The 114,585-nt window shown below is 38.7% G+C and overlaps 1 protein-coding gene across 3 annotated transcripts; it reads left to right on the forward strand.

Annotated features, from left to right (window-relative positions):
- Positions 1-20,609: 20,609 nt before the first annotated feature.
- USP28 (ubiquitin specific peptidase 28) lies at positions 20,610-97,364 on the forward strand. Of its 3 annotated transcripts, none has more exons than XM_036744810.1 (26): positions 20,610-20,867; positions 35,075-35,152; positions 35,742-35,874; positions 66,086-66,191; positions 66,787-66,946; positions 68,305-68,391; positions 69,133-69,270; positions 71,749-71,822; positions 72,648-72,724; positions 73,140-73,288; positions 74,868-74,995; positions 75,287-75,382; positions 76,678-76,836; positions 80,081-80,304; positions 82,245-82,315; positions 83,686-83,914; positions 86,091-86,288; positions 86,941-87,080; positions 87,272-87,457; positions 88,592-88,687; positions 89,594-89,772; positions 89,882-89,960; positions 91,154-91,233; positions 91,933-92,056; positions 94,749-94,944; positions 96,183-97,364. In XM_036744810.1, the coding sequence occupies exons 1-26, from the start codon at positions 20,811-20,813 to the stop codon at positions 96,356-96,358; spliced, it is 3,420 nt and encodes a 1,139-aa protein (XP_036600705.1). In that variant the 5' UTR covers positions 20,610-20,810; the 3' UTR covers positions 96,359-97,364. The 3 variants fall into 3 exon arrangements, with proteins under 3 accessions (XP_036600705.1, XP_036600708.1, XP_036600707.1); XM_036744812.1 differs by lacking the exon at positions 20,610-20,867 and adding an exon at positions 22,729-22,756; XM_036744813.1 differs by lacking the exons at positions 87,272-87,457; positions 88,592-88,687.
- Positions 97,365-114,585: the final 17,221 nt, after the last annotated feature.

Genomic DNA, 114,585 nt, shown 5'->3' on the forward strand with positions numbered 1-114,585 from the left:
CTCAGACTTTGGAATCTTTCTTTGGTGACAAAGAAGACCAAAACATACAGCCAAAAGAAGTCAACAAAGTCAAAGAGCCTACATCAAAAGCCTCCAAGAAAAACATGAACTGGTCTCAGGCCATGGAAGAACTCAAAAAGGATTTGGAAAAGCAAGTTAGAGAAGTAGAGGAAAAATTGGGAAGAGAAATAAGAATGATGTGAGAAAACCATGAAAAATAAGTCAATGACTTGCTAAAGGGGACCCAAAAATAAAGAAAAAAAAATACTGAAGAAAACTGAGTCAAATTTATAAGAATATAAGTCATTCTGCAATTGACAAATGGTCAAAGGATATGAACAGGCAGTTTTCAGAAGAAGAAATTAAAACTAGCTATAGTAATATAAAAATGCTCTAAATCATTATTGATAAGAGAAATTCAAATTAAAACAACTCTGAGGGGGCCATCTCACACATGTCAGGTTGGCTAACATGACAAAACAGAAAAATGATAAATGTTGGAGAAGATGTGGGAAAATTGAAACACCAATGCATTGTTGGTAGAATTGTGAACTGATCCAACCATTCTGGAGAGCGATGTGGAACTATGTCCAAAGGGCTATAAAACTGTGCATACCCTTTGATCCAGCAATACCACTACTAGATCTGTATCTCAAAGAGATCATAAAAATGGGAAAAGGACCCACATGTACAAAAATATTTATAGCAGCTCTTTTTGTGGTGGCCAAGAACTGGAAATTGAGGGGATGTCCATCAATTGAGTAATGGCTGAACAAGTTGTGGTATATGAATGTAATGGAATACTATTATTGTGCTATAAGAAATGATGAACAGGCTGACTTCAGAAAAACTTAGAAAGACTTGCATGACCTGATGAGTGGAGTGAGGAGAACCAGGAGAACATTTTACATAGTAACAGCCACATTATGTGATGATGGGCTTAGCTAGAGTTAGCTCTTCTCAGCAATGCAAGGATCTAAGACAATTCCAAAAGACTCATGATAGAAAATGCTATCCATATCCAGAAAAAGAACTTTGGAGTCTGAATGCAGATGGAAGCATACTATTTTTCCTTTTTTTCTGGTTTCTTCTTTCTTGTGGCTTTTCCTTTTGGTTCTAATTCTTCTTTGCAACATTATTAATGTGGAAATATGTTTCATATGATTGTACACATGTGGCCCATATCAGATTGCACACTATCTTGGGGGGAAGTGAAGGAGGAGAGAAAATTAAAACTCAAAATCTTATAAAAATGAATGTTGAAAACTAAAACTAAATAAATATTTAAAAACAAAAGATAATCATATTCCTTCTACCCACTAGATGTAGACCTCTCCCAAGGCTCTGACCTGAGCCTTCCTCCTCTTTTTTTTATACACTTTTAGTAATCTCATCTCAGAATTCAATTTATGATCTCTATGTAGATGACTTTTAAATCTATATATCCAACCCTAATCTCTCTCCTGAACAACTGCTGTTGGACATCTCCATGTGCAAATCCCATAGACATCTCAAACTCAAACTGAGGAAAAATATAACTAATTATACTTCCCCTAAAGCATTCTGTCCTCTACATTTCCTCATTTATGTTGATGATGCTATAAAATTGTGCAAACGATCCTTTCAGTCACATAAGCTCACAATTTTGGACTTATCTGCAACTCTTTCCTCTCCCTCAGTCCCCATATCCAATCAGTTGTCAAGTCTTTCTTCCTGCCTCCATAACTACTCTGGCATCTACCACTTTCTCTCTCCTCACACAGAGGAGAATCCAGAACCTCATCACAAGTCCATTTCCATCTGGATGTCCCTCCCATAGGCCTCTAAAACTTAACATATCCAAAAGAGCACCCATTATCCTTTCCCTCCCCCCCAAAAAAATCCTTTGCTCTTCCTAACTTTCCTATCTCTGTCAAGGGCACCATCACCCTTCTAGAAATCAGGTTCTCAACTGAGGAATCATCCTTCATGCTTTACTCTCCCTCATTCCTCATATCCAATCAGTTGCCAAACCCTATTGATTTATCTCCACATCTCTCCTATCGGTCTCTTCTCTATTCACATAACCACTACTTTACCCAATCTCCTGAACTTACATTAGCTACCTAGCTGGTCTCCCTGCAACCAGTCTCTTCTTCTAGATCATTCTCCAAGTAGACGCTAAGTTTATATTCCTGAAATTAATCCCTTTCTCAAAAAACTTCAGTGGCTCCCTATTGCTTCTAGGATAAAATAGAAACAAAAATTATAACTATAAAAATATTCTGTTTAGCATTCCATGCTTTTCACATTCTGGCTCCAACCGGTCTTTCCCAACTGATTGCATATTATTCTACCTCACACATTATGTTCTAGCCAAACTGGCTGACAGTGTTTCTTGTGTGTGACTTTCTATATCTTTGCACAGACTACCTCACATTCTTGCATTGCTCTCCCTCCTCATCTCCATTAGGGAGAATCCCTAGAAGTCATTTTAATTATTTGATTTTTCATTTTACAAGCATTTATTTTTTCTCCCCTTTATACCCTACACCATTATGATTTATATGAAAAAAGAAAGAAAAGGAAAACCCTTGACACAGTCAAATCTCCACATGTCCATGTCCCACAACAAATTCCTACATTGTCCATGTCCACAAATGTATGTTTCAGGCTATATCTTGAATTGATAGATTCAAGGGAGGTGATCACCACTCAGTAGAGAGGTGGGCAGCAGGCTTCATCATCACTTCTCTGGAATCATGATTGGTCATTGAATTGACCAGAGGCCTTAAGTCTTTCAAATGTGTTTGTCTTTACATTGAAGCTGTTCTTTTATAAGTTGTTCACCCGGGTTTGCTCACTTTGCTTTGCATCAGCCCTGGTTTCCTTCAAAGAACATTTCAGGTGCCACCTTCTACAGGGTATCTCTATCCTATTGCCTCCAATTGCTAGTACTCTCCTCTGTCAAAAATGATTCTGTATGTCACTGCCTATATACATGTTGTTTCTATGCAGTAAAATGTAAACCCTCTGAGGGCAGGACCTATTTTGTTTTTGTCTTTGTGTATCTAGCACCTATCACAGCTCTTGGTATATTGTAGACATTTAATAAATGTTTGTTGAGTGACACATAGTAGGGCTTCAATAAATGCTTGTTGAATTAAGTTCAATCACTTTTTGTTCTGATTCCCAACCTTTTGGTCTTTGGATCCCTTTACACTCTTAAAAATTATTGAGGCTCCTCCCTCAAGAGTTTTTATGTTGATTTTATCTCTTGATATTTACTGTATTAGAAATTAAAATGTCTTATGACCTTGCAAACTCTCTGAAAAGATCTTGGGGATTTCCCGGGGTCCCCAGAACACAGTTGGAGGACTGCTGCCTGAAACTATTGCAATAATTTCTTGATTTGGTTTCAGTCTCTTCCCTTTCCAATCAATCTTCTGCACAGCTGTCAAATTTAAATTCCTAAAGCACAGAACTAACCATATCATCCCTCTATTCAAAAATCTCCCCTGATTCACTCTTGCTTCTATAAAATCCCAGTCTGTCATTTAAAGCCATACACAATCTGGCCCTCATCTATCTTTCTAGGCTTGTTTCATATTACTCCTTTTCACCATTTCCATTCCAATCAAACCAGTTGGCTAGCTGTTCATGAGACAGGACATTTTAGCTCCTTCCTTTCTGCCTTTGTGTAAGTGGTCCTCTCAACACTAACATATACTTTTCCCTCAATTTGACCTCATAAAATCCCTATTTTCTTCAAAGTACAACTCACATAACACCTCCTACATGGCCAACTCTAAGTGCCAGCAGATAGTATTGAACTAAACTTAAATAAAATAATGATTCTTGAAAGACAGACATGTGGAAGAATTCAAGATTTGGAGTGAGAGGACCTGGGTGTAAGTATGGACTTCCCCACTTGTCACCTGTGACTCGGTTTCCCTATCTATAAAAAGAGAGGTTCAGTGAGATGACTTTTAATATACCTTCCAGCTCTAAATCTATGATCCTATGATCTGAATGGGCATAAGAACTATCAAGCACATGGACTTTCTAGGAATTTTCTAACTTAAAATACTCCCGTGCAATTCTATAGAAAATAACTTCCATGTATTATTAAATTTTCAAAAGTAGTCCTTGAAATACAGATATAAATTAATACTGCTCACTGCAGCAATTGGAGTGTGAATCCATGGAGCTTTAAAATGAAGAGACTTAACAGTTTCTTGTACCCATTTTGATTCCTTTACGTAGCTAATCCAGTATCTGAGCTAGAGAGAAGAAAAGGAGAGATGCTCCAAAGAGAGATACACAGTTGGGCAGCTTACTGGGTAGAGCACCAGGCTGGAGTCAAGAAGACCTGAGTTCAAATCCAGCCTCAGACACTTACTAGCTGGGTGACCATGGGCAAGTCACTGAATCTCTTTGCCTTAGTTTCTTCATCTATAAAATGACCTAGAGAAGGAAATGGCAAACCGCTTAGTATCTTTGCTATGCAGCCCCCAAATGGGATCATGGAGAGTTGAACACGCCTGAACAACAACAATTCTTTACAACATGCTATAAAGAGCTGTGATCTTCTAGATAGGAATGCAGATTTGGGGTTCCAGATCGTAACTGCTGCAGAGCAAGGTTTTATCTATGATATCTTCTTCCAGATCTCTATTTTGAGATCTTTGAATGAAGTAGTTGTTTTGGAGCAGCATGATTTATGGGACTGGAATGTTTCTTCATTTATTCCAGGTTATCTGGGAAATAGTGAGGGGAGAGCTAATGTGCTATGACCTATTTGATCCAGATGGACTTCTCTGTGAAGTTGTAATTAGGAAAATAAGAGACACTTTGGCTCCTTTCAGGAATGAAAACAAGAATAAATTAAAACTATATAGGTACAGAGGATAACATTATTCAGTCATTTAGTCACGCCCAACTCTTTGTGACCTTGTGGACCATATCATGACAATACTGTCCACAAGATTTTCTTTGCAGAGATACTGAAGTGGTTTGCCATTTCCTTCTCCAGCGGATTGAGGCAAACAGATGTTAAGTGACTTGTCTAGGGTCATACAGCTAGTGAGTATGTGAGGCCAGATTTAAATTCAGGTCTTCCTGACTCTAGGCCCAGCACTCTATCCAATGAACCACATTGCTGCCTATACAGGATAATAGCCAACGAATTATTAGCATGGGTCTTCTTAGAGAGTTCTGGCTGTGAAGTGTCTGTCCAGTACCAGGAAGATAATGTCAGAATTGTTTTCTCAGAGTGAGGCTCAAAGTGAGTATGGAGGCAAGTATGGCCTTTTCCTTAGGATTCTACAAATGAAAGCCAACTCAGATTCTTTAGGAGAGGAAGAATAAACTTCTAATAAGCAAATATCCTAACAAGGGGAGAAAGGTCTTAATTATTAATATAGATATATAATAGATGAGCATTCCTATATGTACTTGTAACATCAGTGGTACTTGCAGCTGCTGTGGAGGTGTAAGACCAATAACACCAGCACACAGGAGGGCTGCTAGCACAGATTCTTTGATCTGCTTTCCTAAAGGAAAGCAACTTTAAAGTGGTCAACAATATTCCTTTAATTAAACATATATATTATTCACTTAGTTCAGGGGAAAAGTCAGCACCTTGAACTTCAGAGAAAATACAAACAGAAATTACAATCAGACAAGGAGAGAAATAAAGACCAACAGGCAGGGCTTCCAACTGTCTGACCATAACAATAAACACATAGTTACCAGAGAAGCACCAGCATCTAGGTTTTCAAAGTCGGAGGGCTCCTCAATGGCTACCCAGAGTCTCATCTAGCCAAATCACACAAATACTCCTTCAATGAGTGAGCCCCAAAGCAAAATGCTAACTTCAGAGTATATATACCCTTTTTAGAGCCAGAGGGCATCACAATCCTTGTGACCCAGTGCCTAATTAGCAAAAGGTGTGGACCTTCCTGCAAACAAGCCTCCCCTAATCAAGATTCCCTTAATGGGCTCCATGTGAGGCCTATTAATGGGCAGGGAAGATCTTCAAATTGTATTAACATTACAATATTCTATAGCAAGCAATATCAATTCATTAACATTTTCCAGAGGAAAGACAACACTTATAGTTACAAAATTCTAAGAAGCAATCTTATCTATCTATATGTGTGTATATGTATATGTAAGTACGTGTATATATATGTGGAAAGGTCATAGAAATAAAAAAACAAACACTATGAAATTAATAATAATTTAGGGGTCCCTTTAACATATACATACCTTAACTTTAACATATACATACATTTTGTAAAGAAGATGGAATTAGAATACAGTCAAGTACCTACCCTAGGCTCCATCAAACTTCTTTAATGTAAGATCCTCCAGCCTAACAGCTACAAACCTCAACTGTTATCAATTCAAGTTAATCCATAGTTCAAAACATACTTATTAATCTCTATTATATACAGAGATTTGTGCTTGGTTAGGTATTAGAAGAGATACAAAATCTTTCTCCTGGGTTTATTTGAGATTTGTTAGAACTAGCGTTTTTTGTGACAAGCTGCATCTTGCTCTAGATACCCCTTTCCTTCCTGTTGGCATCCTTGCCTTTTTTCTGGAATCTTTGATATCTGGCAACCTCCACCCTTCATGCTATATTTAACTGGGCCTCACTAGCTGATCTCTGGCATTTCCCAGCCTGTGACATCAGGGATGGAGAACCAGTTAGACATACCTGAGTAGAACCCCACCCTCCTCTATAAAATCTATGGCCCTTTTCTGCATTATTGCTCTGCCCCAGGGTGAAAAAACAAAGAATTTAGGTATCCTACTTATATAAAACTAGGAATGAGGAGAGCTTGGTATGACCTGAATGTACCAGGTCCAGAGGGCAACCTCTTCCTGGGCCATCATTGACCTTCTTCTTCTTCTTCCGACTTCTCACACCTAAGGCACAATGTTACCTGTTTGTATTCTTGACTGCCCTTTTTCCAGATCCTAAGGTGAGACCTGATACCTTCCTTTGTTTGAGTTAAAATATGGCTGTAGTAAAAGCCTACTACTTTCAGTATCACTAACAGGTCTGGTTCTTTTGAGAAAGCCTATAAAATCCCAAATAGGTCCCCTCTGGGATATAGCCTAAAGTTAAGAACCAATTTTCAAAAGAAGGGAAAAAAGATTAGGTATTCAACAATAATTCACTATGAATTCACTATGAGGAACCAATCATTAATGGACACATATAGCATATAAATCAAGATGTCAAACATTTTTAAGCTACTATTTGCACACTGATAGCAAGATTGTACAGTATAGAATTGGTTCCTGGAAAACAATTTTATGAAAATTATCTGAGAGTCTTAGTGGACAGCAAACTCAGCAACAGTCCACAAACTGACACAGAAACTAAAAAATGTAGTGCAATCTCAGGCTCCAATGTAGGAAAAATGTCCAGAATAAGAGGATGATAGTCCTGTTGCATTATGCCCTGGTCAGACCACCTTTGAAATACTTATCTTGATTCTGATAGCCAGGATTTAGGAATCATAATGACAAATTTTAGAGGGGGGTGCTATGGGGAAGTATGGCAACTTCCTCAGGATGATGAGATTGGAAACAATGCCAGAAGGGGATCAGCTAAAGAATATTGGAATGTGTAGCCTGAAGGAGAGAATGTTGAGCTGGATAACTTTGTTAACTGTCTTCAAATATCTGAAAGGCCATTATGGGGAAAAGGAATCCCAATTGTTTTGCTTGGAGAACAGAGCTTGAAGTAAAGGGGAGAAGCTGCAGAGGGACAGATTTCATTTTAATGTAAAGAAAAAATTAAAAATTCAAGTTGACCAAAAGTGAAATGCCTTAAGAGGTTTTGAGTTCCCTCTCACTAGATGTTCCTTAAGTAGAGCCTGGTTGATCATTGGTCAGGAATCTTGTAGAGGGGACTCCCATTCCAGGATAGGACGGACTACATTACAGGCCCTCTGAGGTCCCTTTGGATTTTGAAACTCAGGACAATAATCAGGGAGTTGGCCTGGCAGATCTCTATTGTCCCTTACACTTCTAACATTTTACATCTCTTTCATTTATTTCTCTATCATATCTACATGTGTATGTGTGATATCCTTCCTTATAAGACTGTAAACTCTTTGAGTACAGGAACTTTTAAAAAAATCTTGTCTCCCTACCACTTAGGACAATGCTTTGCACATACAAAGTGGGCACTCTGTCTGTAAAATGAAGTTTATAATACCATCTACTATTTACCTCATAAGGTTGTGACACAAAGATGAGATAATGCATCTAAAGTACTTTAGAAACCTTAAAGTGCTATGTTAATATCAGATATCATTATGAATAATATTTATTCAGTTGAATTGTTATACACTATGGTTTTAGTTAATATACTTCTTTCAAATTATCCCAGCAGTCATATAACTTTTATCAAGTCGTAATGTTGTCTCCTCTCTTGTTTCTCATGCTTTTCAATCTCTTAGTAATTACTATATTTCTGGCTTAATGAAGTTTTGTTTATCTAAAAATCTTCTATATTTCCTTTCATTAATTCCCTCCCCACAGAGTCAGATATATCCTGCCTCCTTGTCCATACATATCCTACAGAGCTTACATTCGTTCCATTGGCACAGTGTCTGGAACACAGTAGGTGTTTAATAAATGTGTAGTGATTGATTGACTATAATGGGAGCTGAAGGAAGGTGGGTGGAAGGATACACAAGTTTAGTACAAAATCTCACCTTACTAGATTGAAACATAATTTAAAATAATCTTAAATTATTTAAACAATTATTCGAAGTAATTTGTTCTTAAATAAATTTAAATAACTTAAAATTGTGCATTTTAAATATAAATATGATTAAGTCATTCAAATCACCCAACTCTACTTAAAGTAAATGATAAGATGCCCTAAAGCTTAAACAAGATGAAAACAAGACTCAATCAATCAATCTCAATTGTAGGCTTTAAACTAAGTAGAAAAGGTTCTTGGAATTTGATTGATATTGCAAAGAAACAGTGGTCTGATTGGCTGAAGAAACTTAGTCATGTCCTGGTGGTGGTCTATAAAACAATGAGGAGTTTAGAACCAGGATTATCAAATGTATTGGAGTGAAAGTGTGGCGTTACAGTGCTTGAGGGGGAACCACTTTGGAGAGGGTGGGGGAAGAAGAGGCCTCTACTTTTAGCTTCAGTCTAGGATTCTTCCCCTTCCTCCCTTTTGGCTAGAAAAAAAAATGAGTTTCAGAGTTGTGGATTTCAACTGTGTCTCACAGCGTCCCCAGATTAGCTGATGGCGGCGGCCAGACTGAGAACCAAGGATAGACTAGAAGTAGATACATGGCCTTTATAAGGAGCCCAGAAAAGAAGCTATACCCAAAAGAAACTTTCTGAGTATTCCATGAAAGGGAGAAAAGGACTGGGAAAAACTAGGAGATTTTTCCATATATGTTTTCTAAACTTCAGCTCATTTTCACCTGAGCTCTATGGTGAGGACAGCTTGTCACATATTTTGAGGGTTTATTTTTGTATCAACTGTTGTTGTTTTGTCCTTTTCAGTCATGTCTTATGCTTCATGACCCCATTTAGGGTTTTCTTGGCAAAAAACAAACAAACAAAACTGGAGTGATTTGCCATTTTACAGATGAGGAAACTGAGTCAGGAAGATGAGTCTTCCTGACTTTAGTCCTGACACTCCAACCATTGCACTACCTACCTGTTCTTCATGTACAACTTCAGGAAATACCCCTTTCTAAAAGTGTATAGAATGTTGGGCCTAGAGTCAGAAAGACCTGAGTTCAAATGTGACCTCAGACATTTATTAGTTTTGTGGACCCGGGCGAGTCACTAACCCCTGTTGGCCTCAGTTTCCTCGTCTAAAAATGAGCTGGAGAAGGAAATGGTAAACCACTATAGTATTTTTGCCAAGAAAACCCCAAATGGGGTCAGGAAGAACAGGACTGAAATGACTGAACAACAACAGAAAGTTAATTAAGACTCTGACTAAATTGATTCTGGACAAATGATCTTGAGGGGAAGCATACCAGTAGGGGCTCATGAGTTATAGTCAAGTCAACAACAATCATTGACTTAAAAGATAACCTTCCATCCCCTCAGAGTACCCAAAGGGCCCGGAGGGGTGTAATAGCCAAGCTCTGGGAACCTGACTTATCATTGTGAGACAGAGTTAAAATAAGCACCTCAGAACATTGCTAGATACATTTATAATTACTCTGGCTTCAGGATTATCCTCATATACAAATATTTTGTGGGACACTGTTTTCCCACAAGGTACTCTTAATAGTGTGACCAAATCAGTTAGATCCAAAGCATTACGTCAGGTTTCACCTGAAGATTATAAATTTGCGAAGATGCAAATTTACCTTTATACCAGAAAAAATTTCCTAACAGTTAGAGTTTACTACGAGTGGGATGGTCTGCATCAGGAGGTAACAAATTTCCTCACTGGAGTTCTTCAAATAGAGGCTGGATTACCACTTGTCGGATATATTGGTATGGAGATTCCTTTTCAGGTATGAGCTGGACTGAATGGATGCTGAAGTCCCTTCCAACTATAAATATCTGGTTCTGTAGTTTTATGGTCATATTTGACTTTTTCCTTTTCCTGTAGCTTCAAATACCTAATCAATTGCAATATGGCATAGTGGATGGAGTGACGGACTTGAGGTCAGGAAGAAAAACTTAGGTTCAGATTTTGCTTCTAACGCTTGTTATGTCACTACTTAATAGCTCTGAGCCTCAGTTTCCTCATCTGAAAAATAAAGGAGTTGGCATGATCTCGAAAGTGCCTTTTGGCTCTAAATCTATGATTTCATAATATACTTCTGCAATATCTCTTCCATTCGTATTGCTATCACCTCAGTTCAGGTAATTGTTATCCCACCCAGCCCATTTTAACAGTCTTTTAACTGGTTTTCCTATCCCCCGTCTTCACATTATTGACAAACTAATCTTCCAGATACACAGGTCTTATTCACATCACTACTCACTACCTACCAAATGAAATACAAACTCCTTTGCCTAGCACTCAAGGCCCTCCACAAGCTAACCATTCAATCTTATTTCATACTATTCTTTTTCTCCACATCATTAGATTCTGGCCAAGATGGACTATTACCCATTTCCTGATTTTGGTCCTGTCCTCTCCTGCCTTTATACAATTGTCATGCTATTGTCCATGCCTGGAACAACCCCGCTCCTCATGCTTCTGTTTTCTTCAGTCCTCTTCCTTAAAGACCTTAACAAGAGTTACCTACTCCATGAAGTCTTCTCCAGATTCAAACAGTCCTTCTCACCTTGGTCTCGAGCCACTCAGACTTCTAAGTAGTTACTCACTTAAATGCTTGTGTTGTTTATTTTTGTACATGCCAGTTAGGTGGACAGCCTGGAGTCTGGAGGAATCTGAGTTCAAATCCAGATTCAGAAACTTATTAGCTGTGTGCTTGGGCAAGTGACTTAACCTCTGCCTCAGTTTCCTCAACCGTATAATAGGAATAATAAGAGCACCTAGCATCTAGGATTGTTGAGGATAAAATAATGTAACATTTGCAAAGAGTTCAACACAGTGCCTGGCAAATAATAGGCACTTAATACACGTTTCCTTCCTTTCTTCCTTCCTTCCTTCCTTCCTCTTCCTTCTTTCCCTCCTTCCTTTCTTTTTCCTTCCTTCCCCTTCTTCTTCTTTCCTACCATCCTTTCCTCTCTCCTTTTTTCTTCCCTCCCTCCTTCCTTCTTTCCTTCCTTCCTTTCTTCCTACATGTCTTATCTACTCTATTATATTAAAAGCCCCTTGAGAACAGGAGCCATGGTTTTTTTTAATCTTTGTGCCCCCAACACCTAGAATGGTGCCTTATGAATAGTAGATGCTTAATAAAATTTTGTCTGTTTAATTTTAGAGTGATTATGTTTTCTGTCCCAGCTCAGGTCCTCTGGGTCTTTCTATCGCCTTTGCTAATGTCCATGGATACCACTCTTTTGTAGTTTCTCCAAACCTCTAAAGGAAATGGCTTCATCATTAGTCATAAGATGAGTAAGGAGTTGAGGGAGGTGAATCCATGGGTAGACCAATACAAGCTTTGTCAACACTGAATAGATTTGTATTTGCTAGGACTTCCCTTTCTTCTCCTAAATAGGCTACAGGCCATAGCTAGAGCTGGGTCTATGGCTTGTACATAGAGCAACTTACCCAAATGGATAAGTGTGTTTGGTTGAATGTCTAGAATTAATTTTTCCTCATTTTAAAAGCAGAAATCTTAACAAAACTATAAAATGTATTTTTTACATTTATAAAACCCTTACTTATTGAAAAGGTGATAAGTGGTGTGATATAGAGGAAAGACTAGAGGTTTGTCAAAGGATCCAAAATCCTAGGTTCAAATTCTGACTCTGATACTTTCTACTTCGTTATTATTGGTCAATCATATCTGACTCATCACGACCCTATGGACCATTGCACACTAATACTGTCCATGGGGTTTTCCTGGCAAAGATACTGGCATGGTTTGCCATTTCCTTCTCTAGTAGATTACAGAGGTTAAGTGACTTTCCCAGGGTCATAAAGCTATTAAGTGTCTGAGGCCAGATTTAAACTCAGGTCTTCCTGACTCCAAGTCCAGCTCTACATTCACTGAGCCACCTAACTGCCTCCACTTTCTGCAGAACTAAGGAAGTCATTTAACCTTTCCGGGCCTTAGTTTCCTCATATGTAAATGGAAGAGGTTGAACTAGGTAACTGGGTCTTTCTGATCCAGGATAAAATTATCCCATCTTTCTGATTCCTGAGGCCTCACCAAGTTCTTTTTAGTTTCTGTCCTTGCCTAACTGATAGTATTCTAAGAAATCTATTTCTAATAATCCTGGAATCCTGTCCTGGAAATGACAGGAAAGCTCTCCAGCAGGAAGGGCATGGAAACCATAATTAACATTGTTTTAAAGGACAGTCCAATAGACTTACAGTCACAGTTAGTGAATTTTAGTCTACCTTCAAACTCAGGTTGGCTGACTCCAATAAATAAACACTTGAAGTGTTTCTTTGTTGGAACTTGGGCTTATTGTCCTTTTATCTATCTTTCCAGTTATACAGGTTGAGGCCAATGTGAGTGTGGTGAGAAAGAAAATTTGGATGAAAAGTATTTCACTTTTATTTTTTCATTTGTAATTTTTATGTTTTTGAAAATTCTTTATTATAATTATATTCTTTCAATTTCCACACAAAATTATTCATATCTGGTGAGAAATTGACGTAGGCTTGCTAATATTAAAAAAGCAAACAATGAAACAAGAATGAGTAAATGTCCTGATTTTCAAAAAAGGAAAGTGAGTGGAGTTCTAAAGCTATAGACTAGTAAAATTGACCTAGATTTCTGGCAAAATTATAGAACCTATTATAAAGAAAATGCTTTCAGAAAATTTAGAAAGGGAATCCATTACCATCTAAGAGGTAATCAAGAATAGGTCATGCCAGACTAACCTTATTACTTTTTTTGAATAGTTTAATAAACTGATAGATGAGAGGAATGCTGTAGACCTGTGTAATGGGAATTGGCTTAGCTCAGGCCCTCCCATCATTGGCTGGTACAATTCTCCTGTGGACTTCAGAGCATAAACAGTTATGATTATTTTTCAGTCTGCTAAACAACTGGTAAAGATATAGAATTTTAATTGGCTGCTGAGTTGGAATTTTCAGAGCAGTTCAAAAAGCATTTTTTTGCATTTTTCCTTTTTCTCTAAGAGGGAAGATATGCTGTGAGAATCTGAGTGAAGAGAGAGGTCTCAGGCTTTAATCTCCCTACCTGGGCACACACGCAAACATGAATACGAACTTCTGTTTTTTCTCTCTTTGAATCTGTTCATTCCGGATCTTAGGTGAAGGAGTATTGGACTAAGCTGTAACCGTGAGAACTTTGAAAAGTCAGGAAAAGTGAGCTGTTAGAGGTCTTGGAGCTGGAGTCTATGCTGACAGATTTTGTTGACAGCCAACCCTGGTGAGGAGTGAAGACCTGAGGAAGCTACTTAACCCAGCATAGAAGTGGATTGAAGGCAGCCAGGAGGTAGTAACAAGTGACTCTTCCAACAGTTATGATGCATGGAAGTGAACTGAGTTAAAAAAAAAGTTTAGTAGCAACTACTTTAAGGTTGAGCCCACTCTCCTTAGGAACTCAGGTTGACAAAGGAAGAATGTGTCCTTAGATCTTAGGAAAAATGGTTTGTACTTTTGTTTGTGCTGTATCTTCTTAGCAAACATCCCTTTGTAAAAGCTAATTCATGTTTATTGGTTAAATTATAGAAGCACTAATTGACAATGGTTAACACTGGGAAGAACACACTGGAATGTGGGCTTAAGCTCATGGATTAGAGAAAGAAACCTTTCAACTCCTCAGGGGTACTTCTAGAACCTTGAAGAGGAGACGAATTTATCTGTTTATGTGAGAATTGGGATAAAGACCTACAAAGTTTATACCAGTGAGGTTTAGCAAGACACTTGGCAATGTCTCTCAGTCTTTGTAGATGATACAGATAGATGTGGGCTAGATTAGTACAGTTAGGTGGATTCACAACTGGTTAAAAGGTTGAACCCAAAGAGAACTGAAAAATATCTGGAGGCTTTAGTGGATTACATGCCTAATATGAATGAACAGGATCATGTGTGGCATATTCTTCAAGATGATGAAGGAACAAGAAGTTTTTTACAAAAGACATTTTGTAATAGACCATATCTTTATCATCATGTAATTAACTGAAAAATGTAGATGATACCAAAATCCTAACGTGCTTATTGTTTATTGATGCTGAAAAAGAATTTGATTTGGTATAGTAAAATGTCATCTTGACATTTTAAAATGTCATCTCTCTTCCATTTAGGTGTCTCCCATTCAACCATTAAATTCATGTCAAGATTCCTTAAAAGATTTAACAGTAGTGATACCTTTGTTCAATAATCCATGGATCGTACACATCAAACAAGTCATAAAACAGGCATATGCAGCTTGCCAAAGTCATTTGCCACTATGATGGAGGAAATCCAGTATAGTGTCCAACTTGGAAGGAGGTATCCTGGATAATCAGGTTCAGTAGATGTTCTTATTTATGGGTAGCATTGGCTGGCTGTGACAAACGCTGAAACACTGTATAACCTCCTAAAGAATTTGGCCCAACTATCCACACAATAAAGATCAAGTGGATGAAAAATTACCATTGCCCAGATTATTACATGTAATTGAATGGACAGCATGTAGAGCATATCCATTAATATCTAAATGGACAGTGAGTTGGTCTCATATTGAATAAAATGGGGAAAGTGAGCAGGATTAACTTCAGGAAATTACAAAACTCCTTCCATTAGAAATAAAGGTTTATCTTATTTTTTTATCCAATACTCTCCTAGTGTTGACATATAGTTGTGAAATGTGAATCATAACAGTATCTGAAGAACTGAAAATGAAGATCAGAGAGGGCAAAGGAGAAGGGTTTGGGTGAATTCAAGCAAGCTGAAACATATACATAATAAGAAACCCTGAAGAACAGCAGTAGTGGATAAAATCAAGGAAATTTATGGTAGAGAAAGAAGACAGACTGGTCACACAAGGGAAGGTCAAGGGATGACAGGTTGACAACCAGAATGCTCCACTGGTATCCCTACAATGAACTGGAAAGAGAAAAGGAAGCAATGAAAATCTCCAACACCTGGGGTGCATACTCTATGGCAAACTTACAGAGGACAAGGATAAAAGTTGCACAGAATGGAATGACATGGATAAGTTGTGGTATCTATCACTGGAAGGAACATCTAAAATGATGAGGGCACAGATCAAATTTGAGTATTTTGTTTAAGAATGGAAATTAGATTCCAGAATTGTATAGCTTGAGATTTTCATAAATCATGTATAAATAATGACAGTAATGATCTGAAGTGTTTTTCTGTGGTTATTGTTATTTTGTTATTGTGGTTTTTTTTAAAACACCAAAGGGAGGTTAGGGAAGGAAAGCTAAGAGGTATGCAAGGGATTGTTACTGAGTACCAAGTTTAAGTACTCCTAAAATAAACACATTAGCTCACTGAAATTTATCCTAGACCTCTATAAACACGGCACTTACAAGAACCACATCAGCGAAACATGACAGATGTAATGGATGTTAAAAATCTTTCAACTAATAAAGGGAGACATTTTTGGAACTTTTTCTTGAAGTATCAAAATTTAACCATATATCATTAGATCACTATTTTACTTTTTGAATAATTTAAGCTAAATACAATCAGTAACATTCCTGTCACCCTTTTCCTTCAGAAAAATGTTTAATGAGATCTCAGTTTTTAGGCCTTAGGTAGCTTGGAAAACAGTTATTGTGTGTCTAAGTTTCTTAGTCTGGGGTCTCTGAAATTGCTTTTTAAAAATAATTTTGATAACTATATTTCAACACACTGTAATTGGTTTCCTTGGTAATCCTATTTATTTTATTTATATATTTGAAAATACAATTTTGAAAAGAAGTCCTTAAGCTTGACCAGACTTCCAAGTGGTCAACGAAACAAAAAGGGTTAAGAACCCCTAGGATCACTTGGAAAAAAAATTTCTTCAATGGCAGAAACCAACAAGAGACACCCTTGTCAGGAAATTGCAGTTTGCCCTGGTCTTGAGCTATCAAATCCAGGTAGGCAGAAGCCAGTAATAATAATGATGTAGCATTAATATAGAACTTTAAGGTTTACAAAGTAGTTTACAAATATCATTTCATTTGATCCTCACTACAACTCTGGGAAGTGTTTCTATTATCTCCATTTTACAAATGAGGAAACTGAGGGTAAGAGAAATTAAGTGACTTGCTCATGGTCACACGGGTAGGAAGAGTCTGAAGCAGAATTTGTACCTAGGTCTTCCTGACTCCAGGTCCAATGCTTTATCTATTATGTCACCTACCATTTGCAAAGCAAATTGAATAAGCTCAACCATACTTTTCTCTATCCAGTTGTTTTATTTTATATCAATTTCACTTTTCTCTCTCTTTTCACCCTTCTCTGTCTTCTTTTGCCCTATTACATTTACCTTCTCTGGTTTCTCATATTCCACTTCTTTCTATTTTTCCCCCTTTCATTCTCTCTTCCAACAAATCTAAAATTGTCACTATAATGTAATCCCAATTATATCCTGAGTTTGTCAGACACAAGAAATCAAACAAATTCATTAACCTATAAAATAGAATCTTGCCGTTAGGACAAGTTAGCTAAGGAAAAACAAAATGTCCTTATTCTTCTTCTGAGTGTTCTGGAACCCTTATTATGCCTCTAACTTGTTGATTCTCTCTGGGTTTTGTTTATTGCTTATCATTCACGATACTTCCCCCCACCCCCCCCAAATTATCTTGCAATGATTAAAATCCAATAATGTAATCATTCTGCAGCCATCATGTCTGGGCTTTTAAATACAGGAACAAGAAAATGATTCCCTTTGGCGACAGCAAAATGTCCCACGACATCTACTTTTGATACTTGATCACTGTGAGGACTGCCAACTAATGGCCAAGATTTGACGTGGTCTTGCCCATTAAGTTCAGTGTTGGACTGTGTGTCTCTTGCAGACTACCACAGTAAAGATTTGTAAACCCCAGAAGCTTCCCCCAGGGGGAAGCAAGAGGAGCTTCCAATAATTTACTAGATTTAGAGTCATAGCAAGTTCCACATAAGTGAAAGAGGTTTAATCATAACTTGGGCCCATTATTTTTCTATTGTGCTACAATTCTTTTTTTTTTTTGGAAGGTGTGAGTATAGGATAATATGAAAAATCTTCCCAAGGCAGGAAATTTCATGACTAAGGAAAATACAGACAGTGATACAACTTAGCATAAATGAATTTTGGTGAATCTGTGATTTAATCTGTTGTAAGTGTTCCATCCACCAATGTAGATTGTGATCCTTCTGGGACTTTTTATCCTGTGAAATTTTTGTACATTTCTTTCCACCATAGAAAAACCAACCAATAAACTAGTTGAACAAAGAAAGGGTAGAAGAAATACCACAAAGATACATAGCTTTAGGCAATGGAATATAGGTGTGGACTGCTAGCAAATATAGGTCAATTTGGTAGACTGAAATGAGAAAAAGGTCAATCTTTTTTGAGCAAAGACTTTGTGTGTAGCTTGAAAGGCAAAGAGGCAAACCCATAAACATCAGCAGCTCCATAAACCTAAATTGTAGGCACCAGTAGAATAAACCTTGTAAATCCAATACGCCATTGATAAACTTTACTGCTATCACACTAGTATCAATTGTGCCCTCTGGCATAAGGGTCCCTCCCCATTTTAGTGAATTAGTAGCCATTCCTTCTCTCCCTGTTCCCCCTTTCCCCCCACCCCCAGCCATGGAGAACTTAGAAGCAGTTAGAATCTATTCCTTACCCAGTACAGCAATATTAATCAGCACTAATTTGTACCTGGTTAGCACAAAACAAAGGAAAATGTTCATTTGTATAAGGAAAATGTTTATTTGTAATACACATATAGAAAGAAGTCTTGTACTGATATTTTTTTTAAAATTCACACAGAGAAACAAATGCCAGAAACAAGTTATGACATATGAACATAATGGAATATTATTATGGTTCTATAAGAAAACAATGAAGGCACAGTGGATAGGATGCCAGGCCTGAAGTCAGGAAGACTCATCTTTTTCAGACACTTACTAGCTTGGCAACCCTGGGCAAGTCACTCAACCTTGTTTGCCTGTTACCTGATCTGTAAAATGAGCTGGAGAAGGAAACGGCAAACCACTCCAGTATCTTTGCCAAGAAAATCCCAAATGTGGTCATGAACAGTCAGACAAGACTGAAATGACTGAGCAACAAGAAAACAATGATTGTGATGACTACAGAGATGCATGGGAAAATCTAAATTGACACAAAATGAAGAAAGAACCAGAACGAGATACACAACCACTACAACGTAAAGACCAAGGGAAAAACCTATAAAAACTGAATGTTGTAAAATTCTAATGACCAGATTTGGCCCAAGAGATGAGAAATGAGAATGTACCTCCCTCCTTCCTCTCCAGGAGTGGTGGTGACTGTAGTTGTGGTCTATGCATTGGTTAGTTTTGCAAATTGCTTTTGTCCAGCTCTTCTTGATTTCTTTGTTAGGAGAGATGGGTCTCTGGGAGGAAATGGGGTGGGGGGGCAGGATACCTTGGAAAATAAAGGTGATGCAAAAACAAAAGACCAATTTCACAAAAGGAGCTGTGCCAGAATCTACATACGTGCATACGAATAGTGCCCGTATGAATTAGCAAAAGGTGACGCCAAAGCTATGGCTGATAGGCTGGCTCAGAGAAGTTTAAGGATTACAGCTGTAGCCCTTTACAAGTCTGGACGAGGAATTAGAGAGTTCTAATGATAATGATGGGTTCTATCATTGGCTCTGCCATTTTCAGTCGCCATACTAGGCAGGTAACAACTGTTTTCTCTTAAGTGGAATGAGGTTAGTTTACAGAAGAACCCTAAAGCTCCTGGCAGGGTGGTGCTTTGGAAGGAGCCTTGCATTGGGAATCAAAGGGATCTGAGTTCAATCCTGTTTTGCCATCTTTGTGACCCCGAGCGAGTCATTTGACTTTGACTCAGTTTCCTCTTCTGTAAAATGAGAGGGTTGGACTAGATGACCTCCAAGCCCCTTTCCAGCTCGAGACCTATGTTCCCCCTCCTAGTCTATGATTCTGTTGCCTTCTAAAGAAGCCCAGCTGCCCACTCTTCTAACCTAATCCCTCAAACACAAAAGTAGTTATCAGGGCAAACTATGCTTGTGGAACTTGTGCCAAAGTTGGAGGCTCCGCTCCTATTCTGTAATCCCCGTCGCCCGAGGACACCTCGCTTCTTGCGGTTTTACATCGCATTCAGCCCACGTCTAGTTAAAGGACCGGGATTTTTCTTTGACTCTCAAGTTTGAAATTAGGCGAAAACCTCCCAACACCCGCTGGGGGACCCAAGGAGCAGCGTTTGGAGCTGCCACCGGAGCAGGAGTCGGCAGGTTACTTTTAGGGCACGACTCGCCGCCTAGCTTTGCCCCAGCCTAAGGCGGTGTAACCTCAGTTTCCCCTTTTGGACTAAAGGGCTTCTCTGGGGTTAAATGAAGCAGCAGGTAGGGACGGTGCTTGTGTTTCCACACGAGCGAGAGGAAAGTTTAGGTTTTGGGTTAGTGTGGGGAAGTGGTGGGGGGGGGGGGGGCCGAAGGGAGCGAGATTTGGAGGACAAGGCCGACAATGCTTCCAAAAACTCCTTCTCCCGCAGACAACGGACCCCGAACCCCAACCGCCGCGGCCGAAGCGGAGAAAGAGAAGGCGACCGTTAGGAGGCTGAAGTAAAGTCACGTGAGAGGGCGTGAGGACTTGCTGGGGGCGGGGGGAAGAGGGGGAGGTGGCTCGCTCTGGGCCGAGCGCGCTCCCGCTCGCCTGGGCGACCCCGAGCGGGCGTGCTCGCGGAGCGGCCTCGTTCCCCACCTCTCCCATTCATGCGCACGCGCGCACGGCCCCGGTGTTGGCGAAGGGGTGGGCCGGCCCGGGGCGCGCGCGCGACCAGGCTGCGGGGGGGGGGGGGGGGGCGAGCGAAGGGGGCGGGGCTGGAAGCGAACCCAGGAGGAGGGGGTTTGTGAGGCGGAGGCGGAGGCAGAGGCGGGGGGCGGTGGTGGGGGGGAGGGTCTCCTCCTCAGGGCTGAGTCCGGCGGCGACGGTGGCGTTGGCGGCAGCGGTGGGATATCTTCCGGGCCCGCCGTGAGGGAGAGAGAGCGAGCGAGCGAGCTAGAGGGCGGGGTGGGAGGGAAGGGTGGTCCCGGCCATGACGGCGGAGCTGCAGCAGGAGGACGCGGCGAGCGCGGCGGAGAGCCACGGCTCGGTGAGCCCGCCGGGGCCGGGGCGGGGCTGGGCTGGCGCGCGTCTGGCCCCCCAAGCGGTGTCAGAGGCGGGAGGGGAGAGCACGGGGACGAGGAGGAGGGCCCGCCAGATAGAGGCCGGGCCGGCGGCCAGAGGCTGGTGCCGCTGCCGGCGCGAGCGGGCGAAGCTGCCGGCAGTGGAGGCCGAGCGGAGCCCGCGGCGGAAGGAAGGGGCTCCTGGGAGAGCCGAACGGGGAGACGGGGCTGGGGGGCCGCCGAAGCGATCTTGGCGAGCCGGGAGGTGTTCGGGGAGCTCGGGGCCTGGGAGCTCCTCGAGTGACGGCTCTGTTCGTGCAGCGAGGATGCTCCAGGGCTCGGAAAAGTTTGGGCAGAAAGGACCTGTTCCGACTGAAGCGACTTGAATGCTGGAGCCCCGGGATCCCAGCTCTCCTCCAGGAGAAGCTGGCTAGCAAACTAGCATTCATCTCCCTCTCCTACGGGGGTTTGTGGGGGTGGGGAGGGGAGAGCTCCGTTGGATTCCAAACGCTTTGATTAAGAGCCTCCTACTATATGCGAGGCACCACACTGCGTATACAAAGACTTGACACAGACCCAGCTCTAGTAGTTTAATGTCTAATGGTGGGATTGGGGGTGGGGGTAGGAGGACACGGACAGAAATAGCTGCTCAAAGAGAGAGACTGTGATAAGTGCAAAAGCATGCAGGGAGATATCTGAAAGTGTAGCTAGTCTTGTTGGTAACAGTTTCCAATAAAAGAATAAAGAAGATAGGAAATAGCGTGGTTATCCAAGGAATCTGGTGTAGTTGACACCGGCACCTGAGGTTTGGGAGAAAGTAAGAATGTGGCTGAAAACAGTTAAGAAGTAGGATGCTCAAAAATTTCCCCGAGGAAACTCATGCTTGGCATTAGGTGCTATCATTCTGGAAAGCCAGAAATAGCTTTCAACTTTTTTTTTGAATTGCTGATACAAAACTACATTATACCTAATTACTGTACTCCCTGCTTGCCCCACCCCCCGGGATAGTGAGATTGAGGAGACACTGATAAGTGGTTTCTGGAAATATTGAAAGTATGCTAGGTGTCAGAAGTCATATTTTGGAATTGGAAGACCATCAAACTAATCATATATGTACACACACAAACTTTAAAAAACACGTTTTGCCCTTCATTTCTTACATTTTGCTCCTAGCTAATAGCATAAGAATTGCACTGGATTTCTTTGAAGTCTCTTTATTTAGAACTTCTTTTAAAAGAAAGCAGGCAAGAAAACTCCCTACAAGGAAATAGACTTTTGTCTAATTCATGTACATGTTGTTTGCAAATGGCTACTGGAAATTGAGCCAAAATTGTACCTTTTGATTTAGAAATCAGTTGTTTCGATAACAATGGCTTGGAGACAGAAGAGAGTATTTTAGTTTTAAGACATTGTCGATGATTAAGAGAAGTGAAACATTTAAAAGAGTGAGTCTTTTTTAGGTCAGTTATATCTTTGGTAGTTAATGAGACCATGTACTTATTAATGGCAATTTCATTTAGATGAACTTGGCTTTCACCCGATCATTGCTCTCAACTTGTGTGTCCTGATCTGTTTTAGGGTACAACTAATATTTAGGTCTTTAACAAATAGGATTGGTTAAGTCAAAACTATTTTTGGAGGACTTGGAATCACAGTGACAGGCAAGAGTAGTTTGATCCCTGGTATCTTGTAGAGTGATGACATTTGCTATATTGTACTAATGATTTGCTTTATTTAGGCAAATGAAGAGTGAAACGCTAGTTCATATTTGGAATGCTTCCTGTTCTTGCTAGTCTGAAGCCTCAAGTTAGCCAATCAATTTGAATGAATCTGATGTGGAAAAAAAAAGTATTTTTCCAATATGATGGATGTATCGGTAAGAACATCCTCTTCTTAATTGTTTTAATGGACTTAAACTTCCACAGAAGTTTAGAACAAACTCATCTTCACGAGTTCAAATGCAGCCCCAGACGCTTACTGACTATGTGATCCTGGCCAGTCATTCAACCTTGTTTGCCTCAGTTGCCTTATCTGTAAAATGAGCTGGAGAAGGAAATCACAAACCACTCTAGTATTTTTGCCAAGAAAACCCCAAATAGACCCCAAAGAGTCAGACATCACTGAACAACACTTCCGTAGAACTGGGTTCTCTTTACTGTTGGAATCTCCTCCAACCTTGTAAATTGAAATCCTTCCAAGTCTTTTCCTGTTTGATCCTTGTCCATATTCTTCTGTAAGTCCTCTATGAGTGGTACGCCTTCTCTAGATTTCATGACATTTTGCTATACCAATGGAATAGTTTATACCTCAACTTGTCTTCCTTTTCTGATCATACATTTTTCTGATAAGGTCATTCATGTACCTTTCTTTCATTGGTAAGATACTTCATTCTTTTTTTTTGTTTGTTTGTTTAACTTCATTCTTTACGTCTATTTATCCATTGCTTTTTGGGTGGCCTGCAACTTTAATTCTTTGGAGACCTTGAACAGTTTTCTGGGACTTATGCCTCCAACCTTTAAAGATGTTGCTAATTAAAAAGTGCTACATCACTTTCTTTACCTTCCAGAACTATTAAAGCTTTAAAAGTTGCTTACAAGAGCCTTACATAATCATTCAATATTTTGATCAGAAGAGAATGTAGTAGTCCCGGAATAAATTGCAAAACAGCAACCTTAGGGGGAGACTTGATCATGCTTTTATCAAATTTTCCATTAATTTTGAGCTACCAGCCTTTATAATTTCATTAAACTTCAGTTCACAATATGGGAAAGCATTATGCAGAGGTTCTTAAACTTATTTGGCCTACCACCCACTTTTAAAAAAAATTACCCAGGGCTCCCCCAGAAGTCTTTCTTTGATCCTTTAATGATTTTTTGTTTAAATTTGTGTTATTTCAAAAAAAGGGGGGGGGACCCTGTCATTCCAGTGCCCCCCCAGGGGGTGCAATCGTGCTCTTTGTGACCATATGCATTACAGCAGTATTCACATGAAGACAGTTTGGGATCTCATAAAGCTGTCATCTGTTGAGGGGACATTAACCTTATTCTTATAATTTCTCTAGTTTTTAAAAAGCTTATTAATTTTTCTGCATTTCTAAAAATTGGATTTCATAGCTGTTTGTTTTATCTTGTTTTACTGACTTCTTTTTGCCCAGGATTTGTTGATCATTTATATTTTTTGGTACATTAATGAGCCAATTCTTGGTTTGCTTCTGCATCTCTAATGTTGCTTCATCGGTTGCGAAGGGTGTTAGGCTAAACAATGAATATTTATAAAACAAACTGGCAAATGGCATCTTACCAAAGAGAGCTCACCATGTGTTCTGTTTACTTATAAGGATTTTTTATCAAAGAAAAGCAAGTGTTAGATTATAGCAAGTGTGTTTTTACCAGTACAGTCTCAAGTGATACAGTGAGAAGTGCAGTAGCCTTTTAATTTGATGAGCAGTCTTCTTAGTCCTCTTTTACTGACTTCCTAGTGAACTCCTCACCAGTTTTAAACTAACACTTTTATCATACTCCTGGTCCCTCCCTGTCCACATCTAAGCAGATGACTTCTTTCCTTTTATTCATTAATAATTTGAGACTATCCAGCAGGGACTGACTCTTCCATCTTAGCTCCACTTGAGTATTTATCTATGCTTACTGTCTCATTCTTCCCTTCAGTCTCAAAGAAGGAAATGCCTTTTAAATTAAAAAAAAATACTGATGTATTTTGTTTGGACACAGTAATGTCTTATTATAACCACCACCCACCTCCTTCCACACTTAATGTATATTCCCCCACAAAACTAGTTTATTGATTAATGGAAAGGAGGGATACGGCCATTAACTTGGATTATATGGCACTGAATTTAACTGCTGCATTTGACCAAAGTTTTGTTGCCTCTTACTCTTCTTTCCAAAAGGAATCTCTCCACCTCTACTATGTGGATCCTTTCCCCTCTTCTCCTCCCAAGGTACTTACTTCTACAAATCCTTGCCAACTCCAGAATTTTCAATCTCTTTATCTTCCTCTGTTGCCTTCAAACATACACAGGTATCCCTTACTTTAAAGCTGTAACAAAGACCTTTCCATGCCTGTTGCCCTTTTCCATTTACATTACCTCCTTGTTCCCCCACTGTCTGGCTTCTCTGCCTGTCTCTTTACTTAGGTACCAAATTCCTTGAGGATACGGACTGAATCTAATGTGACTGTGTCTCTTGCAGCACCTAGCAGGGTGTCTTGCACCTGACAAGTTCTCAATATATGTTTGTTAAATTAATTAAATTATTTTTTCAAAGTCACTGTCACTTCAATATGAGTCAACTGTGTGACCTAGCAACTAAAAAAAGCCAGTTTGATTTTATTCCACATTAAAATAGGCCTGGTGTTGGGATTAGAGGGCCTGGCTCTTGGCTCTGACTTCTACCATCTCTCAGTATGGCCCTCTGCAGTTCAGTTAATCTCTAAAGAAAGTAATTATTCTATTAAGGCCCAAAGAAAGCACATTATTCTGGCAAGCGGATAAAGAAAGGAATTTAGCAATGAGCTACTGTAGTAATAATTCAAATTCAACACTTATTAAGGATCTACTAAGTACAAGGCACTGTGCTAGGGATCAGGGATATTTCGTCTGTACGATGAAGAAGCTGGACTAATATGACTTCCAGGTCTCAGCCTGTAACCTCATAAGCAGTAAAGCATGGGAGAGCTTGGTGAAGAGCCACAAAATCCTATCCTAAATGAAGACTGAAAGCAATGAGATTGTTGAAGCTAGAGAAGAAAAAGTGTATATGTAAGGAAGGGAGAAGACATGACAGGGTTCCTTAGGTCTTTGAAGCTGTCTTGTGGATGAGACATTAGATCTGTAACACTTTAAGATTTGCAAGGCAGGCACTTTATTCTCTCATTTGATTTCACAACAACTCTGTAAAGGAGGTAATGTTGTTCTTATCGCCACTGTGTAGACGATGAAGCTGAGGGAGTGTATAAAGTGTATAAAGGTATGTATACATTTTATTAATACAAAATACTTTAAGGAGAAAGAACACTGGCAACTAGGGCATCAGATCACAGCTCAGCCCATTACTGGGTAATCCTGGCCAAATTCCTTTGAGCCTTGCTCCCATTACCTATAAAGTGATGTAGTTGGCTGAATGACCTACCTGGGCCTTTCCAGCTTTAAAACTCTTTCATCTCGTAGTCTCCACCTTGGTGTCCAAATAGCATTTCAAACTGAACAAAACGAAAACAAAACTTACCTTTTTTGCTCTTTCCCGTGTGAAATTGGATGGGAAACAGGTTGATTGAAACCATCTTGGCATCGAGTTCCTCTGATAAAAGTCTCATATTCGGGGGCAGCTAGGTGGTGCAGTGAGTAGAGCACCAGCCCTGGAGTCAGGAGAACTTGAGTTCAAATCTGGCCTCAGACACTTGACATGCTTACTAGCTGTGTGACCTTGGGCAAGTCACTTAACCCCAATTGCCCTGCCCTCCCCCTCCAAAAAAAAACCCCAAAAAGGCTCATATCGAAGATATGTAAGGAACTGATTAAAACTTTTAAGAACAAGAGCCATTACCCAATAGATAAATTTCTGTTAGTCGGTCAATAAACAATGAGATGATGGATTCAAGGTACAGAATGAGAAATATATTGAAAACAGAGCCACTATAGGAATTTATTTTCCTTGATTATAACTATACATATTTGTCAGAAACCCTTTTTTTTTCAACAAGGGAAGGGAGAGAGGGATGATGAAAAGAGGATCATGGAAGAATTTTTTTTAAAGCATAGAAGAGAACAGAAGAAATTATAGACAAGTAGGGCAGCTTTGAAAGTTACATGCTGAGTTTATATATACTCAAAAGGAAAAGCAAGACATAATACAGTTTCATGTACAATTTTTTTTCTGTTCTCTTTTCAGTATAAAAATAGTAATTTTGATTGAAATTGGTTAAATTCAAAATTTTAAAATTCTAAGTTCAAAAAATAAATTGCTGTGTTCAGTTGTGTTAGATGCTGAAGATGTATAATAAGTGTGTGAAAGAGACAGATTTACTTTCTTTTAGTCTACTTCATGCCTGGATTACTATGCTCTCTCCCTCCTTACATTTATTTGTGTGCATGTTGTATCTCCTCTGCCCCCACCCCACCATAGAATGTAAACTCAAGTCAGGGAGTATTATTTGTGTCCTTGTATCCCTGACCCCTAGACCCCTTGTACTTAGTAGATCCTCAATAAGTGTTGAATTTGAATTATTACTACAGTAGCTCATAGCTAAATTCCTTTCTTTATCCCCTTGCCAGAATAATGTGTTTTCTTTGGGCCTTAATAGAATTATTACTTTCTTTAGTCACTATAGTTTTTTAAAACTAGAAATATGCAGCAATAATTTTTCAGGCCATTTTAAGACATTTCCCTTTAGATGTTGGGATATAGTGAAAAAATAGGCTTTTATATCAGTTGTTTCTTAATTTAAAATTGAGAAATATATAAGCATGAGCAAATGATGTCAGGAAGTGTGTGCTGCAGACTGGTAAGAAGAACATCACTACACTGAAGTATTTGAATGGAACTTTAAAGTCTCATCTCATATCGGAAGAGCTACTTTCGATATAGGAGAAAGGATTTAGGTGATAGTTTTAAGGTCTTGTCTCTTCACCAGTTGTTTAACTGATTCTAGCAGTTTTCCTAATCCATTGCAAATTAAATACTGTGAGTCTGGGCCAATTCGTGTTTGCATATATCCTGTCTACTAAGGTTGATTCTTGACTGTTTATGGTTCCTTGCAAAATGACAATTACTCTTCTCTTTACCCAGGAATACTTGGGCCCATAAAGCTGAAGGAGCTTGCATAAAACCACTGAGCTTTGTGGAAGTCAAAAAGCCTGAGTTTCTTCACTGATGGTTTGTGTATAAGTGTCTATTTTCTCTGCCTCTAGGGCTAGAAAAGAAGAGTTCTTTGTTTTGAAAACTGTATACTTGGCAAAAGGGTTGTACATAGATTGTAACTAGTGTTACATCCTAACAGGTCTTGGCCTGCCCATGTGCAGTAGTCGGGTTTAGTCTCAAGTGAAGTATGTAAGTTTCCATTGAGAAAACAAGCCCAGAAGTCCTGAAGAAGTTGGGATGTGAATCTCAACAGGTCTGATAGCTGGGTTATATTTTATAAGATGTCAGAACTGAAAGGGACTTTAGAGGTCAACTGAGCCAGCTTTCTTATTTTGTAAGTAGAGAAATTGATTCTCAGAGAGGTTAAGGTACGTGCCTAGCCAAAGTCACTTGGCTAGTCAGTGGTTGAAGCTGAACATGAAGACCCCTACTCAGTTCAGTGGCCTTTCAATTGCTTTATACTCCCATCTACATATAATTGTTCTAATTTGGGGGTATTTGATTTGGCTTGTGGTATAATTAAATGGGTAGAATCATAACCATGTTATTACAGGGATTAAGGAGTGTATATATTAGTATAGTTTGAAATCAATGAAATTAATTTTTCAAATGACCATTGTCTTTTTATTTGACTTAGCAATTATTGAACAGTTTATTGACCAAGAAGGGGAGGAGGTCAGATTAGGTGAGGTGAGAGAATAGAATGAACAAAAGTACCAAGGCAGGTGGCAGTGGACATGTAGGAAAGGAAGACATTGGGGAAACTGTATAGATGGCAACAATTAAGTTAAGACAAATGAGGTGGAGCTAGACTTGTGAGAACATATATTGCCCTCTAAGGAGTTTAGATTGGAATTAACTAGTTGTGAATGGTATTTCTCATATTCTTGAAGAGTCATTGTTGTGTGGTTTAGATACCATAGGTACCATATTCAGCCTTATGGCCAGGTAGCAAACCCTGCTTCTCACAGATATTCATTTGTGTGGCCCTGAACAAGCTGACTGAAATTGCCTGGAGTCAGGAAGACCTGAGTTCAAATTCAGCCTCAGACATTAGCTATGGGCAAGCCACTTAACCCTGTTTGCCTAGGTTTCCTCATCTATAAAATGATCAGGAGAAGGAAATGGCAAACCAGTGTAGTATCTTTGCCAGGAAAAACCCAGATGGGGTCACAAAGTGTCAGACATGACTGAAATAACTGAACAACAGTTACATTCAACATACGCTTAGCGCATAATAGGTTTTTAATAAATGCCTGTTTGATTTACAAGACCTGCCTCTGATGCTAGGTGATCTTAATTAATCCTATGTATTTGGCAACTTTTTAAAGATTTTAAGTTTTTAAAATAAGTTTTATTGATGTCTTTTTTTTTTGCATGACCAAAATTTTCTTCAGTTTCCCTCTACCATCCAGAGAACTGTCTTGTATAACAAATAATATTTTAAAGACAAAAGAGAAAAAAATCAGCGGAATTGATCAAAACATGAAAAAAGTAAAAAAATAAGTATGATGTACCATATTCCTGGACCTTTCACCTCTGCAAAGTGGTATATTGGGGGCGTCTTCTCATATATAAATTTTGAAGTCATGCTTGTTCTCTGTAATTTTGCAAATTCACTTTTGATTTTTTGGGGGTGATTCTTACCATTTGCATTGTTGTATTTATGTATATATATTGTTTTCTTGGTTTTGCTTACTTTATTCTATTATCAGTTTATGTAACTCTTTCCAAACTTTTCTGTATTCATCATTCCTTATAGCATAGTAGTATTACGTTACATTCATGTACCAGAATGTGCTTAGCCATACTGCAATCAGTAGACATGATTTTGTTTCCATGGTTTTTTTTTGTTGCTATTTTAAAAAGAGCTGCTATAAAATTTTGGTGTATGTAAGGACTTTTTTTTCTTATGAATATAATGCTTTATATGAATAAATTTATTTTGAATTTTATTATGAATAAAATAATAATATGGTATAATCTAGTCTTTTAATCTCTTTGAACAACGGTATAGACTTTATTTGGGTATATATTTTTAGTCTCTTTATTTCTCTAATTTCTGATTGCTTTCCAAAATGGTTGCACTGATTCACAGCTACACCAGCAATATACTGGTGCTCCCACTATCTTCCCACAGCATCGACTATTCCAGTCTTTTGTCATCCTTACTGATTTGCCTGGATATAGAGCCTTTTCCTTTTTTAAAATTCTGTTTGGGAAAAAAAAAACTTTCTTTGGGATACAGACCTAGTAACGGTATTTCTGGGTCAAAGGGTATGTATGCACAGTTTTATGGCCCTTTGAGCAGAGTTCCAAATTTTCCAGAATGGTTGGATCAGTTCACAACTCCACCATCAGTGCATTGGTAGCCCAGTTTTCTCACACCACCTTCAACATTTGTAATTTTCCTTTTGTGTCATATTAGCCAATCTGATAGGTGTGAGGTGAAAAACAGCCGTATTTTTGTATGTCCTTATTTGGAGTCTGTTTTGCTTGGGACTGATGATTCCCTTAATCTACCTTCCCTCTAATTCCACCTTCTCCCCTTTCTCTCCTATTTCCCTATATCTATGTACAAGATATGTGTTTTATATGTAATTCTGTACTCAAATGTATGTATTATCTTCTTTGACCAGTTCAGGTGAGAATGAAGCTCAAGTGGCAGCCACTTCCCCTCCTTCTTTTCTGTTTGTATAGACTTCTAACCTTTCCCCTCTCACCAACCTTCCCCCCCCCCCAGCCCCCCGTGTATTCCTCTTTTCCTCTCTTTCATTCCTCTTTAAAGATCATCAAAACATAACCACTCCCAGGCTTTCTATTTAATTACACTCCCTCTATGACCCTGATGATGATAAAATTTAGAGGGGACATATGTATCATCTATTATATGTAACAGTGTCATGTTAGAGTGTAAGCATTTTATCCTTGTTTAGCCCTTTATTGTTTTTTGTTCATGTTTACATTTATATGTTTCTCTAAACTCCTTTGTTTGAACTTTAAACTTTATGTGCAGCTCGGGTAATTTCATTAGGAATGCTTGGAAATCTTTTATTTTATAAAAGGTCCATTTTCCTCCCGTATGATTATACTGATATATATTATAATATGTAATATGTTATATTATAGTATAAATAAATTATAGTATAATATATACTGAAATATATATTATATTTGCTGAGTTAGTTATTCTGGGTTGTAAGTCTTCTATAACATCATATTCTAAACCCTCTGCTTCTATATAGTGCAGGCTGCTAAATTGTGTGTGATTCTGACTGTGGATCCTCAGGACTTGAATTCTTTCTTTGTAACTGTTTGAAGAATTTTTTCTTTAACCAGGAGGCTCAGGATTTTGGCTATACTATTTCTGGGAGTTTTTATTTTGGAGTTTCTTTCAGGAATGATTAGTGGCTTCTTTCAATTTCTAATTTTTCCTTTTATTCTAAGAGAACTGAACAGTTTTCTTTGATTATTTCTAGAAATAGGATATTTTGGCCTTTTTTTGGTCATGGCTTTCCAGTAGTCCAAAGATTCTTACTCTCCAGGTCACCTGTTTTTCTTAGGGAATACCTTAATATTTTCTTCCTTTTTTTTAATCTTTTGATTTTGCTTCAATTTTTTTTTTGTTTTCTAATAGTCATTGACTTTTATTTGGCCCATTCTAATTTTCAGGGAGTTTTTTTTCTTGGCCAATGTGCCAAGGTGTTAATTGCCTTTCAGATTCTTTCTTCTTTTCCAGTATTTCTTTTAGTGCACTCATTTGTTTTTTAAAATCATTTTTAGCTCTTTATTTTTAATTCTTCCTCCATTTCTTTTAGGAATTCTAATCGGACATGTACTTTAGCTTCATTTTTCCTTGAGGTTTTGCTTTTAGACGTTTTATAGTCATTCTCTTCTTTTTGTCTTGAGCACCCTGTCATCATAATAATTCTTTATCGTGGTATTATTATTATTTTTTTGGCTCATTCTTCCAGCCTCTTTCCTGACTTTGGACTTTGTTAGGGCCAGGCTCCATGTACTTCTGGAGGAAAGGTCTGAACTGGTCCTGTTGATGCTTTGTTGAGGTTTTATGTGTTGTGTTATTCCAGGCTCTCAGGGATAGGTCAGGCTAGGGGCCTTCAAGCTTCCCATGTTCCAAAGTGGTCTGATCTAGGGCAGAGTCTGATTGCTGCCCCCTTGGTCTGAGCTCTGAAAGTTCCTCACCTGAGTTTGGGTATGAGCAACAGTAGACTGCTGCTAGACTTTGCCTCTTTCAGCCAGTTGGAAAGCTGTACTGGTTTAGAATGACAGAACTGTAGGCTTCCCTTTGGTCTAGTATTCCTACCCTGATTGTTCTTCTGCAGGCTTCATACTGGGCTAGAAGCTGGAACTCAAATCCTGCTTGGCTTCTGAGGTCTGAGCCATACTTCTGCAGCTTGCTTCTCAACTTCCTTCTTGCTTAGCTCCTCACATCTGAGTGCAGGTCCCTTCCTCAATCGAACTTGGATCTCTAACTGGGAACTAGGTAGTGGACAACAAAGTTGTCACTTCTCCATACGCTGCATTAGGTTGTGTTCTCATCTTATACTTGGGCATGGTCCTGGGATGCTGCAGTGGTTCGATCCTGTCACCCTGTGCTGACCTGGCTGGACAGATGACTCACTGCAACTTTTTTTTTTTTTTTGGCTGATTCTGATTATGATTCAGTTAAGGTCATCATCTAGATTTCTTTAGAGCAGTTTTGGGTGGGGAGCTCACTTAGGATCTTCTTTTTGCTACTCTACCATATTGGTTCCATCCTCAAAAAAGAGAACTTTTAAATAGGGGGACCAGATATACAAATAAGTATTTGCATAATTTAGAGAGTTGGATTTTTTGTTGTTGATTGTAGGAATCCTTTTTTCTTCTGTTTCAGCAAATTAGGGCTTTGGGTTGTTTTTTAGTTGATGTAGTTTTCTTTTTATAAAAATTTTTATTGACGTCTTTTGGTTTTGTGTCATTTAAATTTTCAAAATGAATACAGATTGACTAATCAGGTTGAGAAATTCAGACTTAGTCTTTTGAAAACTCTTCATGAAACTTCTATGAGAATAATATAGTGTAAATGATATTAGGACAAATTAATAGGTTAATGAATACATCACTGACATCACTGGCTTTTGCTTTTCGACTTCTACCCATGCTAAATCTGGGGATTCTCTAGAAACTCTCCTAGTACTTAGGCAGTAGCCCTTTTTTACTACTACATGATTCATGCAACTTCTAATAGTGTTGGGCTCAGCAGTATGTGGTTTCATTTCTAGCCTGTAACTAGAGCAAAAGGTTGTTGGTGTCACTCTGATGACTGTAAAACCTTACAGTTGTTGTCATTGTTCAGAGTCATTGATAGACATGTTGATTAGGACATTGGGCAGCTCTGTCAAACAAAGTTATTTCTAGTTGTGTGATACTTTTATAGTAAGTATTGGAATCTCATCTGTACAGATGGCAGTAAATACAAACGAATTGGAAATTACTCTTACTAAAACTTTTATTCTGTTGATTTGGTAAAACTTGTCTCATCTACTGGACTCCTCATTTCAGGGTAAGCAATACAAATGGTTCATCCTCTCACTGGGCTAGTTTGGAAATCCCTTAACAGTTATACTAAAGATTCTTGTTCCCCAAGTCAAGCTGGCAAATTTAACCTCGTTAAGGGGTATTTTGTGATTCCTCTTTCTGCAAAAAACCTAGTTCTCATGGCTTTCCTTCCCCCTACCCTATCAATTGAAAACTTTGAGTCATATTTCACTGAAAAATTGGGACCATTTATGAAGAGCTCCCCCTTCTCCTTTTCTCTTCATTCATCTCACATCAGTCAGCTGCTTTCTGCTGCTGTCTCCTCATTCATCTATGTCCCTTCTCCTTGCTGAGACAAACCCCTCTACATGCACAAGTGATCCTTTTTCATCCTGCCTTCTCTTAAGCGTATTGCCCCCTTCTGTTACCACAACTCACTAATCTTCAACCACTTTCTGCCTACTTGCTATTGATTTTCCTAAGAAACAGGTTTGACCATGTCACACTCCTATTCAGTAAACTACAAGGCCTCCTCATTAACTTCAAGACCAAGTATAAAATCTTTTGGTTGCCTTCTAAAGTGCTTCATAACCTGGCCCCTTTGTACCGTTCCAGTCTTCTTGTGCTTTATTCTGCTCTGTCTTTTAGATTCACTGGTATTGTCCTTGTTGATGTTCCTCACCCAGGATGATTATCTTCCTACTCTTTACTTTTTCACTTTTACTAACATTCACTGAACTGAATGTTCCCCTTGCCTAGAGTGCTCGCCCTCCTCATCTCCAACTCCTGGCATCCCTGGCTTCCTTCAAGTCTCAGCTAAAACCCCACTTTCTGAAAAAAGCCTCTCCTTGTGCCTAATTGGTCTCTCCTATGAGAATGCAAATTTCTTAACAGTGGGACTGGTTTTTGCTTTTCTTTGTATCTCCTTCACTTAACGTAGTGGCTGGCACATAGTAGGCCCATAATAAATCCTTAATTACTGAATGACTGAAAAGGATTCTAAACAGGTCTTGTTATTGACTAAGAATTATTAAATTGTTTCAAAACTGGCAGTTTGCTGATGAGAGGGAGGGAATCCCTTATTTTTTTTTAATTGGGTTATTTTGAAATTCAGAAATAGTTTTTTTTTTTTTTTTTTTTTACTGGTAAGCAGCTAGTGCTCTAGTTTTAAGCAGTTACTGGCTCTGTCTGTAACTGACAGCATATTTGGAAACTTACAAATGAAAAATGACACACCACCAAATGGTATGCTCAGCCAAGTTTAAAATAGCCCATCCTCATACCCCTGCACATTCCTTGGACTCCTTATATGTCTTCATGTTGGTGCTTATTGGATCAAGAAGTACCTGGGCACTTTAAGCTTCATCAGGGTTAGGGTTCGTCTTCTGTCTCTTAATAGCCCTCTGACCTTTGCAAGGCACTTTACCTCTGTGGGCCTCAGTTTCTTCACCACTAAACTGGAGCTGAACTAGTTGATTTTTACGTTCCCTTCCCCCTTTAATACTTTTATGACTTTGAGTATGACTCTTACATGTATTTTCAGTTGTATTGTTTGCATGTATTTCTTATCATTTAGTGCCCAAAATCTTGACTCGTTAGTAAACTGTTAGAAGAATCAGTCTATACTCTGGGTTTCTGTAGTAAGTCTGATTGGACAGTAAGTACCTTGCTGCTTTCTGCTTTCACAAGTTCACTCAAATTATATTATTGCAGTCCTTGAAGTTTATCTAGGTTTGACCCCATTCTAACATTGCTCTTTTTTTTCCTGCCCCCAAATGTAGAGCTGCCAAATGCTATTAAATCAACTGAGGGAAATCACTGGAATCCAGGACCCCTCCTTTCTTCATGAAGCTTTGAAGGTTAGTTTGAAGAGACTTTTTAGCAAAGATACTTAGAGAAGTCATTGTCCATATTTTAATTTTATCAGCAGAGCTATGTAGACCTTAAACCTTGGCAACAATCTGTTAAGGGAGGGAGGGAGGGTGGTAATCTGTTTGCCGATCAGCACTTTCACACAGTATATCTGAAAAGATTCTGTGTCAGGGAATCATTGAAGACACTACTCCCACCCAACCCCAGCACCCCTTTGGGCAATCTATGTGACTGAACAACCTATGCTGCCTTCTCCAAAGCAACTAGCCCTCGCCCAACATCATTCCTCTTATATCTCTGCCCGTCCACTTCCTGCCTCATTTCAAAGAGTTTCCAAATAGTGCTGTATGTATCCTCTATTGGAATTAGAGCACCTGGATAATTTCACTGGCTCTTCAGTCTTTTATAAGCAGCTACATCTGTATGTGTGAGGTTCTTTGGCTTGCCTTTTTCCCGTGTTGAACCTAGGGAAAATAGTTGACCTGGAATAATAAGAACGTGCTAATCAGACAGTTCTTTGACCAGTCTGTCCTTGACTCTGATGCTTTACTATAGAGATTCCCATTTCTTTTCTAGGCTAGTAATGGTGATATAACCCAAGCAGTAAGCCTTCTCACTGATGAAAGGGTTAAAGAACCAAGCCAAGACATCGTTGCTGCAGAACCATCAGAAGGAGAAGGGAGTGCTGCCAACAAAGCAGTACCAACAAGTAGGTAGATCTGGTTATGTTGTTGTCTGTGCTAGCAGAAAGTAAGAGATTGGTGGGTCGAGTCTTTTGCAAAGCATAATTGTTCTGAAAGAACTGAGTAGGATGGTCAGTAGTACTTTGTAAAAGTTAACTTATTTTGAAGGTCTTAGCTAAAATCAACTTTAGCTAGTATTAGAGGTTATCTAACCATCAGTATTTCTTTTAAGCCAATAGAAGTATTAGTGTGATGTTCCTCTCCTAAGGGAACAAAGTCCTTTTGTCTAATTGTTGAAAGGCTAATTGAACTACTTAGGAGCTTTTATAGATGGCAAGTATTATTCCCATAGAGGCATAATCTTTATAAAGTCCAAACAATCTAAATAGAGTTTTATTGAAAAGTAGTTCAGATATTATACACATTTTGAACTTGACTGTATGTTAAATAATGGGAATGAGTGAATTCCTATTTTATTTCCATTAAATACCATCAGGTATTAGAAAACTTGACATTCTAGGCCCTCTGCTGTCTGGCTGCACCATGGCTTTAATAAATGTTTTATAATTCATTCATTCTGCTATTTCCCTTCATGAAAGCTTTATTCTACCCAGATTGAGCCTCAACTATGCCATGATCATTTCTTCCTCTGTATTTCGCTTATGCTGTTCACCCCTGCCTAGAATGCCCCCCACAACGTAATTTCTGCTCATTTAATTCATTCATCAGATATTAATGTGCAAATCACTGCTAGATTTTGGGAGAGAGATACACAGGTAGCTGAAATATAGTTTGACTTAAAGCAGTAACCAGGTCTTATAAAGTCTAGCTGAGGGAAACATTAGCTATATAACTATGCAATACTATATAATAACTGCAGAAGAGAATATGACAGGTAGAGAGTACTCTGTAAGGTCAAAGGAAGGAAAGGTCATCTGTAACTGGAGAGTTTAGGGAAGTCATCCTGGAAAAAACAACATTGGAGTTGGGTATTAAAAGATGTGTGGGAATTAAAAAGGTAGAAGTAATAGAGAAACCATAAAAGGCATAGGGATAAGCATGAGTGATAGCATAGAAACGGGAGGATGCTGTGTTTAGGATCATAGAGCTAGAACTGGAAGGGACCTTAGAGGCCATCTAATCCATCTCCTTCATTTTACAGAGAGGAAACTGAGACTTAGCGAGGCTAAGTGACTTGCCCATCATCATGCAGGTAGTAAGTGACAAAGCTGGGATTTGAACTCAGGTTTTCTGACTCCAAATCCAGCATTATTTTCACTGTACCAGGGACAGTGAATAGGCCTGTTTGGCTCAAGTATGGCTCGTGGAAAAGAGTAGTACGAGGTAAGATTAGAATTATAGTGGGGTCACAGGTTATAGAGGGCCATGAAGTCAAGATGAAGACACAGGATAAGGAGACTTTGTTTGGTAGGTAGCAAGGAACCACTGAAAGGTTTCTAGCAGAGGAATAACATCATCTAGTTCTTGATACGAAGGAAAATTGATCTGGCTTTGGTATAAAGGGTGATTTTCTGGGAAAGGTGGTGGAGGGGAGAGGCTAGAGGAAAGGATATCATTCAGGCTGTTGTAACCTAGGTGGGTACTGAGGTGGTAGTAGTGGGAATAGAAAGGCACAGATCCAAGACATGAAAGGTAGAAGTGAGTAGATACGGGAAGTAAGGGAAAGGGAAGAGTTAAAGATGAGGTTTGCAGTCTGGGTAAATTGTGGTGTTATTGGCAGGTAGAAGGAAGTCCTGGAAAGCAAGCAGCCTGGCCACTGCTGCTGGTACTGCAGCTATTGCCACTGCCACCCAGAAAAGAAAGGTCTTGTCATCAGAATCCAGGCTTGGTTCTATCAAATCATTCAACATGAGAAACTGATAGAGTTTGACTTTGAAGGAGGAGGCATTGCTGTCTGATTGGCTGCTACCCCCTGAAGATCATGGGACCTTCCCATGTGACACGCAACTGAAACCCTTTGGTGTGTCATCTGCTCCAGTAGAACAGGAGCTCCTGGAGAGCAGAGGCCATCTCACTTTTCTGTTTGTATCCCTAGCACTTAGTGCATGGTAAATACTTAAGAAATGCTTCATTCAAGTCAAAACAGTGAATTTGTTTTGTAGGAGAGATGAATTATGCTTTGTACAAACTGAGCTTGAGGTACCATAATAGACATATCTAGATTGAGGTGTCCAGTAATCAGTTTGAAAATTGGATCCTGTACTTGAAAGAGAAAGTAAGCTATAGTTCTGGACTTTGTAACCCTATTGCCAATTTAATGAAACAAACGACCATCAGTAAGTTTTGCCATCAGTAAGGTTCTTGGTATGAGGAGAAAGGAAAGACAAATAGAGCTTGATCCCTGCTCACAAGAAGTCTACAGTTTTGTAGGGAAAGAAGACTTTCTCAGATGTCATGCAGAGATAGATAAGGCTATTGTGTGGGAGCTGATGTTGCCCTAGCATTCTTTTTCAGGATGGGAAATTTTTCATTTACCATGAGAATTTTTCTGTGGTTAGTTCCCACTTTGTAGCAGTTGTTTTTATTCAATAAAATGGAAGTGGTGATGGCTGTCCTGGAGAAGATTAGGGGATATCTGGTACTGTTGTCTTGTATTTTCTTTTTGCCATGTGTATGGCTTTTCCTCCCAAACTAGATTGATACCTTGAGAAGTAGTCTATTATACTTCTTTGTATCTGTCCCCTTCACCACCCTCTATCCCCTACACCCATCCCCTGCCTCAGATCTGTGAGTATACATAACTTAAATATTTGTTGAATGAGTGAATGATATCCTGGGAAGCACAGCTCTGATTATCTGATCTAGGTCAGAGTTTCAGATACTTGCCTTCTAATAAATAGCTTAAGTTTTCTGTACTCTGCTTCAGCTAATATTAGTCAAAATTTGCATTTATGAACAAAATCTAGGCTAGACCTGTTACATTAGTAATGATTTTTCATAATTGTAAACGCATATTGATTGCTTGCTTAGTGTAGGACACTGTTAAGTGCTAGGTATAGAAGATATGGGAAGACTGGCCTTTGCCATAGAGTTGCTTACAACCTGGTAGAGAGATTGACATGTCCATAAAAATGTAGAATAGACTAATGACCTTATATAAGTGGTGTAGTTACTGTTTCAAGAGTGTAGAAGAGGGGGTGATAGTTTTCTGGAGGAAATTGGACTTGAGCTGAGAGCCTTGACTAAAAGGTAGACTTTAGATAAATGGAGAAATAGGGTTGGGCTAGAGCATAATTTTCTAAACTATGGGCTTGTGAGATTTAAAAGGGAGGTGGCAGTAGAAGATGTGAAGCAGTGGTCAGAATTAGTGTGTATTTTCAATTAAAGCTCCTTTGTAAATATTCTTTTTTTTTTCAATGAAAGCAGAGTTCCTATCAAATTCAACAAAAGCAAGACTATGACAGCCAATTTCAAATTTGCTCCAACTGATAGGGGGTGGTAAAAGGGGAGTATATCTTTGCCAAGACCCCATTGGGAGAAAGGCCCAAAACTTTCCTCTGGGGCGATTGGATGAACTCTTATGGCCCGCAGTCAGGTCCTGAGTCTTACATCTCCCTCCTGAGTTCTCCACTAGGTTTAGGCCTTACTGGAGCCTCAGCATATCTGAGTTCAGAGGCTTAACTTTGGGGGGCTGCCTACCTCCATTGTGTTTTTTCTTTGCCTTTGAGATGTGGTATTATTCAGTGGAAAATGTTGGATTTAGAGTCAGAGAATTTGGATTCAAATCCTAGCTCATCTACATGCTCCCCTGCCTCATTTCTTTGGGCAAGACACTTATCTCTCTGGGTCTTACTTTCTTAATTGTAAAATGAAGGGATTGGAGTTGATGATCTAGGGTCCTTTCCATCTCCAATGACAGAATGGTACGGTGGTTATTTTATTTATATTTTGTTGTTATGGGTACTGCAATAAAGAAAAATAAATTCTTAATTTTATTTGAATAAAATATGAGCCAAGAGGATTATTTGTGTAGATTGCTTATGAAAGGGTAAAAGTTTTGGAAACCACTGGGCAAGTGTGAAGAAGGTTGCAAATGGTAAGTCAGAGGTGGGAAACCTGCGGCCTCGAGGCCACATGTAGCCCTCTAGGTCTTCATATACATATATGGGCTGGTAGGTGGTACAGTGGATAGAGGGCTGGAGCCGCAGTCAGGAGGACCTGAGTTCAAATTTGGCCTCAGACACTTACTAGCTTTGTGACTCTGGGCAAGTCACTTAACCCTGTTTGCCTCAGTTCCTCATCTGTAAAATGAGCCGGAGAAGGAAATGGCAAACCACTCCACTATCTTTGCCAAGAAAATGTCTAATTGGGTCATGGAGAGTCAGACATGACTGAAACAACTCAACTACAACAAATATATATATATATATATATATATATTCACATAAATGTATTTATTTGCATGTATATAATATACATACACATATGTACTCATTGTTCCTTTTAGTGACCCTCTGAGGTGTGAGTAGTGTAGCTGTTATTAACTGCATTTTGCAGGTGAGAAAACCAAAACAGAGAGAGATTGTGAGGTGGTACAATGGTAAGTCCTCTTAAATTTGGAGTCAGTTTTAGTATCTTTGGCACAGGGAACAAGTAAGAGGTTAGCCAAATTTGGGGGGGGGGGAGTGGCAGCAGCACAAAAGGTCAGTTTTTAAGCTGTATCTGAAGTTTTAGAAAGTATTTTTAAATTAAATTTTTCTTGCTGCATTTTAAGTTCTTAACTGTCCCCTTCCCTCCCCACCCACATTAGAGAAAGCCATTATATGTCTCTCTCTCTCTCTCTCACACACACACACACACACACACACACACACACTCACTCACACTCAGTTTCACACACACACTCACACACTCACAGACACATGCTTACAGCCATACTAAACATACTTGTATTTATCAGTTCTTTCTCTGGAGGTAGCTAGCATCTTCTTTCACAGGTCCTTGTTAATTTGAGTATGATACTTAGAATAACTTAGTCATTCACAGTTGTTCTCCAAATAGTATTGCCATTACTATATTGGTTCTGCTCATTTTGTTCTTTATTTCATGCAAATCTTTCCATGTTTTTGTAAAATCAGCCTGTTCATTGTATTCTGTCACAATCATATACCATGGCTTGTTTAACTATTCTCCAATTGATGGGCATCCCATCAATTTCCAGTTCTTTGCCACCACAAAGAGAGATGCTAGAAATATTTTAGAATGTATGGGTTCTTTTCTTTTTTCCCTGATTACCTTGGGAAACAGACCTAGTAGTGGTGTTGCTAGGTCAAAAGGTATATATGGTTTTATAACTCTTTGGGCATAATGCCAGATTGCTCTCGAGTGGTTGATCAGTTCACAGTTCTACCAAAAATGTTATTAGTGTTCCAGTTTTTCTGTATCCCCTCCAACGTTTGTCTTTTTCCCCTTCTATCATTTTAGCCAACCTGATATGTATGAGATATCTCAAAGTGGTTTTAATTTGCATTTCTCTAATCAACAATGACTTAGAGCATTTTTGCAATATGACTATATATGGCTTTGATTTCTTTGTTAAAAAACTGCCTCTTGGGGGCGGAGCCAAGATGGCGGCTGGAAAGCAGGGACTAGCGTGACCTCCCTGCTGAGTCCCTCCAAAAACCTATAAAAAATGGCTCTGAACCAATTCTAGAACGGCAGAACCCACAGAACAGCAGAGGGAAGCAGGGCTCCAGCCCAGGACAGCTTTGATGGTCTCTGGGTGAGGTCTGTCCCACACGGAGCTGGGAGCAGAGGGGAGCCGCACCCAACGTGAGCTGCGCGGACCAACCAGACCAGAAGCTGGGTGGAAAGTGCCCTAGCGCCCTGAATCAGTGAGCTGAAGCAGTTACCAGACTTCTCAACCCACAAACACCAAAGACAGTGGAGAAGGTTAGTGGGAAAAGCTGCGGGAGTGGAAGGAGTTCGAGGTTTGGCTACCAGCCCCGGGGGCAGCAGAGGTGGGGCAGCTACAGCTGTTGTTGCTTCTGGCCCCAGGCCCACCTGGTGGGAGGAATTAAGTGGCGGATCAGAGCAGGAGTGCACAGCCTGCTGAAGATCTACGCCCGGTCCGGGTTGGGGGTTCTTAGGGAAGGAGCAGTGCTGGTGTGGCAGAGCTGGCACATCCCCCCCAAATGTGGAACATAAAACTCTTTAGTCTACAAGCAGTCATACCCCGCTGAAAAACTCAAGGGTCAAGTTAGTTGGTTGGGAATATGGCCAGGCAGCGAAAACGCACCCAGATTCAGTCTCGGACTTTGGATTCTTTCTTTGGAGACAAAGAAGACCAAAACATACAGCCTAAAGAAGTCAACAAAGTGCAAGAGCCTACACCAAAAGCCTCCAAGAAAAACATGAACTGGTCCCAGGCCATGGAAGAGCTCAAAAAGGATTTGGAAAAGCAAGTTAGAGAAGTAGGGGAAAAATTGGGAAGAGAGATGAGAAGGATGCGAGAAAACCATGAAAAACAAGTCAATGACTTGCTAAAGGAGACCCAAAAAAATACTGAAAAATACACTGAAGAAAACAACACCTTAAAAAATAGACTAACTCAAATGGCAAAAGAGCTCCAAAAAGCCAATGAGGAGAAGAATGCCTTGAAAGGCAGAATTAGCCAAATGGAAAAGGAGGTCCAAAAGACCACTGAAGAAAATAGTACTTTAAAAATTAGATTGGAGCAAGTGGAAGCTAGTGACTTTATGAGAAATCAGGATATTATAAAACAGAACCAAAGGAATGAAAAAATGGAAGACAATGTGAAATATCTCCTTGGAAAAACCACTGACCTGGAAAATAGATCCAGGAGAGATAATTTAAAACTTATTGGACTACTTGAAAGCCATGATCAAAAAAAGAGCCTAGATATCATCTTTCAAGAAATAATCAAGGAGAACTGGCCTGATATTCTAGAGCCACAGGGCAAAATAGAAATTGAAAGAATCCATCGATCGCCTCCTCAAATAGATCCCAAAAAGAAATCTCCTAGGAATATTGTCACCAAATTCCAGAGCTCCCAGATCAAGGAGAAAATACTGCAAGCAGCCAGAAAGAAACAATTTGAGTATTGTGGAAACCCAACCAGAATAACCCAAGATCTGGCGGCTTCTACATTAAGAGATCGAAGGGCTTGGAATACGATATTCTGGAGGTCAGTGGAGCTAGGATTAAAACCAAGAATCACCTACCCAGCAAAACTGAGTATCATGCTCCAAGGCAAAATAGAGGACTTTCAAGCTTTCTCAGTGAAAAGACCAGAACTGAATAGAAAACTTGACTTTCAAACACAAGAATCAAGAGAAGCATGAAAAGGTAATCAAGAAAAAGAACAAGAAACAGAAATTGCAAGGGACCTACTAAAGTTGAACTGTTTTGTTTACATTCCTACATGGAAAGATGATGTGTATGATTCATGAAACCTCAGTATTAGGGTAGCTGAAGGGAATATGCATATATGTATATATGTTTATGTATATGTATATATAAGTGAATGTGTAGGTATGTATATATCTATGTGTATATATATATATATATATATATATATATATAGAGAGAGAGAGAGAGAGAGAGAGAGAGAGAGAGTTGAAGATGAAGGGAAGATACCTAAAAGAAATAAAATCAAATAATTAAGGGATGAGAGAGGAAAATATTGAGAGAGGGAGATAGGGAGAGACAGAATGAGGTAGATTATCTCGCATAAAGGTGGCAAGAGGAAGCAGTTCTGTGGGAGGAGGGGAGAGGGCAGGTGAGGGGGGAATGAGTGAATCTTGCTCTCATCAGATTGGGCCTGAGGAGAGAATACCATACATACCCAATTGGGTATCTTACCCCACAGGAAAGAAGAGGGAAGAAGATAAAAAAGGGGGGGATGATGGAGGGGAGAGCAGATGGGGGTGGGGGTAATCAAAAACAAACACTTTCGAAAGGGGACAGGGTCAAGGGAGAAAATTCAATAAAGGGGGATGGGTTGGGAAGGAGCAAAATCTAGTTAGTCTTTCACAACATGAGTATTGTGGAAGGGTTATACATAATGATACACATGTGGCCTTTGTTGAATTGCTTGACTTCTTGGGGAGGGTGGGTGGGAAGGGAGGAGGGGGGAGAATTTGGAACTCAAAGTTTTTAAAAACAGACGTTCAAAAACAAAAAAAAAAGTTTTTTTCATGCAACTAGAAAATAAGATACACAGGCAGTGGGGAGTAGAAATTTAGCTTGCTCTACAAGAGGGGAAGGGAAAAGGGGATGGGAGGGGAGTGGGGTGACAGAAGGGAGGGCTGACTGGGGAACAGGGCAACCAGAATATATGCCATCTTGGAGTGGGGGGGGGAGGGTAGAAATGGGGAGAAAATTTGTAATTCAAACTCTTGTGAAAATCAATGCTGAAAACTAAATATGTTAAATAAATTAAATTTTAAAAAAAACTGCCTCTTCAGATCCCTTGACCATTTGTCAATCAGGGAATTACTTATATTCTTATAAATTTGACATGGTTCTTTATATATTTGAGATATGAGACTTTTATCTGAGAAACTAAAAAAAATTTTTCCCTCATTTTCTGCTTTCCTTCCAATCTTGGCTACATTGGTTTTATTTGTACAAAATCTTTTTAATTTAACGTAATCAAAACTATCCATTTTATATCTCACAGTTCTGTTGCTTGTTTATTCATAAATTCTCATCCTTTCCATAAGCCTGTTAGGTATTAGGTTCCATGTTCTTCTAATTTACTTCTTTCTCCCTTTAGATCTAGGTCATGTATCAATTTTGACCTTACCTTGGTAAATAGTGTAACATATTGTTCTGTATCCAATTTCTGCCAGACTGCTTTCTAGTTTTACCAGCAATTTTTATCAGACAGTGAATTCTTATCCTAAAAGCTTAAATGTTTACGTTTGTCAAACACAAGGTTACTATAACCATTTGCTATTTTGTATTTTATGTTTGTTCTATTCCATTGATCTAGCTTTCTGTTTCTTAGCCAGTACCAGATAGTTTTGATAATTACTGCCTTGTAATAAAGTCTAATAATCTGATAGTGCTAAACTCTTTCTTTTGTATTTTTTCATTAATTCCTTCGATAATCTTGACTTTTTGTTCTTCCAAATGAATTTTGTTATTATTTTTTCTAGCTCAATAAAAGAATTTAATTGAGATGGTATTGAATAAATGGATTAGTTTAGATAGAATTGTCATTTTCATTATATTGGTTCTGCCCACTCATGAGCACCTAATTGTTTCTCCAGTTATTTAAATCTGACTTTATTTGTATAAAAAGGGTCTTATAATTATCTTCATGTATCCTGGGTTTATGTTGGCAGGTAGACTCCCAGGCATTTTATGCTGTCTGTGATTATTTTAAATGGGTTATCTCTTCCTATCTCTTGGGAGGTTTTGTTAGTGACATATTGAAATGATGATGATGATGATGCATGTGAGTTTATTTTATTCCCTACTACTTTGCTAAAATTATGGTTTCAGTTGGCTTTTTAGTTGAATCTCTAGGATTTTCCAAGTTTATCATCATATTTTCTGCAAAAAAAATTGCCTGTTCTGATTCCTCCAATTTAATTTTCTTCTCATTGCTATTGCTAGCATTTCTAATACAATATCAAGTAGTATTGGTCATAATGGGCATCCTTGGTTTACTCCTGATCTTATTGGTAAGGCTTCTAGCTTATCCCCATTACAAGGAGCATTTGCTGATGGTTTTAGGTAGATACTTCTTACCTTTTTAAGGAAAAATCCATTTACACCTATGCTTTCAAGTGTTTTTAATAGGAATGAGTATTGTATTTTGTCAAAAACTTTTTCTGCATTTATTGATATAATCATATAATTTTTATTTTTATTGATATAATCAATTATATTAATAGTTTTCTTTATGTTAAAGCATCCCTGCATTCTTCGTATAAATCCCACATGGTCATAATATATGATATATATTATTGTAGTCTCCTATTTATTTTTAATAGAATTGTTTCCCTAATTACATGTCATGAAAATTTTTAGTATTCATTTTTACAAGATTTTGAGTTCCAGTTTTTTCTCTCCCCCCCACCCCTTCCAAAATGGTAGGCAATCTGATATCACTTATACATGTGCTATCTTGTAAAACATATTTTTGCATATTAGTCAAAGTTGTGAAAGAAGAAACAGATCAAAAAGAAAAAAAACTATGAAAATGAATTAAGTGAAGAAAAATATGCTTTGATCTGCATTCAGAGTCCATCAGTTCTTTATCTGGATGTGGATAGCATTTTCCATCTTGAGTCCTTTGTACTTCTCTTAGATCATTGTGTGACTGAGAAGAGCTGAGTTGCTCATAGTCAATCATCATACAGTGTTGCTGATACTGTTTACAGTGTTTTCCCGGTTCTGCTCATTTCCCTTTGCATCAGTTTCTACAACTCTTACCAGGTTTTTCTGAAATGTGCTTGTTCATCATTCTTTATTGCTCAGTAGTATTCAATTACATCCTATAGCACAGCTTGTTCAGCCATTCACCAATTGATGGGTATCCCCTCACTTTCCAATATTTTTGCCACATGTAGGTCCTTTTCTCTTTTTTATGATCTCTTTGGGATACAAATGATATTGCTGGATCAAAGGATTTGATCCAGTTTGGTTGCCCTTTGGTCATAGTTCCACATTGCTCTCCAGAATGGTTGGATCAATTCACCACTCCACCAAGAATTTTAGTGTCCCAATTTTCCCACATCCTCTCCAACATTTATCATTTCCCTTTTTTTTTTTGTCATATTAGCCAATCTGATAGGTGTAAAGTGGTACCTCAGAGTTGTTTTAATCAATCAGCATTTCTCTGATCAGTAGTGACTTAGAGAATTTTTTCATATGCCTATAGATAGCTTTGATTTCTTCATCTGAAAACTGCTTGTTCATATCCTTTGACCATTTATCAGTTGGGGAATGACTTGTATTCTTATAAATTTGACTCAGTTCTCTATGTATTTGAGAAATGAGGCCTTTATCAGAGACACTTGCTGTAAAGATTGTTTCCCAGCTTTCTGCTTTCCTTCTAATCTTGGTTGCCTTGGTTTTGTTTGTACAAAAGCTTTTTAATTTAATATAATCAAAATTATATATTTTACATTTTATAATGCTCTATATCTCTTATTTGTTCATAAATTCTTCTCTTCCCCATAGATGTGACAGGTAGACTATTCCTTGCTCTTCTAATTTACTTATGGTGTCACCCTTTATGTCTAAATCATGTACCTATTTTGACATTATCTTGATATACTGTGTAAGATGTTGGTCTATACCTAGTTTGTATCCTGTTGTTTTCTAGTTTTTTTCAGCAGTTTTTGTTAGACAGTGAGTTCTTATCCTAAAAGCTGGGGTCTTTGGATTTATCAAACACTAGGTTACTGTGGTCATTGACTATTGTGTCTTGTGTACCTAATCTATTCCACTCATCCATCACTCTGTTTCTTAGCCAGCACCAGATAGTTTTGATGATTACCACTTTATAATATAGTTTGAGATTTGGCCTTGCTAGGCCACCATCCTTTGTATGTATTTTTTTTCATTAATTCTCTTGATGTTCTTGACCTTTCGTTCTTCCAGATGGATTTTGTTGTTATTTTTTTCTAGCTTTATCAAATGATTTTTTGGTAGTTTGATTGGTATGGCACTGAATATGTAAATTAGTTTAGGCAGAATTGTCATTTTCCTTATTTTTTTATATTAGCTCAGCCTACCCAGGCTGAGCATTTGATATTTTTTCCAATTGTTTAGATCTGACTTTATTTATGTGAAAAGTGTTTTGTGTATTCATATAGTTTCTGGGTTTGTCTTGGTAGGTAGACTTCCAAGTGTTTATTGCTTACAGTTATTTTAAACAGAATTTCTCTTCCTATTTCTAGCTTTTGGGCTATGTTGGTCATAAAGAAATGCTCATGATTTATGTGGGTTTATCTTATATCCTGCAACTTTGCTAAAGTTGTTAATTATTTCAGGTATTTTTTTTAGTTGATTCTCTATGGTTCTCCAAGTATACTATCATATGTTCTGCAAAGAGTACTAGCTTTGTTTCCTCATTGCCTATTCTAATTCCATCGATTTCTTTTTCTTCTCGTAATGCTATAGCTAACATTTCTAGTACTACATTATATTGGTGATAATGGGCATCCTTGCTTCACCCCTAATCTTATTGGGAAGGCTTCTAGCTTATCCTCATTATAGATGATGCTTGCTGATGGTTTTAGGTAGATACTGCTTATCATTTTAAGGGACATTCCCTTTGCTCTCCAGTGTTTCAAATAGGAATGGGTACTGTATTTTGTCAAAAGATTTTTCAGCATTTATTGAGATAATCATATGATTTCTTTTGGTTTTGTTTTTGATATGGCCAATTATGTTGCTAGTTTTCCTAATATTGAACCAGTCCTGTGTTCCTGCTATAAATCGCACCTGGTCATATTGCATAATCTTTGTGATATATTTCTGTAATAACATTGCTAGTATTTTGTTCAACATTTTTGCATCGATGTTCATTAGGGAAATTGGTTTATAATTTCTTTCTCTGATATAGATCTTCCTGTGTCACAAAAGGAGTTTGGTAGGACTCTTTCTTCACCTGTTTTTCCAAATAGTTTATATAATATTGGAATTCATTGTTTTTTAAACGTTTGATAGATTTCACTCGTGTAATTAGAAAGTATTTGGCGTTTCATTTGTTCTGCTCATCCTTCGTCTCCTCAGTTTCCTCTGATATTCTAGCTTTGGTAAACTGTTCAGTTAGCATTTTAATCAGACATCAACAAAGAGGTGTTCAACCTATGCTGTTTGTTTTTCAAGCTATTGGAGTGTAGAGAGTAGGGGAGGGAGGCAAGAAAGGCAAGTTTTGGATTATTTTTCTAATGTTGGTCTATAAGAAAAAATTTCCTATATCCTAGCTGTTCATAAACCCTTACAAATAATATTAACTATTTTATTTTTTTTGCCACAAACACTAAAATATTATTGCTGCGAAGTTTAATGTTAAAGAAGAGCTTGTAAACTGCTCCTTGCTAGTTAAGATCAAGATGGAATATACCAAAATTAAAATAAGGTGGTGCTTTTTTCACTTTTCAGAATTAAGTTTTGTGGGTTTTCTGAGGCCTATAAGTAAAAAAGTAACTATTGATGTAGAAAATAGAGTTGATATGTTGAGTGTTTATGGACTGTGAAACTCCTTTTTGTTATTCGATAGTCTTTGGATACTAGAATCCAACTGCATACTGTCTACTGGTTAAAAGATCAGTAAGAGCCAAGAATACCTAAATTGCATGTAGGTGTATACGCTATCTGTGCTCTAGGTTTATTTTATTTTGTTCTTTAAAGGTAAGTATTTACACAGAGCTAGCTTAGTGGGTCTATTAGCCTGATTCTAGGGATGGGAGTAATGGAAAAATTCAGTTTCCTCATCTGTAAAATAAATGAATTGCACTAGAAGTCTTCTGGTCTTTTCCAAGTCTGGGTCTATGATCCTCTGCACTCAGGCTAATTTTCATGTGGCTAATCTTTTTAATTGAAGGCTTTTTTCTCAAAACATCATTGATTTATTCCTAAAAATTGTGTGTGTAATTTTAAAAATTTAAGTATTTTAAATGTCCCAGTTACTATCTCAGTGACATATTACTCCTTAATTTATCCAATTTTTTTTTTTTTACAAAAGGATGGTCATGTATATACGTGTCAATTCAGTGAACATTTCTTAAGTGCCTACTATTTACCAGGCACTGTGTCTAAGCACTGGGGATATAAGTAAGAAAAAGGAGGGCATGTCCATTGTTAAATAAACTGAACCAAAAGGATTTTCATATAACTGCTTTAGTGGACTTTCTGACCTGTTTCTGTGGACTGCTTATAATTAAGATGTTTTCCCATTAGGCTTTGTATCTTCATGAAATATTAGTTTTATCTTAAACTTGGATAGCCCAACAAAAACTCTTCAGAAAATTACTTGGAAGTGATACAAAGACTGTTTTCCTTAAATTTTCGAAAGTTATCTTAGATTTATTTAAGTGGAATATCTACTTTAATAAAATTTTCTGACTTGAGGAGGGTAAAGTAGGAGTAACCAGGCTGTTGAAAAAGTCCCATAGAAGAAATTCTGAGCTTCTGGACTCGAGAAGCATCGGAGCAAACTAGGAGCTATGGAAGGACTTTGAGATTTCCAGAAGAAGGAGCCACTGCCTGAGAAGAGTCTTTGGCTCTAAGTCAGGGGGATCCAGGTTGAAGAAAACCCTCAAGAAAAGGAACATGGATGCTGTCACACTGGTCCAAAGTCTCCAACAGGAGATCACCTGTAGCATCTGTTTGACATTCTTCTCAAAGTCTTTTACCCTCAACTAAAGGCTCAATTTTTGCTAGTTTTGTGTGACCATGAGCAAGGAAGCTGGGGCCACACATTTCTCTTATCCTGCATATAGAGAAGTCAGTGTGCACCTGTCAAAGCTGACTGCTGTGTGCAAGAATCTCAACCCCTAGAACTTGCAGAACCTTGTGGGAAAGCCATTGTTAGAAGCACCAGCAAGTTCTCAAGCTCTTAAGGAAGATCAGTATAGCCTGTATTAAAGCTCAGGAGCATGCAGCCTACACCCTTTCCCCCAAAGAAGAGGCTATGAGAACTGCAGGGAGAGACTCCAGGATACTGCCTCATTTGAAAAAGAAGACCAAGGAACTTAATTCTTCAAAGAAGGATAGATGAGTTAAGTGGAAAAAGCTGATCAAAGGAGAATATGGGAGAACGCACTGATTCCTGTATAAAGAAAAGTGCTGATGCCTACATATGGTGACGTGATGAATCAGTGACTTTCCAACTAATGAACTACTGTAATAGAATGTATTAGCATTTTAAAAATATGGAAGATACTACCCAAGAGATGGATGAAACAAGAGTCAGACCTGATTTGGAGTTCCTTGAGGAAGGCAAAGAGCTGTTGCTTTCTGAAAGGCCAAAGTCCGAGGCATGGGAGAAAATATGATTGGTTGGAAATTGGGAATGAGTAGTTAGCAACAAATTCCTGCTTCCCTCCAGTGACTAAGAGAAAAATGTTCATTATTTGAGTTCTTCTGCAGGGTTAGAGGTAGTGAACCAGACCTCTTTTGATGGCAAACCAGATATCCCGGAACAAGGATACCTTGGTCGTGTAAAGATGCTAGACCAGACTCCCTGGTATCCACCCACATTCCTGAAGGATAACAGATTTCCTTGAGGCAAGAATAGAACAGTGATTAGCAAGAGTACTGGATTTCTAAACTTAACTCATTACAGACTAGCTGAATTTCTGAACTAAGTTCAAATATGAACTATGACATGCAGAAACTGGACAAAATCAATTAATTGTAAATAGGATCAATTTTTAAAAGATACAGGATCAATCTGACCATTCTGCTTCCTGCTTTGATCAATGTCACTTATCTATGGGCTAATTTTATAAGTTTTTTTGGAATTACATGTCACCAGGATAACCAAGGAAATTCAGCAAACAGGTACTGTGAAACAAAAAGCCAGAGTAGTACAAGAATGATCATCAGTATTAATTAACATCAGATTTCCTTGTAGCTTGGTGATGATCCACTTCCAGTGTCCATTTAATGTCTGGTCTCTGGAACCATCTTCTCTAGGACATTCTAGAATAGGTCTTGTTCTCAGGGTAGCTCTGATAGGGGCTCCTTTTTTAGAAGATTTGCTTCTCTGGTTCCATATCACCTGTAGAGAATCTTAGATGTTTCTGCTAAAATCTTTTGCAAAACAGATCTCAGTACAACTTAGTAGAGAAGTAAAATTTAGGAGAGTGTACTAACTAGTTCTTCTGGTGAAAACCAGCTCAGAAATGTGTAGCTCTGATCTTATTAACAACAGAGCAATAAAAAGGTCATCAAATTAGGAATCCATAGTCCATCTGAAACTTCAAAAAATCTCAGTTCTTAAATACCCTTTACTAGTTCTATTTTTATCCAAACCTATACCTGACATAGACACTGCTAACAAAAGACTGAAGAATCTTTAAAAAAAAATCTAGGAGGATCTGACCTGTAAAGGGAGCCCTTCTGGTTAATGATTTAATCTTTACCAAATTAGATCTATGCTAGGGCTAAAAGTGCTTTTCTAGATTAGCATTGACTACGTTATCATTTAACTTTTTGCGACATAAATTAGCAAATTATGTTGATATATTTAAGAAATTCACATAACTGGGAAATCAAACACTAAATATTTTAAAGTACTACAGAAGTCAGAACTCCAAAAACCTTTTATAATTACATATATAATTGTCTGATCTTGTTGCTTTCTCAAATTTTTCCACTCCAGTTAATTTTCCACCTTAATTATTTAGAACTCCAATTAATTCCAATTCTTCCCTTAGGAGATTTAATCCATACAGGAACACATAGGTAATAACACTCTTTGTAAGTAGATGGCCTCTATTACACAAATGAATTCACTTAAAGGATGGGATGTGTAAATATGCTAATTAATTCCAAATTGTATACAGAGAACCATGTATATCTCAAATGAGTAGTCTATATGTAAATTGCTTGCACTTCAGGACATGCTCTACGTATAGGTGTTAATCCCAAATTAAATAATAAACCTAAGTAAAAATGGATTCTTCTTGGAGGTAGCACAAGATGGTCCATAAGTTAGTCTCCTCCAGGATAACTGATTGCACTGAAAAACTTTTCCTTAAAAAGGAAAATGTTTCTGATTTTGATCTTACTAATTAATAGATTTATGTCTTGGACCCACAAACTTCTGTTTCATTATCTAATTAATCCTACAACATTCTGAGATATTTTAAGAACCATATCTTATACGTGAATATATAACTGTTAACAGGTAGATGACAAGGCCAAATATATATCTATTTAATTGTTTAGGATATGGAAATGACTATAATTTCAGATCGAAGACGGTAGGATCTTATATACTTGCATCCCGTAGCAGTGCAGAAGTGCTGAAATATTGCAACAAGAAGATTCATTATATTAAGAAAAAAATTACAGCTTTGAAAGGAAGATACAGGGACATGATTATAACAGCATCAAGACTGGTCCTCCAGGCCCTTCCCTGCTTGGGAATTTCAAGTTGCGGTTTTTACTACTATGGTTTCATAAAATAAACAATAATGTTTCTCACATGCTTCTTGTTCCATCAAAACAAAAAACCTCCCTCAGACCTTTCTTTCCAACATGATTAGACTTCCTACATTTCTCTGTATGTTCCTCCGGTGGTCTTGAAAGCCACACCTTCCTTATTCATACTCTTCTCCTAAACTTTCTTTTACTTGCTCATTTCCTAAATTCTTTATATTTCAGTCATATCCCAGACTATCTATAGAACTAATCTTCACTCCACTGAATTTCTCCTTTATAATTTTTTGAAGTTAATTTATTTTTAGTTTTCAACATTCACTTCCATAAGTTTTCAATTTTTGCTCCCTCTTCCTTCCTCCTCCCCAAGACGTCATGCAATCTGATATAGGCTCTAGATATACATTCCTGTTAAACATATTTTCACATTAGTCATGCTGTATAGAAGAATTAGAATGAGTGGGAGGAACCATGAGAGAGAAACAGAAACAAAACAAAACAAAAAAAGAAAAGTCTGTTTTGCTCTGCATTGTTCTTTCTTTGGATGTGGGTGGCATTTTCCATCATGAGTCCTTTGGAATTGTTTTAGGTCCTTGCATTGCTAAGAAGGGCTAAGTCTATTGAAATCAGTCATTGTACACTTTGGCTGTTACCATGTATGATGTTCTTCTGGTTCTGCTCACTTCACTCAGCATCAGTTCATATAAGTCTTTCTAGGTTTTTCTGAAGTCGGCCTGTTCATCATTTCTTATAGCACCATAGTATTCCATTACATATATATGACAACTTGTTAAGCCATTCCCCAGTTGATGGGTATCCCCTCAATTTCCAGTTCTTGGCCACCACAAAAAGAACTGCTGTAAATATTTTTGGACATGTGGGTCCTTTTCCTGTTTTTATGATCTCTTTTGGATACAGCCCTAGAGGTGGTATTGCTGGGTCAAAGGGTATGCACATTTTTATAGCCCTTTGGGCAGAGTTCCAAATTGCTCTCCAGAATGGTTGGATCAGCTCACAACTCCATCAACAATGAATTAGTGTTTCAACTTTCCCTCATCTTCTCCAACATTTATCATTTTCCTGTTTTGTCGTGTTAGCCAATCTGATAGGTGTGATGACCTTTATAATTTTAGCACACAAAATTAAAGCCTGTGACTTACATTATATTACTTTTCAACTCAGGTAACTTTGCCATTAATTGACCTATAATAATTCAACTGTTGAATTGTTGCTAATTAGCCATGATTCTGTTATTCCCTAAGAGATGAAAACATCTCATCTTTTTCTTACTCTCCCAGAAGAGTGCTCTATATTGGACAACGCTATTCCCAATCCTGACTGCAAACTATCAAAAATCCATTAAGATGTTCTTAGTGATTATAAAAAAACCTTTAGCATGTCACAAAAGCCCAGTCTATTCAAATAACAATCAAGTTGTTATATTATTCACAGAAGTAATACAAAATATTTTTCCAAATTAAATTTCACTCATATCCAGATTATTCCCTTAAATAAGCTTCTTTCTTTTTGTGGGCAAGAAGCAAGACAGTTCTTAAAAAATTCAAATTGTAAGTTTACTTTAAAAGTTAGCCCAAAGTGACTTCCCTTTCTCATATACATCTATGGTGATGTTCCTAAGTTCATTTTTTACATTCCTCATGCCACCTAGGGCAGAAAAATAAATGTACCACTTGATTCCTATCAGGCATTGATGAGCAAAAGTGGAGTTGATTTCTGCGTCACATGGTTTGAATGGATCTAACCCCAAATCCATGTAATACTTCTCTGTAATCTGTTACAGGAATGGGTAGGAGTCTCATTTTCTTCTTGACAAAGTGTCTGAAATCTATTCCAATTAATATCCATTCTCTAATTGAAGAGTCCAATATAATTTACAGCAAAATTTCTAAGTTACTTAACTTAAATTGGTAAAACTCCAGATTAAATTTTCTCCTTTCAACACATACCAATTCAAAAAAAGAAATCCTTTCCAAATTGATTTGTACTTTAATTTGTAAAACTCCCAAGTATTTAATTAGATATTCCAATAAAACTTACTTACTTTTTTGGATGTTTCTCTGTTTACATGAACTTTTCTCTTTTTTTGTGAACCAGGAAAGAGTTAATAATAGGCAGGTAGTTCCTAAATGCCACATCTATTTAAAATTAGTAAGGTGTAACCTGTTTTTTTCTTCACTTTGAAACTTCATTCATAGTAGCTTTCAAACCATCGTTCTAATCATCGAAATGACCTGTCTTAACTATAAAACAATAAATTTGTTATTTGGCAGGCAAAGAATGGTAAGAGACCTAAGTGTTATTTTCCCTTTAAATTTCACAATTATGTTCTCAATTTTCTTAAAATAAATCCTAAAGAATGTTAACCCAAAACTCACTAGAGTATTTCACCATTTATTTAAAAAAATAAAACAACCAACCCCCCTACCCCCCCCAAAAAAATTAAGCCACAATTTGGAAACTGTAGAGAAATTGCATTTTAATCTCTGGCTAGTTTATGATGCCAAAAATCCTGCAAAGTGAGGAAAAGGTCTCACCTTTCTTATCTGTGACCCGTTTGCTCACTAACTTGGCATAGACATATATGGACACATAGGCATATATGGACACAATTGGAAACACGCAGGCACAGAAAAACAAACAACCGTGAGATAGTGGCTACAATGTTTCCTTGCTGTATCACTGTGAAGCTTCGGTAGCAGCCTTCCAAATTTTACTTCTCCTTTGTTAAGTACTTCCTCTGCTTAAATCTTTTTATGGGTTCAGTTTAACCAAATGTCACTGACAGCCCTTATAAAAGAAGCAAAAACACAGGTGTGTTGTTATTCTGTTTGGCCACTAGATGTCTCCAAAGACCTGCTGTCTCACCCTCCCCAGGCTGGTCAGACCACAGGGAGAAAAATTCACTCGGAAATCAATTTGCTCTGTATTTTAGATATTCCCCTAGGAGCCTGGCTAAGAGAGTCAGTAGTACTATTTCACTAGGTCTTCTCAATTCTCCTCAATGACTTAGCCCAATAGTAGTCACATAGACTCGCTGGCTAGAAATATTAATTTCTCAATTCCCCTCAAATTTTGAAGAACCCCACTAGAAGTAATTAGTGTTCACTTCTGCAGTACAAATATTGGACTTTCTCAGTTTTTCAAGCTTGGGGAATGTCAATATGGTGCACCCTTCCAATTACACCCCCATACACACAGTTTTGGAGGTCTTCCTTGAAGGCAGAGACTTCTTTTCTTCAAGGGTTTATCTCTTAATCCTATTTGGAACTTTTCTTTGAGAGATCAGTTCCCTTCAAAGGATTCTACTAATGATCCAGAGAATATACTAAGGTTATTTGCCAATTATTTCCAAATATGTAAGTTGTGACTTTTAACAAAAAATCAGACACAAAACAATTTCTAACAGGGTACTTACCTTCTTGTCTGATAAGATCTGTTGTGAATGTTCAGGGGAAAAGTTAATTCATAGCCACAGGTTCCCTAACAGAAAACTCTCCCTTTATGGAAAGTTTTACCAGGGCCCTAAAGTAGGTAGAAGGTCCTGATAAGGGGCTTAGGGAAAGCTCTTCCTGCCTGATTCCACTGCTGTTAACCAAATTGTCTTGAATGAAATTCAGCTAGGTAGACTGAAGCATGTTTTCTCAGAGCAAGGTAACAGTTTATTAGCAGCTCCTTTTATAAGCATAGAACAGAGCACAGAACGGGGTAGATGAGGAAATAATATAGTTGGTTATAGGGTTGACAGTAGCATGGGGGTGAGGACAACATGTTTGGTTGCAGAACTGAGGCATAGGAGACAATACGATTGGTTGGAAATTGGAAATGAGAGGTTAGCAACAACCTCCTCCTTCCCTCTAGTAATTAAGAGAAATGTTCATTGTTTGAGTTCACCTTCGGGGTTAGAGATAGTGGACCAGGCTTATTTTGATAGCAAACCAGATGTCTTTGAACAAGGATACCTTGGTGGAGTAAATATACTAGGTACTAGATTAGACTTGCTGGTGTCCACCCAAGGATAGCAGATTTCCTTGAGGCAAGAATAGGACAGTGATTAGCAGGAGCACTAGGTTTCTAAACTTAACTCATTAGAGATCAGCTGAATTTCTGAACTAAGTTCAGAGACTGAGAACCATGACTTAGGCAGAAACTGGACAAAATCAATTGTGAATAGGAGCAATTTTAAAGGGACACAGAATCAATCTGATCATTTTACTGTGTTATAATTGAATGGTTGAATGAGACAAGTTTCTTTCAAGATGATATGAGTGAAACAGAAAGTGGGAGGGGATGGAAGGGAAGGGAAGAGAAGGGAAGAAAGAAGAGATAGAGGGGTTTACTTGTTTTGGGGGAATCAAAGAAGAGTTGGCACTGGAGACAGGCCTTGATAAGAGGGAGAGACTTCCAGTGATATTATCAAGACCATTCTAGGATGATAGAAATAGCCAAAGGCATAGAGATAGGAAAAGGCAGGATGAGAACTAGAGTACTTTAGTTTGGGTAGAGTATGGAGTGAGTGGAGGGGAATAATGTAAGAATTTTAAAAAGTTGTTTTGGAGCTGAATTGTGGAGGTGCCAGGCTAAGGAGTTTGGATTTAATTCAGTAAACATTAAATTCTTGAAGGTTTTTAATGATATAATCAGATGTGCATTCTTGAATAATTAGAGGGAGGCAGAAGAGACTGGAAAAGTAGGGAGACCAACTGGGAGATCATTGTAACAGTTTAGTTGAGAAGTAATGGGGGCCAGAAGTAGGATAGTGTCAGTGGCATGTTGAGGGAGAAAGGGGAATAGATATGAGAAGTTATAAAGGTAAAAACAATGAGACTTGATAACTAACTGGAAATGGAGAATGTTGGGAAGGGAATGGTCAAGGATAATTCATATTGCAACCCTAGACGATCAGAAGAATTGTAATGCCATCAACATAACTAGAACTCTGAAGAGGAGAGATTTCATAGGTTGGGAGACATGAGGTCCTTTTGGGACATGCTGAATTTGAGATACTGATGGCACATCCGGTAATTGACAGTGTGGGAATGGAGTTCAGGAGACTGACAAAATGAAAAGTCACATAAAAGTACTTTCTCTCAAATAGTTTATGTTCTAGTTGGGGGTAAAGTATGATTGGTTGGTTGGTTGTTATCCTTTGTTTCTTGAAGGTCCTTTTCAAAATGACATCACTGTTAAGAGTCAAGTTATAGTGTGGTCCAACTGCGGCTGATCAGACCAACAGGAGCTGGGAAGGCTCTACTACAGGTTGGGCAGAAATAGTACATGTGAACATTTGGAGTGGATTCTCTAAATTTGCACATCTTGCATTTCTTTTGAGCTACTACAACTCCGCTGTGCTCATAGAGCACAGCACCTTCTCTGATGAGGCCAAACCATGCTGGGCAGCCCTTTGCCAGTGTTTCCCATGTGACACAATCAATTCCAAAGTTCTTAGAAGGGACCTTGAGAGTGGCCTTGTATCGATTTTTTTTCCGACCACCATGTAAGCACTTGTCCTGTGTAAGGTCTTTTTGGTGAGTGTAGGTTTGGCATTCAAAGAACATGGCCATCGGAGTTGAAATCTGTGCAGTAGTGTTTGAAAGCTTGGCAATTTAGTTCAAGAAAGGACCTCAGTGTCTGGGATGTTATTTTGCCATGTGATCTTCAGAATCTTCCTAAGACAATTCAAATAGAAGTGGTTCAGTTCCTGGCATAGTGCTGATGTTTCACAGGCATACAACAATGAGACCAGCACAATGGCTCTGTGGACCTTCAGTTTGCTAGACAGTCTGTAATGACAGAGGTTTTAAATTTGAACGATCTACATAAAAGGGGAAGTTAAGAGGAAGGGCAGCTTTTGTAGGGGAAGGTGCTGAATTCATTTTTGGGCATAGCACCATAGGCTCCTTAGCCTGACATTTAAGGACCTTCACAATCTGACTCCAAAGCAGCTTTCTAGACATCTTACAAATTTAGAACTGGAAGGAACCTTAGAGGCCACAGAAGGCTGCAACCCCTTCATTTTACAGATGAGGAAACAGGCATAAAGAGGTTGTGACTTGCCTAAGCAGCTAGTTTAGTGTCTGAGGCAGAATATAAGCCTAGGTCTTTCTGACTCCCAAGTTCAGTGCTATATCCACTATACTGTGTTTGAACTGTAAAGATGTCCAATTTGCTATTGCAAATATGACACTGTGGCTCATGGAAGATAGCGATTTGGGAATCATTTTTAGAGTGATAATTAAAACCATGAGAGTGAATCAGATCCCCTGGAAAAGGGAAAAGAAAAAGCTATTCAGGGGCAGAGCCTTGCTTGAGACTGTCACATTTAGCTGGTGGATTTAAAAAAAATGAGCTGTTGAAAGATGCTGAAGAAGCAGTCGTTATAAGAAAGGAGAGAATAAGAAGATTATCACAAAATATAAAGGAGGAGAGATTTTAAAGAAGGAAGAGGTGGTTAATGGTGTTGTGCTGTAGACATGTGAAGGATATAGTTGAAAAAAGACTATTACATTCTTTGAAAAAGGAGATCCTTAGTGACTTTGGCAAGAGCAATTTCATTTAAGTAGTGAAAATGGAAATCTCATTGCAAGGGGTTGAAAAGTGAGTGGGTGGTGTGAGATAGTGACTAATAGTATAAAAGGGAGTAATAGGGTCAGAGGAAGATTTTTTTGTTGTTAGAATAGAGATCTTGATCATGGTTATAAATAGAGATTTAAGGAACTTAGGGAGATATCCTAAGAAAATTGTGGAGTGAGATGCTTTCTAGGGCAGACTCAGCTCATCTCCTTTCTTACACCCCATATCAATAAGAAAGGACCTAACAATGAAAAATCAAAAACCAGTTATGAGAAGAAAAGAATAAAGTCAGTCACCCCCAATTAATTCTTATAGAGAAACAAAATAAAAAAAAACTGCCTCATAGGCTGCAGTTGTGTTGGAGTCCAGGTAGAAAAAAGATCTAACTTGAATAGCCTCTGCTTCTCTTCCCTTCCAGGGTCCTGACTGTACTACCTCTATACCCACTGCCCCTTACCTAAGCCCTTCAGGGGTTTGGGGTGGTTAAATCACTTAGCTCAGTGGGCATGCTAGGAATAGAAAAGAAAGTTGTTGACCATGGTAGAAGGAGGGCACTTCAGAAGATGCTAGAACTTTCTGAAACAGTACTGGAGGAAAAGGAATGGGATAGAAGAATTAAAAGAAAGGTGGAGAAGGGGATCAGGGTATTGGCCAATGAATTCCATCAGCCTAAGGATAGATAGAATAAAGTTGGTTGCTGAGAGTAGGACAGAGCCCAAATGATCAGGCTTGGCAAAAGTAGTGGATAAGCCCAGTCACAATAGCTTTTCAGAGTCTCTCTGCAGCAATGACCCAACTAATTATCCAGTCCTTTAGGGCTACGGATCTTGCCCAACTCTGTTAGGTCATGAGGTAGGTCACTAGGAGAGAACAGAGAATAGGCAGCAGGGGTTGGGGGTGGAGCACAACACATCACTGGGCCTGTCTCCCTCTCTCTAGGATAAATGAAAGAGATTGATAGAAAGAAGCACACATAGATAAAGGACACCCTAGAAAAACCATCAGAGAGGCCTATAAAAGCTGACAGAGGAAGAGAAATTATTATACAGTCTAGACCCAGTAAATTAAGCACTTCACAGTGAAGGAAAATAAGTCAAAAATCTCTGAAGTTGAAAAATACAACCCATTCTATGAGGCTCCAAGACATCACCATGGGAAACTTCCTTCCAAGATGGCTGCCTGGTTGGAGGCAGATAGCTCAGCCCCCATGTGACTATGCTAGCAAAACACTGAATTCTACACCAGACCAAATAATGATTGAGAAACTCAGAAACATGGAGATGAACGTGCCTTCTCCACCCCAGAACTGCCAGGAGGTCAGTCAGAAGCCTCCAGTCCCCACTCCTAACTCTCTAGACTTTCTCTACTATGCCACAGAGGCTTCCTTACCCTGGAAGTTCATTCCACCCCTGGACTTCTCACACTGAAAGGACTTGCTGCCCATGGAGTCCCTTCTCCTGATCACCTGGTACCTGTCAGAACTTCCATTTTAAGGGAAATGCCCAGGTCAGCCATGTCTTCATCCTCTCCTCCTGTCTCTCCAGACTTTCTTCACTCTTTGCTCTTTTTCCCTTTTCAGTTCTTTTTAAATACTGTCTTCACCCTTTTTTAAAGTTCCCTTTTATGTATAGTCTTCCCTCATTACAATATAAGCTCCTTGAGGGCAAGAACTTTCTGCTTGTTTTGTATTCCTAGGCTTAGCACATAGTAAGCACTTTATAAATTCTTCTTGACTTGATTTGACCTATAGACAGTAGGAAAAGGGGGACCTACTAGCAACTCAGGAGACATACACAGGTAGCCTACAAGTCTCTTGTGTCCTGAGACAAGAAGAGTGGAGGGCTGACTTGAGAAAGTACTGAGGTGGTTAGGAAACCCCAAGGTGGAGACCCTGGAAGTGCCTGAGAGTTTTTAGTGCTAGCTCTTAGGTCTGGTGTGATCCTGACTGTGGTCCCTAGGTGTTTGAACTGTTTCTTTTTGGATACAGTTATACCTTCCACATCATGACTTTCCCCTTTGCAGTTTTGATACATTGTGAGTCAGCATAAGAAATTAAGTGGGAATTGTTTGGGAGTTTTGTGGAAGCCACAGACAACACATGAAGGCCAGCAGATGACACAGAAAAAGTTTAGAAACTCAGAAATGCATAAAATATATGTATAGTGTAAGAAATGAGGGGAGGGGGCAATTTTGTTTCCACAGAGTTAAAAGTATTCCTCTTCCTCCTCCTCCTCCCCCGCCCCCCTCCGCCCCAGCCTTAGCAGAAACCAGGCCTGTAGTCGGTCAGGTGAAAGTTTAGATGCATGCTTAAACAAGCCATTTGAGGAGGGCATGACAGGCAGTCAGGGATTTGCATCTGACCCAATGCAGAGCCTGGTGGGAGATTTGATGTTGGGGTCAATAAAAGGACTGACATCCATCTGAGTCCTTTGTACTTTCTCCTGTACTCTGTTCAGGGGATGTACCCATTTATTCAGAAGGAATAAATGTAAACTATAATTAAAACATTTCTGGCTACCCAATGTGTATTGTTTATTCCTAGACAATGTAAGTATGTTTCAAACAATAGTATTTTATAATATCAACATATTTTATCTTTCAATACTGTAAACACCTCATAAAACAAAAACAAAAATTCAGACTTTTTCTATGGTACAAAAGGAGGGCCAAAAAATTTTCCAGATTGCAGGGACACTGCACTTCTAACTCCCATGATGTGGAAGTGTTGAGGGATGAGGGAGACAAGGTCCAGGAACCCCAAAACTGGAGTTCCCAGATGGGATCATTGAGGGGGAGTTCCCCTCAAGGCCCTGAGTACTGGAGAGGGTCGGGGCTGTGTGGAATGAATTTACGATCTCAAACATTCTTTAAGTCAAGGTGGCAAAGATTTATAATGCTTTACAGTGAGCAAGAGTTCTTAGGGAACCTGCAACCTTACACAGATGCAGGAAAATTTTATATTTATAAGAGATTTAGGGGTGAAACATGTCAGGTGTTTTGGGGTGGGATTAGGGAGTGGCTAAGGGGTGGTTAGTTCTTAAAGGAACATGTACTTTTTGTATCTACTGTGCAGGTATCTTACCCAGAGTCACTGGGAAATAGCCCAAGGTGGGGCTACCTGGGGGTGTGGTTTTGACCATGAAACATCACTAAGTCAACCAAAGGTCAGGGCTGGCTGAAGATATCCAGGTTGCTTCCTTCAAATGTCTTGTTAGACAAGATGAATGTAAGGGAGTATACATTTGACTGTGTCTAGGATACATACCAGGAAGGTCAGTAAGTAGGAAATATTGTTATATCCCAGTGCACAGCCAATTAGCACATACACAGGGAGTCAGGCCAATAAATTCTATATGTGCAGCTGGCCACAGGAGGAGAGATAAGTGTTTTGCTAAGGCATGCTGTCCTTGAACTGGAGAGAAACTGCTAGGGCCAATGCTTTGAAGCTAGGGAGAGTTGTGATTTTAGAGCTGGGGTCCAGGCACAGGTACTCAAGCAGAGGCTAAGGAGAAATGTTAGAATTAGGGTCCAGGCACAAGCACCAAGCACCTCCATCAGAAGAGATAACTCTGCTTGCATTATTTATTTAATTTACTTGATTTTAGAACTCTGGATTTTGTCTATGACATCCCTGGGATTCTTTCTTTTGGGGATTTTCTCAGGAGATGATTGTTGAATTCTTTCTGTCCTCATTTTGACCTCTGGTTAATAGATATGGACAGTTTTCACTTATGACTAATGATATCTTAAAATATGATTTATGATTTTTTGAAATCTATATCCAGGCTTTTTCATTTTTAATCATGTTTTTCAGAAGGGCCTTTAATTACTTCTAGATCTTTTTTCCAGGTCTGTGTGTGTTTGTGTACACATATGTGTGTATATGTATAATATGTAAAGCATCTTAAATTTCCTTTAGAATTTTTAAAAATTATGTTGTAATATTTTTTTCTGTCTCATGGAGTGATTTTTTTTCCTATTCTAGTTTTTAGGGAGTTCATTTCTTGGATAAGGTTTACCATTTTCTCTTCTAAGCTTCTTAGTCTCCTCCCAATTCTTTCTTCCAGAGCTTTTTACATTTCTTCTAGGTATTCAGTCATTGTGGAAAATCTTCTTTTTCCTCTGAGTCACTACTTGTAGTTGTTACGCAGTTTTTTTTCTCTTAAGAGATCTCTGTATTTGCAGTAATTTTTGATACCTTCCAGTGTCTCCAACTTTAGTTCGTTGTGCCAGACCCTGCCCCATGTTGTGCTTTTGGAGAGGGGTGGTTGAGCTGTTTGATCTTGTCCTGGGTCATCTGAGTTGCTGTGCTGACTTCAGCTTCCAGAGGTTAATTAAACTCTCCCTGGATCTTTGAGCTTCAAAGTACTGGATATTCAGGATCTTTTTTTTTAATGTTGTTATTGCAGTACACTCTTTTTGTTAATGTGAACATTTATCCCCAGCCTCAGTTCATCCTGAGCTTTAGCAGTCCTGACACTATTTATACAGGACCATGCCACACTTTTATAGAAGTCACAGTCTGCTCATAATTTTGTTTTCTTTGCATGTCTTTTATAAATTGAAGTTGGTCAGTTTTGTATGCATCCATGTCAGATTCTTTAGAAAACATTATAAAACCCAGAATCGTTAGTGGAACTTGGCCAACTCTTTTCATTTTACAGATGAGAAAAGCAAGGTCCAGAGTTTTTCAAGGTTATACAGGTAGTGTCAGAAGTAAGTTTTGAACACATGTCCTCTTACTCTGGAGTCAGTGATATTTCTTCTCCATGTCATGTTTCCTTTCCATTTCATTTTTGTCTTAGTATCCCCCTCCCTTCCTAATCAAAAGTGTTTCTTTTTGTGACTTAAGAATTTCATTCTTGAGTGCTTCTTATCCTTCCTGTTCTTACATTTCCTGTAGAATTTTAGGTCACATTTTGGGAAGGCTATTTATAAACTGGAGTGTCTAGAGAAGGGTGATTGGGATAGTAAAGGGCTTTGAGCTCATATAATGTAAGTATTGAACTAGGGATGTTTTGCCTGGAGGAAAAAAAAACCAGGGTAGACATAATAACTGTCTTTTAAGTATTTGAAGGGCTATCCTTGTGGAAAATGGATACTTGGTCTCAGAGGACAGAACCTACAGATAGTAGATAGAAATTGTAGAGAGGTAGATGTAGGCCTGCTATAAGGGAAAAAAAATTTCTAACAATTATTTTACAAAAATAGAATGGATTGCCTAGAAAGGGAAAGTTGTGGATTCTTCTCCCTTGCTAAAGTCTTCAAGAGAAGGCAGAATGGACCAGTATACATCGGACTAGATGGCTTTTGAGGTTGCTTAGAACTAGGATTCATAGATTCAAAGTGTGGTCATGTTGGAGAGATAATAAGTAAGAAAGCTGTGGTTTAAAATGGGAGCACTGAAGTTAAGAATAATATGTAAGATAGGTTTTACTATATTATGTGTTAAGTTTTATTTTGACACATCTGTTAGGAGCAGATGCACTTCTTTCTCAGTAGAGCTTTCATCTTTTATTAGGGCAGTTCTGTGCATGCTTTGTTAACACTGTTTGTGTTAGGTCCATTACAAACAATACTGAGTCTTAAAGTTAGGAGCCTGGTTCCTAACATACCATGCCAGTTTTGGAAATTCAAATCATGATCTGGGAGGATACCTATCTCCGTAAAATCCCTGAAATCTACAGCATTACTATAAAACAAAATAGCACTTATCAAGCCCTTTCTGGCTTTTTATATTCAATTAGGCATGCCACTGTTTTTAAAGGAATCTAATTGTTCTAGCAAAGTGGTTCTTAGGCTTTTTGGTCTCAAGACCCATTTACACTACTCTAAAAAAATTGATACATCGGTTATAGCTGTCAGTATTTGCTGTGTTAGAGATTGAAACATTTTGGAATTGTTGTGAAAATAGTTTGGACTTCATAGACTCTCCAAGCTATTCTAGCACTTTATGGGAAAGTTGTTAGTAAGAGTTCTCAAATGGAAATCACTTCATCTGGTGATAGAACTTTTTCAATTAACCATTCATTTGCCTGATATTCCTTTTTTGGCAGAGGCAGAGAAGTATAGTTGTTGTGCATTGAACCTCTAGGTAGTTTTGTTTGTTTGTTTGTTTTTAGCAGCCAGAAATGGTTAGTGTTCAAAAGGAGGTTGGGAAATTTGGAACATTGTACTCTCATGTACCCATAAATCCACAAAGCTTTTAGCTGATGTTCAAATTAAGCCAGACAGAGGAAATTTAACTTACAGATACGAGGAAAATTTTTGACTCTTTGGAAAGACTATATGAAGGAGAAGGTTTATTCATCTACAGTCCCACAGCTTGCTGGTTCTGGAAATTTATTTTCCTCCTGGTCTACCTGGTGTGATAATAATTCAGTATATCCTATCTACTGTGTATTTGGAATTCTGTATTTGGAATGTGCGAATATTTTTAGTTTTTCTTCTTCTAGTTCAAGTGTACATACCATATTTTATGCAAATGTATAAAGAAACCAAGATATATTTTTGTTTGTTTTACAGAAGTAATTGATCCAACACATGATAATAAAGATGATCTTCAGGCAGCCATTGCTTTGAGTCTACTAGAGTCACCAAAAATTCAAGCTGATGGAAGGGATCACAACAGGTCATTGAATTAATTTACAATTTTGAATCCCCAGTTAGTATGAATTATGAAAGGCAACAATGAGACAATGTTTTTAAAGCCCATTGTAAACCTCAAAATGTTATGTAAATATTATCTATTTCAAGATAGTATAACAATTTGAGTTTCACCCTGGAATATGGTCTGAGCAACCTCTTTTGTGATAGTGTTGCCTTTGGATAGCCCCAAATTCTTTCATCTCATAATCATCAAATAATCCTGTGTTTAAGGTCAAGACTGTGATGGATTATGTTAAAATCAATATTCCATGAATCAGTGAATCCTTTGATTTTTTTAACTAAGAATATATGTGTGTATATATGTGTGTAAAACCTATTCCTTGATTTTTTTTACCGACAGTATGAATCTATTTCATATATAACTAGTGATTATATAGTTCTTTTAAACTTAGATCTCTTTACAAAAGGTCATTGAAATTTACCACGTGGTTTATAAATGAAATAAGGTAGATAAAGCAATTTATAAACTATAAAATACTATATAAATGTCAGCTACTATTTTGCCAAATTCGGCTCTTGATTTTGTGTGTGTATATATATATATTGGGACAACACAGGACTCATGAAGCAGCTACTATTGAAAATAAACGTTCAAAGAGGAAGCGCTGTGAAGTCTGGGGAGAAAACCCCAACCCTAATGATTGGAGGAGAGTGGATGGTTGGCCAGTTGGACTTAAAAATGTTGGCAATACCTGTTGGTTTAGTGCTGTTATACAGGTAGAGTACTCTTCAGTTTTTTAGAAAATCGTATGCACATAATCTATATCACCAAACTTAAATGTGAAGAATGTATGTTTAAAAATAGAATAATGATCTAAAATGATTAGCAAGTTTTTTTAATGTCTCACTGGATTTTGTTGAAATTGGTTTCTTTTGGTAGTTTTGGAGCCCAGATATCCTAGGGACTAAATCAGATGAAGGTAAAAAATCTCTAAGAAGATAATGAGTTATGTCTGTTGTGGGCATTTTGTAATTATAGCTCTAGGATCAGAAATAATGACAGAATCTTTTCTTCATTTCTTAAACTGGATTTAGAAAGTGATTCAACTAAATTTTTTTGGTGTAACTTTTGACACTACCTGTGTGACCTTGGGCAAATGACTTAACCTCTCTGGTCCTCAGTTTTCTCTCTTTAAAATGGGGATGGACTAGATGGCCTTAGAGGCTTCCTTTTGAGCTCTAAATACTCACTTTCAGCATAGCACTTTGTAGGTCAGATTACAGTTGGTAAGCTCTTATCAGTTCGAAATTTTACCAGATCAACTTAATAATTGATGATTTATTTACTGTATGAGATGTTAGTTTCCTTTTGGATCTATTTTCTGTAGTGTCATTTGAGAGGGGCCCATTCAGGATGAACTTAAGTTCTCCGAAGTGAAAGTTAGGATTGCTAACATTCCATTATACTGAGTATATCTGCAGAGATAAAGATGTTCCATTTATTTTACACTTAGAAGCCATTTCTACCTACCTTCTTCAGGTTGATAGCAGTCTGGAGGAAGAATGAATCATTTGAACCTGGTTCAAATGATTCATTCTTCCTCCAACTACTACGTAAGCTCCATAAGGGCAAGAAGTTTGATTTTTGTATCCTCAGAGCCTAGCACAGTAGTGAGGACTTTAAGAGATCCAGCAACTCTGATCTTTTAAAAAGGCATTTTTTTTGGAGGGGGGGAGGCAAGGCAATTGGGGTTAAGTGACTTGCCCAAGGTCACACAGCTAGTAAGTGTCAAGTGTCTGAGGCCGGATTTGAACTCAGGTGCTCCTGACTTCAGGGCTGGTGCTCTCTTCGCTGTGCCACCTAGCTGCCCTTAAAGAGGCATTCTGATCAATTAATGAACAGAAGGTACAGAATTCTTAATAAACAGTACAAGGTTCTTAATAAATATTTATTGAATCGAACAGAGTAACAGTATATTCATTTATATATAATGGGTTCTTATTTAATGTTAATGAACAGAATGCTTTCTACTCTTTTAAAGTGTATTGTAATGCAAATACATAAATGTGTGAGGGATGTTATTTTTTGATAGATTTTGAGGGGAAAGTTATATGCTATACTTTTTTTTTCCTAGTCTCTCTTTCAGCTGTCTGAATTTCGAAGGCTCGTTCTTGGCTACAGTCTTCCACAAAATATACTTGAAAATTGCCGAAGCCACACAGTAAGTTGGTACTGAGTGATTTCCATAATTAATGACTGAGTTCCTTTTAGCTTAGAGGGTTTTAAGCTCTTGACTTCTTTCAGTATTCTATCTCTGATGATCCTCTTTGATTTGTGCTAGCAGTTGCTTTCTCTTCTGAGTGGCAAGTTTTCTTCTCTTGTGACATAACACAGATTTTTAAGAATTACATAGGATTTTAAATTTATGTGAAGAATTATGAAAAGGGAAGAATTCAAAGAATGCTAGTTGTGAGAATCATCTTGTCACCACTAGCTTCAATATCTGTTTGCCTTTGGGACTCTGAATAGAAGATTTGGAAGCATTTGTTCTATTTTGAGACATCTCTCAGTGAGACTTCAGTAGCTGTTCAACCCAAATTCTCCAGAGGCCTGAACATTCTTGAAATAGAGAGAGTAATCTATTCCTGTCAGAGGACTGAGCCTTCAGCCAGGGGTCTAATGCCTCTCTAGATTTCTCCTGGTTATGTATTTCTCTGACAGCAGCTGCAGAGAATGATCATATGGTTGATCCTCAGCCAAGACTGTCATTCCCACTTAGACCTCACTAAGTTTAGCAGTAATCACACAGGCCTTAATAGTCTCTGTTCTATAGTTCAGGGCCTGGTTATTTCCTGAATTGGATTGAATACAGTTTAGGGAGTGGTCACTGACACTTTTTCTTTTGAAATACTTAATTCCCTACATCAAGTGATAACTATCTTATATATTGTGTTTCCCACAGGAAAAGAGAAATATCGTATTTATGCAGGAGCTTCAGTATCTGTTTGCTTTAATGATGGGATCAAATCGTAAATTTGTAGACCCTTCAGCAGCCCTGGATCTCTTAAAGGGAGCATTCCGATCAGCTGATGAACAGCAGGTACAAAAGAAGTAATTTTTTTGCCCCAAAACATCCTGAAAAAAAGTTCTTTCAGTTATTTTTTGTTGGTGCTCCACTGACTTTGCTTGATTCCAAGAATCAGCATGTGCTTTAGCTTCAAAAAATGGGTGTCTAATATAGGTGTTTATGTGGGTTATGGACAGCCTTAAAGCATAAGCAATTAAGGAGGAAGGAGAAAATAGGCAGGGAGGAAAATGCAAGTGCTGTGGTCAATCACTAATAAGTATTTATGATGTGCTCCACACTGTGCTAAGCATTGGGTATGTAAGACAAAGAATAAAATGCTTCCTACTCCTAGTGAACTTATATTCTGAGTAAATATAGTTAATTAATACATAATCATATACATATATTTATATGTTTACACATGTAACACACAAAGTAGTTAAATCTACAATACTGTGGAAAGGAGGGTACTAGCATTTGGAGGGAGATCAGGAAAGGTTTCCTGCAAAAGATTGTGCCCGAGCTTTATCTTAAAGGAAGACAGGGATTCAGGGAGGCAGAGGTGAAGAGGGAACATATGGGAACGTATTTTATGCCTGGGAGTCATCCTATGCAAAGGCATGGAGATGGGAGATTGAGTGTTGCTACTCAGGAACAGAGAGAAGGCCCATTGGGCTGGATTGCAGTGTTCAGGATGAACACAGTGGGCCTGCTCAAGCTAGTCTCCAACTATGAGGCTGTCCAGAAGATTTTGCTGCTGCCCCCTCTTATGAAGGGAAACAAGAATTTTCCCCTTGATCCTGGGGCCTTTTATTTAATTTCAACTCAACAGAAATATTTGTTAGGTGCCTGTTATGTGCCAGGCATTGTTATCTCTTACTTTATCTGACCCTCAGCCATTCAAATCACTCAGCTGAGTGTGTTAGCAAGTGTGAGGGAATTTGAGGGCACAAACTAGACCAATTAGGTAGGTTGTAGGTACACAGTATGCTCATTGATGCACCCTTAATTCTAGCATTCTTGTCTGAGGCCCAGAGCGGCTTCATTTCTCTTGTTCATTGTGAAACAAACTCCTTTCTGTTTGATCCTCAGTGCTCTTTTAGTCGCAGGCCAAGACTGATTCCCAGTTCAGCAGCTTTTCTGGCATCTCTTTAAAAGGATTGTGTTATCTGTGTGCCGTGTCATTCCTGTTCAGTAATCTTCAGTGGTTCCCTGTGGCCTCCAAGAGAGACTTGCAGCACTTCTGCTTTTCACAGTTTGGCCTTGCAGAACTACCTGCTCCTAGACCTGCAGCTGGCAGGGGCAACAGAGGCCATCTAGCCCAACCTCCTCATTCTACAGAGGAGGAAACTGAGGCCCAGGGAGTGACCTGGGTCACCAGGAGGACACAGGCACTAAGGATAAGAGGCAGGAGTTGAGTCCAGCTTCTTTGTGAGCCACTAGGCTTTCCACCATACCAGGCTGTCTCCTCAATTTGCGTTGTCCTGAACTCGGTGTTTCCTCTTTCACCTCTGCCTTTGCTGTGCCCTCAGACCTGGATTACTCTCCTTCTTTGCCTCTACCTCTTAGAATCTTTAACTTCTTTCAAGACTCAGTCTAGGTGCTGCCTTTTAGGAGAAGCCTTTCCTGAAACCCCAGTTTGTGCTCTCTTATTTCTCAAATAATCTTGTATTTACTTATCTGTATGCATGTTACACCCACCCTCACCAAAATAGATATCAGCTCCTTGAGGGTAGGGATTGCTTTCTTTTTTGTCTTCATATCCTCAGCATCTAGCATAGTGCCATGAACAAAATAGATGCTTGGCTGATTGCTGAATTTAATTAGCTGCTCCCCTCTGATTGTGCTCTCAAAGGCACTCCTTGCTTTCTGGCCCGCCAGTTTCTTTAAAAGCCCCAAGATTCTTTTTAACTTTGCTCCCACAGCCTAACCATAGGGAATCCCTATTTTCTCATCCTGTGACTTCAGTATTCCTAGAAAGTTAGCATTTTCAGATACATGCTTCCTCACCCTTATTAGCTTTCCTCAAGGATAATATTTAGCATCTGTATAACTAAATTAAGTTTTGAGTTTGTTGGTCTTTGTTACTCTCAGATAACTCTCCTATTATGAGGGGTACAACTCCCTTGGCTACAGTTGCATTTGACAAAGAGGGTGAGTTTCACCCAAAAGGGCCTCTGAGCTTACTTTCTGTCTTCAGCATCTTAGGTTGCCTGCCCCTCCTCTCCTTACCCTTCCCCACTGGGTACAGTGTCCTGTCTCCCACCCCCCACAGCCTCTGCTTTAATGTCTTTGCCTTTCTTTGGATCCCCAGCACTTAGCAGGGTGCTTAGCACATAGTGAGCATTTAATAAATGTTTGATCAGTAAAATCGAACTCATTTATAATTAGTTTTTCTAAAAAAGCATTCATGTTCTAGTGTGCTTATTACTTTGTGGGTAAAAGGAAAAAATTTATTCCCTTTTAACATAATAATGTATCTAATATCTATGGCATTCTTGCCTCTTACAGCAAGATGTGAGTGAATTCACCCACAAGCTCCTAGATTGGCTGGAGGATGCATTCCAGCTTGCTGTTAATGTCAAGTGAGTATTAAGAATCTGACTTTCCCATCCCTTTCTTTCTCCCACCCCTAGTTTCCTCTTAGAGAATTTCAAGTTTTTATGAAACTTATCCTGGCTACTTTTTTTGAGAAATAAATAATTTTCACCAAATCTTATAAATTTTACTACCCAGATTTGTTGAGAGTCACAATTAGATTTTTGCCTTTCCTCTTCTCTCAGAGATGATAGCTTTATCCCATTTTGTAATTCTTTGACTTGATGGTCCCTGGCTACTACTTTAAAACAGCTGCCACCCATGTTACACACAGATCAATCTGTGGTGTGAACGTAGTAGCATTAATTATAGTTGAAGACATTAATTTAGACATTAATTTGACATTAATTTTTAATATGTGACTATTTTAAGGTTCTCCTGTTGGGTGGGGATGGGTGAGGGTGGTGGCAACATTACCCATTTCAGTTTTGACAAGTAACAGATGTCCCTGTCTTATCCAGGTACTAGGAAATTGATGCCTAAAATGCTTTGACTTCCCAGGTGAAAACATCTGTGTGTTATAAAAACAGCCTTTTACAAGTAGCCACTTACTTACCAGTAACAATTTAAACTAGGCAGTTAGGAAGGAGTCTGGTTTTCATTTTGTATCCTATGTGCCGTTGGGGTAGGAGGCACTTGGGGAAAAAGATACGTTTGTTTGCGGGGCTTCACAAAAGTGATACGTTATTTGTTTTAGAACATATGTTGCTCTTTTGGGGTTGGTAGAAATTAAATAACTTCCACCTTTAAATAATGGGAGGGCTTAATGTTATGGACCTATGATGCAGAATTCTCTACCTTTTTGAAAGCAGCAGTCCCAGGAACAAATCCGAAAACCCAATGGTGCAGCTTTTCTATGGCACTTTCCTAACTGAAGGGGTTCATGAAGGTAAATGCTGTGTTCTGGTTGGTTGTCACTTTTGGATCTCTGATTTGTGATCTGGAATATATTATTGCAGTTTCTAGGTGGAATTATCTGGTTAAGAACATCTTTCCTTTTATTATAATTTTTGTTCTGTTTATTTCTTTAATATTGGATCCTCAGAGGTTTTAGTCCTATACAAAGCCACACTGTCCTAAGAAGGACAGATTTATAAGGAGCTTCTGCTTTGGAAAAATTGTTGATGTCCTCCATGTGGGGCTTATTTTTAAGCTGCATACTTGCTTCAAAATATTAAGTGACTTCTACTTGCTGATTCACCAGAAATTGTTCCAGTTCTAGGAAGATAGTGTTTTGGGGAACAGAAGGCAGATGGTGGGGGTGGGGTTGTTTGCTTTTTTTTTCATGCCAAATTTCCTTCTAGGTAAGACTTTTTGCAACAATGAAACCTTTGGCCAGTATCCCCTTCAGGTAAATGGTTATCGAAACTTGGATGAATGTTTGGAAGGAGCCATGGTAGAGGGGGAGATCGAGATGCTTCCTCCTGATCATTCAGTGAAGTACGGACAAGAGGTTAGTTTGATGTTTTTATTTGCTCTGCAAAGGACAAAGTGTAAGTTAAACAAGGCTGAAGTCCTTGGTAGGGGACTCTTTCCTATTCACTTAGTAAAACCTATCATTTTGCTTGACACTTAACAGGTTTGAGCAAAAGTCATACATTTGAGCTGGTGAGCCTTAGTTATTTAAAAAATCGTATACTACGTCTCATGCTTTCAATGTGTTCCAGTTTTTCTTTTGAAGCCAATCTATACCTAAATAGGGGAATCTTATTGCCTCCATGTTTTTGGAAGGTAATAAAGTACAGTGCTTAACTCTTTATATGCCATTTAGATATTTTTCCTATCACATTTTTAATATTAAATTCTCTGGCCTGTATTTTGATCATTATTATATTTTAGGAGATAGGTAATGCAAGAGAGGTGGAGGGGTCAAGAAGCATGAGGTAAATTCAAGACCTGGAATCAAGTTTCCAGTGCCAGCACTGAATGGCACTTTTCATTTATTTAGCCATAGTATTGAAGAGTCCAACTCAGTTACTGTAGGAAAGAAAAGGAAGCTTTCTTGACATAATATAGGGAAACCCACAACAAAGCCTTAAGGAAACATTTGTAGAGCAAGGACACTTGGAGCTTATACTTCCCTAGATTTTCAGAAAAATGTTTCTTAATTCCTAATCAAGACCTATCATTGTAAAATGCTTTGTGGCTTATAGCATTTGTGGAATCTTTGTGTCCTTGGAAGCAATCGGAAGTAATATTCTTAAGATATTTAGCTATTTGGAGTCTTTTCATTCAAGGAAGTAGGTGTCCTTAAATGACTGGGAAAATTATCCTGTATGCTTAAGTTTAATTCTATGGTGATTATTTGCTTAGATTCAATATTTTGTTTAAGGACAAGGTATCTGAAGGGAAAATAGTAACTTCTCGTTCAGCTATTAACATCTTTATCCAAGTGAAGCTGTGGCATGCCCTTTTGTAATAGTCATTCTTGTGCTGTGAACACAGGGCACTCACCAAATATTTTTTAAAATAATTTTGATAAATTAAGTGTCTACCACCACCACCATCAGATAGCACTATAGAAACTTAAAGAATTGCCAGAAACTTGAACAGTGAGAAATAATAATTAAATATGCCTGTTTTCACATTACATTCCCATATTTCCCTCTTTATCCTATTGAGAGACTATGACTTCCATTTATATCGGTGTCTGATATCTCTTGAATGCCTGCTGCTTTATAAACTAGCCTTAGCTGCTTTGTATACATCCATTATCTTGGCATGAATCCATGGCAGTTCATCCATCCCCTAGTTATATTAGAGCAAATGATAACCTCCATAAAATGGAACTTATAGTAAATTCTTTCTTTTGTGAAATATTTAAGTTCTTCATCGAGCGAGCTCCATTATAAGAGACCATTTCCTTGGATATTTGAGGAAGAGGAGGAAAGTCCCTCTCATGTCTGTTTAGCAGGAGTTCTTTAGTTTTAAAAAAAAAGTTTTGGGGGGTATATAATTGTTGATATTAAATATGAGCATTGTTCTTTTCTGAAATTGATTTTTCTTTTCCTTTTAATTTTTGCTTCTGACAGCGATGGTTTACAAAGCTACCTCCAGTGCTGACCTTTGAACTCTCCAGATTTGAGTTCAATCAATCCCTAGGTCAACCAGAGAAAATTCACAATAAGCTGGAATTTCCTCAAATTATTTATATGGATAGGTGAGGTTCTCCATTCATATGTCATTTACTGTGTTGCAGACTGCTTTTGTGTTGAATTCCAGCTATAGAAATAAATACACTTTAAGTGAAGGGTTCTTAATACATTTGGGAGGGAAAAAAGAAACAGGTAAACGTGGAAGCCAAGGTAGCATGTGTTTGTATGCAGAATACTACTTTTGTTTTTTTTTATTTCCTAAAAAGAATTACTACTTAGAGGAATTTTAAAATATGGATATGAGACATATTTGTGGGATTATTATTTCCTTAAGGTATACATTATAATTTTGATAGGTATATGTATAGCAGCAAAGAGCTTATTCGAACTAAGAGAGAACACATTCGGAAATTGAAAGAGGAAGTTAAAATTCTGCAGCAAAAATTGGAAAGGTAAGTCATCTGCAGCTTAAAATTCGGGAATGTAAACAGTCTAAATGATAAAAAGTAGAATAAATATCATTCATAAACTGTTAGGTTACATTACCAGGCTTAGTTTGGATAACTTTTTTGTATTGCTATACAGCATCAGAAATAGCTCCTGGCTGTGTTGGATGTTTTCCCCCGCGATTAATAAGCTTAAGGATTTAAAAGTGTGGTTTAAAATTTTACAGAGAAAAAAAGTTAATGCAGAGTTGTATGTCTTAACTCCATTGTTTTTACAAAATGGTCAAGAAAAGAAATTATAAGTAGACGTACTATTTCAGAGCTAGAAGACAGAGAGAATCTAAACCCTATCCCTTTCACTGTAAAGGTGAGGAAAATGAGTCTCAGGAGAAGTGGTTGGCCTGAAGTCACACAAAAAGTTAGTGGCAGAGCTGGAACTAGATCCCAGGCCTTCTAGTTTCTTTACTGCTACTTTTACAAGCAAGGCAAAAGATCAAGACAGCTGGATCACCCCCTGCCATATCCACCCATTCCCATCCCATAACTATTAAACCCTGAAGTTTGCTGACTGAATAACAATCAGGATTTGCTATAGGAATGAAAACAGGTATAAATTTGAGAAAGAGTAGATAACACTGAACAAAATCCTTCAAAATAAGACACAATCTTAACTCTGTTTTGCATGGGGTTCAGTTATCATTGGTACTACCAGATCATTGCATTCTTTCTCCAGGCCATCTTCATTGTTTTGCCTTTTGTGGCAACTCTTATGAAGTGTTTATTTCCCTTTGAGACATTTAGCTCATCTCCCATCAGCCTAGAACAGCACTGTGATGTACCAGCAACATGGGACAGCTGATATAGTTACTTAGAGAGTAGGAGCCTGCTTGAAGGACTCTGAATTTCTGAGCTCATCTATCAGGTATATAAAAAATTGTGTTGGTGGGGCAGCTAGGTGGTGCAGTGAGTAGAGCACTGGCCCTGGAGACAGGAGGACCTGAGTTCAAATCTGGCCTCAGACACTTGACTCACTGTGACCTTGGGAAAGTAACTAAACCCCAATGCCTTGCCTTCCCCCCTCCAAAAAAAAATTGTGTTGGTTACCATGATCTTGTCCTTCAGAATAGCTTTCCATCTGGATGCCGCAGAATTTTTCTCAGGCTTCTGCCTGTGTCCTCCAGATATTCATTCTGCTTTGGTGGGAGCCTTTCTATTGGGTCTCCACAGCAGCGATCCTGGATTTGTCTCAGAAAACACAGCAGCAACTTTGGCTCATAGTGTGTGTTTGTGTTGTTTCCTAGGTATGTGAAGTATGGCTCTGGCCCTGCTCGATTCCCCCTCCCTGACATGTTGCAGTATGTCCTTGAGTTTGCCAGCACCAAACCCGCTGAGGAATCGCCTCCCTTGAGCCGTGCCTCATCTCTCCACTGCCCCATTTCTGACCTGACGGCCAAGAAGAGGTGATTGGGCTTCTTGTGGTAGGGTGGAGTGTTATGTTATTGAGTAATTCAGAAGCTGAATCAGGGGTGACTGAACAGAGCTCTAGACTTGGGGTTCCAAAGCTGCTGTGTGCTCTCAGTTCTGATCCTCCCACAGTCTAGTCATGTGGCCATGACCCTGAGCCATGTGCCACCTCCTGGCATCCACCTGTGTGGGGTGAGGGTCAAATGAGATGATGCCTATGAGTGCCATATGAGCATCTGGAAAGATAGAGGGCAGCAGCTGCTTCCACAGAGTGGCTGTTAACCTCGTGCCCCTTGTATTATCTGAGTCTATGTCTCTGTCTGTGAAATACAGGGGAAATGATTGACCTGGCCTATCTCAAAAGGACTGTTGTGAGGACCCAAAGAGATAAGGAATGGCTAGGGCTTTTAAAACTTAAAATGTGCTCTATGGGGGTGCAGGGTAGAGAAAGTAAGCATTTACCCAGCGCTTACTGTGTGCCAGGCACTTTACAATTATTATCTCATTTAGTCCTCACAACAGCTCCAGGAGGTAGGTGCTTTTATTATTCCCATTTTACAGTGGAGGAAACTAAGGGAGGCAGAGGTTGAGTGACTGACCCTGGGTCACACATCTAGTAAATGTTGGAGGCTAAATTTGAACTTGGAACTTCCTGACTCCATGCCCATTCTGCTACCTAGTATGAGGGTTGGCAGATTTTTTCTGAAAGGGCCTGAAATATTTAGACTTTGCAGGCCAATGGGCAAAATCAAGATTATTATGTAGGTACTTATGTAGGTACAAGAGAGAAAATTTTTTATTGATGAACTTCAAAATGTAATAATAATAATTGAGTATACTTTTTTAAAAATGCAGGTTTACTGATGAGAAGAATGGAATTTGGTGGGGGAGGCAATAACATTTCAATTGGGGTTCAACATTAGTATTCCTGGGAGCAGCTAGGTGGCACAGTGAGTAGAGCACCGGGCCCTGGAGTCAAGAGGACCTGGGTTCAAATGCGGCCTCAGACACTCGACACATGTATTAGCTGTGTGACCTTGGGCAAGTCATTTAACCCTGCCCCGCCCCCCAAATTCACACATTAGTTTTCCTGAGCATCAAAATCATTTGCATGTGTTAATGCTGATCTGTAATGTAACTTATTTCATCTTTAAAAATGTCTTCACACAGATAGTCACTGCCATATGCTGATATCAGTCCATGAGTATACAATTTTAATTGAGTCTTTTCATCACTTAGAAGTCATTTTTAGAATTCTAGTAGATTCTTCTTTTGGTGCTTGTCTTTTAATGTGTAATTACGTTGCACAGTAATTCCAATTGAGGGTTAGGTGAAAATTCCTCAATTGCACAGTTCAATGGATGCCCAAATGTAGAAGTTTCTCTTGCACTTAAATCAAGGTCCGAAAATCACTGATGGAACTGTAGATCAAGCTTGAAAAATATATCTGCTACAAATTTGTGTGGGAATTTTTCTTATTTTAATGGGAAGTGTCAAGCAGCTTGACATTACTTGTGATTCAGACAGTATTAGTTGTTGCTACCAAATGGACTTTACTTTGGTACAGATTTCATATATAAGCACTGTTTTGCCTTATAATTTTGGATTGAATTTGTTAAGAAACATTATGAGGATCTGCTGCAGAACCTAATTTCCAAAGCCATTCAGTGTTCTAATAACAGTATTTAAGGCATTTCTCACTCAAAAAAATTTCAATCTCAGCCCTAAGTTCAAACAATAGTAATAAACCTTTTTTTCCTTCTTCTTGTTTTGATATAATGGGTACACACTCACAATAATACACACACACACACACACACACACACACACACTACAGTGGGTGTGGCATTCAGTACTGTGGAGTTATAACTGTCATTCCTATTTGTAGTGTGCCCAGCAATAGTGTGAAGAAATGAGAGCACCCAATGCAGTCTATGTTATAACTGTTCAGCTCTACCATAGACAATACATAGACAAATGAGCATGACTGTGTTTCAATAAAACTTTATTTATGGAGCCTGAAATTTGAATGTAATATAATTTTCACGTGGTATGTAATATTATTATTCTTTTGATTTTTTTCCCAACCATCCAAATATATAAAGACTATTCTAAGCTTGTGGGCTATACAGAAACAGGTGTTAGTCTAGAGTTTACTGATGCCTGATTTAGTATTTTTTTTAGTATCTTTAGTATATTCTCCTGGGGGAAAAAAGGCTGAAAGGTTTTTTCCCTCATTTTTTGTGGTATTTTTTTACTCGTTTTTGTTTTTTTAAATAATATTTTATTTTTCCCCAATTACATGTAAAAACAATTTTTAACATTTGTTATTTTTCTAGGTTTTGAATTCGAAATTCTGTCCCCCTCTTCTTCCTCTCCCTTCTTATTGAGAAGGGCTCAATTTGCTAATAGGTTATACATGTGCAATCATGTAAAATATTTCCAAATTAGTCATTTTATGGAAGAAAATGAAAAAAAGAAAGTGAAAATTAGCATGCTTTGGTCTGTATTCAGATGCCATCAGTGCTTTCTCTGACGTGGCTAGAATGTTTCATCATGAGTCTTTGGAATTGTCATGGATCTTTGTATTGCTGAGAATAGTAAGTCATTCACATGTGATCATCATACAGCATTGCTATTACTGTGTACAACATTCTCCTTGTTCTGCTTACTTCACTCTGCATCAGTTCATGTAAGTCCAGGTTTTTCTGAAAGCATCTTGCTCATCATTTCTTATAGTGCAACGGCATTCCATTACAATCATATATCACAACTTGTTTAGCCATTCTTCAATTCATGGTCATCTGTCCATTTCCAATTCTTAGCCTTTGGTAGTTTTTCTAGATGCTGAAGCTAAAGGAAATTATATTTTCTAGCTAGATTTCGATGGCAATCCCCAGCAATAATGAGAAGCTACATTTTTAAAGTATCTATAGATTTGTATTGGTTTTGGACAGCAGTGAATAATCACCAAACTGTTAAGGGAAATTTGATTTCAGCTTCCTATGCTGTGTTGGGCAAATCCTTCAGTTTTTAAGCCTCCGTCTAAATTTGGTCTGAAAGAAGAGTCTACTTTAGAAAGCTGGATCTTAGAAGCTTTCCAATGGGTTCTCTGAATATCCCGTGAAGTATTCCTAATAGAAAAAGACAGCTACAATATTACTTCCTGAATAATTTATTTTAGTTCAAAACCACTCCTTGAAAAGGAGTATTGGTAGTCTGATCTTTTTTTTCCTTTAGTATTAGAGCAGAAGAATATTCTGGCAAAGTTGAAGTTCCTCTACCCTCTTTGGAAAAAGATAATTTACTACAAACTGATCTGATAAATAAGCCATTTACATCTTCCCGACCTTCAATGAAAATGCCTGAGCACCCAGCTCCACGAACAGTCACTGAGGAGGAAATGAACTTTGTTAAGACCTGTCTTCAGAGGTGGAGGAGTGAGATTGAACAAGATATACAAGGTTAGATGTTTTGTAACTTGTTAAGCAGTTAACTTTTTATTGGTTTCAAATTTTTTTAAAGTTAGAAGGAAGAAAATAATTTGGAGTCATGCATTTAAGATATACTTCATGTCTATGCCATTGTCTTTACTGCATAATTTTTGTTGTCCTATCTAACCCCTCATGTTCTTTGGTTTCTTTCCAGATGTAGTATATTTTAAATAAGTATTTTAAATTTAATCAACTTACATTAGCCAAAGATATTCTCTGTAGTACCTTTGCATTTGAGATTCTATGCAGTTTAAGTAGGGCTGGTTTTTATTTTGTCCTTCCCTTGTGAAATTAAAAAAAAAGGTCTCTCTGACTCAAATGGCTTCCAGATTTGTAATGATACTTTATCACCCCAAAGTTCATGGAGCTTACCAGTTAGTGAAACTAATATAGGCAGAACCTAGTGAGACAGCAAGCATTTACTAAGTTCCTACTGTGTGCCAGGTACTGTGCTGAGCAATGGGGATACAAAAAAGGGTAGAAGACAGTTCAAGGAGCTTACAATCAAATGGGGGAGACAATTTGAAACCAGCTATGGGCAGACAAGAGATATACAGGATAAATTAGAGATAACCAGCAGAAGGAAGGTACTAACATAAAGAGGATTTGGAAAGGCTTCTTATAGAAGGTAAGATTTTAGCTAAGACTTGAAGGAAGCCAGGAAAAGCAGAAGGTAGAAATGAGAAAATCCCAGGTATACAGAACAACCAGTGAAAACGCTCAGAATCTGGAGGTGGAGTGTCTAGTGTGAGTAACAGCAAGAAGGCCATGCCACTGCATCGCAGACTATGTAAAGGGGAGTAAGGAATAAGAAGATTGGAAGGGTGGGTAGGAAGGGGTCAGGTTTTAAAGGGCTTTAAAAGCCAAATAGAGAATTTTATTTTTGATCTTGGAGGTAAAAAGGAATCACTGGAGTTTATTGAATAGAGAGGATAACATGGTCAAACTTTCACTTTGGGAAGATCAGTTTGACAACTGAATGGAGGATGGACTAGAATGGGAAGAGAATTGTGTCAGGGAGATTAGCCAGCAGGCTCTTGAAGTAGTCTAGGTGTGAGGTGAAGAGGGCCTGTACCAAAGTGATGGTAGTGTCAGAGGAGAGAAGGGGCCATAGAGTAGAAATGTTATGAGAGTAGAAACCACAGGACTTAACAACTGACTGGATGTTAAGGGAGTTGAGAGAGCAAGTAGTGAAGGATGACCCCTAGATTATAAGCCTTGGCAGGATGGTGCCACTCTCAGTAGTGAGAGGAAAGTGAGAAATTAGGGAAGGCTTAGGGGTGGGGGGAAAAGATGACTTTATTTTTTCAACATGTTGAGTTGAAGATGTCTGCAAGATACTCGGTTCAAATTATCCAATAGACAGTTGAAGATTTAAGACTGGCAAACAGAAGAGAGGTTAAGGCTGGAGAAATAGATGTCAGAATCAACTGAATGTGATAGTTGAAACCATGAGAACTGATGAGATCACCAAGTGAAATAGTATGTAGAGGGATGAGAAGATGGCCCAGTACAGAGCCTTAGATATCACTTGGATATCACTAACCATGGTTAGTGAAGGTGACCTGGATGAAGATCCAACAAAGGAGACTGAGAAGGTCATGTAGGTGGAAGAGAACCGGTAGAGAGTAGTGTTCAGAAGTCTTACAGAGAAGAGTATGAAAGAAAAGAGGATGATCAACAGTGTTAAAGGCTGCAGAGAGGTAAAGAAAGATGGGAATTGAGAAAGGGCCATTGGATTTTGTTAATTAAGAGATCATCGGTAACTTTGGAAAGAGCAGTTTGGGTTGAAAGAACCCACGTTATGGACTACTAACCATTGTCTTTATAGAAGAAAAATGATGCAGATGATATGAGATGGAATGAATTATGTTTAACTTTGAGTATTGAATTGGCTTTTTTTTTAACAGACCTAAAGAACTGTATTGCAAATACTACCCAAACCATTGAGCAAATGTACTGTGATCCTCTCCTTCACCAGGTAGGATAAGACTATGATAAGGTAAGATAAATAGAAAAATAAGACTATGTGAGAGCTTCATGCATTTGGCAGCTACAAAAAAGATTTGTTAATGTGTTTTTTAATTTGAAATTGCATGTTTCAAAACTGATACATCAGTTCAGTCATATGGTAAAGGATTGCTGGCAAGTATTATATACTTTATATTATATTTATATTATATACTTTGACTTCTGTCATGAAGTGATATCTCAAGTAAAATTAATTTAAAAAGACTCAAAGAATGTCAGAGACTGTCATAACTACATTTTGTTCTCACCTCCTTATTCACTATCATTAAGGTATCAGTTTACTCTCTGGACATGAAAGGAAAAAGACCTCCCTCTTTCCCACTCCTACATTTTCACCTGTCAGAAGAATAATTCTTCTACCAGGGAACTTAGTCTTGTTGGCAGAGCTTGTGTGGCTGTAGACTTGAGTACCTTGTATTCAGGGGATTTCATTTTCACTATTCTCACTGATAGTTCTTCACACTATATTGATGACTCCATAAATATTTGGCAATTCATTGAATTGCTAGAATGAAACTTAATTTGGTTCTCTGTTAATCTCTTTAAACACTTGGCCTTAGCATGATTGTACTTACCTAAATACATGAAAAGATGAGTAATTTTACCAGTGTGTATATAATCCTGCCACTGACTTGATCTTAATGAATAGTTTAATGAATTGGTGTGGCCAAAAATCATCAATCATTTCTTGATAGGCAGCCCTTTGTGCCTTTCTAAACCTAATTATGTTGATCTTCAAACAGTAGACCTACTGGGTCTACACTTAAATTCCTAATAGGACCTTGAGAGCTCATACTACCCTGACATAATCTTCCAACAATTCCAGGATTAGTGGAGGACTTCAGTGAAGGAGCATTACTGTAGTTCCACAAATTGTGAGGATTCTGTACTGTTCAAATGTGAGAGTTTTCCTCAGCTAGCTGGCTCAGAATGAAATCTGGTAACCTGAAAAAGAGGGATAGGATTAAGACCACAGATGAATTTGCTACATGTCTCTTCTCTCTTAAGCATTTTCCCAGAATGAGCAAATAGGTGTCATCCTGTGTTCTGAGGACGAAGGCCAAAGCTCACAGTAATTGACAGCAGTAGACAGATCTAGGTTAGATCTTCAATTTTGGATATTCCACAAGATGTAGACTGGGTTTTTATGTCTGTCTGTTTGTTTTTAGCCAAGAAGATAGATAAATGTCACTTTCATATTGAAACATTAAGGAATGTGTCTGTCAACTAGGAATGTCCCCTTTGGATTTTAATAACCCTATTAGAAGATTGGAAAGTCTTTGCTTAAAAATACCCAAGAGTCTGGCTTTTCCTTTTCAGGTGCCTTATCGTTTGCATGCAGTTCTGGTTCATGAAGGACAAGCAAATGCTGGACATTACTGGGCCTACATTTATAATCGACCCCGAAATATTTGGCTCAAATACAATGACATCTCTGTGACGGAATCTTCCTGGGAAGAACTTGAGAGGGACTCCTATGGAGGCCTGAGAAATGTTAGTGCTTACTGCCTGATGTACATTAATGACAAGCTGCCCCACTTCACTGCAGGTAACACTGGTCACCAAAGTGCAGTAAGTTGTGCTGCCTCGGGGAGGGGAACAGGTTTGGTCTGTGGGCTTCTTTACCTTTTTATCTGACAAAGTCTTATTGTAGTAAACATTTCACCTTTGAGATCACAAGAGATATTTCCATAACATATTTGAGTTTTGTTTTCTTGTGTGTGCTAGAAACCTATCATACACTATACATATGTGGGAAGCATTTTGCTTACGCTTATTGGCCTCGTGGAGTTATCTGTGTAAAAAGGATATGAAGGGTGGAGAGGATGGACACTGACAGAAATCAATGATCTATGTAATCACAATTACAGTATGAAGGCATAAATAGCTACTCGTGAGAATTATTATATAAAATGACTCCTCATAGGCTGTTAGTATATTAAGTGAAGTCAGCAGGCATTTATTAAGTGCCCTCCAATGTGCCAGGTACTGTGCTAAACACTTGAAAAGTGAAAAGGAATTACTGCTCTTGAGGAGCTCAACCTAATGGGGGTGACAGCATGCAAACAGCTACATACAAACAAGTTCTATACAAGATAAGTTGGAGATCTTGAACAGAGGGAAGACACTAATTTAAAGGAGGTCTGGGCAAGACTTCTTGTAGAAAATGGGAATTTTGCTGAGCCTTGAAAGAAGCCATGAGGAGAGGAGGAAACCAGGCATAGGGCACAATCTCTTAGAGTGGGAGATAGGGTATCTTGTGAGAGGAACAGCAAGGAGGCCAGTGTCACTGGATTGAGGAGTATAAGGAGTAAGAAGACTAGAAAGGTAGGAAGGCCAGATTTTTTGAAAGTCTTTAAAAGCCAAATAGGGAATTTTATATTTGATCCTGGAGGTAAAAGAGGATCTCTGGAGTTTACTGACTAGAGAGGGTAACATGATCAAACTTTCACTTTAGGAAGATCACTTTGAGTGGAGGATGGAGGGGTTTGAAAGAGAGTGAGAATGAAGGGATGACTCCTAGGTGATGAACCTCAGTGACAGGGAGGATTGTTGTACCTTCAGCAGTAATAGAGAAATGAGGAAGAAGGGAGGATTTGGGGGTGAAGGATAATGAGTTGAATTTTGGACATTTCGAGTGTAAGATATAGGCAGTTGGAGATGGTAGGCTGGCAATCAGGAGAGAAAAATAAATCTCAGAATCACTTACTAGACATGATAGTTGAAACTGTGAGAGCTGAGAAGATCACCAAGTGAAATAATATACAGGGGGAAGAAAAGATATGGTTGACAAATGTGACCTGGATGAAGATCTAATAAAGGAGACAGATTTATAATTATATATGTGATTTTATTTTGATGTTATGAAAGCAATCAAAACAAAAACTCTTTATGTTTGTTGCAAAGACTAGTCAGTAGCAGCTAGAGGGAGTCATTTCCATGTAGGCTTTTTTCACATTATGTGCAGCATGGTATGAAAAGAGCATGTCTGGAGTCAGGACCTTAGTTTGAATCCTACTTCTGATGTTTGCTCCCTGAGTGACCTTGGGTAAGTTGCTTAATTTCTATGGGCTTCAATTTCTTCATCTCAAAATTAAAGGGCTTGGACTAAATGGCTTCTGAAGTCCCTTCCAGCTTTAGACATATGATCCTGTGGGTCCTTGGTGTCATCATTTACCATGTTTGGTTTTGGTGAGTTTGTAATTGTTTAGTCTCTAGCCACTATATTTCTAGTAGTAGTTGTCTCAGATTAAAAGCAGTACAAATAATTTATTGGGTTTTAATTTAAGTGTGAATAGTCATTACATAATTTTTAATTATTGGAAATATAAATATTTTGACCAGCATAAGCACTGGTTAAAGTAGGGAAACCTTTCAGCATGGAAGCTCTGGTCAGACACTATAGGATGGCTTCATAGTTTCTTGATTTGTAGTGTTTGTAATATTCTCACTTGCCAACCCAGGGTATCTGTTCCAAGCCCTTTCTCTCCCATCACTTTTGCTTGGTGGTATTAGTGGCAAATGAAATAAATTCTGAAAACTAGCACCATGTGATTGATGCAATTTCTGTTGGGGTTCTTTTTAAATTTTTAAAGGAAAAAATAGTTTCTTTTTTTTCTTGCCCTCTTAACATTTTGCTGTATCCTGCAATTAAGACTTCTTATTTTCCTGATGACCTTTTCGGTAAAGCTGTCTCACACTGACTTCATTTTGGTCTCCCGTAGAAGCGGCAGTGACTGAGCCAGACCAGATGCTGAAAGAGGTGGAAGCCTTGTCCGTAGAACTTAAGCATTATATCCAAGAAGATAACTGGAGATTTGAGCAGGAAGTTGAGGAATGGGAGGAGCAACAGTCTTGCAAGATCCCTCAGATCGAATCCTCTACCACCTCTGAGTCACAAGATTTCTCAGATACTTCACAAGGTGCCTAAGAAAATTGTTTATACCAGTCATATTTTAACAGCTGATAGTCTAGTGCAGTAAGCTGGACCTCTGACCCTCAGTAAGCTGAGTGGTGCCACAGGCATTTTGATGCCGTTTTGTATTTTGTTTCTCATTTGACAATATGATAGTTCAGAGATGGTGAAACTCATATGACATAAGTGCTATGGAGAGATGACTTTTCCTTCTTGACCTCATTAAATTCCCAGTACCAGAGGATAGTCTCTGAAAGAGAAATGGTAGCAAAAGACTAACTGCTCAGGTCTTCTGTGGTTACACTTCTCTGTTAACTCAAACTGTAATAAAAACTAATTAAATTTAATAGCTGTGGATTAAGAATGCTGTTTTCAAAAGGTGATCTCTGCCTGGTGATGCCTGTAGGAAGACCAAGACCTTGTGATGTCTTGAGAAGTATGGCTCCGCAGTGTTGAGTACCGTTAAAAAATCTGCCCATGGAGACTCTGAAGTAAATAATTTCCTCATTACTAGTTCTCAGGGGGACATCTGTTCAGATGTAGGAAGGTTTGGGAAGTGTAATGTTAAACTAGGTTCTGGTCCTACTTGGTTTTATCAAAAGGCTTCTTGACTTCATTTGTTATTTAGTGCTTATATCTTTTTACAAATTTCTCTTCAGAGCCATCCCTGACCCCTTCCCACGGTGTTCGGTGTTTGTCTTCTGAGCATGCTGTGATCGCAAAAGACCAGACAGCCCAGGCTATCGCTAACACAGCATATGCCTATGAGAAAAGTGGTGTGGAAGCGGCTCTGTCAGAGGTAAATGTGTATTAGAAATGCATCCCTGCTGCACTACTTAGTGTTGTCTAGCACATTCCTGCTTTTTATAAGACCTTTGTTTTCTCATACATCTGTAAATCCATCTCTTTGCCATCTTTAACCACTCCCCCTGTCCCCCATCTGCCCCCCTGTATTTTCTCATTCTTTTTCTCCCTTTTCTGCTGCCACAGCTTAAGGAAGCTGAGCCCAAGAAGGCCAACCCCCAGGAAGCAAACCCTGCAGATCAGTCAGAGCAGCTCCAAGAGGCTAATGGGACTGAGTCTGCTGGCCAGCCTAATTCTCAGGTCTCTGAAGTCGAGATTCCCAGTGTGGGAAAGATTCTGGTTAGATCTGATGCAGATGGATATGATGAGGAGGTACAAAAGATGAGTGCAGGACTTAGCTGTTGTCTCTCCTTGGTCTTACTACATTTCTGTTCTTGTGTGGCTGAGTGTGTTTTTCTTTAAGGATTTTGGAAAGAATGTAATTTACCTCTCCTTAGGGTAGCAAGTGCAGATAGAGGACTAACCTGGTTTTCTGCTCTTATAATAATAATCACAAATTATAACATGCAGTTGCAACTAAAATAGCTGATGACCAGCTCCTTCTTTACTTCCTTCTTTACATGTCTTCTTATGCACATCAGAGCATGTATGGGTACATTCAAGCCCCCTGCATCATCTTGATAGCTTATAGAGAGGAAATTTGATTACATTGTCTTGGACAGAATGGACAAAATTCCTCTGGAGTGAAGGATCTTTGTTCTTGGCCATAGGGTTATTCCATTATTATTCCTCTGGAGTCAAAGCTTGATGTTTTCCTTCAGATGCCCAGTATCCAAAACAAAGCGGAGATACATATGTAAATTGTAGGTGTTTTCTGAAGTCAGAGGACGGACACAGAATCCCATGATATTTATCTTTGATCTCCTTTTCAATCAGAACTGCACTCAGATACACAATTCTAGCCCTCAGAGTTCTATTATCTTGTGAATGGAGGTTTTTGTATTGTGTTTTTTTCCTAATCTTGGCAAGGCTTTGGTTTTATTTTACAGGGACATCTTTTGTGTAGCCTCCTATTAGTCTCCAGGTTGTTGTAAATGATGTGTTTTATCTTATTGGACTTTGTAATCTTGGAGTATTCACGTTGCATACCTAGACTAAGAGTACCGAATTGGAATACTTACCCTCTGTGAAGCTATAATTTTGTCTGATTCTCTAACAATGCTGTATTGGATGTTATTTTAGTATTGTACATCTTCGCTTGTCCTTCTGAATTAGAGGGGGTATATAGTAGCTAGTGTGAGTTTGGCAAAGGCTTGACATTGTGTAAAGGGATGGGGGCAGTGCATGATGTGTATGCATGTGGCAATTGTGTGTGAAACTTGTAGTAGATTTCAGTTAAACTGCTCTACTTTGATTCAGGTCTCTGTTCAGCTTTCTTTTACAGGCATTCTTTTGAACTTTTCTTCTGCCCTCTTTCTTTCTTTGTTTTGTGCCTTCTTGTGCCAGGTGATGCTGAGCCCCGCCATGCAGGGGGTAATCCTGGCCATAGCTAAAGCCCGTCAGGCCTTTGATCGAGATGGGTCTGAAGCAGGGCTTATTAAGGTATCTCTGCTTTCTAATTGTAACCTTTAACATTAAACTGGTTTGGTGTTTACACAGCAGTATAAAGCAAGAGAAGTTCTAATTACAAATGTCTTTCTACCTTCTCTGTCCAATTAATGAGCAGACTGACAGATGATAATGATCTTTCCTTTACTTGCATTAATGTAGGTTCATTAAAGCTCCTGATTAAACAGTGCCACACTATGTTAAACCTAAGGGAAATCCATTTGTTTGATCTATGAAATAGATTTTTTTTCACGTCTTAACATTTCTAAGTAATTTGAGGGATATAGAGTAGATGAGAGAGTGAGTGGCACAGTGGATAGAAGTGCTGGACTTGGGGAGTCAAGAGGATCTGGGTTCAAATGTGACCCCTATACATATGTAACTCTGGGAAAGTCACAAGTGACTCAACTTCTTTGTGCCTCAGTCAGCCCTCTAAGACAAGTTGATGGTGCATTCCAATGTAGATGAATTCAAAAGGCCTCCCACATTAATGCATATTATAGGTCTTTGGTGTATTGATACTTAGGTGGGTAATAGTAGGTAGAATTTCTTAAAGGATGTGGATAAAATCAAAGCATAAACGGTAACATTTAAAAAAAATCTGAGGAAGCTTGGTGCTTGCCCCAACACATTTTAAACCAAACATTTGCAGTTCAGAGGACTTTGTGAAAAAGATGAGTTTCCTAGAATACTTTTTAATACTACTTGATAATTACGCTTCTTTATTATGTCATACCAAAACCAAATAGCTTATCCATTTCATACTGGACATTGTCATATTTATGATCATTCATGGTTAATCTGTTCTTTACTCATAAGAAACCCTGGCCATTTGGATTCACATTTCTGTGCTCACATCTATGGGGGACATTCTGCTAAATGCCTGTTCTGTTTTGGCAGGCATTCCATGAAGAGTACTCCAGGCTATATCAGCTGGCCAAAGAGACCCCTACTCCTCACAGTGACCCTCGGCTCCAACATGTCCTTGTATATTTTTTCCAAAATGAGGCCCCTAAACGAGTGGTGGAGCGGACTCTTCTGGAACAGTTTGCAGATAAAAACCTCAGCTATGATGAAAGGTGAGAGGGTACATAGGAGAAACACCACCTGCCCCTTGAGTGACTTACAGCTTCTTGGGGTTAGAATGCACTTTACTTTCTCATTTCTCTGTGTTCTCTATCAAAACAGATCAATTAGTATCATGAAGGTGGCTCAAGCTAAACTAAAGGAGATTGGCCCAGATGATATGAATATGGAAGAATACAAGGTAAAGTCTTCTTCCCAGGGTATCTGTAAACCAGAACATTAAACACTCTTAATGGTAACTGAGGCAGACCTGATCTGAACTTGGAAAGGGGAATGTTTCCTCTGAGTGATCTGTTTTTTTCTTCATTTGGTTTTCCCAGATAAAATCTTAAGTTTTCATTGAAGGGTAGGAAATAGCAGCTCCATTCCCATCTGTGCCACTTAATGTTGTGTACCCTTGGACAAGGTCATTTTATTTCTCTGAGTCTTTGTTCCCTGATTCATAAAGTTAATTGGTTTGATTAGATTTCTAAGGTTTTATAGTGTTTGGTGATTTTTCCTAACAGAACAGCATTTCTGCTAACCTACACCTTCTATCTTCTATGAACCTGAACTCAGTTTTATGGTCTAGATTTCTGGCAGGAGCCTTCTGATGAGCTGTAAAATGTTAAGCTTTAATAAATAAAACATACTGCGATTTAAAATAATTTTTGGTAATGTATTTTTTAGATGGTGACCCACAGAGAAATCTTATTTCACTATAGTTCTCAATTCTGTACTCTGAGATAATTCCATCCAACTAAAGAATAAACTACCCCTGAGATTTTCTTGATTTGACCACTGTATTGAATCATCCAGTCATATTAATCTCATCCTTTGATTAGCTAAAGCTGAATGAGTATTTTATGAATGACTAGGAGTTCCCACACCCTGACATCTTCCCTACAGCTGAATGAATCTATGCCAAAATTTTAAAATCTCCTCCTGAATCCAAGACCAAGTGTGCTTGTCTGTTATTGGAAGTTAAGGAAATAAAATTTGAAGCTCTGCCACAAACTGACTGCATAGCATTAGACAAGTCACTTAATCTTATTAGGCCTCATTTTATTTATTTATCAAATTGAGCTGCTGTAGGAGCTGGACTAGTTGATCTCTAGGGCCATTTTCATTGCTACAGTTCACATTGCTAAGGTGAATTGAACCACTTTTCAAGGTGTTGAGAGGCTTTGTACTACCTTGTGTTCCTTGTAGACTGTTCAGTGGTCGTCACTGGAAATTTTTAAAAATGCTTAAACTAAACTGTCTTCTGAATCTGATGATTTTGCCTGAAGGGTTTTTTGGTTTGTTTTTTGTTTTTTGCTGTTGCCACACTGGAAAATGCAGAAATGCTCTCCTGGTGATTTAAAATGTTATTTATATTCATTTCCTTTACAGAAATGGCATGAAGATTACAGTTTGTTTCGCAAAGTATCTGTGTATCTTTTGACGGGCCTGGAGCTCTATCAGAATGGAAAGTATGTTTGCTTTTTGCTTAGCATTCTTTGTACCCCTAGCATCTAGCACAATGTCTGGCATGAAATAGGCAATTAATAAATACTTGCTGATTGACTGATGATAGTGATACTTTGCATCCTCATCCATGAATGTCATACATAGAAGCTCTGCATCTCTTCCCCATTCCAGGTGACACTGGCACCTTTGGTCTCTTAATTCTGGACTTCAGAAACCATGCAACATGTCACAAATGCTCTCTCTTTTCACTGCTCACCTATTAGTAGATCAGGCTTTGGGTGCACTTTGCCTTCACTGACTTATCAAACTGGCTGTGATGCATCCCAGTCTTTCTTTATAATAACTGAGAGTAAACTTTGAAAGCAAATCATAAAATGCTATATCTGGATAAGACCTTAGAGATCACCAAGTCAAAGTCCTTCATTTTACAGAAGAAGAAACTAAAGTGCAGTGATTTTCTTAAGGTTATAGCTACTTCGTGGCAGAACCAGAACTAGGAACCAGGTCTCTTGACTCCTCGTCCAATGTTATTTCCTTTTACTTCATGTTGCTTCCCTTCCTACTACTCTCCTTCCCTCCCCCTCCCTCCTCCAAAAAAAAAACAAACCCAAACTGGTCATTTATCTGAGTTTTTGTAAAGTTTAAGTTTTAGATAAGGGGACATTGAGCTTTTCAGTCATTAGTTCTCCATCATCTTCTAGGTGCCATGAAGCTCTTTCCTACTTGGTGTATGCCTACCAGAGTAATGCAGCCCTGCTAATGAAGGGGCCTAGCAGAGGAGTGGAAGAATCGGTGATCGCTTTGTATCGAAGAAAATGCCTTCTGGTTTGTATTATTTTTGGTTGTGAGGCTTTGAGATTATTTTTTTTAACTTTCCATATTTCTGTACCCTGCAGCAAAAAAAAAAGGTATTATAAAATAACAACTGTCTTCCTAATAGATTTTAGACTTTCTCAAGAGATTGTCTCTACAAGAAGAAGCAATTTATTTTTGTGTTCAGACTTGCTTTTCCATCACCCCTCTGTACCTAAGACAAGATGTGAGCACATTCATACCTATTAATTTAATGGCTTTTTCTCAGTCCCTACTTTTCTTAACCTCTCTGCAGCCTTTAACACTATCCTTCATCCTCTTCTCCTCGATACTCTCTTCTCTCTAGGGTTTCATGATAGTGCTTTCTCTTGGTTCTCCTACCAGTCCCCCTGCTCCTATTCTGATCTCCTTAGCTGTATCTTTAATCCATGGATGATCCTGAAGAGTGCAATTCTGTGCTCTCTTCTCCTTCTGTTGTATTTCACTTGTTGATCTCATCAGCTCCCATGGTTTTAATTATCATCTTTATGTAGATGACTCATAGACCTACTTGTTCAGCCCTAACTTCTCTCCCAATCTCCCCACGACTCCCTATTGGAATCTCCAACTAGATGTCTTTTAGACGTCTTGAATTCAACATATCCAAAACTGAACTCGTCTTTCCCTCCGCTTTTCCTGTCAAAAGTACTCCCAACTTCTTAGTCAAACCAGGCTCACAATGTAGGTGTCATCCTCAGCTCCTCAGTCTTACCTCCCTGTGTCTAATCATTTGTCAGGTCCAGTAGTTTCTACATTCATAACATCTCTGGAGTAGGCTCCCTTTTTTCCTCTTACACTACCACCACCTTGGTGCAGGCCTTCATTGCCTCATGCTTGAACTATTGCAGTAGCCTGCTGGTGGGTCTGCCTGCCTCAAGGCTCTCCCCACTCTAATCCATCTTCCATTCAGGTGTTAAACTGATCTTCTTGAATTTTAAGCTTGGCCATGTTGCCTTCTGTATTCAACCAACTCTAGCGATTCTTTTTTACCACCAAGGTCAAATATAAAATTCTGTATTTGATTTTTGAAGCCCTTCATAACATAGCTTCTTCCTATCTTCTAACACCTTCCTTTCTTCCATATTCTCTTTGATCTAGTGACACTGGCCCTCTTGCTGCTCCTCTCACAAGATACTCCTGACACAGCGTTTTTATTTCCCATCCCCATGCCTCTAACTCATCTCTGCCTCCTGGCTTTCCTGGCTTGTTTCAAGTTTCCACTAAAATCCCACCTTGTATAAGAAGCCTTTCTTGATCCCTCTTACTTAATCTTAGCGCCTTTCCTCTGAGATGATGTCTGATTTATCCTTTCTATATCTCGTGTGTTCGTAGTTGTTTACATGTTGTTTCTGCCGTTAGATTGTGAGCTCTTTGTTAGTCGGGACTGTTGTTTGCTTTTCTTTGTATCCCCAGTGAATCGCACAATGTTTGGCACATAAGTGATTAATAAATGCTTGTTGACATATTGACAATTTGTTAAAATGACCAAAAGGATTACTCCTGAGCTACTTCCTTGTTTTTAGATGTCTACCTTAACAGCCTGGTCAAGAATAGTGGATGTTGGACTGCAGCAAGAGTTCTCAAAGTGTGATCTTTAGAGCCATAGGGATTCCCAAGACTCTTTCAGGCATCCTCGAAATCAAAACTGTTTTTATGATAATAGTAACAGTAATAATAATAATAATACTAAGGTGTTTCCATTTCTAATATGGTAAATATTGATAGATATAATCTATTTAACAAAAGCTCTTTGAGGTGTCCTCAGCAATTTTTAAGAGTGTAATGGGGTCCCCTTTGCAAAAGGTAGAAGCCCTGCAAGTGTTCCACATTATACATACTTTCAGACTTTTTGATCTATGGAGTAGTTGGGCTAATTTTTTCCTTTTCCTTTTTATTACTTTAAAAGATACTATTATGTGGGATGGCTTTCTTGGAAGGGGAAAGATTGGGGCAATATGTGGTGATATAAAAAAACAAAACACATTAGTAAAACTTAAGGGAAAAAATGTGAAGCATTCCTGAGAACAAAAAGCTTGAGAATCACTGCACTAGAATGAGTTGTAGTGACTGGTCGAAAACATTAAACTCTAAATTAGTCCTGCTCCTCTACCTGTGTCACGTGGTGTAAAAGATACGTCTCCAATCCAGGCTTCTTTTGAATTCAGCAGCTATAAAGAAACATTTCCCCTTTTCCCCAACAGGTGCTTGTCATTAAGAGAAATCTAAAAATGGTTGATAATTGCTTGTTCTCAACTCAGTTGCATTTTCTGGTACCTTGGCAAATTTTTCCTTAACATGAAGGAGTTTAGCCTTTCTTCTGCAGCTGCCTTGTTAATAAATTAAATAAAAGAGGGTATTAAATAGTGAGATCTATCCATCCATTGAGCTTTCTGGTTTTACTTGAATTTTTGAATCCAGTATAGCTATTATTTGAACACTTTGGAGTTGAGATACAGGTCTTTATGGAATGGGTAGATCTGAATTTTTAAAGAGGTGCAGTCATTTTTCTCAAGCATGCAATATAAATGTTTGTCTGCCTGAGCCTTCCAGACTAAGGGTACCTTTTCTTTATCTGTGGTACATTTGATGATCTGAGGCCTTGAAGAGGCAGTTTAGACTTTTTCTTCATTGATGTTTAACTTCTTCCTGTCTTTTTTAACTGTAGAAACTGAATAGTATGGCAGCTTCTCTGTTTGAAACCAATGAGGAGCTCAATGTGACCGAAGGCATCAATGTCATGAATGAGTTGATCATTCCCTGCATTCATCTCATCATAAATAATGACATCTCAAAGGATGACTTGGCTGCTATTGAGGTCATGAGGAACCACTGGTGCTCTTACCTTGGGCAGGATATTGCTGGTAGGTTATTTTTTGCTCTTCATCTGATTTCTGGAAGCAATTGAAGCTTCCAAAGGTCAGTGAGATGACCCTTGTTCACCCTTAGCAAGAGAATACCAGATTTGTTTCCAAGTACCTAACTTCCAGGGTCTGAACTCCCATGAAATTTAACAGTTCTGCAAATTAAATGCTCCATAGATCAGCTATAAAGGGTACTAAAATACATGAGCTTGGCCCCAGAGTTTACAGGTGCCTGTGTCCGGACATGTTACCTGGAAGTTAACAACTTAAATCAGTTCCTACTTTGATGAGTTCAAGAAGAACAAATTAGTAAAGGGACTCTCCTCTTTTCCCAATTCTGTCTTGGAGTTTTAGAGCAGAAATCTTGCCATCTTTAGCAGAGGGAAGACTCATATATGGGGGAAAAGGCTCACCAAGTTTGATGCTATTTTGTAAATGTAAATGGCATTGAATTGATCTCATTAATTATATGGAAGTAACTTTTTATGAATTATAATGATTAGAAACTATTTCTTTCCCATGCCTTCAGATTTTATTCAATTCGTATGTAATATAGCTTTAAGTATGTGATACAGCTTTACTTAGGTTCCTCTGTGTGAATGGATACACAATGATACATTTTAATCATTTGAAAGAAGACAGTATTGTATGACATATTTATGGTATAGAATGTGAAATCCATTAAGCTGCAAAATAAAGAATGAGGGATCTGGTCTATAACACTGATTGTAAAATAGGAGTGTTTATCTCAGGGGTGAAGGAGAGGGAAGCAATGAATTCTGGCTCTTTTGTGGTTGGAAAACAAGTTTTTGCTCTGAGGTTGGCCCAAGGTAGTTGTTACTTAATTTCAGAGAGCCAGCTGCTCCCTTCCAAAAAAGCAACACGTGGAGCTTTGGCTCCATTCTTGTGTTAGGTACTTCACTGGCTCTTTTGAGATCTCATAGCAGAGTCACTAGTGCAGGGATAGGGAATCTGCAGCCTCCAGGCATCTGTGGCCCGTCTAGGTCCTCAAGTGCAGCCCTTTGACTGAATCTAAACTTCACAGAACAAATCCCCTTAATAAAAGGATTTGTTCTGTAAAACTTGGACTCAGTCAAAAGGCTGCTGCACTCGAGGACCTAGAAGGCCACATGTGGCTTGGAGGCCGCAGGTTCCCCACCCCTGCGCTAGTCTGTTGACTCTTCATCAGCGTTACTCTATTTTGGCTGTTAATTTAACCACAAACTCTTCCTCCACAGAAAACCTCCAGCTGAGGCTTGGGGAGTTTCTCCCCAGGCTTTTAGATCCCTCTGCGGAAATCATAGTCTTGAAAGAGCCTCCAACCATCCGCCCCAACTCCCCCTATGACCTCTGTAGCAGGTTTGCTGCAGTCATGGAGTCCATCCAGGGGGCTTCAGCTGTGACGGTGAAGTAAGCTTCTTACTGCTCATGGCACAACATGGTCTCTGGTCACCCAACTGCTGCACAGAATTGTGTTTTGTCACAGTTTTCACCTCAGGGAGGGAAATAGTTAGACAAGTGAGATTTGGATCCAAACCCAACTGTACTGTGTGTGTAGAGGATTAAAAGCAATATTGCACTTTTAGGTACACAGTTTAAGAGCTATTCTACAGCAAGGGGCAGGAACCACTACTAAGGTTACAGATTCTTACAGGGGACTTCACATGCCTCTTGTACTTTCAAAAATGCTTGGGCTTGTCTAAGCCACTTGCCACTTTTTTTTAATGTCCTCCAGGCATAAATATTTTTGACAGCAGAGTAGAAGAGTGATTCAGAGCCTAACTCAGATGAGCAGCTACCAGTTACTTTATCAAATATGCACAGTATACACCTTTAAAATTCTTAATTGCAAGAGATAGAAATAAACACATGCCAGTGTTCTGACAGAAGATTTCAGGATTGGGTTGCTGTTGGCCTCTAGGTGTAGGGTAGCACATGGAGCTACTGTGCATATCACTGAGATTACTGGAAAGTCATAAAGGGAGGGTGCCTCCTTATTTTTCCCCTTTTTTATTTTCTGAAATAAGTCAGAAAACCTCACACTTGGCTCTGATTGAGTGAAAGAGACAAAAGCATTGACGACTGTATGTGGAACAGCATTTAAAGCTTGACTACCCACAATAGTATTTTGATGATAGTTTACCGTTTAGAGATTTTCTAGCATCTGGAAATATTTTACTGATATCAATAGTAGGTGTCCAGGATGGATGCAAGCACAAATGAACATTTTTATCTGTTTTTCTAAAGGATGGAGATTGTGGAAGAAAAAATTCCTAGTTGACCATTTTTTAAAGTCCCCTGTTTGGGTATTGTGTTTTAACCAAATTGTAAGAATAAATGGCTGAGAGATGGGAGGGAAGAACATGATACAACTATGCAGATTTTATAAATGTGCAATAAAAGCATTTGTTTTACTTCTAGTGTGTTATGTTTCCTTTGTTTTTTTTGAACCTAGAGTTCAGCAGTTCTCCAGCTTTTGCACCTCACGATCTCTTTACACTCTTAAAAATTATTGAGGATTCCCACCCCCCAAAATGTTTTTTTTTACTAGCTGTATAGTGTATTAAAAGTAACCATTAAGACAAACAAACAAAAAATACCATTTCAACAATGTATTGGCAGTGAGAAAGGTCATAGCCAACATCACTTCGCACCAACAACTTTAACTTCTTACTCCTCCAACAAATAAGGAATTCTCCATAGAATAAAAGTAAAAGTCAACTTCTCTCAGAATTTATCTTTAGAGTCTCTCAACGATTAGTTACCTCTTCAAGTCCCCCACAGTCTTTTTCCTGAATGACAGTCAACAATAGTGTATTTTTAAAAATACATTTTCTTCGTTCTTTCTCATTTTTTCTTTTTTTAATGGTATTTTATTTTTTCCAGTTACATGTAAAGAAAGTTTTCATTATTCACTTTTATAAGATTTTGAGTTCTAAACTTTTTTCCCCCTCCCTCCCCTCACCCCTCCCCAGGATGGCAAGCAGTCTGATATAGGTTATCTATGTGCAATCATATTAAACATTTTCACATTAGTGATGTTGTGAAAGAAGAATCATAACAAAAGGGAAAAACCACGAGAAAGAAAAAAATATAATAAAAAATGAAAATAGTATGCTTCAATCTGCATTCAGACTCCATAGTTCTTTCTCTGGATATGGATAGCATTTTCCATCATGAGTCTTTTGGAATTGTCTTAAATCGCAAAAAATGTTTTTGCTTATGTAGGCTACATCTACCAATATTTACTGTATTAGAAATTTAAACACTGTAGTATTATTATTAAAGTAATTTTGACCTTGAGAACCTCCTGAAAAGGCCGCAGGGACCCCAGATGTCCCTAGACCACACTTTGAGAACTTCTACCATAGATGTAGTCTGGGTTGCCATGTTCTGAGGACTCAGTAAATATTTATACTTACTATATTTCAATTAGCTATCTCTTCTTTTCAAGCATCAAGTAAATGAAGAAGATAGAGATTAATTTAGTGGGAATCCAGGGCATAAATGAGACGTAAGGGAAAACCAGTTCTCTGTAAAAAAAAAAAAACAACGCCTAGCACCCTGAATCTTCTCGGCGTTATTCTCTTGTCTGTTTTTTTTTTAATGTGTTGATTTATGACAGCTATTAAAGCTGAGTTTTCTAACAATTCTTTCCAGCTGGTCACCAAAGTACTCGTAGGCCATTTCCTACATAGATGGGACGTGGTGTTGTTTTAAAGCTCATCATCGAGCAGATTTTTCATAGTAATTTATTGATTTTCTTACCTCACTTTGCCTTTCTCTTTGAACCATTCTTTATATTGAACCTATTATGCCACTCTTTGTTTTCAACTCAGAGAAGAATAGGGAATTCTATAATGGATCTTTTCCATAAAGTGGTAATTTCTTTGCTCTTCTGTGGGAAGAAGCTGGAGGTGGTCACCCGTTTCAACATTCTTGGTGCATCCATAGTAAACATGAAATTTAGGCATTCTATTTGTATCCCATACATATACACACATCCTGCCACCAGAGGGTGTTCAGAGTACTGATTTGCTAGTCTCTTAGGTTTTCTAGTAATGCTGAGACTAGAATCAATTTGTGATTCCAGTCCCATGGTCTCTGTGTTACAACACAGGTCCCTACTTGAGGCTGATTCCACAAGCCATTTCTCAGCTTCTCAGCTTGGTAAACCTTGCAGGAGACTTTTCTTTACTCAACCGAGATTCACTTTTTTTTTGGACTTAGTAGTATTTTTTCCAATTACATGTAAAGATAGTTTTCAACATTAATTTTTATAAGATTTTGAGTTCCAGATTTTTCTTCCTTTCTTCCCTTCCCTCCACCCTCCCCAACATAGCAAGCAATGTGATGTAGGTTATAACGTACACTCATGTTAAACATATTTCCACATTAGTCATGTTGTGAAATAAGAATCAGAACAAAAGGAAAAAACCACCAGAAAGAAAAACAAAAAAAGGTGAAAATGGTATGCTTCGATCTGCAGTCAGACTCCATAGTTCTTTCTCTAGATGTGGATAACATTTTCCATCAGGAGTCTTTTGGAATTGTCTTGGATCATGGTATTGCTGAGAAGAGCTAAAAGTCTATCATAGTTGATCGTCACATAATGCTGCTGTTACTGTGTACAATGTTCTGGTTCTGCTCACTTCACTCAGCACCAGTTCGTGTAAGCCTTTCCAGGTTTTTCTGAAATTTGCCTGCTCATCATTTCTTATAGCACAATAGTATTCCATCACATTCATGTACCACAGCTTGTTTAGCTATTCCCCAATTGATGGGCATCCCCTCAATTTCCACTTCTTTGCCACCACAAAAAGAGCTGCTGTAAATATTTTAGTACATGTGGGTCCTTTTCCCTTTTTAATGATCTCTTTGGGATACAGACTTAGTAGTGATATTGCTGGATCAAAGGGTATGAAGTTTTATAGCCCTTTGGACATAGTTCCAAATTGCTCAGAAGTTCTTTCTAAGACTGAACTGAATTATTTCCTTGGGCACCTTCCTTTTCTAAAAAGTTAAACCCAGTGATGGGGAAATTGAGTGATAGGCTTCCTTGTATCACAGATGTCATGAGTTGTACTGTCATTACCTGACCTGATACCCTTTTGCCATCCTTTCCCCTACTTAAAGTGACTGTGTATGGGTTTTTTTAAGGGAAGAGGAAAAAGCATCTCCACATTTCCCAAAAATAGATTCATGAGTTCTAGTTTTTTATTCTCTTGATTTCCATATGGTTCTTACTTTACTCTTTTGACCCTTTTCACCCTCCTGACTTCAAAAACATGTACTCAGACCACACTTAGGAAATTAGCCAGAGATACCTTGGTTACCATGCCTGGTTACTAAAGTACTTTCCAACTGTAGGTGGCAGAATAATCCCTGAAAGGAAAAAAAAAAACCAACAACAAACAGTTGAGAGCTCAAATCTCTCCTTATACTTTGATAGGTGACCTTGTTTATATTCCATTCATACAAGGACTCTGCTGTTGTAGGGTCCTTGTATAAATCCAACAAGTCTGCTCTTGTGTGGTCTTGTATAAACCTAATAAGTCTTGGTAAATCAAGATTAAGCTCTCCTTCCATTTCCTCATTTGGTAAGACTGACTCTGAACTATATTTAATAAGGTTGATATATTCTGGTGGTTTGGGAAGTGCAGAGGAAGATGACAGATGATATTCACATGTTAATTTTGCAGTAGTCTCTTGCCATGTGTGCCCAGGACAAGTTACCTAACCTCTCTGAGCCTACCTACCACATAGAGTTCTTATAAGGTTAGCAGTTTGTAAACTTTAAATCTGCTCTGTGAATTGGTATAAGCATGTCCTGTTGAGAACTGTATCAAATGGCCATGGATATAGGCTTTCCAGTGTTAAGCCTTTTGGGTTCTCAGTGTGATACAGTAGAAAGAGCGTTGGATTTGGAGTCAGAAGACCTGGGTTCAGATCCCAATTGTGCTGTTTAACTGTGCAACTTTGGACCCATTCTTTCATGTTTCTAGACCTCAATTTCCTCATCTGCAATTCGAGGAGATTGGACTAGTTCTCTAAAGGCTTTAAATTCTTTGGTCTCATGATTCTGGCACACTAAACAATGTATATCTGGGTGAGAATGAAAGGGTCCTTAGCACGACAGGTGAGATTTTTGTTCGTTTATGGATTTTATTGAATGATCCTAGATTTTTCAAAAACTAGATGAGACTTAATGGGTAGAGAGAAAAAAGGGAGTCAGTCACCCATTGAGTATTCATTAAGCTCCTACCAAGTCAGGCACTGAGGATACAAGTACAAACAATTAAGGTCCCTAATTGCAAGTAGTTTACATTCTAATGGCAGAAGAACAAGTACGTATAAAAATATGTACAAGTATGAAGTTAAATACAATTGTATACAAAGTAGTTGAATGTAAGGTAGTTTGGGAAGGAGAGCAATATCAGTTGTGGGGATCAGGAAAGGCTTCGTGCAGAAGGTGGCATTTGAGCTACATTTTAAAGGAAGAGGGGGACTTAACGAAGTAGATAGAGGCAATGAGGGAGTACATTCCAGGCATATGGGGCCAGCGAATGCAAAATTGTAGAGATGGGAGATGGAGTATTGTATGAGGAACAGCAGGCCAGTTTAACTGGATTACAGTGTGCAAGAGGAATAGCAATACCCAATAAAGCTTGGAAAAATAGGTTGGAACTGTATCGTGTAGAGCTTTTATCTTAGGCAATGGGAAGCCACCAGAATTTATTGCGTATAGGGGAGTCACGTGGTTAGATTTGTGTTTAAGGAGGACTGTATGGCAGCAGTGTAGGGATGGACTGGTCAGAGTCAGGGGTACCATTTAGGAGGCAAGATATGATGAGGGCCTTAACTAACCTCAAAGCTGCATGACTGGAGAGAAGGGACTGGCTGCAAGAGATGTAAAGATAGAAATGGCAAGATTTGGCTACTAATTGGATATGTGGGGTAAAAGGAGAGTGAGGAGTGGAGGATAATGCTCACGTTAGGAGACTGGAGGGATGGCAGTGCCTTAAATAGAAATATGGAAGTTTAGAAGAGGGGAAGTTTTAGGGGGAAAAGATGGTGCTCTCCTGGGACTTTCCCATCCATTCTACCCTAACCTTGACAGGATATGGGGAGAAAGTTTTCATCTTCAGTTATGATTTGAGTATCCAAGGTATGGAGTTCTTTGTCAGGTGCTTTAGGATCTGTCTTTTCGTACCTTGGTCATCAAACATCTATTAAATACTCGACAACTACTCTAATCGGGACAGACTTTTAGGAGAGAGAATCATGTGAATACTTGAACTCATCATAAACTCCCTGAGTGACAGCTTGATCTTTTCCAGTAATAGACTGGAGCTGTAACACCTATTTCTGCTTAATTATATGATGTCCGTTTTTAAAGTGATAGATGGGATATCAAAATTAGTTGTGAGACTTCTGTAACACATATTCAGATAAAATCCATTAGACTGTGAGCTCCTTGAGGGAAGGGACTGTCTTTTGCCTCTTTTGGTAATCTCAGTGCTTAGCACATTGTCTGGCACATAGTAGGCAACGTAAAATGAATACTTATCAGCTGACAGTCTATGCCTTAGAGGGGCTGAGAATCAAAAGCGGTTCAGTGAGGATAGCAATTTCATTAATACAGATGATATTGCAAAGTAAATAATCTGTAAGGAGGAAGGCTAGTTCTATCAGGACATTGAGGCACATCTAGCCTGCCTATACAGTACAGTAAAATGTTTGATTTATAGTCCCAGAATACCTTGCGGCTGGTGAGGCCATCTGTCTTGTCTTTAGGTAGGATGGCTTCTAAGCCTGTCCAATAGAGGAAAGCAGATTCAATTTTTGTTTTAGACATGAAATGTGAGCATTTTAAAAACAACAAACTTTCCAGATGATAAGCATTTATTAAGCACTTGCTATGTACTAGATATTGTACTAGGCATTAGAATACAGGTACAATGAATTAAAACAATCCTCGCTCTTAACTAGTTTGGATGTTGTACACTGTCAGCATGTCTTACTTTTTAGATTGCAGTTTAAACCCATGACACCAGTGGAGATAAATAGCAAGCTTGGTGTTGAGAAAGTATCAGATTGGGAGTCAAGATACTGGAGTTCTAGTCACAGATCTACACGTAACTGTGGCCAGGAACAACTCCCTCCAAATCTCTGAAACCTCATTTGTTGATCTATAAAATTTGTGGTGATGGGGTTGGACTAGATTATCTCTAAGGTCCCTTCCATCCCTAATATTACATGATCTTTTCTCTTTTATTCTCTTGCATTTTTGACATTTGCTGGTACTTAGCCATTCATGTTCAGTTGATGGCACTCATGATGACCCCTGGGTGAATTACAGTCTGCTCAGGGGGGAGTCTACAGTCATGGAACATGGTGCTCTTCCTTTAAATAAGTATGACTTGTTTCTGCTACTCCCTCCATAATGTCAGAAAACACACTGATTGTGAATTGCAAACAGAAATACTTTGAAGTAGTTGGGAGTATTTGGAAGTAGACTGAAGAGCTAGTTGACTTGCAAAAATTAATCTCTCACTAAAGTTGCATCCAAGTCAACTTTCCGTCAGCTCATTTTTTCTTTACATTTCTATTCAACTCTCCCCACCTTCCAATTTGTTTATTTGTCCCCTGAGATAACTATTATAGAGGGAAGCCATAGAGATTGGGGCCTGATTAGAAGGATAGGAGATATCCTCAGTCCCTTGGACTTCATACTGCCACTAGTCCTTTGCCACTTTTCTTGGCCTGGCTACAGCTGTAAGGTGCCCTATATCAGGCCCCAAATCTAGGATAAGCCCTATTCCCTGCACCAAAGCCACTTTAGAATGAAGGATCTTTCATTCAATTCATCTACTTCTTTCATCTGTAGAATGTGGCAGTGATACATTGCCAGAGCCAAAAGGTTGGCAACTAGGGAACGTTCCAAAAATTGACTATTTACGTTGGTATTTCTGGTGCCCATCTCATGTAGAACCCACTTATTCCAGCTGCAGCTTTGGTGCTGCTTGGGCTGCTTTGGGGAGATGCCCAAGGTCCTTAGGCCATACACTTGCTTCAGGATGCAAATCTAATGGTCATCAGTAAGATTGGGTGGTAGCTTGGCCACTTCCATTTAGGCTTTAGTAGAGTTACTAAGAAAGAGTTTATACAGAATAGGAAGAGAGACATAAACACTCATGCCTTAACCATGGATCATTTCTTGGACTGCCTTAGGTCAGGCAAGATTTGAAATAAGTCCCAGTATCCTGGCTCTAAAATAATAGGAGACAAAGTTTTCACCTTTATGAAGTCTTTGAAGCCAAAAAGAATGGGCCAGATGGTTTTTCTGTATTTTTGTATGTGAAGGCAAGGTGAGCATCCTAGACATAAACATATTGAAGGAAGGATCTAATAGGAACATAAGTAAAATGAGGTTCCTTCCTCCCATAGCATCCTATGAGTGTGTCAGCTCATTTTATAGTAAAAGGAAACCAAGTAAGGCATATTGCCCAAGCCTTGACAGGGAATCAGGAGCTGACCTGTTTGGAGACCCCCAAATTTTCCAGGTGCCACATTAACACTCCTAAGACCATCCCAGAAGTTTACTCATTGAAGGACAGCCAGTTTCTTCCTAGTGCTCCCTAAATCCCAGTCATTGTCCAAAGTGTGTTCCTCCCATCTGCTGTGGTTCTACCCTCTTTAAGCAGCTACCACTGTCCCATGGTGTATATAGATCAGCTGGGGGTGTTGAGCATGCAGTTAGGGATGTTTTATTGCCCCTGACTCAGTTTTCCACAGCAGGAGTGAGACTTGAACACAATCTGTACTCTTGCTTTTAAACCCTAGTACGTCATACCACACTGCTCAAGACTGGATAACAAATTTATCAATGGCACTCATGTACCACATAGCTTCTGGATACAATTTTATATGCAGCTTCTATACGGAATGCCCTCTCTCAACAAAATTCCTCATTCAGACATCCGAGCATCCTAACATCACCATAACAAGTCAGTATGGTTTTTCTTTTAGACATTATTTTGTCTGGGCAGTATGAGCATACTTTCATGTGTGTGCTTACGTGGAGCTATTTTTGCAACTTATTCTTTCATCTCATGCATTCTACTAAAGGCTGATAACATCATCTTTCATTGGCAAAACCATAGTTAAGCACTGTCTCCTTGTCCCAAGCCTGATCGCAAACATATACTTGATAATGGTAAATCACAGAATGGAGAATCAACCCCAAAACACTTCAAAGTGTTCAGTTCCCACTCGATAGAATGGACAATCAACCCCCAAAACACTTCAGAATGTTCAGTTCCCACTTGATAACATGAGCGCCTTCTTTAGTTTTGCTGGAATAGCAGTATGCACAGCAAGACACTTTATCAGGTTGCCTTTGAGACAGACTGACAGAGCTGATGTCCTTTTTCACCTTGCAAAAGAGGCAAAAACCAGAAGGTCATTATGTTAGAGTTTCCCTGGGAACATCCTACAACTGACCAAGGTAATGTCTAACCAGTGTAGCACTCTAATTAAACATTCAGACTGCGATCTCTAGTCAACAGTGGAGAACTAGTATGTGGCAAATATAATTTTCTTTCTTTTTTAAAAAATTTATTATATTTAGTTTTCAGCATTGATTTTCACAAAAGTTTGAATTACAAATTTTTTCCCTGTTTCTACCCTCCCCCCACTCCAAGATGGCATATATTCTGGTTGCCTCATTCCCCAGTCAGCCCTCCCATCTGTCACCCCACTCCCTCCCATCCCCCTTTCCCTTCTTCTCTTGTAGGGCAAGATAAATTTCTATGCCCCATTGCCTGTGTATCTTATTTCCTAGTTGCATGGAAAAACTTTTTTTGTTATTGTTGTTGTTTTTGAACATCTGGTTTTAAAACTTTGAGTTCCAAATTCTCTCCCCTCTTCCCTCCCCACCCACCCTCCCAAAGAAGGCAAACAATTCAACATAGGCCACATGTGTATCATTATGTAAAACCCCTCCACAATACTCATGTTGTGAAAGATCAACTATGTTTTGCTCCTTCCTAATCTATCCCCCTTTATTGAATTTTCTCCCTTGACCCTGTCCCTTTTCGAAAGCGTCTGCTTTTGATTACCTCCTCCCCCCATCTGCCCTCCCTTCTTTCATCCCCCCTTTTTTATCTTCTTCCTCCTCCTTTCCTGTGGGGTAAGGTACCCAATTGAGTGTGTATGGTATCCCCTCCTCAGGTCAAATCCGATAAGAGCAAGATTTACTCATTCCCCCTCACCTGCCCCCTCTTCCCTTCCTACAGAACCACTTTTTCTTGCCACTTTTATGCGAGATAATTTACCCCATTCTATTTCTCCCTTTCTCCCTCTCTCAATATATTCCTCTCTTATCCCTTAAATTGATTTTATTTTTTTAGATATCATCCCTTCATATAGTTCATATTCAACTCACCCTGTGCCCTTTGTGTGTATATACATACATATATATTTATTTATACCTAGACACACACATATGTATGTATATGTATACACATATATATATGCATATTCCTTTCAACTACTATGATATTGAGGTCTCATGAATCATACACATCATCTTTCTATGTAGGAATGTAAACAGAACAGTTTAACTTTAGTAAGTTGCTTATGATTACTCTTTCTTGTTTACCTTTTCATGCTTTTCTTGATTGTTGTGTTTGAAAGTCAAATTTTCTATTCAGCTCTGGTCTTTTCACTGAGAAAGCTTGAAAGTCCTCTATTTTATTGAAAATCCATATTTTGCCTTGGAGCATGATACTCAGTTTTGCTGGGTAGGTGATTCTTGGTTTTAATCCTAGCTCCATTGACCTCCGGAATATCATATTCCAAGCCCTTCGGTCCCTTAATGTGGAAGCCGCCAGATCCTGTGTTATCCTGATTGTTTTTCCACAATATTCAAATTGTTTCTTTCTGGCTACTTGCAGTATTTTCTCCTTGACCTGGGAGCTCTGGAATTTGGCAACAATGTTCCTAGGAGTTTTCTTTTTGGGATCTATTTGAGGAGGCGATCTGTGGATTCTTTCAATTTCTATTTTACCCTCTGGCTCTAGCATATCAGGGCAATTCTCCTTGATAATTTCTTGAAAGATGATATCTAGGCTCTTTTTTTGATCATGGCTTTCAGGTAGTCCAATAATTTTTAAATTATCTCTCCTGGATCTATTTTCCAGGTCAGTGGTTTTTCCAAGGAGATATTTCACATTGTCTTCCATTTTTTCATTCCTTTGGTTCTGTTTTATAATATCCTGATTTCTCATAAAGTCACTAGCTTCCACTTGCTCCAATCTAATTTTTAAGGTAGTATTTTCTTCAGTGGTCTTTTGGACCTCCTTTTCCATTTGGCTAATTCTGCCTTTCAAGGCATTCTTCTCCTCATTGGCTTTTTGGAGCTCTTTTGCCATTGGAGTTAGTCTATTTTTTAAAGTGTTGTTTTCTTCAATATTTTTGCATTATTTCTTTGGGTCTCCTTTAGCAAGTCATTGACTTGTTTTTCATGGTTTTCTCACATCCTTCTCATTTCTCTTCCCCATTTTTTCCTCTGCTTCTCTAACTTGCTTTCCAACTCCTTTTTGAGCTCTTCCATGGCCTGAGACCAGTTCATGTTTTTCTTGGAGGCTTTTGGTGTAGGCTCCTGGACTTTGTTGACTTCTTCAGGCCGTATATTTTGGTCTTCTTTGTTGCCAAAGAAAGATTCCAAAGTCTGAGACTGAATCTGGGTGTGTTTTCGCTGCCTGGCCATGTTCCCAGCCAATTTATTTGACCCTTGAGGTTTTTGTCGGGGTATGACTGCTTGTAGAGCAAAGAGTACTTTGTTCCAAGCTTGAGGGGATGCGCCGTTGATTTCAGAGCTATTTCTATACAGCCAGCTCTGCCACCCCAGCACTCCTCCTTCCTCAGGAACTACCAACCCAGACCTGATGCAAATCTTCAGCAGGCTCTGCACTCCTGCACTGATCTGGCACTTAATTCCTCCCACCTCGTGGGCCTGGGGCTGGAAGTAACTGCAGCTGTAGTTCTGTAGCTGCATCTCCCCTGCTGCCCCTGGGGCAGTGGCCGAACTGTGAACTCTGTCCCCCCACAGCTTTTCCCACTAACCTTCTCTGTTGTCTTTGGTGTTTGTAGGTTGAGAAGTCTGGTAACTGCCACAGCTCACTGATTCAGGGTGCTAGGGCCTGTCCTGCCGGGCTCCTGGTCTGATTGGTCCTGCTGCCTCCCACGCTGAGCTCTGCTCCCCTCCACTCTGTGCGCCATAGACCTCATCCAGCGACCATCCAGGCTGTCCTGGGCTGGATCCCTGCTTCCCTCTGCTATTTTGTGGGTTCTGCAGTTCTAGAATTTGTTCAGAGCCATTTTTATAGGTTTTTGGAGGGACGTGGTGGGGAGCTCACGCAAGTCCCTGCTTTCCAGCCGCCATCTTGGCTCCACCCCCGGAAGTCCCAAATATAATTTTCAAATTGTCTTTTTAAGCCCTTCATCCACAGACTCCATTCTTGAGAAATATAGGACAGTGGTACCCATTTAGTTAGTGATTTCTTTGGGGGTTTCTTTAAAAGCTCCCTAAGTAGTAAATAATTGCCCCCTTATGTCTGTGAGAATAAGCATGAGCATATTTGAAGTACTACAGGTTTATTTCTGCAGCTATTTGAAACCATCATGATCATGCACCCTATGATTTTGCTGTTCATGCAGTAGTTACATCACTCTGACCACTTCTGACCAAGTGTAACATTATCAAACCAATGCAATGGTTTATCATTCCAGGGCAAACTGATTCCCAGGGGATGGTCAGACATATGTACATACCCTCATTTGCATTTAATGTACTGTACCAGAGTAGCTCCCTTATTCCCCTGTTTTACCCTATAATTATACCTCTTCAGTTGGGTAATCACATGACCATGATGTTACTAATGCTTGCATTCCTTGCACATGCCAAGCTATTTGAAAACCATCATCACTAGGCATACACAGTAGAGGCTGTCTTGAAGCCATCATGGACATCACAAATGTTCTGCAAAAACAAACATTAAAGCACCTCTTTTGCAGTATTAAGGTTATTTTCTGATTTAAATATGCCTTCTGCTTGTGTTACTATTCTATCTGATAGATTTTCAAATGAGATTTTTCACCTATTGCTGATTGGCAATACTGGTTCATTGTCCAGTAGAGTTTCTGTGAAAGTGTAGCTGGTGTGCCAGTGGTGAAAGAGAAAAAAGTCTAATCTGAATAGATTTTTCCTTGCAAAGGTTAGTTTACATGTAAATTAATAAGTTAAAAATTAAGCAATATGCAATTAATCCTTAATTACATATATCATTTAATACAGTGCTTGTTAGCCTGTAGAAAAGAAAACATTTTCTTTTGTAACTAGCTATTCATCTTTATTGATTGGTTAGGTAGCTAAAAATTTAAAATAATGAATTTCCGTGTCTGCAAGTTAGTTTGTAAAATTCTGCCATTTTCTGCTACATATTTGTGAGTGAACATTTTCACTTTATTCTTGTTTTAAATCAAAATACAGAGATAAAACTACAACCAGAGCCAGATTTAAGACTTTGTCCATGGTTAAATCAAATATTGCAAACCTTTGTTTAAAATCCAACATCAAAATTAAGTTTAAGCCTTTAATATCTTCTAAGTTGTAACTTATTTCATTAAAAAGTTCTTTATATTTAACAAGATTTGTAAAATAAAGAAATTTAATGCAAAGTATTATAGATAATAGTATGCATTTGAGGTTTTGCTGGATTACTTATTTTAATTTTTATAGGATATGCCCCACAAAATATTTGTTTTATAATTAGTTTTATATTTCTTACTTAGAGTTTTCATGATTTTAGGTAGAATAAAATTTCATATTTTATTATCATGATTATGGGTAAAATTTAATTTGGAATCTTTTGAACATGTTATCACTGTAGTTATTGTTAATAAATAAGTGCAAAGAATATGAGCAGCATATTAAGTTATCCTGGGAGCAGAAAAGGAAAATGACAAATGCTAGAGGGGATGTAGAAAAGTAGGTACACTAATGCACCATGGGTGGGGTTGTAAGTTGATTTAACCATTCTGGAGAACAATTTTGAACTATGCCACAAGGGTTATAAAACTGTGCATACTGTTTGACTAGCAATATGGCTACTACATCTGTACCCCAAAGAGATCAAAGAAAAAAGGAGAAAGACTCACAAATAAAAAATATTTATATCAACTCATTTTGTGGTGGCAAAGAATTAGAAATTGAGGAGATGCCCATCAGTTAGAGAATGGCTGAACAGGTTATGGTACATAATTATGATGGAATACTGTTATGCTGTTAGAAATGATTTAAGGGGATGATTTTAGAGAAATCTGGGGAGATGATTTATATGAGCTAATGCAAAGTGAAGTGACCAGAACCAGGAGAACATTGTGCACAGTAACAACAATATTGCATGATAATCTGGCTAAGAAAGTCTTAGCTACTCCAGTCAATGCAGTGATTCATGATAGTTCCAAAGGACTCATGAAAAAATGCTATCCAGCTCCAGAGAGAGAACTGATGAGCTCAAGTGCAGATTGAAGCATATTTTTTCATTTTATTTTTCTTGTTCATTTCCCACCCCCAACATGACTAATGTTGAAATACGCTTTGCGTATGTGACATGTATAATGGGTATTGTATTTCTTGCCTTCTTAATGGGTGGGTGATGGGGTGGAGGGAGAGGGAGAATTTGGAACTGAAAATTAAAAAAATTAAAGGGCAGAGGGAGGAGGGACAGGGAATTGCCCTGCGAGGTCACAACACATTTTTTTGTTGTTGTTGAAATGGGTTCAAGGAACAGAAAATGTTGGGAACCACTGGTCTAGGGTGTTCCCTTTAGACAAACTAGTGTAAAAAATCATTATTATCTTTACTAACTAAAGGTGCTTAGTGAGTACTCAGTCTTTATACTACAGAACAGTTTTCTATTTGTGATTCCTACTGGGACTATTTATCCTGTAGCAAACTTAAAGCTTACTTTAGACTATTCAGAGAGCCTACAGCTTGGTTCTAGACATTTTGTATGTATAGTAGAAAGTTGTGATGATGGGTAAGAAAAGCCTCAGACCCTATAACCCTGCAGGATCATAGATCTAGGACTAGAAGGCATCTCTGAAGACATCTAGTTCAATGTCTCCCTCTTTTTATGAGGTCCAGAGAGATCGTGACTATAGATACAGGCAGGGTGTGCTGGACCATTCTAAGCTTTTTAGTGTGAGCATTCACACTTTGGAAACAAGCAAATGTTGACTTAAGAAAGTGATACAGAAAATGTTAATAATTTAGATGTTTTCAGGGCAGCTAGTGGATAGAGTGCCAGGCCAGGACTCAGAAAGACTCATCTTTCTGAGTTCAGATCTGGTCTCAGACCCTTAACAGCTGTGTGTCCCTGGGCAAGTCACTTAACCCTTTTGGCCTCAGTTTCCTTGTCTGTAAAATGAGCTAGAGAAGGAAATGGCAAACCACTCTAGTCTCTTTGTCAAGAAACCCCCAAATGGTTCACAAAGAGTTGGACAACAAAACAACCTGAAAAATGACAAAACAAACCTGAAAAATGTTTGATCTTTTGAAGAGCTGATGATTAAGCATTTCCCAGAACACCCCTTCAGATACTCATGTGACAATACAAATCTGGGGGAGGTGGAGAGATGTAGTGGAGGGGAAAGAGTTGGGAAGGGTTCATAGCATCTCAGATCTATTTCTTATCCTGTTTTAGATTTTATTTTAAATCCAGGGAAGGGCTGGGAGAAGTCAGTATGAGTCAATTTTTGGCAGCAGCCAGAAAACCCTAATGCTGTCTTTGAATTGATAGAAATCCAGAACAAGATAGGTGATATTACCTCTGATTAAATTGCCATGGGGATTGGAGTCCAGTTTTAGGCATCACATTTGGAAGGGCTTTGACAAACTAGAGTATATCAAGAGGAAGATGACTGGGCTGGTGAGGAGACTGGGCATCATGACCTACAATGATTGGTTAAAGGTACTGGAGATGTTTAATCTTAAGTCAGCCAGCTAGCATTTATGAAGTACCTACTGTGTGCTAGGCACTGTGCTAAGTGCTGAAGATACAAAGACAGGCAAAAAGGCCCCTGCTCACAGACTAATTGGGGAAACAACATATAAAAAGCTGTGTACAAATGAGATATGTACAAGATAAATTGAAGGCAGTCTTAGACAGCACAAAGATTGAGGAGAGTTGGGAAAGGATTCTTGCAGAAGTCAAGATTCTAAGGATACCAGAGAAGGCAGGAAGTAGAGATGAGAGAGTTACATGCATAGGGATGGATGGTAAAAACTCCTGGAGTTGGGAGATGGACAGGCTTGTGAGAAGAACAGCAAGGAGGCCAGTGTCACTTGAAACATACATAGAAGGAAGGGTGTAAGAATATGGAAAGGTAGGAAGGAGCCAGGTTATGAAGGAATTTAAAAGCCAAATAGGATTTTATATTGATCCTAGTGGTATTAGGGGGCCACTGGAATTTATTGAAAGTGGTGGTAACATAGTCAACCCTGTGCTTTAGGAAAATGACTTTGACAGCTGAAAGTAAGATGGCCTGAAGTGGGGAGACACTTGAGACAGGCAGACCAATTAGCTGGCTCTTGCAAAGTCCAGACCTGAAGTGATGAAGGCCTGTACCACACTGGCAGTGTCAGGGGAGAAAAGGAGGCTTATAGGAAAGATGTTAGGAAGTTAGAAATTACAGGACTTGACAAATGATTGGATATGAGGAGTGAGAGAGTGAAGAACTGAGTTAGTTGATAGTTGTGAATCTGAGTGACTAGAAGGATGGTGGTACCCTCAACAATAATAAAGAAGTGAGGAAGACAGCATGGTTTGGGGGTAACTATGAGTTCACTTTTGGATATGTTGAGTTTAAGGTATTTCCAGAACATCTAGTTCCAGGTACCTAATAGATCTTTGGAGATTTGAGCCTGGAGATCAAGAATGAGGTAAGGGCCAGATAAGTCGATTGGTGAATCATCTGCAGAAAGATGACAACTGAATCCATGGCAGCTAATGAGATCTCTAAGTGAAATAGTATACAAGGAGAAGACAAGATAGTTCAGGACAGAGACCTTTGGGACACCTCACTCAAAGTTAGCAGGTGTGACCTGGATGAAAATCCAGCAAAGGAGACTGAGAAGGAACAGTTGGATAGGCAGGAGAACCAGGAGGGATCAGTGTTGTGAGAACCTAGGGAGAAAAAAGTAAATTCCTGCTGAGGATCAATCAGGGAAGTTACAAAGAATGAGAACTGAGAAAAAGTCATTAGATCTGTAAATTAAGAGATTATTGATAACTTAGGAGAGAGGAGTTTCAGTTGAAAGTTGAGGTCTTAAGAGGCACATACTGTAAATGACCTCAAGGACTTTAGCCACAAAAAGGGTAAAATCTAAAGAAAATAAGATGTATGGGAGTCATGATCTCTCTCTCTCTCTCTCTCTCTCTCTCTCTCTCTCTCTCTCTCTCTCTCTCTCTCTCTCTCTCTCTCTCTCTCTCTCTCCCTCTCTCTCTCTCTCTCTCTCTTTATGCATATATATATATATATATGTATCCCTACACCCCCTCCCTCCCTCTCCAACAATTTGAAGGGTGTTCAAGTAGAATGTGGATTGGCTTTATTTTGCTTGACCTCAGAAATCACCTATTCCTGGAAGCCACAAGAAGGCAAATTTTGAATCAGTATTAGAAAGTGTTTTAACAATTAGAGCTTTCCAAAAATGGAATGAACTGTTTCGGGAGCTAATGTATGCCTTGAAACTTGAGGTTTTCCAACAGAAACAGCAAGGCTACTTACTAAGGATGTTGTAGATGAGATTCAAGCTTCAGTTATTGGTTGGCTTAGATCAACCATGAAATTCCTTCCAACTTTGGGATTTTAGGATGTTAAGTCCTTTGGCCTGGTAGAGTTGGAAGTGATCTCCAGGCCCTTGAAGTTCCCTGTTAGGAGGTCTGTGGCGGCAGAGACCCTGATTTCCCCACTCCCCTTCCCTTCTCCCCATATTGCCCCCTGCTGCCAGTAGCCCTCTGTGGTAGAGCTCTACATGGCCAACACCCCATGCGCCAGACTTCTCTGACCCCCTCTTTTGTTTCTATCCTGTGTCCTATTCTTAAGAAGTCCTATTCTTGGTTATTTAGAGGTAATCTTGTCAATAAGCTATGCCATTGGGATATTATGGATTTTGTTAGGGGCTTTCTGGATATGATGTCTTAACACAAAGGAGTCACTTTAATTGTGGGAGTTTCAAACATCCAAGAAGGTGTTTTGCCCCTTAAATTCTAGAGTGTAGTTGTCTACCCACCCAAAGGACCCAGCCCTATATACATAATTAAAAACATTCTGTCAATAGGCAGCTAAATTGTGTATTATGTAGATTGTTGGGCCTGGAGTCAGGAACCTGAGTTTTCCTTCCTCCTTCTTTCCTTCCTTCTTTCTTTCTTACCTTCTTTCCTTCCTTTCTTCCTTCCTTCCTTCCTTCCTTCCTTCCTTCCTTCCTTCCTTCCTTCCTTTCTTCCTTCTCTTCCTTCCTTCCTTCCTTTTTTCCTTCCTTCCTTCCTTCCTTCCTTCCTTCCTTTC

The sequence above is a fragment of the Trichosurus vulpecula genome, chromosome 2, assembly GCF_011100635.1.
Source record: "Trichosurus vulpecula isolate mTriVul1 chromosome 2, mTriVul1.pri, whole genome shotgun sequence".
Classification (NCBI taxonomy): Eukaryota; Metazoa; Chordata; class Mammalia; order Diprotodontia; family Phalangeridae; genus Trichosurus; species Trichosurus vulpecula.

Excerpts from the sequence above, each read along its gene's own strand:
- USP28 (XM_036744810.1), top strand. The coding sequence starts at position 20,811 with ATGACGGCGGAGCTGCAGCAGGAGGACGCGGCGAGCGCGGCGGAGAGC. Across the intron at positions 71,823-72,647 it reads CAGCTTGCTGTTAATGTCAA|CAGTCCCAGGAACAAATCCG; the intron begins GTGAGTATTAAG and ends TTTTGAAAGCAG. Across the intron at positions 73,289-74,867 it reads CAGTGAAGTACGGACAAGAG|CGATGGTTTACAAAGCTACC; the intron begins GTTAGTTTGATG and ends TGCTTCTGACAG.